The sequence below is a fragment of the Colossoma macropomum genome, unplaced genomic scaffold (assembly GCF_904425465.1).
Source record: "Colossoma macropomum unplaced genomic scaffold, Colossoma_macropomum, whole genome shotgun sequence".
In the NCBI taxonomy this organism is placed as follows: Eukaryota; Metazoa; Chordata; class Actinopteri; order Characiformes; family Serrasalmidae; genus Colossoma; species Colossoma macropomum.
Window position 1 is genome coordinate 19,401,820 of NW_023494794.1, and position 144,179 is coordinate 19,545,998.

Sequence of the window (144,179 nt, forward strand, 5' to 3'; positions counted from 1 at the left end):
TTTATATCATTTTAATTTACAGTAACGCAGGGGTGTCCAAAGTCCAGCCCTAGGGTCAAATGTGGCCTATGGACAGATGTTAATCACCCCTTGGGTTCATTTTTCGAGTGTGTTAGTATCAATAGACATGAATCAAAGCAAGGACATTACAATAAATATTCAGGGGAGGGCAGAGAAGTTAAAGCAACTGCAAGCGACTTGGGTCTCACAGCAGCAACTTCTCATCAGAGCAAATTCAGTAGTTCAGTAAATATAAACCCATTAAGGAAGAAAAAAACATGGCTATTTATGCTGTTTAGTCTGCTGTTCTCGTTTAATGAAGTGATTTCTGAATTCTGTTGTTGCATGTATTTGTTATATAAAGAACAAAACAAAAATATATACATTTTTATGCAGTTTATCTCACCAATTATATTTCTGGACAAGTAAATGAACATATATAATACATTAGTCATGTTTTATGTTACTCAGCAATTTGTTATAACCATTAACTAATGCAATTTGCCCTGAATAAGCAATCCAACAATAAAAGAAGACTCAAGCATCTTTCATCTTTTCTACAGTGACAGAAAACACGGTAGCACACAGAAAACTGTCATTCTACATGTTGATACGTTTCTGATGAGCATGAACATACACATGATGTAACATCTCTGGCTGCAGATTTATACGTGTTTAATTGGGCATCACCAAATTTTCAGACTGGATTGCCAGCAAGACGCACAGTTTGATTAACTGCTCTACATCGTTGTACTTATCATATTTTGAAAATATGAAAAAAAGCCAGTAAAGCACTGTTTAACTAAAATTAATGGAGTTTAAAATTAAAATCTAAATGGGGGCTGTGGGGGGCAAGCTCCTTAATTTGGAAGGAAATTTGGATGAGCTGGTATCTACAGTCTTTGGTGTCTACATACTTTTGGACATTAGGTGCACTTCCAACTATCACATTTATGTATTCAGTGAATTTTTGAAAACAACTTGGAATCATGAAAATAATCAAGTTTTAGTGAAATTCAAAATTTCATCTGCACTGAATCATTTCCTAAAGAATCATAATCGAGTCAAAGCCTCATGAGGTCTATGTCAGATTATTCTCTTACTACACAAACACATAGTCCTGTCAATACTTGTATGTACAGTTTGAACAAAAGTTTGAACACCCCTGGTCAAACTACATGTTTTGTTGATTTTCTAAGAGACAGTAAGTTTACATATTCTCTACAGGGACAAACCACAAACTGGATGCCACCACAAACTGGATGCATCCAAAAATTTGAAACCACTGGTTTTTAACAGAGATTCGCACACCGGTGCCAACACTCTGTGTAGACACGTTCTAGCAGCAGTGCTGTGCGATACTGCAAAATTTGGTATTGATCCGATACCAAGTAAATACAGTGCCAGTATCGCCGATATCGATACTGACACTTTTCACTTATAAAAGCAGTTTATGTATTTTCATGTAGGGTGTCATTATTTATGAGTGTGTCATGATTTATGAGGTGAATCTATCATCAATATGCTAAATCTGAACACATTTTCATGACAACTAAGTGATTTTTGCGTTCCGCTGTTAATTATCATGTGCATGTTTAAACCCAGAACAGCAAAGTTTTTAGGCGAGTAAAAAAATATTTTTCATTACTGTAATGAACTTAATCTGCAACAGGAATTCTGCACAAAATTACTGGAGAACGATGAATTTTTCAAAACTTACATTTTTCTTTCCTTCAGTCTGTGGTTTTTGTTCAGGAACAAAAAATAATAAACATTTATTTCTCTCTTTCATTGTGTTTCTCTGTCTTTGTGTAAAATAAACAAAGTGCACAAAATTATTACTGGAGAAAACATATAATGCACCACTATAAGCTACTGTACTGTATAGCTACTGTATAAGCTACCTGGATAATCTTTGCCTCTGTGACTCTGCCAGTGACCTCTGTCTCTGTGCTCATTCACTCAATCACTGCAGCCTCAGCACCACTGAGTCTCATGACAGCATGACAACAACAGCAGAGCAGGGGAGGAGGAGTGTGCATGCAAGGTGTAATTTTAGTATGTCGGCCTCTCCCCATTCAGAGAGATAGGAGTCTGGTCTTGTATGGCTCGAAATAACTGCTTGGTTCGTTGCTGTAGAGTCTTTGGCTGAACTTAGCTTCTTAATTAAAGTTTCCATTCCACCTTAAAGGAAGGCAGAGAGGCCAGAGAGGCCAGTCGTCAGGCCAGGCCAACGGGAAAACTTGTGGCATTTACACTAAAGTTTGTGTCACATCGCTAACGTTAGTCACTGGAATATTCTAAGGTATCAGTTTCTGTTAATTAGAACTATTTAGCAGCTACTTCAGAAACTATCAGACATTCAGCAGCTTGTCCTTTCACAGCCTTACAGACGGCAGATGTACAGCTGGTTAATCAGCCTAAAATACAGCTAATTTTGTAAATGGTCATCTGCTGTTTCTGGAAACCTGTTCACACAGAGAACTATCATGTTAAAATACTAAACATGTTAAACAATGCTGCGGCCTGAAGAGCCTACATTAACACACACACACTCACACACACACACACACACACACACACACACACACCTAACATGGATCTATATAACAGGCATACAGAACTGTCAGAGACCAAACTTCATTCAATTTCCAATCAAAACTGCCTAAATTACAAGTTATTAATTTTTCAAGAGATATTTCTGAGGAGATCAGATATAATTCCACCTGCACTGTGAAAAATCCAATTTGCTGAATGTTAGGCAATTTTTAAAAATACAGTTTGTCCAACAACATGATGATTTAACTGACTCAACAACCTTCAGTGAGTTCATGACGCCTCATAGCGACACGCTGCCTGAACTGACAATTTTAAGTTGATGTAACATTTAACATGCGCTTAAGTACCTGCCTTGGCCTGTTTGAAAGCAGTTCATTTTATCAAATCGGCAATTAACTATAAACACAGGGCTACATAACGGGGTAAATCAAACTCAGTGTACAAAACCACACACAGAAATAGGGGTTTTGAGGCAAAAGCAGAAACAAACAAAAACATCCATTAACAGATTCTCTTATATATTTTTTATTCTCTGAAATTGGACTAAGTATATTCAGCCTTCATAATAGTACAAGGGAGCACAACTCCGGTCTTCGAGGGCCGGTGTCCAGCAGAGTTTGTTGATTTACCTGCTCTAACACACGTCACTGCATTCATTTGTTAATTGCCAGGTTTGGTGGGTGTGTTTGAGGAGGGGAAACTATCAAACAGTGCGGGACACCAACCATCCAGGATCGGAGTTGTGCATTCCTGTAACAGTAGGCTGACCGTTAGCTTGATAACATCCTAGCAGGCCAATAACCGAGCAAACAGTTAAGTGGACTCGGCTAAGAGTCGGCACTGGGGCATCAGAATCAGCCCAGGTATGACTGGGGCTCGACAACATGTGTCAGCTGAAATCATAAGAGCAGGTTCCACCCATATTGAAGCAAATTCCACCTGTACTGAGGCAGATTCCACCCATACTGAGGTCCCAGCTATCACCAACGCTACACTGCAGAGGCAGGAAGCACGCTTACAGCAGCTTCTGGAAACTTTGCAAAGCTCCAAAACAAGTGGGAGCTTGGAAATGTTTGGTTTGTTTGTCGTACCAATAGCTTTTCATTCTGATGTTTACTCGAAGCTAATCATATAATTTGTTAATGTTGAACTCTTCAGCTATCTGCAATGGTAGACTAGCAAGTCACCTCGTTTAGATGAACGTTTGCTCTCAGAAAAATAATAGGAGAAATTCTAAAATATATAAAAGGCTTAAAACTTGAGTTGGTTTTGAATTTCTGTTCTATTTCTATAAAAATTTAGACTTGTGTGTACAGTTGTTAGCGTTGTTAACATTAACGCAAGCTTAGCTAACATTAGCAGGCTAACAGTTCTGCTGGGAGCCCATTTCGATTAAAGCTTATGCTAACCCACTACGAATAAAAGTCACTTGAGTAACTCAGTGTTTATATTTATGTCTTATCTCAGTGCTTTCAGCATTTCAGCTCAGTGTCCTCTATTTTATACTATGTGTATTTTATTTTAGAACTGTCCGTGTTATGGGTGCTGTGCTTTGCTGCTGCAACAAAATAATTTCCTTTTGAGATCTAAAAGCTCAAATCTGAGTGACAGATGTTGAGTGACTGGTGTTGGAGTGACAGAGAAGGATAAACTAACCAGGTTTTGTGATGTGTTTTTATTTGCTTTTTTATTTGTAATGTACTGTTTATTAGATCCAGCACTTTGTTGTTGTTTGCTGCAGGCGAGTCGAGATGGTGGGAATGGAGCAGGATAAAGAGGAACAGACGAGCCAGTGCTGAGAGAAATGGAGACGGACCTCAAGTTCTGCTGTTTTTTCTCTCTACTTCCTCGTCTTGCATGTAGCATTTCCTGTTCTTGTCTCTGACGTTCCATAGTTCTCGTCCTCCTCATTTCTCTTCATTTCCTCCTCTTTAGACAGGACCTGTCACAGACAATATTACCTTGCTTTGAACACAGAACATCACACAACAACACACCACACTAGCACTGGAGTTCAGTAAAATCAGTATGTAGTATATAGTAAGCATGTGCACCCACACACCTTACACCTCAGAGCTCTCGTTCTTTCTGCAGGGATAGCTGGTGCCAAGACTCTTCCTTAGAATCAGGTTTTCCAGAAACTGCACCCTATCCTCTCCTGTCGTACACTCCTGCAAGCCTTTATGCAGCTGCAACAACCTGAAAAATACACACAAACACAACCATAAAGAGTTGTTCATCTCTGACTCAAATCGTAGTGTTAGATTTCTTCAGATTTATAAAAACATATTAAAATTAATTATCAAGAAAGTGAAATAAAAATTGGGAATGTCTAAACTTTTACGTTTCTATTATGTGGTTTTAATTAATGTGCAGCATCACTACACAAATAACCAAAGTCTAGACCAAGCTGAGTGTGGCTCATCCATAGTCTCAGCTCAGGCCTTGATGAAGCATGACACTGACCTGCCTCTCCTTTGGATGCAGTCCATCAGGCCAGCAGATATCCTGCACTCTGCGCCTCTTGGTGTGTCTTGCTGCATCAGAGAGGGAATGATGTCCACTTGGGGCAGTGTGGAGGGGGTTGTCACATTACTGAGAAAGAATGAGAGAGATTTGTCAGTTTGTCTATATGGAAAATATAGAAAAAAGTAAAAAGAAATGCAAACTTTCAAATGTGTATTATTTTCACTGATAATTAATAATTAATAATAATAATAATTCAGCATTGCAATCAGCCACGAAAGGCCGTGCATAACAGTGATTTTACATGGACAAAATACAGTATAACAACATGCAATGTAATAATTACTAATAACAATCACAGGAGATAATTATTTCACCAAGTATGTAGCTTGTTAGCGGTAAACTATGGTTGCCAAGCAACATAACAGTAAAAGACTATTTCATTAACAGTTTTTAATAATTTGTCGAATTTACATAGAATTCAGTATATTGAGTGTTTTTCAACAGCTTTGAATGTGGCTTACAAAATTAAATTTTAGACCTGGAACAATACATTTCATATAAATATGTGAGCATTATTTGAGTAATTATTGTAATGAATAGGTGTATATCTCACTATTGCGGATCTCTTTGATCTTGATTAGGAGGGCAGCGGGGAAAGAGAGATTTCTCCACCAGATTCTCCATCGTTCTTCCTGGATGTTTGATCTATAGGGAGAGAAAACGCAACATGCTCACCATCACCATCTCTATTATTATAGGCAATAAGATGGCTGGTACATTTGCACTGATAACATCTGTTCTAGACACAAACCTGGTGAGAGTACCCGTAGCCCAAGGAGCCGTACGTGAACGCCAGCTCTGCGTCCAACTTGCAAACTTTCTGAAAATATAAGAAAATCAAATCATATATCTCTTTCTCTCTTCCAGACAAGCAGAAAATAAAATAACAGAATATTACAAATGCACACTTTACCTGGTGTCTGAGCCTCAAGTTGAACTGGTGGCTAAATGAAGATTTCTGTAGGAAAAGAGAAAAAAATGATTACCTTCTCTTTCCTGGTAATCAGTGACACTGAGTGGCTTAAAGGAAAACTTTCTACAGGCATAAGAATGAGAACGTGTCTCACCTTAAGGATCTCCTGCAGCGTGATGGTGTCTCTCCCCATGAGTCTGGGGGCAGCTGAGTCAGGATCACAAATAAGCAGTTCTACCACCATCACAGTGGACTGCTGAACCCCTAAAACTTCTTCCTGCTGGATCTGCAAACACAAATGGACAAGAAAAGCAAGTAGGATTTCAGTTATTTTGGACAAGCAGTTCAGCAAGCTTTGCCAAGTGTGGTAGTTAGGTTGATTTGGCAGTTGTAGCCTACAGTTTCAGCAGCTGGTGTTATAATAGCGTTACAGAACAGAAGTAGCTTTACTTTCATTTACTGTCAATTAACGCGATTTGACTTTAATGTTAGCTTGTAGCATGGATGTAGCAATACTTATAGCTTGACTCTTTATAGCTTGACCTCCTTATACTCCTTAACAAACCTGTTTCTCTGAAAGAACTAACTGAAACAGATTAAAAGCCTTTTTGTTGAACACTTATGATTTTTTTTGTTGTTTGCATCAAAGTCTTTTACAGAAACACGCCATAAAAAATTACTGACAGAATTGCCTGCTGGCAATTATATCCACGTTTTAAGTCTAAAGTGTTTTTTCTGAGTAAGCAATTATGCGATTTAATAACTGTTCATGCTAATCTAGTGTGTGCTACAGTCTGGCGCCCCTGCTCAGTCATGACTACATAGTCATCTGGTTTACTCTGAGGACCAATCTCATGATCAGGGCATCTTCAGTTTTAACTCCACAAACACATCAAATTTGATGTTTCTAAATATGTTTCTCTGTCTTTGTGATACACCACAGAAATACAGTTCAAACATTTTCTGAACCTGTAGAGTCGCCCTTTCAATTCCTTCTCATTGCAAGATTATATGTTACTCACATCCAGAGTTATGAGGCTATGAAGAGAGGCTGAGATACACGTCATCTGCCTTTCACTGTGTGTCATTGCTAAAACTCATTTTTCATTCAGGATCAGAGACACAAGTGAATTGTTGTGCAAAGAGTTTACACATGTTGCTGCAGTGGCTTTGTAAAACAGCAACACAGACAGAGCATTTTGATATAAAACATATGAGTATCATGTTATACACAAGTGCCTTTGGAGGCAAATTTATGAAGATCATCGCAGCCCAAAGAAAAACGTGTATCTCCCATTTTTGTTGATTTTTATTTTTCCACATCATTTGAACATCGCAGTTCTACTTTAAACTGTGTGAGAATTTCACGGTGATTGGACCAATAGAAATGCCACAAAATCAATTAGATAAAAAATCTCTCAAAAAAGTATCTCAAAAATGGCAAGTATATTAACTTATCTTAAAATTTAAAAAGGGCCCGTACACTTGCCATTTTTTAAAATACTTGTGTTTCGCTGGATGGCAACGATATGAAATCAAGAAAATGCCCATGGACCCCAGAGAGTTAAAGAACTATTTGTCTGCCATGCCCAAAGAGAAGTCATTGATAAGTAATACTGACCTGTACGGAAAAGTGTTTCCACTCGTTGAAGCACGTGGGGTTATTATAGGGCTGCTGCTCTGTGTACTTCACCATTCTCCCAATAGTGACCCTCACAGTAGCCCAAGTGCCTTTCTTCAAAAGAGCTGGTGCAGGAAAACAGCCAAACCAGAACCAGCATTATTGATCAATGAAGACAAAATCAAGTGATTACAGTTTTGTGCTAGATATTAGTACAAACACAAACACTAAGACTAGACTTTAAACACTAAGACTGCCATAAAATTTAAGCTTACCAGATTTCCTGAAGTCTCTGCAGGCCTTCAGGTGTACAGTCAGGACCCCTGTCTGTCGAATGAAAACAATATACATTTCAAGAGTGTTTTATAAGCCTGAAACATTCGTTAGCATCATTCCATAATGCAGGCCCTGTTAATGTGACTTTATACTTGATACAAGCTCAAACAGAGATATATTTAAATTAATCTATTTCATTTGTCCTAAAAATGAATGACACCAACCGGCGCTCCGAGCGGAATCAATGGACGTGATGGAGAAACTTCCTCATGCTCCTCTTCCTTCTCAGCTTGAACTTGCACAGCTGAGAAATGGGATCTCAGGCGCTGCAGGGTGGAGATAAAAAGTTAACAACAATACATATAATAATTCACTGATTGAAACACTGAATGCTTTTCTGAGTCTGTCACAAACAATAATCAAGTTTTAGAGTAGAGAGGTTCTACTTATTCAATGTGAATAAACATGCAGGCAAGTTATAATTTTTAACTGAAATACTTTTAACAGAAAAAAATATTTTTAAAATTCATAGTTTCTTGACTTAATTTTCCCATATATTAAAAATGGCATTTTTGTGTACACTGCAGAAGGAAATAGGTACCTGAACGAAGGAGCGAACTGAGGACAGCACACTCTGCAACATCCAGCTTCCAGACGAGCTCCGTGCTGCAGGCTCCACCTGAGAGGTTAAGACATGGTTGTGTTTACCGAAAGGTGCAGATTATATCATCTAACCAACTTTCCATAGAGTTATTTAACACAACAGAACGGAATGTGTGAGCTCTACAGCTCTGAGTGAATCTAAACAACAATCCAGACTTCATCAGCTGACGAACTCACCGAATTGGCTAAATTTACTCTCTCCCTGACTCTTAGGCCCAATCCCATTTCTTATTTTTACCCCTACCCCTTGTTTTCAAGTTTCACCTTGCCCCTTGGAACTGAGTCACAACGGGCAGTGGGTGAAATCTCCTCTACGAAATGGGACCCTCAAATAAAGACGAATATTACTTTATTAACAGGATACTAGTAGTGCTCTGCAGGCGACCCTGCCAGTCTGCAGTGATAGCAGAGGAGGGTAAAGTTCAGTGACCTCACTGATGGGCGTTAAATTTAGAGCATCCTATACTTTCTAAGAGGGGGATGTGATAATTATTTATTATTGCCCACCCTTAATTCTTCTGTGATATAAAGCTGACGTCAGTTTTTTTCGCCAGCTTTTACTTCGAATTTGCCCGTTCCACCTTAAATAGAGCCGCAGTTATATTCTGGCATCAGTACTGCTGGACTATTTGAGGTCGAACGGGAAATTTAGCCAGCTAGCTACCGAGACATAATACTAGTGATTTTTTATGCTTGTTATAAAGAGAAGAACCATAATACATTCAAATGACATTAAACTAAGTTAAAACAATGGTCATTGTAATTTTTTAACAGAGAAAAAAACTCACATTTGTGGGTTTCTTTGGTCTCTTCTGCAGCCATCTTGCTGGTTTTTCTTTTTTTCTCACAACACTCTGTTTGGAGCGTGTCTCTGAAAAACCTCCGTTTGGAGGGCCATGTAGCCCTAACACTTGGCCCTACCCCTATATCTCAACAAAAATTGGGACACCCTACCCCTAGACGTGATCGGGCTAAGGGCGAAGTGGCAGGGGTAAAATGGGATTGGGCCTTTAGAGAAAATAGTAACAGAATAATTCGTAGTAGTGAGTAGTGAGTAGAGACTCACCTGAAGGTTCTCCACCTCAATGCTCACTGCTTCCCCGCTGTCATGGCCGGTCCACTTCATCTTCTCCTCAGCTGCCTTTCTACTCTCTGACCCATCAGCCTGGACCTGAGTCTGAGCCTCTGAAACCTGATCTTCTGATTTAGACTCAGTGACGGCCTGAGGCTGTGGGCCGGCTTCCTGAGGGACAGTGTCGCTCTCATCCCTCACACTCTCTTTCTGTTGTTCTTTCTCTTCCTGCTTTTCTATTTCTCCGTCCATCTTAACTTCTTCTTTCATACTTACAGTGATTGTCATTTCCACTGTTTTTAGGTTGGTGACCTTCCTTTCTTCCTCGCTCTGTCTGTCTTTCTGTGCCAGCCTCTCTTTCATCGCCTGCAGCTCTCTCTTCAGCTTCTCATCTCTCTGTATAATTTTGAGAGTCTTCCGCTCTTTCCTGGCTATTTTCTCTTTCATTCTCTCCAGCTTTTCTTTTAGCTTTTCTTCTCTCTCCCGGAATCTCAGAATCTCCATCTCTTGCTGTTTTATGTTTTCTTCCAAACTTCTGATGTGATTCTCTCGTTTCATCTGCTCCATTCCCGTCACCACCTCATCATGGCTCTCTCTGGCACTCTGCAGATTCCTCTTCTCGTCCTGCTTCCTCTGCTTCTTTCCCTTTTTCTTCTGCTTTTTTGTCTTCTCCTTCAGGTCCATCTCTCTCCTCCCTCCCTGAACCTGTTGGAGCTGCTCCTCCTCTCTCTGGCTCTCCCGGATTGGGTCCCTCCTGTTGAAGAGGGTGAAGCAGTCGCTCCAGCACCCGCAGGCGGTGGGACTGGGTGGGGGGCGCAGCTTTCTCTCCTGCTCCATCTCCTGTGGATCTGCTGACTATAAGTTACAAAATGACTGGGTTAATACAGGTGTGGTTACTAAGTGTTTGATAAATAGCTGCTGAGGACTATTAACACTGTACCTGCATCGTCTTCCTTCTCTTCTCTCCTATTTCCTTATACAGGTGTTGTGTTCTGGTTTGGTAAATCATAAATAAAAAACATAAATACAAATTTATAGTTGTTAGTATTGTTTAAGGATTTAATTATTTCAGCATCCAGTGCTTCATTATCAGAAGAGTGAATGAGAAACAGTTTACACTCCAAATTCAGCAGGAGGCTGTCCAGTGTCAAATGCTAAATGTTAAAAAACAATGATTATCATAATTTCCCAAATGACTGTGTACTGAATTTTAATCCTCCTGCGTGGGAAACATTAATAAAGCCTCTTTAATCTAGTAGGGCTTATTAATAGGAAGTTCTATTCATTTTTCCAAAATGGTTATTTGTGAAATATCAAGATTTTAATGCTAACGCGTTAGCTTGTCGTAACTGAAGGCTATGAAGCGCATTAACACATCTTTCTGCATTAAACACTGCAGTTTAATAAAACGCGAGTCTAACATTTACTGAGTTTTATAACCAAAAAGACCACTCGTTAATTTCAGTACATTAGATACTGTTAATATTGTCTGAATGGTAAAGTTGCGGTAACCTGTTTCTGCCACTGGAAACGGCCCATAGCCATTTAGTAAGTCACAATAATGAGAAAGTTTCCCATAATTGTGATTTAATATCTCATAATTATGACTTTAGTGCCTCATAAGGATGATTTTACACAGCAAAACGACTTATTCTCTCATAATTTGGACTTAGCATATCATAATTGTCTTAGTAAAGCTGCATGAATCTGAGAGTTACACCGACCTTTTGTTGATCTCACTGACGAACCGGTTAACGACTCTCCTGTGACGAAAAACTGTTTGTGAGGGAACTGACTGCTTTCCTGTATTTATAACGGCCCGTCACCATGGAGACGTGTCTCTATGAGGTCATCGCGCCTGGTTGACGCATTTTCCCCATAAATGGATGTCCACCACGCACGTGACCACAAAGAAAACAAAGTTAATGAGTTACATTTAAAGCCGAAATTCATAAATATAGTTTTATAGTTGTTCATATGTGCATTCATGTTTTACTACATTTAGTGATTTATGCCTTAACCTCTTATTGACCAGGGTATATTTCGGTTTTTCCATCTGAATTTACATGACCAAATCGTAAAGCAAATTATCAGTAACTGCATGAAATAAATTTAAATTTTTATTTTATTTTATTTTATTTTAATTAATTAATTAATTAATTAATTTATTTATTTATTTATTTATGTTTTATGATGATACACATATTGCTATATGCTTACAATTTACTGCTGAAAGCCAAAAATCTTAGACGCTCTTTGTATTATTTTATAAAAATAATTTTTACAGAGCAGATCACCGAAGAGACGCCATCTGTTTATAGTTTATAGCCTAGATTTGTGGAAAAATGGGTGGACTTTCAGTAGACAAACAAAATTGTGAGTTCAGCTTCTTTTATTATAAGGGTTTAAAATTACATTACCCATCTATTTGACTGGAAAGAGGACAGTTACAGCTCTCATATGACCCCCACCTTTTGAATGTAGCTTATGAAATATGAAAGTTATGAAGAATATGACGAAGTGTGTTTTGGAACCACCGGTGGTCTCAAGGAGTTGAAGAGGTTGCATTATTTATGATTTATGCATCATATTTTATTGAGTTATTTGTCTCAGAACGTCATCCTTCTAAAAAAAATGCATTAAATCTAAGTCTGTTTTCCAATCATGTGAAAAAGCAGTGAGTGCGGTTACCTGTTTAGCTTCTGATGGTGGGGATTTTGAGCCAAGGCTAAAATAAGCAATGCTTGTGTCTCGTGTACAGAATGGCAACTTTTGGAGTGTTTATTTTACATATTTAACTTTTATATGTAGTGTAAATTTTATACACAAATTAACATAATGAGTCAACTAATGTTAGTTATTATATTTTACTGTAGGTTATATAATGAACAAAAAAAAACATACTATTATTGTATTATTTCAATAAATCCCTTGCTTCTAATTTTTCGGTTAGAAAGTTGTTGCTTGTTTTAACTCCATCTTATCCAACCATTGTATGAGATTCATTTACAGTAGACCACAACATTTCTGTGTTGTGAATTTGCTTTTGTGCATTAATACATTTTCTACTTTTAAATGTTTATGGTTGTAAAACACAATAAATGATCTGACTACAGTCTAAATAATTTTGCTTTTTGTTTTGTTTAAAGGATTCTGCACTGGTGAAAATCAGTCTATACAAAACTAAGCATTATGATCATAATATACCCACGTAAGCTCATGATGGAACCAGTAAAAGTCTCTGTATAACTTCTTTATCACCATAGGTGGGATTTGAAACCCACCTCTTGCCGAACTGGGATCGAGTGTACATCCCAGAAAGAGTCCATGAATCATATTTTCAAAATCATCATCAACAAGCAGTTTATCCAGTTTTGTGTTTGTTTGCTGTGAAAAAAGTCTCTAGCAGTCTTACTAATTATCCCATACAGAATCAGAAAATGCAGCTGTTTATCAAGATAAACTGAGAAACAGTGTCTCATACACAGCTGGCCTGATCTCATGTAAGTATGTGTTTTATAAAGTTTCACTGAATGGGTTTACACCTGTACTTCAGAGACATACACTACTGTTTTTACTCCACAGTCCGCTTAAGTATTATTTTTAGACATTTTTGTCATCTCTGATTTAAAATAAATGTCTGAAAAATTACATTCTAAACCCACTTGAACAGGGCTTCAAGGAAGATGTCAGATTTAGGCTGTATTTCAGTGACCTCTCTGCTCATCTGCTGCTGCAGTTTGTGTTAGTCATTCTCTAGCCCTTCATGAGTGGTCATTTTCTGGTCACAGGACACTGTTGTTTGGACATTTTTGGTTGGTGGACTATTCTCAGTACATCAGTGACACTGAGGTGTTTAAAAATAATGCTCATACACTAGTACCACGTACTGCCATGGCAGTGTCACTGCAGTGCTGTGAATGAAACAGTGATAAGATCTGCTTTGTGCTGGTGCTGTGAGAGTCCTGATCATTGATCAATAGAGTAACAAATTATGCAGAGAAGCAGATCAACTACAAATGAATTTGTAGATTTGTCAGATTGTCTGTTTGAAAAACATAGAAAAAAGTAAAAAGAAATGCAAACTTTCAGATGTTTATTATTTTTACTGATAATTCAAATATTTCAGCATTGCAATCAGCCACGAAAGGCCGTGCATGACAGTGATTATACAGGGACAAAATACAGTATAACAACATGCAATATAATAATTACTAATAACAATCACAGGAAATAATTATTTCACCAAGCAATGTAGTTTGTTAACATTAAACTATGGTTGCCAAGCAACATAACAGTAAAAGACTGCTGTTTTTCCAACAGCTTTGAATGTGGCTAACAAAATTAAATTTTAGACCTGGAACAATACATTTCATATAAATATGTGAGCATTATTTGAGTAATTATCGTAATGAATAGGTGTATATCTCACTAGTTCGGATCTCTTTGATCTTGATTAGGAGGGCAGCGGGGAAAGAGAGATTTCTCCACCAGATTCTCCATCGTTCTTCCTGGATGTTTGATCTATAGGGAGAGAAAACAATAATATGGCTGGTACATTTGCACTGATAACATCTGTTCTAGACACAAACTAGCCAGGACATGAGTCTGGCGGGCACTTTAAACAGACACAAAGCTTTAACTAAACAAAAAAAGAGTCAAATGGAAGAAGAGCATGATGGGCACAAAACATCCTAATTTTTATTCCCTTTAAGAGGAAATGGAGAGAAAGAGAGAGAGAGAGTTGGTGATGATGAACTATCCATGGTGCTGAAACAGGTCCAGCGTTCACTGCTCTCTTTAACATTATTTTTACAAAAAATGCACTGTATGTTTGATTTGATCAGAGGTTATCAACCGAAGGGGCCGTGACGTGGTCCCAGGGGGTCGCCAGAGAGGTACAAGACTTTTACTTTATCAAACAGAAAATGATTTTGATGAGCAAGCAGAGCCGGTTTATGAGGAGCCTGGCCTCTTCCTATTTCCCCCCATTATAGCAGGACTGCATCAGGACTGCAAAACGCCAGAGGGCGCCCACGAGTGAGTCTTCAATGAATTATGATATAATAGGGACAAAGATGGTATGTTACAAGGTAATGAGGAGGAGATAATTTCATCGCCCCAAACAGGATATAAAAAAAGGATGTTTTGTGATAATCTTTGCATTTGGTTGTCCGGAAACCATCTTGCCATCTGAAGCTCAATAAAAGAAGAGAGGGCCTTTTCCTCCCTTCCACAAGAGCTCAGCAGCTGAAGTCTTTTATTCTACTTTCTTTTATTTTTGGTTGAATACTCTTTTATTTTTGTTTATATTTTGTAAGTGATTAGACAATAATTAGAACAAAACCCCAGCACAGAATAGTTTTAGATTTTAAACCTCATATGTCGGGGCTTTGGGCAAGGAGAAAAGAGCTCTTGGTCCCGACAAGTTACTCATGTAACTTGAGTTGAGAACTGCTAAAAATATCACAGCGGTGTTAAAATGTTTTATGCTGTTCTGTGTTCAGACAATGAATGTATTATTTTATACTGAAAATGTTTAAGAATTTATAAACTTTTTTGCTCAAATGTGTTTAAATAGATGGAACATTAATAAGTGTAGTTGAAGTTCAATTTATGAAAATTAACATTTAAAATTGTACATTAATAAATGCCATGTGTTGTACATAATGAACAATGAGTAACTATTTGGAAATACATCAGAATTCAGTAGTTTTACTAGAAAGTTATTTAACCCTCTACATAATTTAAAGAAATAGCATGAACATGATTAAATTTAGTTAAAAATACACTTCAAGGAAATTTTACAAAAATATAATTAAGCTGACAAAACTTACAAGCAATGAGTAAATGTGATCAGAAAGGCATCAACTTTGAGTTGCTTTAACTAAAAAAAGTTGTATTTATAACAATCTACATAATTCGCTTAAGAAGAAAGAACATGATTCATTTTAGTTAAAATTACACGATTAAAGTAAATCCTGCAAAATATAGTTAAGTTGACATTGCTTATAGGTAATAAGTAAATGTTACTCAAATTATATCTCTGAATGTAGATATTTAATTTCGTGCAAGACTTTGGCGAAAAAAAATTAAGTAAATTCAAAGGGTTATTTTTTTCTTAACCCATTCATTTTGGAAACCTGGAGAACATTAACGTTCCAGAGTTTTAATTCTCCTCTCTATAGGTTCTCTGGTTCTAACACAGTTTTAACAAACGCTGGAGTTAATGTATAACTGCTTATTCACCAACCTTTAACCCTGAAGATCCAGACTGCTGGTCACAGTGTAACCTGGAACACAAGGAAAACTTTCAAATCCCCTTGCACACACAACAAAAGAAGAAACAGAGAACATAAATAACAGATTGTATAACTGAATAACAGAATGTATCAGGCCAGTAACTATGGAGGACCAGATTTGCGAAAATGAAAAATAAACAAAATAAAAAAAAATGACTTAGTAAATTAATATATGAAGTAGAATTGCTAAATCTAAAAATAAATAAATAACATAACAATATATATATATATATATATATATATATATATATATATATAAATTAAAAAATATATATATATAAATCTTATATTAATTAATATGTCTGCATTTATTTATATGTCTATTTAGTAATTTATATATATATATATATATATATATATATATATATATAAACAATACAGCAATATTTTTAAGCTACTTTTGTCCTGTAGTGTGTAATGTTTAATGTTATATTTAATTAGGACTCATATCTTATATATCCATATTTTATGTTTTCTATTGAGGTATATTTATGACATTTGTGTTGTTTTATGCATCAAAAACATTCAGAATTGATTTTACATGGCAGTTTTTCCAACCTGTTTTTATCCATTAAACAGGCTATTTTGGTTACTGTACCTTAGTTTATTAGTTTGTCTTTACAGGGATGCTTCCTGAAACTGACCAGCACCAGAACAGACGCCGACCTTCTCACCCATTACTGTTTTCTGCACTTGGTTTTTCCATTGATATCTCCTCTAACTTTTCCTACTTGCCTTTAAGTTCAGTCCATCCTCATTCCACATACACTGAGTGTACAAAGCAATAGTAACACCAGTATTGAGATGCATCTAATAGGCGTCTGTACAGTATCCAATCAGTTAGGAATTACAGTATATCATGTTTTACACTTAGAACTTAATTTTCTGATCATAGCAGGTCTTATATTGCCTATGTTATTTTGCATTGGTCAAATGACTGACCTCTTTCTAATGACTGAACAGGTCTGATCCGTGGTCGCTAAACAGGTGTATAACTGTCTCATATGTAGTTACTCAGATTTGATTAGAATTTCTGTTCTATTTCTATAAAAATTTAGACTTGTGTGTACAGTTGTTAGCGTTGTTAACATTAACGGAAGCTTAGCTAACATTAGCAGGCTAACAGTTCTGCTGGGAGCCCATTTCGATTAAAGCTTATGCTAACCCACTACGAATAAAAGTCACTTGAGTAACTCAGTGTTTATATTTATGTCTTATCTCAGTGCTTTCAGCATTTCAGCTCAGTGTCCTCTATTTTATACTATGTGTATTTTATTTTAGAACTGTCTGTGTTATGGGTGCTGTGCTTTGCTGCTGCAACAAAATAATTTCCTTTTGAGATCTAAAAGCTCAAATCTGAGTGACAGATGTTGAGTGACTGGTGTTGGAGTGACAGAGAAGGATAAACTAACCAGGTTTTGTGATGTGTTTTTATTTGTTTTTTTATTTGTAATGTATTGTTTATTAGATCCAGCACTTTGTTGTTGTTTGCTGCAGGTGAGTCGAGATGGTGGGAATGGAGCAGGATAAAGAGGAACAGACGAGCCAGTGCTGAGAGAAATGGAGACGGACCTCAAGTTCTGCTGTTTTTTCTCTCTACTTCCTCGTCTTGCATGTAGCCTTTCCTGTTCTTGTCTCTGTCGTTCCATAGTTCTCGTCCTCCTCATTTCTCTTCATTTCCTCCTCTTTAGACAGGACCTGTCACAGACAATATTACCTTGCTTTGAACACAGAACATCACGCAACAACACACCACACTAGCACTGGAGTTCAGTAAAATCAGTATGTAGTATATAGTAAGCATGTGCACCCACACACCTTACACCTCAGAGCTCTCGTTCTTTCTGCAGGGATAGCTGGTGCCAAGACTCTTCCTTAGAATCAGGTTTTCCAGAAACTGCACCCTATCCTCTCCTGTCGTACACTCCTGCAAGCCTTTATGCAGCTGTAACAACCTGAAAAATACACACAAACACAACCATAAAGAGTTGTTCATCTCTGACTCAAATCGTAGTGTTAGATTTCTTCAGATTTATAAAAACATATTAAAATTAATTATCAAGAAAGTGAAATAAAAATTGGGAATGTCTAAACTTTTACGTTTCTATTATGTGGTTTTAATTAATGTGCAGCATCACTACACAAATAACCAAAGTCTAGACCAAGCTGAGTGTGGCTCATCCATAGTCTCAGCTCAGGCCTTGATGAAGCATGACACTGACCTGCCTCTCCTTTGGATGCAGTCCATCAGGCCAGCAGATATCCTGCACTCTGCGCCTCTTGGTGTGTCTTGCTGCATCAGAGAGGGAATGATGTCCACTTGGGGCAGTGTGGAGGGGGTTGTCACATTACTGAGAAAGAATGAGAGAGATTTGTCAGTTTGTCTATATGGAAAATATAGAAAAAAGTAAAAAGAAATGCAAACTTTCAAATGTGTATTATTTTCACTGATAATTAATAATTAATAATAATAATAATAATTCAGCATTGCAATCAGCCACGAAAGGCCGTGGATAACAGTGATTTTACATGGACAAAATACAGTATAACAACATGCAATGTAATAATTACTAATAACAATCACAGGAGATAATTATTTCACCAAGTATGTAGCTTGTTAGCGGTAAACTATGGTTGCCAAGCAACATAACAGTAAAAGACTATTTCATTAACAGTTTTTAATAATTTGTCGAATTTACATAGAATTCAGTATATTGAGTGTTTTTCAACAGCTTTGAATGTGGCTTACAAAATTAAATTTTAGACCTGGAACAATACATTTCATATAAATATGTGAGCATTATTTGAGTAATTATCGTAATGAATAGGTGTATATCTCACTATTGCGGATCTCTTTGATCTTGATTAGGAGGGCAGCGGGGAAAGAGAGATTTCTCCACCAGATTCTCCATCGTTCTTCCTGGATGTTTGATCTATAGGGAGAGAAAACGCAACATGCTCACCATCACCATCTCTATTATTATAGGCAATAAGATGGCTGGTACATTTGCACTGATAACATCTGTTCTAGACACAAACCTGGTGAGAGTACCCGTAGCCCAAGGAGCCGTATGTGAACGCCAGCTCTGCGTCCAACTTGCAAACTTTCTGAAAATATAAGAAAATCAAATCATATATCTCTTTCTCTCTTCCAGACAAGCAGAAAATAAAATAACAGAATATTACAAATGCACACTTTACCTGGTGTCTGAGCCTCAAGTTGAACTGGTGGCCGAATGAAGATTTCTGAAGGAAAAGAGAAAAAAATGATTACCTTCTCATTCCTGGTAATCAGTGACACTGAGTGGCTTAAAGGAAAACTTTCTACAGGCATAAGAATGAGAACGTGTCTCACCTTAAGGATCTCCTGCAGCGTGATGGTGTCTCTCCCCATGAGTCTGGGGGCAGCTGAGTTAGGATCACAAATAAGCAGTTCTACCACCATCACAGTGGACTGCTGAACCCTTAAAACTTCTTCCTGCTGGATCTGCAAACACAAATGGACAAGAAAAGCAAGTAGGATTTCAGTTATTTTGGACAAGCAGTTCAGCAAGCTTTGCCAAGTGTGGTAGTTAGGTTGATTTGGCAGTTGTAGCCTACAGTTTCAGCAGCTGGTGTTACAATAGCATTACAGAACAGAAGTAGCTTTACTTCCATTTACTGTCAATTAATGCGATTTGACTTTAATGTTAGCTTGTAGCATGGATGTAGCAATACTTATAGCTTGACTCTTTATAGCTTGACCTCCTTATACTCCTTAACAAACCTGTTTCTCTGAAAGAACTAACTGAAACAGATTAAAAGCCTTTTTGTTGAACACTTAGGATTTTTTTTGTTGTTTGCATCAAAGTCTTTTACAGAAACACGCCATAAAAATTTACTGACAGAATTGCCTGCTGGCAATTATATCCACGTTTTAAGTCTAAAGTGTTTTTTCTGAGTAAGCAATTATGCGATTTAATAATTGTTCATGCTAATCTAGTGTGTGCTACAGTCTGGCGCCCCTGCTCAGTCATGACTACATAGTCATCTGGTTTACTCTGAGGACCAATTTCATGATCAGGGCATCTTCAGTTTTAACTCCACAAACACATCAAATTTGATGTTTCTAAATATGTTTCTCTGTCTTTGTGATACACCACAGAAATACAGTTCAAACATTTTCTGAATCTGTAGAGTCGCCCTTTCAATTCCTTCTCATTGCGAGATTATATGTTACTCACATCCAGAGTTATGAGGCTATGAAGAGAGGCTGAGATACACGTCATCTGCCTTTCACTGTGTGTCATTGCTAAAACTCATTTTTCATTCAGGATCAGAGACACAAGTGAATTGTTGTGCAAAGAGTTTACACATGTTGCTGCAGTGGCTTTGTAAAACAGCAACACAGACAGAGCATTTTGATATAAAACATATGAGTATCATGTTATACACAAGTGCCTTTGGAGGCAAATTTATGAAGATCATCGCAGCCCAAAGAAAAACGTGTATCTCCCATTTTTGTTGATTTTTATTTTTCCACATCATTTGAACATCGCAGTTCTACTTTATACTGTGTGAGAATTTCATGGTGATTGGACCAATAGAAATGCCACAAAATCAATTAGATAAAAAATCTCTCAAAAAAGTATCTCAAAAATGGCAAGTATATTAACTTATCTTAAAATTTAAAAAGGGCCCGTACACTTGCCATTTTTTAAAATACTTGTGTTTCGCTGGATGGCAACGATATGAAATCGAGAAAATGCCCATGGACCCCAGAGAGTTAAAGAACTATTTGTCTGCCATGCCCAAAGAGAAGTCATTGATAAGTAATACTGACCTGTATGGAAAAGTGTTTCCACTCGTTGAAGCACGTGGGGTTATTATAGGGCTGCTGCTCTGTGTACTTCACCATTCTCCCAATAGTGACCCTCACAGTAGCCCAAGTGCCTTTCTTCAAAAGAGCTGGTGCAGGAAAACAGCCAAACCAGAACCAGCATTATTGATCAATGAAGACAAAATCAAGTGATTACAGTTTTGTGCTAGATATTAGTACAAACACAAACACTAAGACTAGACTTTAAACACTAAGACTGCCATAAAATTTAAGCTTACCAGATTTCCTGAAGTCTCTGCAGGCCTTCAGGTGTACAGTCAGGACCCCTGTCTGTCGAATGAAAACAATATACATTTCAAGAGTGTTTTATAAGCCTGAAACATTCGTTAGCATCATTCCATAATGCAGTCCCTGTTAATGTGACTTTACACTTGATACAAGCTCAAACAGAGATATATTTAAATTAATCTATTTCATTTGTCCTAAAAATGAATGACACCAACCGGCGCTCCGAGCGGAATCAACGGACGTGATGGAGAAACTTCCTCATGCTCCTCTTCTTTCTCAGCTTGAACTTGCACAGCTGAGAAATGGGATCTCAGGCGCTGCAGGGTAGAGATAAAAAGTTAACAACAATACATATAATAATTCACTGATTGAAACACTGAATGCTTTTCTGAGTCTGTCACAAACAATAATCAAGTTTTAGAGTAGAGACGTTCTACTTATTCAATGTGAATAAACATGCAGGCAAGTTATAATTTTTAGCTGAAATACTTTCAACAAAAAAAAATATTTTTAAAATTCATAGTTTCTTGACTTAATTTTCCCATATATTAAAAATGGCATTTTTGTGTACACTGCAGAAGGAAATAGGTACCTGAACGAAGGAGCGAACTGAGGACAGCACACTCTGCAACATCCAGCTTCCAGACGAGCTCCGTGCTGCAGGCTCCACCTGAGAGGTTAAGACATGGTTGTGTTTACCGAAAGGTGCAGATTATATCATCTAACCAACTTTCCATAGAGTTATTTAACACAACAGAACGGAATGTGTGAGTTCTACAGCTCTGAGTGAATCTAAACAACAATCCAGACTTCATCAGCTGACGAACTCACTGAATTGGCTAAATTTACTCTCTCCCTGACTCTTAGGCCCAATCCCATTTCTTATTTTTACCCCTACCCCTTGTTTTCAGGTTTCACCTTGCCCCTTGGAACTGAGTCACAACGGGCAGTGGGTGAAATCTCCTCTACGAAGTGGGACCCTCAAATAAAGACGAACATTACTTTATTAACAGGATACTAGTAGCGCTCTGTAGGCAACCCTGCCAGTCTGCAGTGATAGCAGAGGAGGGTAAAGTTCAGCAACCTCACTGATGGGCGTTAAATTTAGAGCATCCTATACTTTCTAAGAGGGGGATGTGATAATTATTTATTATTGCCCACCCTTAATTCTTCTGTGATATAAAGCTGACGTCAGTTTTTTTCGCCAGCTTTTACTTCGAATTTGCCCGTTCCACCTTAAATAGAGCCGCAGTTATATTCTGGCATCAGTACTGCTGGACTATTTGAGGTCGAACGGGAAATTTAGCCAGCTAGCTACCGAGACATAATACTAGTGATTTTTTATGCTTGTTATAAAGAGAAGGACCATAATACATTCAAATGACATTAAACTAAGTTAAAACAATGGTCATTGTAATTTTTTAACAGAGAAAAAACTCACATTTGTGGGTTTCTTTGGTCTCTTCTGCAGCCATCTTGCTGGTTTTTCTTTTTTTCTCACAACACTCTGTTTGGAGCGTGTCTCTGAAAAACCTCCGTTTGGAGGGCCATGTAGCCCTAACACTTGGCCCTACCCCTATATCTCAACAAAAATTGGGACACCCTACCCCTAGACGTGATCGGGCTAAGGGCGAAGTGGCAGGGGTAAAATGGGATTGGGCCTTTAGAGAAAATAGTAACAGAATAATTCGTAGTAGTGAGTAGTGAGTAGAGACTCACCTGAAGGTTCTCCACCTCAATGCTCACTGCTTCCCCGCTGTCATGGCCGGTCCACTTCATCTTCTCCTCAGCTGCCTTTCTACTCTCTGACCCATCAGCCTGGACCTGAGTCTGAGCCTCTGAAACCTGATCTTCTGATTTAGACTCAGTGACGGCCTGAGGCTGTGGGCCGGCTTCCTGAGGGACAGTGTCGCTCTCATCCCTCACACTCTCTTTCTGTTGTTCTTTCTCTTCCTGCTTTTCTATTTCTCCGTCCATCTTAACTTCTTCTTTCATACTTACAGTGATTGTCATTTCCACTGTTTTCAGGTTGGTGACCTTCCTTTCTTCCTTGCTCTGTCTGTCTTTCTGTGCCAGCCTCTCTTTCATCGCCTGCAGCTCTCTCTTCAGCTTCTCATCTCTCTGTATAATTTTGAGAGTCTTCCGCTCTTTCCTGGCTATTTTCTCTTTCATTCTCTCCAGCTTTTCTTTTAGCTTTTCTTCTCTCTCCCGGAATCTCAGAATCTCCATCTCTTGCTGTTTTATGTTTTCTTCCAAACTTCTGATGTGATTCTCTCGTTTCATCTGCTCCATTCCCGTCACCACCTCATCATGGCTCTCTCCGGCACTCTGCAGATTCCTCTTCTCGTCCTGCTTCCTCTGCTTCTTTCCCTTTTTCTTCTGCTTTTTTGTCTTCTCCTTCAGGTCCATCTCTCTCCTTCCTCCCTGAACCTGTTGGAGCTGCTCCTCCTCTCTCTGGCTCTCCCGGATTGGGTCCCTCCTGTTGAAGAGGGTGAAGCAGTCGCTCCAGCACCCGCAGGCTGTGGGACTGGGTGGGGGGCGCAGCTTTCTCTCCTGCTCCATCTCCTGTGGATCTGCTGACTATAAGTTACAAAATGACTGGGTTAATACAGGTGTGGTTACTAAGTGTTTGATAAATAGCTGCTGTGGACTATTAACACTGTACCTGCATCGTCTTCCTTCTCTTCTCTCCTATTTCCTTATACAGGTGTTGTGTTCTGGTTTGGTAAATCATAAATAAAAAACATAAATACAAATTTATAGTTGTTAGTATTGTTTAAGGATTTAACTATTTCAGCATCCAGTGCTTCATTATCAGAAGAGTGAATGAGAAACAGTTTACACTCCAAATTCAGCAGGAGGCTGTCCAGCGTCAAATGCTAAATGTTAAAAAACAATGGTTATCATAATTTCCCAAATGACTGTGTACTGAATTTTAATCCTCCTGCGTGGGAAACATTAATAAAGCCTCTTTAATCTAGTAGGGCTTATTAATAGGAAGTTCTATTCATTTTTCCAAAATGGTTATTTGTGAAATATGAAGATTTTAATGCTAACGCGTTAGCTTGTCGTAACTGAAGGCTATGAAGCGCATTAACACATCTTTCTGCATTAAACACTGCAGTTTAATAAAACGCGAGTCTAACATTTACTGAGTTTTATAACCAAAAAGACCACTCGTTAATTTCAGTACATTAGATACTGTTAATATTGTCTGAATGGTAAAGTTGCGGTAACCTGTTTCTGCCACTGGAAACGGCCCATAGCCATTTAGTAAGTCACAATAATGAGAAAGTTTCCCATAATTGTGATTTAATATCTCATAATCATGACTTTAGTGCCTCATAAGGATGATTTTACACATCCAAACGACTTATTCTCTCATAATTTGGACTTAGTATATCATAATTGTCTTAGTAAAGCTGCATGAATCTGAGAGTTACACCGACCTTTTGTTGATCTCACTGACGAACCGGTTAACGACTCTCCTGTGACGAAAAACTGTTTGTGAGGGAACAGACGGCTTTCCTGTATTTATAACCGCCCGTCACCATGGAGACGTGTCTCTATGAGGTCATCGCGCCTGGTTGACGCATTTTCCCCATAAATGGATTTCCACCACGCACGTGACCACAAAGAAAACAAAGTTAATGAGTTACATTTAAAGCCGAAATTCATAAATATAGTTTTATAGTTGTTCATATGTGCATTCATGTTTTACTACATTTAGTGATTTATGCCTTAACCTCTTATTGACCAGGGTATATTTCGTTTTTTCCATCTGAATTTACATGACCAAATCGTAAAGCAAATTATCAGTAACTGCATGAAATAAATTTAAATTTTTATTTTATTTTATTTTATTTTAATTAATTAATTTATTTATTTATTTATGTTTGATGATGATACACATATTGCTATATGCTTACAATTTACTGCTGAAAGCCAAAAATCTTAGACGCTCTTTGTATTATTTTATAAAAATAATTTTTACAGAGCAGATCACCGAAGAGACGCCATCTGTTTATAGTTTATAGCCTAGATTTGTGGAAAAATGGGTCGACTTTCAGTAGACAAACAAAATTGTGAGTTCAGCTTCTTTTATTATAAGGGTTTAAAATTACATTACCCATCTATTTGACTGGAAAGAGGACAGTTACAGCTCTCATATGACCCCCACCTTTTGAATGTAGCTTATGAAATATGAAAGTTATGAAGAATATGACGAAGTGTGTTTTGGAACCACCGGTGGTCTCAAGGAGTTGAAGAGGTTGCATTATTTATGATTTATGTATCATATTTTATTGAGTTATTTGTCTCAGAACGTCATCCTTCTAAATAAAATACACTAAATCTAAGTCTGTTTTCCAATCATGTGAAAAAGCAGTGAGTGCGGTTACCTGTTTAGCTTCTGATGGTGGGGATTTTGAGCCAAGGCTAAAATAAGCAATGCTTGTGTCTCGTGTACAGAATGGCAACTTTTGGAGTGTTTATTTTACATATTTAACTTTTATATGTAGTGTAAATTTTATACACAAATTAACATAATGAGTCAACTAATGTTAGTTATTATATTTTACTGTAGGTTATATAATGAACAAAAAAAAAACATACTATTATTGTATTATTTCAATAAATCCCTTGCTTCTAATTTTTCGGTTAGAAAGTTGTTGCTTGTTTTAACTCCATCTTATCCAACCATTGTATGAGATTCATTTACAGTAGACCACAACATTTCTGTGTTGTGAATTTGCTTTTGTGCATTAATACATTTTCTACTTTTAAATGTTTATGGTTGTAAAACACAATAAATGATCTGACTACAGTCTAAATAATTTTGCTTTTTGTTTTGTTTAAAGGATTCTGCACTGGTGAAAATCAGTCTATACAAAACTAAGCATTATGATCATAATATACCCACGTAAGCTCACGATGGAACCAGTAAAAGTCTCTGTATAACTTCTTTATCACCATAGGTGGGATTTGAAACCCACCTCTTGCCGAACTGGGATCGAGCGTACATCCCAGAAAGAGTCCATGAATCATATTTTTAAAATCTTCATCAACAAGCAGTTTATCCAGTTTTGTGTTTGTTTGCTGTGAAAAAAGTCTCTAGCAGTCTTACTAATTATCCCATACAGAATCAGAAAATGCAGCTGTTTATCAAGATAAACTGAGAAACAGTGTCTCATACACAGCTGGCCTGATCTCATGTAAGTATGTGTTTTATAAAGTTTCACTGAATGGGTTTACACCTGTACTTCAGGGACATACACTACTGTTTTTACTCCACAGTCCGCTTAAGTATTATTTTTAGACATTTTTGTCATCTCTGATTTAAAATAAATGTCTGAGAAATTGAATTCTAAACTCATTTGAACAGGGCTTCAAGGAAGATGTCAGATTTAGGCTGTATTTCAGTGGCCTCTCTGCTCATCTGCTGCTGCAGTTTGTGTTAGTCATTCTCTAGCCCTTCATGAGTGGTCATTTTCTGGTCACAGGACACTGTTGTTTGGACATTTTTGGTTGGTGGACTATTCTCAGTACATCAGTGACACTGAGGTGTTTAAAAATAATGCTCATACACTAGTACCACGTACTGCCATGGCAGTGTCACTGCAGTGCTGTGAATGAAACAGTGATAAGATCTGCTTTGTGCTGGTGCTGTGAGAGTCCTGATCATTGATCAATAGAGTAACAAATTATGCAGAGAAGCAGATCAACTACAAATGAATTTGTAGATTTGTCAGATTGTCTGTTTGAAAAACATAGAAAAAAGTAAAAAGAAATGCAAACTTTCAGATGTTTATTATTTTTACTGATAATTCAAATATTTCAGCATTGCAATCAGCCACGAAAGGCCGTGCATGACAGTGATTATACAGGGACAAAATACAGTATAACAACATGCAATATAATAATTACTAATAACAATCACAGGAAATAATTATTTCACCAAGCAATGTAGTTTGTTAACATTAAACTATGGTTGCCAAGCAACATAACAGTAAAAGACTGCTGTTTTTCCAACAGCTTTGAATGTGGCTAACAAAATTAAATTTTAGACCTGGAACAATACATTTCATATAAATATGTGAGCATTATTTGAGTAATTATCGTAATGAATAGGTGTATATCTCACTAGTTCGGATCTCTTTGATCTTGATTAGGAGGGCAGCGGGGAAAGAGAGATTTCTCCACCAGATTCTCCATCGTTCTTCCTGGATGTTTGATCTATAGGGAGAGAAAACAATAATATGGCTGGTACATTTGCACTGATAACATCTGTTCTAGACACAAACTAGCCAGGACATGAGTCTGGCGGGCACTTTAAACAGACACAAAGTACTTTAACTAAACAAAAAAAGAGTCAAATGGAAGAAGAGCATGATGGGCACAAAACATCCTAATTTTTATTCCCTTTAAGAGGAAATGGAGAGAGAGAGAGAGAGAGAGAGAGAGAGAGAGAGAGAGAGTTGGTGATGATGAACTATCCATGGTGCTGAAACAGGTCCAGCGTTCACTGCTCTCTTTAACATTATTTTTACAAAAAATGCCCCGTATGTTTGATTTGATCAGAGGTTATCAACCGAAGGGGCCGTGACGTGGTCCCAGGGGGTCGCCAGAGAGGTACAAGACTTTTACTTTATCAAACAGAAAATGATTTTGATGAGCAAGCAGAGCCGGTTTATGAGGAGCCTGGCCTCTTCCTATTTCCCCCGTTATAGCAGGACTGCATCAGGACTGCAAAACGCCAGAGGGCGCCCACGAGTGAGTCCTCAATGAATTATGATATAATAGGGACAAAGATGGTATGTTACAAGGTAATGAGGAGGAGATAATTTCATCGCCCCAAACAGGATATAAAAAAAGGATGTTTTGTGATGATCTTTGCATTTGGTTGTCCGGAAACCATCTTGCCATCTGAAGCTCAATAAAAGAAGAGAGGGCCTTTTCCTCCCTTCCACAAGAGCTCAGCAGCTGAAGTCTTTTATTCTACTTTCTTTTATTCTTGGTTGAATACTCTTTTATTTTTGTTTATATTTTGTAAGTGATTAGACAATAATTAGAACAAAACCCCAGCACAGAATAGTTTTAGATTTTAAACCTCATATGTCGGGGCTTTGGGCAAGGAGAAAAGAGCTCTTAATCCCGACAAGTTACTCATGTAACTTGAGTTGAAAACTGCTAAAAATATCACAGCGGTGTTAAAATGTTTTATGCTGTTCTGTGTTCAGACAATGAATGTATTATTTTATACTGAAAATGTTTAAGAATTTATAAACTCTAATTTTGCTCAAATGTGTTTAAATAGATGGAACATTAATAAGTGTAGTTGAAGTTCAATTCATGAAAATTAACATTTAAAATTGTACATTAATAAATGCCATGTGTTGTACCTAAAGAACAATGAGTAACTATTTGGAAATACATCAGAATTCAGTAGTTTTACTAGAAAGTTATTTAACCCTCTACATAATTTAATGAAATAGCATGAACATGATTAAATTTAGTTAAAAATACACTTCAAGGAAATTTTACAAAAATATAATTAAGCTGACAAAACTTACAAGCAATGAGTAAATGTGATCAGAAAGGCATCAACTTTGAGTTGCTTTAACTAAAAAAAGTTGTATTTATAACAATCTACATAATTCGCTTACATGATTCATTTTAGTTAAAATTACACGATTGAAGTAAATCCTGCAAAATATAGTTAAGTTGACATTGCTTATAGGTAATAAGTAAATGTTACTCAAATTATATCTCTGAATGTAGATATTTAATTTCGTGCAAGACTTTGACGAAAAAAAATTAAGTAAATTCAAAGGGTTATTTTTTTCTTAACCCATTCATTTTGGAAACCTGGAGAACATTAACGTTCCAGAGTTTTAATTCTCCTCTCTATAGGTTCTCTGGTTCTAACACAGTTTTAACAAACGCTGGAGTTAATGTATAACTGCTTATTCACCAACCTTTAACCCTGAAGATCCAGACTGCTGGTCACAGTGTAACCTGGAACACAAGGAAAACTTTCAAATCCCCTTGCACACACAACAAAAGAAGAAACAGAGAACATAAATAACAGATTGTATAACTGAATAACAGAATGTATCAGGCCAGTAACTATGGAGGACCAGATTTGCGAAAATGAAAAATAAACAAAATAAAAAAAAATGACTTAGTAAATTAATATATGAAGTAGCAAAAAATATTGATAAATCTAAAAATAAATAAATAACATAACAATTAATATATATATATATATATATATATATATATATATATATATAATTAAAAAAAATATATATATATATAAATCTTATATTAATTAATATGTCTGCATTTATTTATATGTCTATTTAGTAATTATATATATATATATATATATATATATATATATTTGTATATATATATATACACACAATACAGCAATATTTTTAAGCTACTTTTGTCCTGTAGTGTGTAATGTTTAATGTTATATTTAATTAGGACTCATATCTTATATATCCATATTTTATGTTTTCTATTGAGGTATATTTATGACATTTGTGTTGTTTTATGCATCAAAAACATTCAGAATTGATTTTACATGGCAGTTTTTCCAACCTGTTTTTATCCATTAAACAGGCTATTTTGGTTACTTAGTTACTTAGTTTATTAGTTTGTCTTTACAGGGATGCTTCCTGAAACTGACCAGCACCAGAACAGACGCCGACCTTCTCACCCATTACTGTTTTCTGCACTTGTTTTTTCCATTGATATCTCCTCTAACTTTTCCTACTTGCCTTTAAGTTCAGTCCATCCTCATTCCACATACACTGAGTGTACAAAGCAATCGTAACACCAGTATTGAGATGCATCTGATAGGCGTCTGTACAGTATCCAATCAGTTAGGAATTACAGTATATCATGTTTTACACTTAGAACTTAATTTTCTGATCATAGCAGGTCTTATATTGCCTATGTTATTTTGCATTGGTCAAATGACTGACCTCTTTCTAATGACTGAACAGGTCTGATCCGTGGTCGCTAAACAGGTGTATAACTGTCTCATATGTAGTTACTCAGATTTAATTAGAATTTCTGTTCTATTTCTATAAAAATTTAGACTTGTGTGTACAGTTGTTAGCGTTGTTAACATTAACGGAAGCTTAGCTAACATTAGCAGGCTAACAGTTCTGCTGGGAGCCCATTTCGATTAAAGCTTATGCTAACCCACTACGAATAAAAGTCACTTGAGTAACTCAGTGTTTATATTTATGTCTTATCTCAGTGCTTTCAGCATTTCAGCTCAGTGTCCTCTATTTTATACTATGTGTATTTTATTTTAGAACTGTCTGTGTTATGGGTGCTGTGCTTTGCTGCTGCAACAAAATAATTTCCTTTTGAGATCTAAAAGCTCAAATCTGAGTGACAGATGTTGAGTGACTGGTGTTGGAGTGACAGAGAAGGATAAACTAACCAGGTTTTGTGATGTGTTTTTATTTGCTTTTTTATTTGTAATGTATTGTTTATTAGATCCAGCACTTTGTTGTTGTTTGCTGCAGGCGAGTCGAGATGGTGGGAATAGAGCAGGATGAAGAGGAACAGACGAGCCAGTGCTGAGAGAAATGGAGACGGACCTCAAGTTCTGCTGTTTTTTCTCTCTACTTCCTCGTCTTGCATGTAGCCTTTCCTGTTCTTGTCTCTGTCGTTCCATAGTTCTCGTCCTCCTCATTTCTCTTCATTTCCTCCTCTTTAGACAGGACCTGTCACAGACAATATTACCTTGCTTTGAACACAGAACATCACACAACAACACACCACACTAGCACTGGAGTTCAGTAAAATCAGTATGTAGTATATAGTAAGCATGTGCACCCACACACCTTACACCTCAGAGCTCTCGTTCTTTCTGCAGGGATAGCTGGTGCCAAGACTCTTCCTTAGAATCAGGTTTTCCAGAAACTGCACCCTATCCTCTCCTGTCGTACACTCCTGCAAGCCTTTATGCAGCTGTAACAACCTGAAAAATACACACAAACACAACCATAAAGAGTTGTTCATCTCTGACTCAAATCGTAGTGTTAGATTTCTTCAGATTTATAAAAACATATTAAAATTAATTATCAAGAAAGTGAAATAAAAATTGGGAATGTCTAAACTTTTACGTTTCTATTATGTGGTTTTATTAATGTGCAGCATCACTACACAAATAACCAAAGTCTAGACCAAGCTGAGTGTGGCTCATCCATAGTCTCAGCTCAGGCCTTGATGAAGCATGACACTGACCTGCCTCTCCTTTGGATGCAGTCCATCAGGCCAGCAGATATCCTGCACTCTGCGCCTCTTGGTGTGTCTTGCTGCATCAGAGAGGGAATGATGTCCACTTGGGGCAGTGTGGAGGGGGTTGTCACATTACTGAGAAAGAATGAGAGAGATTTGTCAGTTTGTCTATATGGAAAATATAGAAAAAAGTAAAAAGAAATGCAAACTTTCAAATGTGTATTATTTTCACTGATAATTAATAATTAATAATTAATAATAATAATTCAGCATTGCAATCAGCCACGAAAGGCCGTGGATAACAGTGATTTTACATGGACGAAATACAGTATAACAACATGCAATGTAATAATTACTAATAACAATCACAGGAAATAATTATTTCACCAAGTATGTAGCTTGTTAGCGGTAAACTATGGTTGCCAAGCAACATAACAGTAAAAGACTATTTCATTAACAGTTTTTAATAATTTGTCGAATTTACATAGAATTCAGTATATTGAGTGTTTTTCAACAGCTTTGAATGTGGCTTACAAAATTAAATTTTAGACCTGGAACAATACATTTCATATAAATATGTGAGCATTATTTGAGTAATTATCGTAATGAATAGGTGTATATCTCACTATTGCGGATCTCTTTGATCTTGATTAGGAGGGCAGCGGGGAAAGAGAGATTTCTCCACCAGATTCTCCATCGTTCTTCCTGGATGTTTGATCTATAGGGAGAGAAAACGCAACATGCTCACCATCACCATCTATATTATTATAGGCAATAACATGGCTGGTACATTTGCACTGATAACATCTGTACTAGACACAAACCTGGTGAGAGTACCCGTAGCCCAAGGAGCCGTATGTGAACGCCAGCTCTGCGTCCAACTTGCAAACTTTCTGAAAATATAAGAAAATCAAATCATATATCTCTTTCTCTCTTCCAGACAAGCAGAAAATAAAATAACAGAATATTACAAATGCACACTTTACCTGGTGTCTGAGCCTCAAGTTGAACTGGTGGCCGAATGAAGATTTCTGAAGGAAAAGAGAAAAAAATGATTACCTTCTCATTCCTGGTAATCAGTGACACTGAGTGGCTTAAAGGAAAACTTTCTACAGGCATAAGAATGAGAACGTGTCTCACCTTAAGGATCTCCTGCAGCGTGATGGTGTCTCTCCCCATGAGTCTGGGGGCAGCTGAGTTAGGATCACAAATAAGCAGTTCTACCACCATCACAGTGGACTGCTGAACCCTTAAAACTTCTTCCTGCTGGATCTGCAAACACAAATGGACAAGAAAAGCAAGTAGGATTTCAGTTATTTTGGACAAGCAGTTCAGCAAGCTTTGCCAAGTGTGGTAGTTAGGTTGATTTGGCAGTTGTAGCCTACAGTTTCAGCAGCTGGTGTTACAATAGCATTACAGAACAGAAGTAGCTTTACTTCCATTTACTGTCAATTAATGCGATTTGACTTTAATGTTAGCTTGTAGCATGGATGTAGCAATACTTATAGCTTGACTCTTTATAGCTTGACCTCCTTATACTCCTTAACAAACCTGTTTCTCTGAAAGAACTAACTGAAACAGATTAAAAGCCTTTTTGTCGAACACTTAGGATTTTTTTTGTTGTTTGCATCAAAGTCTTTTACAGAAACACGCCATAAAAATTTACTGACAGAATTGCCTGCTGGCAATTATATCCACGTTTTAAGTCTAAAGTGTTTTTTCTGAGTAAGCAATTATGCGATTTAATAATTGTTCATGCTAATCTAGTGTGTGCTACAGTCTGGCGCCCCTGCTCAGTCATGACTACATAGTCATCTGGTTTACTCTGAGGACCAATTTCATGATCAGGGCATCTTCAGTTTTAACTCCACAAACACATCAAATTTGATGTTTCTAAATATGTTTCTCTGTCTTTGTGATACACCACAGAAATACAGTTCAAACATTTTCTGAACCTGTAGAGTCGCCCTTTCAATTCCTTCTCATTGCAAGATTATATGTTACTCACATCCAGAGTTATGAGGCTATGAAGAGAGGCTGAGATACACGTCATCTGCCTTTCACTGTGTGTCATTGCTAAAACTCATTTTTCATTCAGGATCAGAGACACAAGTGAATTGTTGTGCAAAGAGTTTACACATGTTGCTGCAGTGGCTTTGTAAAACAGCAACACAGACAGAGCATTTTGATATAAAACATATGAGTATCATGTTATACACAAGTGCCTTTGGAGGCAAATTTATGAAGATCATCGCAGCCCAAAGAAAAACGTGTATCTCCCATTTTTGTTGATTTTTATTTTTCCACATCATTTGAACATCGCAGTTCTACTTTAAACTGTGTGAGAATTTCACGGTGATTGGACCAATAGAAATGCCACAAAATCAATTAGATAAAAAATCTCTCAAAAAAGTATCTCAAAAATGGCAAGTATATTAACTTATCTTAAAATTTAAAAAGGGCCCGTACACTTGCCATTTTTTAAAATACTTGTGTTTCGCTGGATGGCAACGATATGAAATCGAGAAAATGCCCATGGACCCCAGAGAGTTAAAGAACTATTTGTCTGCCATGCCCAAAGAGAAGTCATTGATAAGTAATACTGACCTGTATGGAAAAGTGTTTCCACTCGTTGAAGCACGTGGGGTTATTATAGGGCTGCTGCTCTGTGTACTTCACCATTCTCCCAATAGTGACCCTCACAGTAGCCCAAGTGCCTTTCTTCAAAAGAGCTGGTGCAGGAAAATAGCCAAACCAAAACCAGCATTATTGATCAATGAAGACAAAATCAAGTGATTACAGTTTTGTGCTAGATATTAGTACAAACACAAACACTAAGACTAGACTTTAAACACTAAGACTGCCATAAAATTTAAGCTTACCAGATTTCCTGAAGTCTCTGCAGGCTTTCAGGTGTACAGTCAGGACCCCTGTCTGTCGAATGAAAACAATATACATTTCAAGAGTGTTTTATAAGCCTGAAACATTCGTTAGCATCATTCCATAATGCAGTCCCTGTTAATGTGACTTTACACTTGATACAAGCTCAAACAGAGATATATTTAAATTAATCTATTTCATTTGTCCTAAAAATGAATGACACCAACCGGCGCTCCGAGCGGAATCAACGGACGTGATGGAGAAACTTCCTCATGCTCCTCTTCCTTCTCAGCTTGAACTTGCACAGCTGAGAAATGGGATCTCAGGCGCTGCAGGGTAGAGATAAAAAGTTAACAACAATACATATAATAATTCACTGATTGAAACACTGAATGCTTTTCTGAGTCTGTCACAAACAATAATCAAGTTTTAGAGTAGAGAGGTTCTACTTATTCAATGTGAATAAACATGCAGGCAAGTTATAATTTGTAACTGAAATACTTTTAACAGAAAAAAATATTTTTAAAATTCATAGTTTCTTGACTTAATTTTCCCATATATTAAAAATGGCATTTTTGTGTACACTGCAGAAGGAAATAGGTACCTGAACGAAGGAGCGAACTGAGGACAGCACACTCTGCAACATCCAGCTTCCAGACGAGCTCCGTGCTGCAGGCTCCACCTGAGAGGTTAAGACATGGTTGTGTTTACCGAAAGGTGCAGATTATATCATCTAACCAACTTTCCATAGAGTTATTTAACACAACAGAACGGAATGTGTGAGTTCTACAGCTCTGAGTGAATCTAAACAACAATCCAGACTTCATCAGCTGACGAACTCACCGAATTGGCTAAATTTACTCTCTCCCTGACTCTTAGGCCCAATCCCATTTCTTATTTTTACCCCTACCCCTTGTTTTCAGGTTTCACCTTGCCCCTTGGAACTGAGTCACAACGGGCAGTGGGTGAAATCTCCTCTACGAAATGGGACCCTCAAATAAAGACGAATATTACTTTATTAACAGGATACTAGTAGTGCTCTGCAGGCGACCCTGCCAGTCTGCAGTGATAGCAGAGGAGGGTAAAGTTCAGTGACCTCACTGATGGGCGTTAAATTTAGAGCATCCTATACTTTCTAAGAGGGGGATGTGATAATTATTTATTATTGCCCACCCTTAATTCTTCTGTGATATAAAGCTGACGTCAGTTTTTTTCGCCAGCTTTTACTTCGAACTTGCCCGTTCCACCTTAAATAGAGCCGCAGTTATATTCTGGCATCAGTACTGCTGGACTATTTGAGGTCGAACGGGAAATTTAGCCAGCTAGCTACCGAGACATAATACTAGTGATTTTTTATGCTTGTTATAAAGAGAAGGACCATAATACATTCAAATGACATTAAACTAAGTTAAAACAATGGTCATTGTAATTTTTTAACTTTTTTTCTTTGGTCTCTTCTGCAGCCATCTTGCTGGTTTTTCTTTTTTTCTCACAACACTCTGTTTGGAGCGTGTCTCTGAAAAACCTCCGTTTGGAGGGCCATGTAGCCCTAACACTTGGCCCTACCCCTATATCTCAACAAAAATTGGGACACCCTACCCCTAGACGTGATCGGGCTAAGGGCGAAGTGGCAGGGGTAAAATGGGATTGGGCCTTTAGAGAAAATAGTAACAGAATAATTCGTAGTAGTGAGTAGAGACTCACCTGAAGGTTCTCCACCTCAATGCTCACTGCTTCCCCGCTGTCATGGCCGGTCCACTTCATCTTCTCCTCAGCTGCCTTTCTACTCTCTGACCCATCAGCCTGGACCTGAGTCTGAGCCTCTGAAACCTGATCTTCTGATTTAGACTCAGTGATGGCCTGAGGCTGTGGGCCGGCTTCCTGAGGGACAGTGTCGCTCTCATCCCTCACACTCTCTTTCTGTTGTTCTTTCTCTTCCTGCTTTTCTATTTCTCCGTCCATCTTAACTTCTTCTTTCATACGTACAGTGATTGTCATTTCCACTGTTTTTAGGTTGGTGACCTTCCTTTCTTCCTTGCTCTGTCTGTCTTTCTGTGCCAGCCTCTCTTTCATCGCCTGCAGCTCTCTCTTCAGCTTCTCGTCTCTCTGTATAATTTTGAGAGTCTTCCGCTCTTTCCTGGCTATTTTCTCTTTCATTCTCTCCAGCTTTTCTTTTAGCTTTTCTTCTCTCTCCCGGAATCTGAGAATCTCCATCTCTTGCTGTTTTATATTTTCTTCCAAACTTCTGATGTGATTCTCTCGTTTCATCTGCTCCATTCCCGTCACCACCTCTTCATGGCTCTCTCTGGCACTCTGCAGATTCCTCTTATCGTCCTGCTTCCTCTGCTTCTTTCCCTTTTTCTTCTGCTTTTTTGTCTTCTCCTTCAGGTCCATCTCTCTCCTTCCTCCCTGAACCTGTTGGAGCTGCTCCTCCTCTCTCTGGCTCTCCCGGATTGGGTCCCTCCTGTTGAAGAGGGTGAAGCAGTCGCTCCAGCACCCGCAGGCTGTGGGACTGGGTGGGGGGCGCAGCTTTCTCTCCTGCTCCATCTCCTGTGGATCTGCTGACTATAAGTTACAAAATGACTGGGTTAATACAGGTGTGGTTACTAAGTGTTTGATAAATAGCTGCTGAGGACTATTAACACTGTACCTGCATCGTCTTCCTTCTCTTCTCTCCTATTTCCTTATACAGGTGTTGTGTTCTGGTTTGGTAAATCATAAATAAAAAACATAAATACAAATTTATAGTTGTTAGTATTGTTTAAGGATTTAACTATTTCAGCATCCAGTGCTTCATTATCAGAAGAGTGAATGAGAAACAGTTTACACTCCAAATTCAGCAGGAGGCTGTCCAGTGTCAAATGCTAAATGTTAAAAAACAATGATTATCATAATTTCCCAAATGACTGTGTACTGAATTTTAATCCTCCTGCGTGGGAAACATTAATAAAGCCTCTTTAATCTAGTAGGGCTTATTAATAGGAAGTTCTATTCATTTTTCCAAAATGGTTATTTGTGAAATATCAAGATTTTAATGCTAACGCGTTAGCTTGTCGTAACTGAAGGCTATGAAGCGCATTAGCACATCTTTCTGCATTAAACACTGCAGTTTAATAAAACGCGAGTCTAACATTTACTGAGTTTTATAACCAAAAAGACCACTCGTTAATTTCAGTACATTAGATACTGTTAATATTGTCTGAATGGTAAAGTTGCGGTAACCTGTTTCTGCCACTGGAAACGGCCCATAGCCATTTAGTAAGTCACAATAATGAGAAAGTTTCCCATAATTGTGATTTAATATCTCATAATTATGACTTTAGTGCCTCATAAGGATGATTTTACACAGCAAAACGACTTATTCTCTCATAATTTGGACTTAGCATATCATAATTGTCTTAGTAAAGCTGCATGAATCTGAGAGTTACACCGACCTTTTGTTGATCTCACTGACGAACCGGTTAACGACTCTCCTGTGACGAAAAACTGTTTGTGAGGGAACAGACGGCTTTCCTGTATTTATAACCGCCCGTCACCATGGAGACGTGTCTCTATGAGGTCATCGCGCCTGGTTGACGCATTTTCCCCATAAATGGATTTCCACCACGCACGTGACCACAAAGAAAACAAAGTTAATGAGTTACATTTAAAGCCGAAATTCATAAATATAGTTTTATAGTTGTTCATATGTGCATTCATGTTTTACTACATTTAGTGATTTATGCCTTAACCTCTTATTGACCAGGGTATATTTCGGTTTTTCCATCTGAATTTACATGACCAAATCGTAAAGCAAATTATCAGTAACTGCATGAAATAAATTTAAATTTTTATTTTATTTTATTTTATTTTAATTAATCAATTAATTAATTAATTAATTAATTTATGTTTTATGATGATACACATATTGCTATATGCTTACAATTTACTGCTGAAAGCCAAAAATCTTAGACGCTCTTTGTATTATTTTATAAAAATAATTTTTACAGAGCAGATCACCGAAGAGACGCCATCTGTTTATAGTTTATAGCCTAGATTTGTGGAAAAATGGGTCGACTTTCAGTAGACAAACAAAATTGTGAGTTCAGCTTCTTTTATTATAAGGGTTTAAAATTACATTACCCATCTATTTGACTGGAAAGAGGACAGTTACAGCTCTCATATGACCCCCACCTTTTGAATGTAGCTTATGAAATATGAAAGTTATGAAGAATATGACGAAGTGTGTTTTGGAACCACGGGTGGTCTCAAGGAGTTGAAAAGGTTGCATTATTTATGATTTATGTATCATATTTTATTGAGTTATTTGTCTCAGAACGTCATCCTTCTAAATAAAATACACTACATCTAAGTCTGTTTTCCAATCATGTGAAAAAGCAGTGAGTGCGGTTACCTGTTTAGCTTCTGATGGTGGGGATTTTGAGCCAAGGCTAAAATAAGCAATGCTTGTGTCTCGTGTACAGATTGACAACTTTTGGAGTGTTTATTTTACATATTTAACTTTTATATGTAGTGTAAATCTTATACACAAATTAACATAATGAGTCAACTAATGTTAGTTATTATATTTTACTGTAGGTTATATAATGAACAAAAAAACATACTATTATTGTATTATTTCAATAAATCCCTTGCTTCTAATTTTTCGGTTAGAAAGTTGTTGCTTGTTTTAACTCCATCTTATCCAACCATTGTATGAGATTCATTTACAGTAGACCACAACATTTCTGTGTTGTGAATTTGCTTTTGTGCATTAATACATTTTCTACTTTTAAATGTTTATGGTTGTAAAACACAATAAATGATCTGACTACAGTCTAAATAATTTTGCTTTTTGTTTTGTTTAAAGGATTCTGCACTGGTGAAAATCAGTCTATACAAAACTAAGCATTATGATCATAATATACCCACGTAAGCTCACGATGGAACCAGTAAAAGTCTCTGTATAACTTCTTTATCACCATAGGTGGGATTTGAAACCCACCTCTTGCCGAACTGGGATCGAGTGTACATCCCAGAAAGAGTCCATGAATCATATTTTCAAAATCATCATCAACAAGCAGTTAATCCAGTTTTGTGTTTGTTTGCTGTGAAAAAAGTCTCTAGCAGTCTTACTAATTATCCCATACAGAATCAGAAAATGCAGCTGTTTATCAAGATAAACTGAGAAACAGTGTCTCATACACAGCTGGCCTGATCTCATGTAAGTATGTGTTTTATAAAGTTTCACTGAATGGGTTTACACCTGTACTTCAGGGACATACACTACTGTTTTTACTCCACAGTCCGCTTAAGTATTATTTTTAGACATTTTTGTCATCTCTGATTTAAAATAAATGTCTGAAAAAATGCATTCTAAACCCACTTGAACAGGGCTTCAAGGAAGATGTCAGATTTAGGCTGTATTTCAGTGGCCTCTCTGCTCATCTGCTGCTGCAGTTTGTGTTAGTCATTCTCTAGCCCTTCAGGAGTGGTCATTTTCTGGTCACAGGACACTGTTGTTTGGACATTTTTGGTTGGTGGACTATTCTCAGTACATCAGTGACACTGAGGTGTTTAAAAATAATGCTCATACTCTAGTACCACGTACTGCCATGGCAGTGTCACTGCAGTGCTGTGAATGAAACAGTGATAAGATCTGCTTTGTGCTGGTGCTGTGAGAGTCCTGATCATTGATCAATAGAGTAACAAATTATGCAGAGAAGCAGATCAACTACAAATGAATTTGTAGATTTGTCAGATTGTCTGTTCGAAAAACATAGAAAAAAGTAAAAATAAATGCAAACTTTCAGATGTTTATTATTTTTACTGATAATTCAAATATTTCAGCATTGCAATCAGCCATGAAAAGCCGTGCATAACAGTAATTATACAGGGACAAAATACAGTATAACAACATGCAATGTAATAATTACTAATAACAATCACAGGAAATAATTATTTCACCAAGCAATGTAGTTTGTTAACATTAAACTAAGGTTGCCGAGCAACATAACAGTAAAAGACTGCTGCTTTTCCAACAGCTTTGAATGTGGCTAACAAAATTAAATTTTAGACCTGGAACAATACATTTCATATAAATATGTGAGCATTATTTGAGTAATTATCGTAATGAATAGGTGTATATCTCACTATTGCGGATCTCTTTGATCTTGATTAGGAGGGCAGCGGGGAAAGAGAGATTTCTCCACCAGATTCTCCTTCGTTCTTCCTGGATGTTTGATCTACAGGGAGAGAAAACAATAATATGGCTGGTACATTTGCACTTATAACATCTGTTCTAGACACAAACTAGCCAGGACATGAGTCTGGCGGGCACTTTAAACAGACACAAAGTACTTTAACTAAACAAAAAAAGAGTCAAATGGAAGAAGAGCATGATGGGCACAAAACATCCTAATTTTTATTCCCTTCAAGAGGAAATGGAGAGAAAGATAGATAGATAGATAGATAGATAGAGAGAGAGAGAGAGAGAGAGAGAGAGAGAGAGAGAGTTGGTGATGATGAACTATCCATAGTGCTGAAACAGGTCCAGCGTTCACTGCTCTCTTTAACATTATTTTTACAAAAAATGCCCCGTATGTTTGATTTGATCAGAGGTTATCAACCGAAGGGGCCATGACGTGGTCCCAGGGGGTCGCCAGAGAGGTACAAGACTTTTACTTTATCAAACAGAAAATGATTTTGATGAGCAAGCAGAGCCGGTTTATGAGGAGCCTGGCCTCTTCCTATTTCCCCCGTTATAGCAGGACTGCATCAGGACAGCAAAATGCCAGAGGGCGCCCACGAGTGAGTCCTCAATGAATTATGATATAATAGGGACAAAGATCATATGTTACAAGGTAATGAGGAGGAGATAGTTTCATCGCCCCAAACAGGATATAAAAAAAGGATGTTTTGTGATAATCTTTGCATTTGGTTGTCTGGAAACCATCTTGCCATCTGAAGCTCAATAAAAGAAGAGAGGGCCTTTTCCTCCCTTCCACAAGAGCTCAGCATCTGAAGTCTTTTATTCTACTTTCTTTTATTCTTGGTTGAATACTCTTTTATTTTTGTTTATATTTTGTAAGTGATTAGACAATAATTAGAACAAAACCCCAGCACAGAATAGTTTTAGATTTTAAACCTCATATGTCGGGGCTTTGGGCAAGGAGAAAAGAGCTCTTGGTCCCAACAAGTTACTCATGTAACTTGAGTTGAAAACTGCTAAAAATATCACAGCGGTGTTAAAATGTTTTATGCTGTTCTGTGTTCAGACAATGAACGTATTATTTTATACTGAAAATGTTTAAGAATTTATAAACTCTGATTTTGCTCAAATGTGTTTAAATAGATGGAACATTAATAAGTGTAGTTGAAGTTCAATTTATGAAAATTAACATTTAAAATTGTACATTAATAAATGCCATGTGTTGTACATAATGAACAATGAGTAACTATTTGGAAATACATCAGAATTCAGTAGTTTTACTAGAAAGTTATTTAACCCTCTACATAATTTAATGAAATAGCATGAACATGATTATATTTAGTTAAAAATACACTTCAAGGAAATTTTACAAAAATATAATTAAGCTGACAAAACTTACAAGCAATGAGTAAATGTGATCAGAAAGGCATCAGCTTTGAGTTGCTTTAACTAAAAAAAGTTGTATTTATAACAATCTACATAATTCGCTTAAGTAGAAAGAACATGATTCATTTTAGTTAAAATTACACGATTGAAGTAAATCCTGCAAAATGGAACACAAGGAAAACTTTCAAATCCCCTTGCACACACAACAAAAGAAGAAACAGAGAACATAAATAACAGATTGTATAACTGAATAACAGAATGTATCAGGCCAGTAACTATGGAGGACCAGATTTGCGAAAATGAAAAATAAACAAAATTAAAAAAAATGACTTGGTAAATTAATATATGAAGTAGAATTGCTAAATCTAAAAATAAATAAATAACATAACAATATATATATATATATATATATATATATATATATATATATATATATATACAATTAAAAAAATATACATAAATCTTATATTAATTAATATGTCTGCATTTATTTATATGTCTATTTAGTAATTTATATATATATATATATATATATATATAAACAATACAGCAATATTTTTAAGCTACTTTTGTCCTGTTGTGTGTAATGTTTAATGTTATATTTAATTAGGACTCATATCTTATATATCCATATTTTATGTTTTCTATTGAGGTATATTTATGACATTTGTGTTGTTTTATGCATCAAAAACATTCAGAATTGATTTTACATGGCAGTTTTTCCAACCTGTTTTTATCCATTAAACAGGCTATTTTGGTTACTGTACCTTAGTTTATTAGTTTGTCTTTACAGGGATGCTTCCTGAAACTGACCAGCACCAGAACAGACGCCGACCTTCTCACCCATTACTGTTTTCTGCACTTGGTTTTTCCATTGATATCTCCTCTAACTTTTCCTACTTGCCTTTAAGTTCAGTCCATCCTCATTCCACATACACTGAGTGTACAAAGCAATCGTAACACCAGTATTGAGATGCATCTAATAGGCGTCTGTACAGTATCCAATCAGTTAGGAATTACAGTATATCATGTTTTACACTTAGAACTTAATTTTCTGATCATAGCAGGTCTTATATTGCCTATGTTATTTTGCATTGGTCAAATGACTGACCTCTTTCTAATGACTGAACAGGTCTGATCTGTGGTCGCTAAACAGGTGTATGACTGTCTCATATGTAGTTACTCAGATTTGATCACATGCTGCTTGTTTCATTGTTATGTTCAGCTGTTAAGCAGGTGGCCTGAATGTTCTGTTCACTCAGTGTAGATTGCAGCTCTCCTTCCTTCCATAACCTGCATGTCTTCCTTTAACTCTGTATCTGTTGCAGTCTAAAAGATCAGTGGGCTGTTCAGGGATTGCTGAGTCCTGAATAACATGAAAACAACATATTTATTAAACAATTTAAAGAAATGATTTAAATGTATCTTATTGATGAATCTACCAGTAATTAGTAGAACTTGACTACTAAAATAATGGACAGTGTCAGCCTGTATGAAAGTGATTGTTATTGTATCTTATGAAATGACTGAAAGACATCATAGAGACCCAGCTGTAGCCGACTGCACACTGATTCCCTATCAGACTGCACTGGACATACACTGACCATCAAACCCTCAAACCCAATAATCACATTCCTTCTGGATGTTTGACCAGCGCATATGATGAGTTTCATTCCAAAATGCTGTTTATCCTTTCATGACTTTAAGATTTAAGAAGTTTTAGAATAGATTAACAGCTGATGAATAATAGAGAACACATATTTATTTCTCTGATAAAGATGATATTAATCATAATATAGCATTGTTATTTCTCGTACATGTAAAGCCCGCTGCCAACAATGTGCATTGTTTCTTAAAAGTCGTCTATAATGCATTTTGGAACGAAACCCTTCATATATTTAATTACAGTTTTTTTGCTCTACAGTGACCCAGAAGACAAACGTCTTCTCCCTTTGAGACCCACTTCCCCACCTCTTTTCTTTCCATTTCTCCTGTCTTCTTCCAGTTCAAATTTCTTTAAATCTGTAATAGAAACAGCAATACTTAATGATCGTCCTCAAGTATGTTGTGTTGATCATAAATAGGAAGCAATTTGGACTGATTTATAACAAGATAGACAAACTAAATGCAAGATTAGACCTAATCAGTTTAAAATTAATTCAAGTTGCAAATGAATTCACATATATTTAATCAATCAGTAATTTCTACATTATTGTCTTAAAAACTATTTTAAGTTAATAATGAACTAAAATGACAATATCAGAATTATAGCTGAATGGATAAAGAACTACACATAAAACTTAAAACTAAGACTAGGTAGTAGAATCAGTGTTTACTGCATGTATCGTTAGTTTAACAGGGCTCTAGTGATCATTTTCTTTATTCTCTATATTTACTATTGTATATTAACTATAACATTCTATCCTGTGTTTATATATATTATATATATTGTTGTGTTATTGTTTGCTATCCGGTGTCAACCAGAGGAGGATGGGTTCCCCTTTTGAGTCTTGGTTCCTCTCAAGGTTTCTTCCTTTTGCTCTGAGGGAGTTTTTCTTTGCCACTGTCGCCCTTGGCTTGCTCACTGGGGCTCGGACCCGGATTGTCTGTACATCTGCTTTGTCATAACGATTGTTGTAAAAAGCGTTAAATATATTTCGACTTGACAAATTAGCTAAGCAGCTAACTTGGTGTAGCTATCATTATCGTCAAACTTCGATTAAAGTCTCTAATTGAGGTGAATCCTGCTTTTTACATGAAGAATTAAAGTCAGATTAAAGGAAAGTTTAAACAAAAGTCTGTAGCTGATTGCAGTTTAAAGCTGAATAAATCAGGACAGTCAGTGAAAGGTAACCAGAACGTAACCAACAGCATCACAGAGCAGCTGTGAGTTCACTAACAGATCTGCAGCAGCTGATCTGTTACTTCCACCACAGCTTTGATAAAGTCTCTGTGTTTAAACAGGACAGAGCAGCCTGGATTTAGTCACTCACACAATCAGCCAGAGGACAAGAAGAGAAATGTAGCTTTACTAAAACATTTAAAGGAAAATAATAATGTTTCACACTTTTAATATGTAGCCTGCAATAAACTTATTATATTTTTAAACTAATCACTGTTGTTGTGTTGTTTTTCTTTTGGAAACAGTTAAAAAGCAGGAAGTACTGTGATCCTGAAAATGTTCCACATGTTGCTCATGTAATCAGATGCTGTCTTAATGTATCTGAAGGAAAATGGAGCTGAAATGAATACTACAAAGACAAAGAGGAGTGTCATATGTGGGGTTATAAGGTATGTAGTAGCTCAGAGCATTTAAGTCACTTGCCACGTTAATAGCTTTTGGATCCACATCCTACATTTTTCTTGCATTTTATGTTTTCCTACCTGAGGTGCACTTATTATGTTTGTGTACGTTTATGTACCAAAAACTTGGTACAGGTTTATATTACCATTTTCCAACCTCTACCTCTCAGAATTAAACTGGCTGTTGGTATTTTTTAAGAGTGATATATGTAAATTTAACCTCTTTTCTGATTGGCTGCCCTCTGTGGAGCTTCACTCAAAAACAGTTCATGCTGAAACTCTTGTTACAGTTTCAGTGTGAATGTCGGGCTGAACTGCTGTATTCTGAATAGGCTGACATAGGGAAATATGTGGGTTTTTGTGACATCACAAAAACTATTTTACCTACAATAGGCTCTTTTTGCAGCCTAGTTTCAGTTACACTAGAGTGAATGGAGCATTTTGAAACTTTAACACTGTGTACTTACTACACCAAACTCTTATTTTCAGAGTTACCACTATTTTATCTTTATCAACAGTAGGGAGAACAGGGTGTATTGAGCCAGTGGGTAAAATGAGCCACCCTTTGTATTTAGGACACCAGACACAGAAATAACCATGTGATCACAGATTCAGGAAGAAAAGTTCATTTCACATGAATTCTGATTTGAGACGAGCAGATGAACAGAGCGCTGAGCTAATCACAGCCAGAAATGTGATTTTTATTAGAAATTATAAATGTTAAGATGTTCTCAGTCTTGAATGTTAAAAGAAACAGAAACAGGTATTTTCTGTGAACCAATGGCTCAACTTACCTCAATTAAAAGGAAATGAATATTCACTGAAATATATTTAAGCAAAATGGATTCATGCGTGTTGTTTTGTAGTGATGTTGCAGAATTTCCATCTTGCCATGAACCCACAAATGTAAAACCAATAGGGGCTGAACTACACTGGAAGCTCTGCTCTCCTCAGATACATTTCCTGCATCTGAGGAGAGCAGACAGTCAGGTGTCAGAAGGGAAATGTATTCATTTTGCTGCAAAGGAGGAAAAAATAGATAGAATAAGATATTCTATAGAATAACGATATTTTGAGAAACTTGATCAAGGTGAAATTAACAGTGCAGGTTATTACAGACTAGCAAAAGCCTCATCAGATGTTTGATGATAAGATGGAGTGTGAACTACCACAACCACATCGAGAGACCACCCTGCTGGAAAAAATCATAGAGAGCCATTAAAATGTTCTGTTGGTTCCTGTGGTTCCTGGTGGTGCCCAGTAGTCAGTAATGGTCTTTTGTGTTGTCCGGATGGGTTGATATCACAGTGTAAAGGATTCTAATGGCATAACAGGTTTTCTGGGACTGATACCAGAAGCATTTGATGGTTTCCTAATGGGATCTAAAGGTGTCCTACAGGAAACCAGCGATCTCTAATGGTAACCATTAAGTCAGTTTATTTCATTCATTTTGTAGGCACTTAATTAGAGGATCCTGCCCCCCTAGGACCCCATGTATTCCAAACCTTGCACATTTCCATAAGTGGGATCTCCAACCCCCCCCAAAAAAACATAGTGTTAAAAGTGCTTAAGTAAGTCTGTGTCATGACATGTTTATCTATATGTTACAGCATTTGATAAATGATTGTCTGTAGCTTGTATACTGTTGCTAGGCTTTCCAACTTTCTACCACATATCATGGAAAAACAGATTCTCCTTATTTTTTGGAAATAAAAAAATACTTTTAATGAACTATTTAAACACTCTTTTAAAAGTTTCAAAATGTAGCATCCACTCCACAGTTCATACAATCCATGAAAAGGAAGCTCAAAAAAACAAATTTTGAATATTTAAAATAGTTGTAACTTTTACAAACAAATCATCCATTCAGCCTACATCAGTTTAGCACAGCCCACAAAACCCACTGAGACTCCATTTATAAGACTTTTTCCCAACGTCCCTGAGGATTTCAGTCCAAACTTAACAGCAAACAAGCAAAATAAAAAAGATTCTGTTTCAAAAGGACTCCAGTAAAGTACAAATCTACCAAATATTGTTAAAGTATAAATACACAAACCCTTTCGAGACCTGACTACTACCACACTCTACTGACCACTACCGCACTCTGCAGACTACTACCACACTTTGCTGACTACTACTGCATTCTACTGAACACTACCGCACTCCACTGACTACTACTGCACTTTACTGACCATTACCGCACTCTACTGACTACTACCGCACTCTACTACTACCATACTCTACTGACTACCACTGCACTCTACTGTCTATTACCCCACTCTACTGACTACTACCCCATTCTACTGACTACTACCACACTTTACTGACCACTACCGCACTCTACTGACTACTACCGCATCCTACTACTACCATACTCTACTGACTACCACTGCACTCTACTGTCTACTACCGCACTCTACTGACCAATACTGCACTCTACTGTCTATTACCCCACTCTACTGACTACTACCCCATTCTACTGACTGCTACCGCACTTTACTGACCACTACCGCACTCTACTGACTACTACTGCACTCTACTACTACCATACTCTACTGACTACCACTGCACTCTACTGTCTATTATCCCACTCTACTGTCTATTACCCCATTCTACTGACCACTACCACACTCTACTGAGCACTACCGTACTCTACTGTCTACTATCGCACTCTACTGACCACTACCAAACTCTGCTGACTACTAAACTTAACAGTTTCTTCAACATTCCAGCCCAGACTGCTTTGTGAACAAGACACACTACAGGGCAGCCAATCAGAACATTTACATTTATCAGTCTTAAAGGCACAGTAACACAAAAAAATCTAAGAGATAAGAGGTTGGAAAATGATCATACAAAAAGAGTTGACTGCTTTTGTGACAGTTACTGTCATACAGACATACATTTCCTACATTTATGTTAACATACATTTCACTGAAACATACAATTCCAGACACCCTGTCAGCTACAGTTGAGCATTTCTGCAAGAACAAATAACAGATAGACAGATTAGCAGACAGACAGACAGACATATAGGAACATGTGCACTCTGCAACATATGTACACCATAATTCAATCTCTGAGACCAGAAATAGAGGCACAATAAAGAATTATAATAAAAAAGATAATTAATAAACCTTGTCTTATTTCTTTTCATCTTTGAGACTGTAAAAAAAGTTAAATACAACAGTTCAATACAGCACAGCTACTCGTACAGTTAGTAGATCCAGAGGTAAAAAGAGTTGCTGGCTTCAACAGTGTTTTTGTGTTCACTGATGGTTTGAAGTAGCGAGTAAACATGCATGTGTGGCAAATAATAGATATATTATAATATATATACATACATATATATATATATATATATATATATATATTATTGAACTTCTAGGCTAATGGGGCTAACAAACACTGAAAGTAAATAATTAAATAAATCCGTTTTCACAAATACATGTCAAAATCTTCATACCCTTACTTTAAATCATGACAATAAGCTTTTAAATCCATTTAGGAAAAAATAATGGTAACATCATGAACACGCCTTATTTACATGTTTAAGCTAAAAGTGGAGCTACACTTTGTAGCATTTGGTAACATCTTATCCAGAGCACTTTTTCATACTGATGCAGACACATGCAAACTGATCCACAAACTAGCAAGAGAGACATTCAGTAAAGTTACTGTGCGATATCTCTATGTATGTGGTGTGGTGAGGTCGCCAGTGGGGTATTCTAAAATCTACAACACTAGCAACATTATTATGGATGACAACTCAAGGAAGTAAATCCACACTGCAAAACATTTCTTAGCAAGTGTATTTATCTTAAACCTAGTCAATATATCATATATAATACATATAATATTTCTCATTGTGGGATTGTTGTAAGCTTAACACAAAATTATTTAACATATAGATTGAACATATTGATTCATGTATTGATTTTCTGACTCTCTAAGCTTCTATGTTACATGTGTCTGTGTTGTGACTTCCTGCCCTGTCTTTGGTCATCTTGTGTGGAAAGATACAAAACTCTGTTCAGGAAATAAAAGATGCTGGTTGTCTGAAATGGCTGCCCCTTCTTTTAGCTACACCGAGAAGTTTTTCCATTTTTTTATAGTTCATAGTAAATCATATCATCTGTTCTAAGCCACATCAATTTGTCTGCGCCACCTTAAGACCTTAATGCATGTATTTGTGGAAGCGGTTTGGGAGAATATTTACTTCTAGTGCTTGTTAGTAGAGTTAGCCTCGTAGCTCCAGTTCAAAACTAAACAAGCAGAAAAATTGAGGCCAAACATGTCTTGGCTGATCTACTCCATTTGGAGTAAGTGGATTATGTACAATTGGTTCGTCAAACTATTCCTTTAAGTGGTGGAATGGTTTGGGTGTTTCCACATGGATCAAGAATGCTACCTCGTTAGGTGGACCAGTGTGACCAGTAAGTGACCAGTGAGTGAATCTTACAGCATTGTGTGTTTATAGAATGCCATGACATTTCAGCATGTTTTATAATAACTAAATTCTGTACAATTGCCTCCTCATCTCTACGTGCAAAATATGGATGAGTCTGAATATGTAGATGCCTCTGGCTTAGTTTCCTGTTACACTAAAAAGATTTAAATTATTGTGACAAAATGTAAGCGTGAACACTATCATACTTAATAACTTCATGGAATCTGTGTCAAATCAGGCCATATTCCACATGGCCATCATAGCTGAGAGAGTTATGATGCCAAAATAAAAACCTTCTTTCTAACAGTTTACAGCCCCAAATGGGAAACTGTCCCTTCTAAAGGTCCACTAAGCCCTGCTGGCTCCAGCCTCCAGTTCGTCCACTAAGAAACATTGTTTCTTTTTAAGAACTTTATAGAATTCTGCTTTCACAGCTGTTCCTCCCGAGTCAAGAGCTCCATACAGGATCCTCATTTGTTTCTGAGATGGTGTTGCAGCTTGTATGGTGCTGTACATTTCAGCAGTGATCATGTTTTTACTAAGTAAACAGTCCACTATCTCCATCACTGAGGAAACTCTCTGAACGAGCTCTTTTCTGTGTTCATCCACAAATTCAGCTCCTGAAATAAAGATTAAAATATAATTAAAATGATCATTAAAGTATTTTTAAGCATACCAGTGTCCAATTCAGTGTCTTCCTTAAACTTTTAGCTTAACCACAATTATATCACCATTACAACACTGCCCTGCAAAAGAAGATCTATTCTGTTATTCAAATGTGTTAAAAGGTGCACTGAACATTCCCAACTGAGAAGACATGAGCCTTACTGATTGTTTTGTTATCCCCAAATTTTTAGCCATTAGAATTACATGGTGACATGACTTTCATTTTGCCATTTTGAGATTTATTATAGGTCTGAGTTACTCAAATCAGGGGTTTATGACCACAACTGAATTTTTAAGTTAGCTCAAAGAAACACTGTCATTTTACAAGCAACCACCCCATGAACAGTCCTTACTTATTACATGTTTAATTCAGGATAACTGTGAAGTGTAGATGTTCTTGGTACTGATGGGCAGGAAACAAATTCTCAGTAGTGCATTAAATAAGAACATCATACCTGCTTCTATTGTAAATGGGCTTGTCTTTGTAGTGTTACCTGAAATAAGGAGACAGAAACAAAGCCCTGGTGAACACCTGAGATACTGTGACTTTTGGAAAATCTTTTCAAAGAACTGTACATGAGCTCCTCCAAAAGCTGTTTTGTCTGGCTGTACTGTATACTGTATATGCAGCAAACAGACCGAGAACCAGAGGCTTAGCCACGGGCTGTCCAGTGGTGGCCAGTGCTACCCTAGAATAAAACATGGTCACCCTCCTGGCCAACTCAATTATGAAAAGTGTGATCAGTCATCATCATTAAAGGACCAATTATGCTTTATGGTACAAATCTGCCATCCAAGAACAGGTGAGTGAATGTGGGCTTTGATCCTTCAGAAGTGCTGCTCTGGAAGCTACTTTATGAAGTAGGCTATGCAATGGTAAGATGAGTTAACTATCAAATATCGATCAGCTATATTTGTTTAAGTAAGATGTATCTTTCGATCCTCTCTGAATCTGCTGAAATTTTGCGCAGTGCATCGAGGCAGGTGTGTGGTCACTGTCCTGCAGAAACTTGCAAAACTCCTTCTGTCTGCACATGTAACGTTACATGCTAACTAGATTTAGTCTGTTTGGCATCACACAGCATTTTCAGGCATTTTCAGAATGCAACTCACACATGACATCCTGATAAGTGCTTAAAATTCACAGTATGATTCCATGGAAACAGACCATCTGTCACTGAAGCCGTTTTGTAGGCTTCTTTAAATGTGGTCTTTCTGTTTGTGAGAGGCTGAAGGATGCAGCTGGTGTATCCTTCAAGACCTTCAGTCTCCTACAGTCCTTTATGTATAGCAAGTGGTGAGAAGCTGCAGCACAGAAGTTTGTACTGAAATCAGTTAATGTTTTTACATAAGATTTAAACTTGTTGCGTTGCTTAAATCAGTAAGCTGTGACGTGTCAGCCTGTTCAGATTGTCTCAAATGTGTGTGAGTGCACACAGAAGAGGTGCCTTCGTATACCAGTGCTAGGAAGGCCCTCCTACTTTGACTGCACAAAACATGGCCATAGAATGAGAGATGCTCCCTTCTTTCAAAGAGCAAATAGAAAATGGCCAGAAATTGTCAATAATTTATTAATGTATACATTTATTAATTGCAAAAAAGAAGGCTCATCTGTGTAGCTCGTCATGGGTGCTCTGCTTTAGCTCACCAGGTTTTTCAGTTGTTAGAAGAACCTGATGTGGTTCCCACGCCTCCATGCCATCTTCATCTAAAAGACTCACTGTAACCTCCTGAGCCGGAAGAAACACCACAAAAGTGGGGTGATAGTTTGGGCCATAGTCACGCTCAAATGTGGCAACCTAGGAACCCAAAACAGCATCATGATAAAATGTCCTGAAAACATGTAAACTTTACGGAGCTTTCTGCTTCAGTGTGATCACACAGGCTGTACTTTACCTTTGGTTCAGAAACATAGGGGTCGCAGAATGGTCTGTATCTACTTCCAGGGATGAGTTGGCATATGGAGCTGGTCTCAAAGTATGTGCTACCCTTTTGCTTCCCCTCCACCTTTGGTCACATGAAAGAAAGGTGAGAGATGTGTGATTATATGAGCCAGATATGAAAGTCATTTGTACATTAGGGGGCAGATTTACTAACATTGTCATAAACCTTAGTTTGGTGTTAAAAATGACTGTTGCAATTTACCATAGAAGATAAACAGCTCTTTAGCATCAATAAGGAGGTTGAAGGGACGTTGCTATTTTGCACTTTTGACTTTTCTTCTCAAAGCACAAAAAGTATTGCAATTAACCACTTAGGCCAATTTACCAATTCTCTTCTCATTTGATAACTGTGCATGCTATTTAATATCTGTGAATAGCTTGTCTTATAGTAAATGCCCCTGCTGTTGGCATACTTGTCCAACAAACTGTCATTTGAGGACAAAATAAGTCTCCTGAAGGCAGCAGTATGTTACATTTTGGATTATGTTTGACCTCTCAAAATCTTTAATTATCATGATTAAAAAACAACCATTTTCTTGATTTTTGTACTTGTCTATTAGAAATAATCTAAGATCTACTTTAATCTACTTTCTTGAAGAGTAAAAGACTGTTTATCTGACATTAATCTGTCTAAATCAAAATTCTGAGAAAAATAAATATAAAAATATAAAAGTCAAAGTCTGGTCCAACAAACATACCTACCTTGCATAAAGGGGCTTTCATTCAAAAAGTATGTGAGCAAAATAAGGTTACATCACACTAGTTATGAATATGTTATGAAGTTGCTCCAGTTCATTTGCATGAAAGGGCTTAGTTGATCACCTGCTAAGTTGACCTCCCCCATGAGTGCAAACTGTCTGTAGACCCCTGATAATTACTGACTGTTTTGTAAACCTGCCCCTAGTTTTAAAAAGGGCTGCAGGGTAATATTGTGGTATTCATGAAGACAATGATAGAATAAAGTGACAATAACACCTCACCTCTTTAACCGGAACATTCCCTGGCAGTAAATGAATGTTTAGTTTTTTCCTCTTTTGCTTGTCCATCATTTCTTTATAGAAGAGCAAGACTTGGGCGTTTATGGGACTGAAATATAATATCATTTTCTTTAGAAGGCCAAAGAGGGAAAGGCCTTGGATGCTAATAGTAACATGTGTGTTGGTCACGTTCAGTGGCTGTATGATCTCCGTATTATCACCAGTGGAATGTGCCACAACAAGCTGGTTTTCCTCTGTAAAAAAAAAGAAAAGAGTTTATTCACAGACAATGAATAGTCTAGTGTGCTGTTACAATTTATGGCTCAACTGATTTGAGATCTGCGTGACTGAAGTTCTCAACAACATCAGAAAAGCTGTCAGGGTGAGTGGTTTGCAGTCTGTTGGGGGCCTCATAGATTTTTTCTAGCACCTCACTGGAATTTGAGCTTGGAGAAATATACATAGTTAAAATTTAAATGATCGTCTGGTTTACATTTCACTGATTTTGCAAACCACCTCTGATGGAACAAACTTAAATACGACAACCAGTGGCATGCAAAAGTTTGGGCACCCCGGCCAAAATTTCTGTACCTGTGAATGACTAAGTAAGTGATGACCTGAATTTCAAAAGGTGTAAAGCTAAAATTTTAAGTTTAAGGCAGAAAGTTTAGTGTTTTAAGGGAGATTACTTTATTATTTCCATCTTTTACAGTTTCAAAATAACAAAAAAGGAAAAGGGCCCAAAGCAAAGGTTTGGGCACCCTGCATCGTCAGTATTCAGTAAAAAGTAACAAGTACTTTGTAGCCAGTTAAGAGTTTTTCTTTTGTGGGGTATTTTCACCCATTTTTTCCTTGTAAAAGGCTTCTAGTTCTATGAGATTCTTGGGCCACCTTGCACGTGCTGCTCTTTTGAGGTCTATCCACAGGTTTTTGATTCTGTAAGCAGAAAGTGTTTGGATATTTTTTATAGTATTCTCTTGCTTTGTAAGAATCAATAGTAGTTTATATAAACCTGCCCAAAATTAAGCACACATCACATTTTGTGTTTTATTTTTTCCAACATGTTTAATTTGGCAATTAAGTAGTACTTCAGAAAATTTCCAGTAATATGTCATGTTGAAGTTTGTTCCATTAGAGGTGGTGTTAACTTCTTTTCATTTGCAAAATGTGTGATTTGACCAGGGGTGTCGAACCTTCAGTTACACGCATTTTACACAGTTAACCCCTTACCAAGCCAAAGTTTTATTACACACTTCTATACCCAAGAAAAGCCCCATTGGTTTGCATTGAAGTCCCTGTAGTTAATGAATAATAAGCCTTAGTATGTAATAAGCATGGTATGTTAAGGGATTAAACTATTAAATGACTGCAGCTTGCACTGTTGACCCTCGATATAACTTACTGTCTGCCTCATACTTTCTTGTTGTATAAATGGATCACAGTCTTGTAGTTTGTGCAGGGCCTTCAGCCAAGTTATCTGTCTTGCACCACAATGTCTTGTCTAATCGCACTATATATAGTCTACGTCTTTTCTTTGTGATCCTGTAAACACAGGCCTTTTGTGTATGCTGCACTAATGCCTTGGAGCAGGGGTGTCCAAAGTCCGGCCCCAGGGCCAAATGCGGCCCGCGGACAGATTTTAATCGGCCCTTGTCTTCCGTTTAAGGGTGTGTTATAAGTGGCCCTCCAGTCAGTACGCTGCAGTGCTTCCTCTCACCTGATGGTGGCAGCAGAGCTGTAAGATGACAGCTGCACTGCACTGCAGTAATGAAGTTAGCTAAAGTTTCAGAGCCTTTCTTCTCTGACTAGACCAGCAGCTTCATTTACTGACCCACATTTAGTCCAGACTGCAGCCATAAATCTCAAAGTAACACTGAGAACCGCAGATTTTGATGGAAATTTGAACTTTTTCATCGAGAGTCGCAGCAAATATGAGCCTCATATTTCAAAAGACTGTGAGACTGAATTTAATATGAACAGACATGAAACACAGCATGAACATTAAGTAAAGTAAATATTCAGGAGAGAAACTAAAGCAGCTGCAGCTCCCCGAGTCTCATAGCACCGACTTGCTCTTATCAGAGGTCGCTGTGTTTATTTGATACGTAGAGAACATGATCTAACACAACTAAAAATGTACAGATTTTTATTTAGTTTGTCTTAAATTATATTTTGAACAAGTAAATTAAAATACATTAATCCCCTTTTGTTGGTACTCTGAATAAACAAATCAATAATTAGTTATAAGCGCTTATCATTCCAAATTACTCTGAATGAGCAATCCAACAGTAAAAGAAGCCTCGTGCATCTTGTACACAGTGATAGGAAACATGGCAGCTCACAGAAAGCTCAGATGTGTTTCTTTGACCAGCATGAATACGGATGCACCGTAACTCCTCCAGCAGCAGATTTATATGTGTTACATGGATCACCAGCAAGATGCAGGGTTTGATTTATATTGTTATATTTTTCATTTTTTGAAAACTTAATATTTATTATTATTTGTGAACAATATTTTGTCCCTTGGGTATTTTGACACTGTCCAATCTGGCCCCCTTTGGAAAAAGTTTGGACATCCCTGCCTTGGAGGAATGTTGTTTCGTTCCACTGTACATGGTTCCATAGGATGTGTCTGAGATGATGAAGTTTTTCTTGATCTTAATCTAAAGAATTAGACTACTTTCATGAGGTTGCAGAATTACAACACATGCAAGTTTCCAACAGGCAAATGACAGAAAAGATCAAAGCACTGGAGTAACATTAGCATTAATTGATAATCACTGGTGTAATAATTGTAATTGTATTTAACTAGAATGTCTGCAATAATCAGCATTGGTCAAAATGAAATTTACCATATTGTATCTCACAGTGTGGGAGGTGAAGATGACTCAGTGAACCTTCAAAGCAGTCAATACTGTACAGAGGTCCAGCAGGCTGCACCTGGCCTAAACCATCCAACAAACGGGTATCCCAAGAGTCTATTCTGTACTGCACTTCCCCTTTCCCCTCCATCTCAAACACAAGGTTGGTGATTCTGCATCGAAACTGACCAGCATGAGGGCACAGAAACCTAAAATTAAGAGAAAATATTGAGACAAAAATTTAAAAATGCATGTTTCTCAACCTGACTGTGTATTTTTTGTTATGATAATGTCATAATTTGAAAATGCATGGTACCTGTACAAATTATAGTTCTCAGTCTCTGAATTGTTTTCAACCATTTCAGGAATGAATCTTTCAGCAGCCTTGAACTGTAGAAGTGCAGAACAAACAGAATTACGTTAGAAAGTACAGCAAAATATCTTAAAAGAAGTGTGCTGTGCTGTGCTGATCAGACACAGCAGTGCTGCTGGAGTTTTTAAACACCTCAATGTCACTTCTGGACTGAGAATAGTCCTTTAACCCAAAATATCCAGTCAACAGCATCCTGTGAGCAGCATCCTGTGACCACTGCTGAAGGACTAAAGGATGATTAGCTCATACTGTACAGCAAGAGATGACCTATCGTCTCTGGCTTTACATCTACAGGGTGGACCAACAATGCAGGTGCATCTAATAGAGTAGACAGTGAGTGGATACAGTGTTTAAAAACTCCAGCAGCACTGCTGTGTCTGATCCACTCAGACCAGCGCAACACACACTAACACACCACCACCATGTCAGTGTTACTGCAGTGCTGAGAATGATCCACCACCCAAATAGCACCTGCTCTGTGAGGAGTAGTAAGTGGAGCTGATAAAATGGACAATGAGCATAGAAACAAGGAGGTGGTCATAATGTTATGCCTGATCGGTGTATATACACACACACTATGTGGCAAAAAGTATATGGACACCCCTCCTATTAATATCCATAGGCAAACACTGGCAGTAGAGTGGATCGTACTGAAGAACTCCGTGATTTTAAATGTGACACCTTTGCAACAAGTCAGTTTGTAAAATTTCTGCTCTGCTAGATCTGCCCAGATCAACTGTAAGTGCTGTTACTGTGAAATGGAATGGTAGACCACGGTAGACCATGCAAACTCAAGGCTGCCAAGTGATGAAGCGTGTAAAAATCACCCATCCTCTGGGCATCTCGCACTATTCCACTAGTTCCTGTAGATTTGTTTAGGTGACTGAACACCTGAGGAGAACACACTAAACAACTTGGGATCACACATTATTCAACCATTAAGCTGTTGCTGAACCGAACTGAACTCATACAGACTCACACGAACTTACACATTTACCCGTTAATAGTAGACGTAAATAAATGTGGAGCTGCTTGCTGCTTCTGCTGTTTTCTCTGCACACTAAAGAAGCAGCAGGTAAACATATCTAGGTGATGGTTGTGGATGTAGAAATTTTAAAGTTTTAGATCTATATGCACTCGATTGTGCTTGTGCCTTCAATCTGGCTTATTAAAAAGCTTTGCTACACACATGAATGTCCTTTAGCCATTTTTTCTTTTTTAACTTGCTGTATTTTCTTCTTTCTCGCTCTCAGTTCTCATTGGCTGTTAGAGGAGTCCATTCAGATTGAGTCGCACACACACTGTGGTATTAGCAAAGAAGACGACTCAGGAAAAATAGCGCTTTGAGGTGAATGCTCTTCATTCAGCATAACAGCAAGAGAGAACTGCTGCCAGCACCCAGCACTAACTAAATCGGCTGAGAGAGCAGGCAGGTCCCTTTCAACCATACAACTCTCCCTGATGGTAGGCGTTAACACTGGACCACTGCCCCCAAATTCAGCATGCGCATGCACTATAATGTCCATACAGTACTTTTTATAAATGAAGTCTCTCATCGCCTCTACGGCGCTACCTTTGAGGCTCTGCTCAGTCTGCCCATGCCTGAATGAGCCTAGAATGGGATGCTACAATATTTTTTCACAAGCTTCCACCACTAAGTGGTTACATTGTGATCATGTTTAACATGATTGCATACATTGCTTGTCAAACATTTTGGCAGTCAGCTAACAGGTTAATCCAGTAACATTCAGAGTTAGTGTTTAACTTTAATATTTTCTGAAAGATTTGCAGTAAAACTGTATATAAAGTAAATAAATATATTGTGAATGTACACCACCACTGGCACAAACATCGCGACTCTAATAGGGCCACCAACGAAACATAGTGGTTGTATTTTGATAAAAAAAGGCTACTTATAAATAAAACTTGCTATGGTTATATAACAATAAGCATGGCTGATAAATGGTCTTGATTATAATGTAAGAGAAAACAAAGGCACAATGCACATTAAGACAGAAAAAAAGAATTTCAGTAATAAATGAAAACTTCTACGGGATTGTACAAAGTGACACAGCTGAAGGTCCTTGCAACAAAAAAAAAACAATCCCAAAATGTTTAACATTCATAACACTAATTGCATTATATTTGCATTATATAACATTAAATTTCATTTGGAAGTGGCACCAATGCACTCCTATAGTGGTGTGCTGTGCAGATGCTGAGCTAGAATCTCTTACCATGGAATCAGAGGAGCTCACATTGACTCGAGGAAATGCCTGTTCTGTAAAAGAACAAACATAAAAAAGCACTGAATATTTAAAATTAAAATTAATTCTATATAACAATCATAACTGTAAATATGTATACAGGTGAATCACACAGTGCCTACAAATGACAGTATATTAATATCCTATTATAATGCAGACTGGCATACAGTTAAAAAAACAACATATAACTTAACAGCATAATAATAATATATATTAATAATAACAGACAAAAAACATTAACTCATGATTGCAAATACACAGGAGTTTGAATGAAACAGTGACTAAAAAAATGAACGAATGGATGCAGGGTTAAGGATCGGGCAGGCAGCCCAAGATCCCACTTGGCAGGCAAACATTTTGTCACAAAACAACAAAGATTATTGTTATTATTATCGTTATTAATGAAACTTAAAATACTACAATGTGAAGGGAAAACATAACTGATAAACAATTATTAAAATGTCATTCCAGGGGAGAGACTGTTTGAACATGTCAGTGATGAGTAGTGCAGGAGATCAGAGGAAACAACAGATCATGCTCACTAGCCACCCAGAACAATAGGAAAAGCATTTGGACTGCACCGGACAACTAAAACCAACATTAGAGCTCATAAACTAGAGATCTAATAGGCTAATACAGACAGTTAGGAACAGTACGTCTCACAGCCTCTCACTACTGCTGACATATCACTGTGGCTTTGACAGGAAAGAACCATTTGACTGAGATGAAAAAGGCTAACCATACATCAAGGTTTCTGTGTGAGATGCAGGCACATTATCTTAATCTCTCCAGATGTGCTGCTACTGCCTGCTACTGGTGACACTCTAGTGTTCAGCATCATAAACAAGACTGTTTCCTGTAGGACTGACAAAAGTGCTGCACTGAAGCATCTGCTTTCATAAAATGAGTAAAAAGCTTCAGTTCTTTAAACTTGCTTATCCTTTTGATCTTTCATTCAAAAGTAATAAAAACTTTTATCTGAAGTACAATGATTGGAAGAAAAACTAAATCTTATATGTGCTGCAGTTGTTGGCACCCCTTTATTTAATACTTTCTGCAGCCTCCCTTTGCACAGATAACAGCTCAGAGTCTTCTCCTATAATGCTAAATGAGACTCGATAACACATGGCAAGGGATCTGAGACCATTCCCCCCACACAAATCCAGATCCTTCAGATTCTGAAGTCCACGCTTTTGGACGCTACTCTTCAGCTAATCGCACATGGTGTCTGTGGGATTTAGGTCAGCGGACTAGGATGGTGTGGCAGAGCTATTTTCTGCGTCAATATGAAACACAGACGCATACTGATTCAAATAACCTTTATTTATCAATCGACTGAGTGTTTATTAATTAAATTGAGAAATTTTGCCATCAACAGAAGAAAAAGAAAAACGTGTAGGAAAACAAAGAGACTGGTATAAGCATGTACTGTGGACCACCAGTTGGTTAAATTATCAATGTTCAAGGTTTGCTGTGTTAATACAGCTGAATAGTTGAAGTATTTTGTATGGTATTTCCAGCCTAAAATTTTTTGAATGGAACACATGCTAGCTAAGCTGAACCATACTACAGGGAAATGTACTTATCTGTATATTTTTCTGAGAAAGGCTAACATGTCGTCCTTCAGTGGAGAAAACAATGGTCTGTGTTTTGTGTGGCTTTCTAGATGATTTTCCTACACAAAACTGGAAGTGCCATCATACCAGTTCCTGTTTAGCCCGGTAAAAGCCTCACTGTAAGCTATGTTAACCAGTCTGGCAAAAACAGTGATGAAGTACTGTTTAGAGTGGTTGGAAGTGGTTGGAGTCTAAAGTGCTCATATTTGTTTAATTATATTTCTTATATTATTATAGTAATTATAATTTGTAAATATTGACTTTTTAATTTGGACTGTTAATTTGGCACATTTAGCTCTTAGACCATTGAAGTTGAATAAACACTTTGTTTCTGCACTTCCACCTGGAGTGCACACACGTGTCTTTTCCATGCCAGACTATCACAGATGGCCATAGCAAAACTTTGCTTCTGTGGTCAGTGAACCATTTTTGTGTTGATTTTGAGATGTGCTAGAAGATTCAAGCAAGGCCCAGTTTAAATTTCCATACGTCCTCCCCAGCAGATTCTTAACACCTCAAGTAGCTTTAAAATTCTTATTGCCCTGATAGTGGAAACAGGCATTTTCAACTGTTTAGCTATTTTCTTGTAGCCATTTCCTGATTTGTGCATCTCAACAACTTTTTGTTGCACATCACTGCTGTATTTCTCATAGTGAGGGATTACTGAGAGAATTTGGCCAGTGTTGCCTCATCATTATACCCCAGTGAATGAGAAAGTCATGGCTGACCACCTAAGGGTTCCTAATCACTCAAGTGAACTTTAAAACCTAAAATATGAATAGAAATATGCCTCCGTTAGATTTCGCTCTTAAGAATTTCTAGGAGTGTCAACAATTTTGGTATATAAATATTTTTCTCAACTCTGTATTTCATGGTAAGATTTAGGTTTTTTTTCTTTGTCATCATTGTATTTCAAATAAAGGTTAGATTTTTTCATATTTTGAAAGAAAGACCAAAAGGAGTTTTACAGCCCATTAGGGTTGCCAGTACTTGTAGGGTATGTGGACACCCCTCCTAATTATTATGTTCAGCTACACTAGGAGCTACACCTCCTAAAGAGATACTTTCCTGAAGAGTTTAGTTCCTACCTATATCCAGTAAGCTGCGCCAACCCTTACTTAAGTCTAATCCATCTGATCCAGCCAATAAGGGACTTGGGAAGAGGTTGATTGGCTGGATAAGGTGTGACGAATTGATATTGGAACTAGGCTCTGCAGAAAAGCAGCTCTCCAGGTCGAGGGTTGGAGACCACTGAGCTACACGTATTGCGATACAGGTATATAAAATCAAGCAAATAGCCATGCAATCTCCATAGACAAACACTGGCAGTGGAATGGGTCACACTGAAGAGCTCAGTGATGTTAAATGTTATAGGATGCCACCTTCACCAAAAGCCAGGACTGTGAAATTTCTGCCTTGCTAGATCTGCCCCGTCAAATGTATGTGCCATTACTGTGAAATGGAAGCGTTTAGGAGCAACAACAGCTCAACTGAAAAGCAGTAGACTACTCAAACTCACAGAGTGGGGCCACCAGGTGTTGAAATGTAATGCGAAAAAATCACCTGTCCTCTGTTGCATCACTCACTACAGAGTTCCATGGCTGAGCAGCTGCACACAAGCCTAGGATCACTATGTGCAATGCCAGGCTTCTGCTGGAATGATGTAAAACACACCACCACTGGACTCTAGAGTAGTGGAAAAATGTTCTCTGGAGTGATAAATCATGCTTGACTATCTGGCAGTCTGATGGATGAATCTGAGTTTGGTGGATGCCAGAAGAACACTACCTGCTGGAATGCATAGTGCCAACAGTAAAGTTTGGTAGAGGAGGGATAATGCTATGGGGCTGTTTTTCAGGGGTTGACCTAGGCCCCTTAATTCCAGTGAAGGGTAATGTTAATAAGAAATGTGGTCTATGGAGCGATGAATCTCACTTCACCAAGGGGACAGGGGAACACTATCATAGTGAAGACAAATCTTAGTACTACAATATACAGTGACATTCTAGAGAATTGTGTGCTTCCAACTTTGTGGCACAATTTTGGGGAAGAGTGTTTTCTGTCTCAGAATTACAATTCCCTCGTGCACAAAGTGAGGTCCTAAATGAAATGATTTGCTTAGATTGCTGTGAAAGAACTTGACTAGCCTGCACAGAGACCTGACCTCAACCCCATCCAACATCTTATTGATGAACTGGAAGACTGACTGCAAGCCAGGTCTCATCACCCGACATTAAAGCTAACATTTTTTTTTTCTAGGAAGGCAGGATACACCCTGGACAGGTTGCAAGTCCATGTGACAGAACACCAGAGAACCAGAGAACGATCCAGGGGTGGGGCTATAGGGGCACTTGCCCTGGTAAAAAAAAATCATTGCGTTTTCTTTTCTTTTCCGACTTTTACATTACTCACTGATCAGCAGAACAGATTCCTTCATTTTCAGTCTCTCCTCTTTTTTCCATCTTCTGTGACTCTGTGGAAGAGAATAAAACAGTGTGAAGATGTCATGCATGATGTCATATGTATGTTATATGGTGAATAACTGTTTCTCTGCTTAAACCACTGTTGATGTGTCAGTATGAATCACTGAGAGCTGATATTAATAACAGTAGAGACTGATACTGTATTTGGTAACACACTGGATCATAATACAGACACTCAGACAATCACTTGGTCAGTACCCCTCTTGTCACTGGGGTGGTACTCTTAAGGGTACATCTCAGTACCTTTAGTCAGGGAACATAATTGTACCATAATCCGATTTATTTTGTTTTGTTTGTTTGTTTTTTTGGCAGCATACTGCTGTTTTATATTCTATACAAATTGTCCTTAGTCTAGCTGAAGCTCTGTCATTAGCTTAGCAGCAGTTTAGCTATTCAGTTCTGTGGTTTAACCAGATGTGCTACAAAGTTACATCATAATCAGCCAAACTAAAAGAAAAACACTGCATAATAATGAGATATTTTTATATCATATTATATTATATACATTATATTATATTATACTTAATGTTGTACTCTAGAAAACAAAAATACCTATCAATTTGTCATTATATATCCTTAAAATTATGTACTGTTTTTAATATTTAAGAGGAAGTGACAAAACAAAATCACTGCATGTAAAATATCCTAATTTTTCCTAAGGTAAAGGGCAACATTTTAAATATCCCTTAATTTTTACTGGAAGAGGAATCATTATTTTACAATAATAATGTGTTTTCATTAACATTTAAACGTTTCACAAAATTTCAAAATTTTATTTATTGTTTGAACATTTTTTTTTGTATTCATCAATATATTTACATTTACAATTAGCTTTGATCATCAAAGTTTGAAATACTGTGGTAATAGCAAATGGTCAGGCTAGGCTGTTTTATCAGTATTATCTCCTTACTACACGTGCGTAACTCAACTCTGAATACAGCCTTTACAGAACACTGGCCAGTATTAACAATATAACGACTAAAGTTAACACCATGTTTATTCACACAAATGTTTATATCCATAGATTTCTGAACTATCATACAATGACAGTTTATTTAAGAAATGTGTTCTAATAAGAATAATGTACTCACCTGAAGAGTGAAGACTTTACCAACATTAGAAGACTCTGATTAGAGACAAAGCAAGAGCTTTTAAAACACAAAGTACATGAGACAAAAAGTCACACCTGTATTTTCTATAGTTGGATGCTGATGTTGTGTAGAAGCTCAAAAGAACTCCAGATGTTGTGTATTATCTGTAAGTAACTGCAGATGTATTATCTCTAAATATTCTTAACTCCAGTTAATATGCTCATGTTCAGATCACAAATTTCAGTGTGTAGATCAGATGTGTGTGTGTGAGAATGTATGTGAATGAGGTAACGGTGTTATTAAAGTTGTTCAGTCATCTCAGGCTGCTGTGAGCTCTACACTATAGTGATACATACAGAGCTGAAGTGTGTGTTAGTAACTCTTTCTGCTGATGATGTTCAGCTGAACACTCTGAACACACAGTACAGATACATACATTCAGTCTTTACAACAACAACATTCTTCATCAACAATCAACACATCAAAATAAAAGTATTCCACACTGAATTATACTCACTTCCCACAGTTTCGGTCACTGGACGCCACTGTGAAGCGAACAATATAATGTGAAGATTTCATGCATGAATTATAATTGAATTACATTTAAATAAGGAGAAAATGGTACATATTACAACACAGTGAATGTGGATAATGCCGCATTGCTGTTTGGGGGGCTTTCTTTTCTTTATGAGGATCTGATACAGACTGAATGTGTTATGACAAACTTATTATATATGTTTGCAGATATTGCTTGGTATTTGCATTTGTGGATGTAGTGACGAACTGTTTTCATAGACAGTGGTTTTCAGAAGTGTTCCTGAGTCCATGCAGTGATTCCCACTACAGAATCATGTCTGTTTTTAATGCAGTGCTGCCTGAGGGCCCAAAGATCACAGCCAGCAAATACTGGTTTTCGGCCTTGTCCCTTGCATACAGAGATTTCCCCAGATTCTCTGAATCTTTTAATGTTATAATGTACCGTAGATGAAGAAAAGCAAAAGTTCTTGAATTGTTGCACTATTTGCTCATGCAGTCTTTCACAGAGTGGTGAACCCCTCCTCATCTTTACTTCTGAAAGACTCAGCCTCTCTGGGATGCTCTTTTATACCCAATCATGTTACTGACCTGTTGTCAATGAACCACCAGGTGTTTTTTTTTTTCTTTACCAGCCTTTTGTTGCCCCCGTCCCAACTTTTTTGGAATGTTTTGTTGGTATCAAATTCAAAATGGGCATATATTTTTCAACAATAAAATTTCTTATTTTCAACATTTGATATGTTGTCGTTGTACTATTTTCAATAAAATATCGGGTTTAAATGATTTGCACATCATTGCATTTTGTTTTTACTTACATTTGCACAGTGTCCCAACTTTTTTGGAAATGGGGTTGTAATTAAAGTGAAAAATAGCTATAGAAACCTCTATGTTCATTTGAATTAAATACTTTAGACACTGTGTATCAACACTGTGTGCACACTCAACTGGGATACATTTCAGCTGAGAAATCACAATTAAATGAGTAATGGAGAGAAAACAGTCAGAGTTTATTGTGTTTTTACACTATTTTCATAAAACCCTGCCGGACTGCACTGTGATAAGAAAGTCCAAAAAAAAATGTAATAATTGTAATGAAGTCCGTCACATAGAATCAATGCATGAAAACTAGGGCTGTGCCACATGGACATTCGATATAGATATTTGATACAAATCATTCAGTACCAACAGAGGAAGAAGTAAACATAGTTATTTACTTACGCTTTGAGCTGTGGAATAAAAACAGAAAGAAAATCTCCATGAGAGACATTTTTTTACCATTAGAATACCTTTTAAACAGTCTTTATTTTACAACATCTCCTTATTGGAAATCGCTTTTTCTCATCTGTACTGTAGTTTTTTATCCTTCACTACTGCACTGTCACTTAATGCTTTCAATACAACTCCATGAAGATTTTTAGCTAAATGGTTAAAGTGCAAACATACAACAGACACAAAGCTACAAAACCCCCACAATCACTTGAGAGATGTGAAAGTGTGTGAACAAGCAGGTCTTGGGCTTCTATTGTGTAGAAATGTCTTCATCTGTATGAACTGAATGTGTGAGGTTTAGGTAAGTGTTAACAGATGCTCACAGATGTTGGTCACAGTAGTTTAATCTGATCTCTACAACAGCAGCTCTAATAGACTATAGACAGATGTAGAATGTTTACAAGAGCACAACTAAGGATTATTGTTCACATTTATCTTGGCTCGTATTCAGAGTTGGAGTGCTTAACTGGATTTTCTGGCGCATTCAGAATATTGAAATCGCCCACATGCAGTTCAATGCAATGCTGCTTTCAGATCTGGTGTCACTGAGGATTACAGCTCTGCCACACTGTAAAAAAGCGTTAAAAAACAGTAATTTTCTGGCAGCAGGGTTGCCAGATAATGTCTGTAAAAAAAACAGAAAATTACTGTCAGATTAAAAACACAGAAAAACTGTGAAAAAAACAGTAATTATCTTTATAATATTTAACATCTATTACTGTGATTTTACAAGAAATCTTCCTATATTTACATGAATTATTTTACTTTTAACATATTTTAACTGTTAAAATAGTGATATGATAAATAATATTTAAATATAACCATATAAATATTTTTTTAAAGATAATATTCTGTGCTTTAGAGATTTATGCCACTATTTTAACAGTTAAAATACATTAAAAGTAAAATAATTCATGTAAATATAGGAAGATGCCTTGTAAAATCACAGTAATAGATGATAAATATTGTAAAGATAATTACTGTTTTTTTCAGTTTTTCTGTGTTTTTAATCTGACAGCAATTTTCTGTTTTTTTTACAGACATTATCTGGCTCCCCTGCTGCCAGAAAATTACCGTTTTTTTAACGCTTACAGTGTAGAACACTACTGTACATACTGCACACATTGTAAATAACCTGTACTTATTTAACTTATTACACTCTATACACTTTTGTTTTATACTATACACTCTGTATACACGTGATCTGTATATTTAACATACAATTGAATACACTACTTTCCTGCACTTCACCTATATTTATATGTATATTTCAACATATAAAAATACATAAATAAAGAGTAAATAGTACCTCAAGCAAATAATATTATAATATACAGTATTTTTTGCTCTTTTTAAAACTAGTTTACATACACTATATGGACAAAAGTATCGGGACACCTCCTAATTACTGAGTTCAGATGTTTTAGCCACACCCATTGCTAACATTGTCTATCAAGATTGCAAGACTAACACTGACAGTAGAATGGGTCATATTGAAGTACTCAGTGACTTTAAACATGGCACTGTCATATGATTCCACCTCTGCCACAAGTCAGTTTGTGAAATTTCTGTCCTGCTAGATCTACGTCTGTCAACTGAAAGTACTATTATTGTAAAATGGAAGCACCTATGAGCAACAACAGCTTATCCACGAAGCGTTAACCGATGCAAACTTCAGCGGAGTGCTGAAGTGCACAGCGCCTATTAGGGGTGGGAATCTCTAGGCACCTCACGATTCGATTCGATTACGATTCAGAGGGCTGCGATGCGATTATAAAACGATTATCGATGCATCTCGATGCATCTTTTTTTTTCTATATATTATTTCTATTTTCTCACTGTGTGAGGACTTGGTAGTTTTAAAGCAAAGTATTTGTAATGATTCATAATGAATTTACTTCCAATATCTTTTATTAATAAATCAAATGGAAGTGATGTGGCAAGTGAACTGGAAGGCTCTCATTCACTGCCTTTGGAGCACATGAGACGCTGCTGCCACTCATCTGAGAAAAAATGCGCAGTTACGGTGAAATGGATGGCAATGAAAAGTGGCAATGGATGTCCACGCAGCGCGTTACAGCCGTCCTACCCGTTTTTAGTGACTTTATAACTTCGGTTTTGGTCTCGTTGTAGAGAGAGGGGGGGGGGTCGCTGTGTCAGTAAAGTATCTTTGAGACGGGATGTGCGCAGCATAGCGCGAAAGCCCTGTTTCGCAACGTCACCTAGCAGCGATGCGTTATTCGCATTTATAAGCAGCGCAGTTGGTTTCCTGGTACGTTAAATCTGCAACGAGAGACTGTCAAACACTAAAAAGTCGCAAAGATGAAGTCAGCTTCTCTTCCGAATTAAAGTAAGTCTGCGCTCTCGTTAATATTGTTTAGCCTATACTAGGACATTAGCACATACTGACACATACTGGACATTAAATGTTTGATTTTTGTTGAAAGTACAAAATGTTAACATTTGTGTTGTGACTCCTTCAGAATCGTTCACGTCTGCATCGTGATGCATCTAAGAATCGATTTTTTCCCGCACCCCTAGTGCCTATCCTCTGTTGAATCACTCATTAACAAGTTCCTGATTGCTTCTGGAAGCAACATCAGCAAAAGAATTGCATGTCAGGAGTTTCACAAAATGGGTTTTTCATGGCCAAGCAGCTACACACAAGCCTAAGATCAAAATGCACAATGCCAAGTTTCGGAAAGAGTGGTGTAAAGCACGCTGCCACTGGAGCAGTGTGAATGTACTCTTTGAAGTGAAAAATCACGCTTCTCTATCTGGCAGTCTGATGGATGAGTCTGAGTTTGGCAAACCTGTCTGACTGCATTATGCCAAGTGTAAAGTTTGGTGGAGGGGGGATAATACTATGGGGTTGTTTTTCAGGGGTTGGCCTTGGTCCCTTAGTTCCAGTGAAGTGAAATCTTAGTGCTTCAGTAAAACAGACATGTAAGCTGGTTCTGCAAACAGATAGGATTCATTATGGGTTCATATAGAATTATCCACTTGCCACGACTCCTAAATTTTCTATCTTAATTATAATTTTAAAAGACACCACGTTTACCAGATAATTCTATGGTCTATAACATCTCTTGATTGGTGAGATGCAAAAAGGTACAAAAAAAATCTAAACTGTGTATCACTATGGTCACAACTCGCTCTGAATCCTGTAATACCCTCATTAGGATTAGGAGTATTGTGCTTGGAGACTGGGCATCAAGGGTCTTAGAGCATTTCTCCAGAATATTTACACGTGGAGCATTGAGCTTATTTGGACTGATCAAACAGGTTTTTGGTATTACTCATAGTAATCATTTTTTGTAAACTAGACACTTTATTCAGTCTTTACAAAAGGATACTAATTTCAGACTTCATCTAACAGAACTTGTGCTGTGAATTCGTCATATTTCTTACACTGTTTAAATTCTTTATGTTGTACATAGTCATTAGTTACGTCTAAATGCCTACACAGTAGGTGAGTCACACATATTGATAAAAAGGTTAAGGGTGAGTTAAGGGGGTTGGAAACTAAATGTTATATGTGTTTATGGGGGTCATTACGAATGAAAAGATGGTTTTGCATGAGCTGGGCGGTGAGCTAATCTACCAAGTGTAAAGCTGGCTAGTTACTATTGAGGATATATATGCATAATCAATGCTACTGCTTTTAACTTCTGATCACTCTAGTAATTCTTGTTGGAAACCTAACAGCAGAGGTGTAAAATTCAGGTCCAGAAAGTAAAAATCCTTCCCAGGATTTTGTTTCAACTGCCTGGACAGCTCTGCTAGTGGTTTGATCTAACTAGAGAAGCCAGGCCATTGGAACAAAATCCTGGGAAGGATTTTTACTTTCTGGACCTGAATTTTACACCTCTGCCTAACAGTTTAGATGTTTCTAACAAAGAGAAAGTATGCTGATTAGATCTCTGCGTAGCAGCAACTATGTTTGTTACTGCTGTTTATTAAGAGTATATACACCAACGTGCCAAAAAAGTATGGCATAGCAGTATGTAAACTGATTATGAAGTGGTGTTACATCAGGGGACAGTTTGGAAACGCCCACACCACAATACCTAATAAGTATATAAGTAAATAAGTGTTCTGTGAAAGTAGGTACTTTTGTGCATGTGTTCTGGTGTTGTGACACAATACAGGGTTAATGGAAAGGGATTCATCTTTCTACACAAATAAAAATTTACTAAAATTTGCATCATTAACTACATTTTGCAGACGCTTGCTGGTAGTTCACTTACATTCATATTTACATAGTGATTCAAGTAGTTAAATTACTTTTTTGCCATTTTTGTGTAGTTAACCACTGAAATTACAATTTTGAGTCATAAAAGGAATGTCTTTTTTTTATTTTAGCATTGTTCATCTACGGTAACTGAACCCCCTTTGACCAGCCCTGGCGCTTTTTCTTTCATCCTGACCGCTGTAAAGGCATGCCAAAGGGCATTTTTTAGTGCCAAATGGAACGCCCTTAGAGAGACTGCTCATGTGTCGAATAAACAACAGATTCTGCCCATTGTTTAGATAGGCCCACTGTGAAGACTGTTCTAGTTGTTAAGGCACTTTTTTCAATAAACTCAATTTGAGTGGCATTTTTGCTGGCATGACTTTTTGTATTAGAATATTTTGTTATAATTTCATATCACATTTACATTGTCAATTTTTACAAAGTAGTTTGAGCGATCTTTCTAAGCAGCTTTAATTAACCCAGCTGTACCTTAGGGTAGCTTTGCTGTTGTTCTACTTCTTACAGTGTGAAGCAATTGGAAGCTTACAAAGCTATGTTTTCAAAGTAGTTTCCCCAGCATTACAATTAACATACAATTTGCTATATGTCCAACTACATATCTTCTAAACTGTAAATACGTAAACTTTAGACAGTAATACTAACTGCCTTTTAAATAATCTAATTTAGTTAAAAATGCATCTTGTTACTATGGTTAAAATCACATGATCCTTCCCCTAAGATGTAGTTAAATTAAAACTGTAAGTTGCAGAAATTAATATACAGTTTATGACATAATCTGGAAAATTACCAAGAATTTGGTCCCTTTTACAATCTTATTTGGAGAATGCCTTTTGATTTCATATTTTTTTTAATAAATGTATTACATTTTTTATGTTTGTGGATTTTTTTTTGCAATATGTATTTTTTGCTACTTATTTTTTGTACATTCTATACCTTTATTTCTTGTCTACTTTAAGAAACCTTATCCGGTATGCCCTGATCATATGTCAGAGTCCCACCCTTTCACCCCCCGCTATTTGCCGGTCTAGAGAAAATGTAATACAAACCCTGGAACCCATGTCTCCATTGATCTCCAACAACTAGACGTCAAATATATCAGCTCTCAAAAAGAACACAGACTTTCTGGAGCTTAATAAAGATGAATCTGTACATTCAGTGTTTTTCTATTTACTGTTTTACTGTTTTATATTGTGTGTGTAGTTAAATTAATAATGTTCAAATATTATTAAACAATAAAGGAGTTGTAGCTTATCCGTGACATACAATATATCAAGCTGTAGTGAGAATGTAGTAATATGAAACTAACTGATTTAAAGTGAAATATTATTCTCAGTATTGTACTTATACACTGTAAAAATAGATTTACATTATGCCTGTAGCTTAAAATGCTGCATGCAGAAATTAACAATTTATAACTGACAGAAATGTAGGAATGATAGATAAAACCTAAATTTTATTGAAATCGTTTTTGTAATATGACTGAAATGTTCAAAAAAATATATGACGCTGTGTTGAGAAACTATTACCATGACACTAACTGATTTAGAGTGAAATACTATTCTTAGTGTTGTATTGATACACTGTAAAATAGGTTGCCAGTTTAACCTAAAAACAAAAATACTTCATAATGTCACAAGCAATTTAACTGCTTTTATTCAACTCTAATAAATACTGTGAATAAAACAATGGTAAGTAAAATTGTATTTCAGACAAACAAAATAATTTTATAATTTAAACCTCAAAAACACTTCAAATCAGCTTCTGCCCAGTTTGACTTTTACAGTGTATCTGGTTCATATAGCTTAGTTCAGTCATTCTGTAAGAATAACTTAGAGTTTAAACTAAGACTTTGGTTGATTTCATTAAATAAATGAAGCTTTTTGCTTGAATGTTTGTTGATGTAAATCTATGATGTGTTCTGTCAGGCTGAAGGTGAGCTGGCTTCAAATAACTCAACTGTAAAACTGCAGTGTTGCTGTGATCTTACAGATGTAGAGAATCTTCACCATCATTAGTTCTACAGGCTGGAGAACACATTCATTTACATTCTTCATCTTACATTATTTAGATGAGATTATCAGAATCTAAGCAACCATTGACCGCTGAATGAGGAGAAGAAAGTTCGGTCGCCAATCACTGTGCACTGCTGACATTTCATGATTTTTAAAAACTTTTTTTTTTTGTATAACAATAAACATATTATAACACAGCACTGTGTAATGCAAAAGCTTTCAGCTTATAAGTACTTTTTGGTCACCAGATTACGACCGTGAGTCTTCCTCTGCCACTCTGACAACTCCACTTTTCTTACGCTGGGGCTCAATCTCAAATGGCTCCCTGTTCCCTACACAGTGCACTAGCTGCATAGGAATTTAAATACTGACTCTTGTCTTTTCATCTTTCATTCTGAGATGAAACGCTGATGATGATGTTGATGTTTATGTAGGTGAACTTCTGGAATACTTACCCTTCGCTACCATTCCTATTCCTAGTGTACACTCCTCTGTTTTGTCTCCATTGGTGACCTGACACAGATAATCTCCAAAATCTGAGCTTCCGAAGTCTCTGATCTGTAAGGAGGCGTTTCCTCTCTGCAGCTCCTGAGTGAACAGACTCACTCTGCCCTCGTAACCCCTCCCCTCTGTCACCTGCCCGTTCTTATAGAGACAAACACAGTCCGTCCCCTTAAACCACCTGATCTCCATGGCAACAGCACTGATTTTAGGAGAAAGGTGACAGGAGAGAGTGACCGCAGAGCGAGACTGATACTCTCTTTGAGGGGGAACAAAGAGTTTAAACTCATCTGTGTAGAAACACACACACGCACGCGCGCACACACACACACACACACACACACACACACACTCATTAATAGTTGTATCTCGTATGTCTCCACAATAAGACTAAACTCTCTGATAGAATATTATTTAATGATGTTCACAGTAAAAACTTTTGTAGGTTCTGGTAGTTTAACTTACTGTTTCTTGCAGTCGCCATCTTTATCTCTTTATCTCCTCCTACACATTCACACTAATACAATACTACAGAGAGAGACAGAGAGAGAGAGGCAGCTAGAAAGAGAGACAGACAAAAAAACAGAGAGAGACAGTGAGAAAGAGAGAGACAGAAAGATAAAGAGAGAGAAAGACAGAAAGAGAGAGAGACAGAAAGAGACATTTATGGGATAGAGAAAGATACAGTGAGAGATTATTCAGACACAGCTTTATTTCCATTTAGAGCTACAAACACATTTACACATAAATACTTTCATAATCATAAGTACATAAGTCCTATAATATACTGGGTGTATTTGTTTTTATAAACAACATTTGATTGTTTACAGTGATCTTTGTCCTGTTTAGCATGCTGCTAACTGCTCTCACCTTTGCTGTTCTTCATATAGTCAAATCGCTGCTGTTGATGAAATATGTCCACATTTTACATCAGTTCATATCAGGTTTTTGTCTTATAACTGCAGTTCCACAATAATAAGACCAAGTTTGAACTCTCTACTAATTTCACACACAACTCTCCACTTTAGCGTCCAGAGCGGAATGAGCAGCAACTACTTTCATTTTCACCTTCACTGCAGTCACTGTGTTTGAGCATCAATGTTGCTGCCAGACTGGTTTAAGGGTGATCTGCCTTAAAACTATGTTATCTTCCATCTAAATCAAACTGTTGTTGCCTGCTACTCAGATCAACTCAAAACACTACTATAAAACCATTACTGCAATGACCAAAGAGCCTATTATTTCAGAACAACCTCTGCATTTTGTTCATACCACTGCAATCTACATACACTATATGGACAAAAGTATTAGGACACCTACACATTACACCTACTGGAGCTTTTATGACATATGATCTATTTTAATATGTAGTTGGTCCGCCCTTTGCAGCTATAACAGCTTCCACTCTTCTGGGAAGCTTTTTACAAGATTGTGGAGTGTGTCTGTGGGAATTATGGCCCATTCATCCAGAAGAGCATTTGTGAGGTCAGACACCGATGTTGGACGGAAGGGGCTGAATCACAATCTCCATTCTAGTCCATCCCAAAGGTTGAGGTCAGGGCTCTGTGTTTGTAAAGGCAGACTGTATGGCTAGGTGCTTGATTTTATAAACCTGTGGCAATGGGACTGAATGAAACAACCAAATTATGCGTCTGTACAGGTGTTTAAGCCAATATTTTTCTCGCAAGGGCTTTGAAAAGAATGTGATCTGGGTTGGATTTTGTAAAATTTACAAATCTTATTACTATCACCTGTGAATTATGTAATGCTTTGTATACCATCAGTCTACAGCAATCTATAACTGTTCTACACTTTATATTTTTTCTAACTGTACTCTTCTGTCCTTTAGAGCAGACTGATAACTTGGCAGATAACTTTGCTAACACTTATCCTGTATAACTCTGCTAACATGAGCTAATCAGCCTTGCTAACAGGCTCCAACTATAGTAAGACATAGGCTTTAAGTTCAAGACTTGACTGAAGTACTCACTGTATAACAAGAGTACAAAATAAATAAAAATGTTACATGGCTGTTATGAGCTTAACAGGTCCACATTTATGCTGCATCTGTCATCAAATATGAACATAATCTCTACTAGCTTGGTTTATAACATTTATTTATAATATAATGGCAAACCTATAGATATATTAACACTTTAACATGGATACAGGACTATTTACATGTCAAATTGCAAGGTTTTTACATGTAACGTTCTGATGTACTAACATATGCAGCTGCAACATTCATGATTTAATGATGTTACTGTATAATGTTAGTGAAATTATTACATTTGTGTGAAAAGACTGGAAAATCCAGTATTTTTCCAATCAGTAGTCAGTTTTAGTGTGCTGCCAGCCTGAGTGTATTAGTTTACTGTATCACAAGAAAACGCCACATCTAATCTTTTTTATAGGAACATAACTACACATCTGTTCCCATTCAAAATGACCCACAATCCAATTTAGTTATTTTTCCTTATTTTCTGTTTTCTGTAAATAGTTTGGGAAAGTCTAGTACAATAGCCACTTGCCTCCTAGAAAAACATCTCTCCATCCAAGAGAGCTAATCTGAAGCCATAGAATGCAAACTGCTCAAGTAACTTGTGATCAATTACATCAAATGCACCACAAATCCTTTTGTTCTTAAATTCTGCTAACAATAATCTGTCATTTGTATCAGGGTAGTGCTTAAGTATGCATATTGAAAATGTATTATCAAAAAGTTAGTATACAGTAAACTTACACTGGTGGAACATCGGGATATCTGCATATTGTGGTGGCTGAAAGAGACATTTGTTGTTTGTTGGTTTAATAAAAGTTTTTCTCCATTGAGATGTCACATTTGGTGTCAGAAGTTGGTTAGCATCTCCAAGTGGCAAGAAATTTAGCTGTGCATCAAAAACTTAAAGATGGATGGCGAAGAAGACCCTGCCCTCACAGGCTTCCACTTGCAAAGAAAGAGGCCGCGCAACAGAAAATAAAGGAGGTGGCGATCAAGAGTCAGTGAGTCATTGAGTAGCCCTTGGGTGGCGTTGGTGGTCCTAGCAAAGGCAAAAGAGGGTAGCTGGCATTTCTGTGTGGACTGCTGCAGCTGGTAGTCTTTGCTCAGCCGCTGGAACCGGAGAAGGACAGTGTGCCCCTAGTGGGGTTTACTGAGGTGCTCCATCACCGTCTCCACTGTAAAGAAATCTGAGTTGCTAGGTTTTTCTACAATGCACAGTTTTATGTCAAAACTAAATCTATATGATTTTTTTTATTATATATCAACATTTGAATTACTCAAGAATTTAGAAAAATCTGTGGAATTCTCCTTTAAAATATAGAAATCTCTCAAACTGAGCTGGATAATGTTTGACTGAAATAAACACTGTTCAACATGAAGGAAACGTCTCTTTGGCATCCTTCATTTTGGAATCATTATGCTAAACAGTGTTCTGAATATTTTCTGTTGATAGTTTTATGAATATAAGGAGGGCAGAATGTTTAACATGTCATCAAGTTTATATTAAATCAAGTTTTGAACACTTTTTCCAATATTGTAAAATGTGTTGGTGTAATCTAAAAATGGTGAGTCAGTGCTGATAGAACCTGGTTAATGCTGCTGTTGTACATTTCAGTGGAGGTGCTGTTATCTGTTAACAGCTAAATTAATTCAGTCATTCTTGTTCAAATCAAAACCTCTTGCATGAAAAGGAAAGAATTTTTAACCCCTTAAATTGCAAGAGCTCGTCTGTGATCTACATTTCTTTTCTACTCACCAACTAACTCCACAACTTATATACTAGCTTCATAGCAGCCTACATACCACATCATTTATAGCAGGTACTGAATAATACACCTTAGATTAATAACTGATAATAAAGCTGCAGTTTAAGAGCCTCAGTGTTTAGAGTGGAGCTGAATCTGACTGCATGTGTTTCAGGTCTGAATGCAGTGAAGAAACAGAGTTTAGTTTTGTGTGGAAGAGGCTGGAATGGATATAGAACAACAAAGTAAAGTCTATTTCGTATTTACACTGCAGGGCATATTTTGAGTCTGACTAATATGGTTGCTGTATTTGTTTATCATTGTTATTCTTCATAAATATGGATTTAAAATGGTACAGTACTAGTAAAATAGTTCAACTGTTATAGAACCTTTACATTCTGTAGAAGTTTTTTTTAAACTTTAAAAGGTTCTTCACACTCAAATAGCATTTACAACAATGGTTCTTCAAAGAACCATCCACTGAAAAGATCTTTAGGCAAAAGTGCTTCTTCTATGGCTCCTCACTTCAAAGAATACTTTTTGGCAGCTTTATTTGTTACAGTGTTTGACTCAATTATAAATATAAGGAGACGCAGCAGACTGAATGCTGCGGAATCAAAAGCTGCAACCCCACATCTGTAAGAGAATTCTTAGGTACTAGAAAGAAGAAAGAATGAAGGAAGTAATGAGAAATAATATTAATTTTGTAGGCATATAAGTTGTGCAGCATCCACTGGCTCTTCAAACACAGTCAGTAAAATTATGAGTGCTGAGTGTCTGTAAACAGACATTTTAAAGTTTATTTAATAGTGGTTAATATGTTGTTGATTCAAAGTTTCTTATTCTCCTGAAATCGCAGCAGAGTTCTAACAGCGCAGATAAAGGAGAGTGAATGATACACTGCACAGTGCAGACATAACAGATCTCTTCAAATTTTCTCCTTATCACTAACAAGAGGTGAAGGACAGGCATAACAAAATACATCTGTTGAATTATTTGTAAACTGTGTAGTAGACTTTTTTCCATAGAACTCTAAAATATAAAAAAATGAAGGTGCATTTACTGCTTTTTAACAGCTTTTTACAACACTAAAAACATTAAAACAGCTGCATGACAGATCAATATGCTGCTGTCCACATTGCATCAATTCATTCACAATTGCAGAGCAAAATTTCGCTGGTTTGGATAAACAGCCTTATTAGATATCCACTGCACAGCTGGGTACTATTAAACCACATTTAAACATTTAAACTCAATTAGATGTAAAAAGCAAATCCATTTCATTTCCAAGAACTACACCCTTCCTTTCCCCTTTCTTCTAAAATTCTCCTCTTACAAAGCCCCTCAGCGTGTCAGGTCTATTCAAAAGTGATCCATTCTTCGCTGAAATAAATATTCAGTCTGTAAAATAGTTAATTCCAAATCAAAATGGTATGTACAGTATGGTACGAAATTGTATAAAAGTGCATATATGTACAGGAGCATGAGCACAAACAAGTCATTTGAATAATTTTCAGTGATTTTATTTGTGCTTGTTCTGCTTATGATTCCATAAAAAAAATCTCACTCTGCTAGATTAAAACTGAGAATGATTAAAACATCCACTTACTTTTTGTACATATATATATATATATATATATATATATATATATATATATATACAAAAATGTGTCCATTTAGCACAGTTTCCTGAAGTCTTTGGTGTTTCCACTTCTAGCAGCTGATGAGTTGCTACTGAGATTAAAGCTGAATATGAAGACCTGAGATGCTTTTGCAACGGCGCTACAAACCCACAATATTCTGCACAATAGCACAATATTCCGCTGGACCTAGCCAGAGCTGTTGAGCTCCATATCACCCAGCTCGCAGAGAATGTTCCCACAACTTTGGCTAACATTACCTACAAGTTCTAACAATGCAATAATATTCTGAAGATGTTTTTAGCTGATTTTCTTTAACCACTGCTTAGATTTAAGAATGAGCGAGTATCTGTCACACAGATTACACATTTACCTGTAATGAGCTGTAGTGCCTTTCAGAGTAAAAGTAGTGTTACTAACATGAGTCAAAGAGAGTTTTAGATCTTCACTTGCGTCTCTCTGTGAGACTTAGCAGCTTCTTGCTTTGGGTTTAAGAACCTCCTAAAGAACTATAGTCATTTCTCTGAATCTCCATCATCCTGCCAGTCTGTTCTCTGTCAGTGCAGAAAGTGTTTCACTGTCCTCAGGTCTCTACTGATCCACCTGTTTTGAAAATATCTAGCATGGCACTGTGGAACTCCTTAAGTGGAGTTAATTTGAGTGTTTAATCACATATTTAGGAGCATCTGAATCCTGTTAATAAACTCTTTCAGCAGTGTGAAAGCTTGAATGGAAATGTACAGTACTGTGCAAAAGCCAGAGATCCCTCTTCATTTATATGATAATCACTCAAAACAGCCATTATGTTCATTTTTCAGGAGATATTTCTTTTGAGAGTAGATATATAATACCACTTACATAAGGAAGGGGGAATCAAAGGAAAATAAGTGGAAAAACGAAACTAAAGATTATAATTATTAGAAGACATAATTATTAGAAGAAATGGGATTCCTAATAACCATGCAAGTCCCTGTCAGATAAATGCATTAAAAGATCTAAAAGATCTTCAGATTTGAGAAAATCCACAGGTGTTTATGATGTGTAGCTGGGATGTGTAGCCAAGAAGCCATTACTGAGAAAACAAAACAGACAAAAAAGAAAATCTGCAAATCAAACAAATAAGCTGCTGGTGTTCTCAAAACAATGGACTGAGTCCAGACCTCAACATCACTGAATGTGTTTGGGATTACTTGAATCATGAGAAACAGAAAATGCAACCAACCTCTAAGACTTCTATTTATCTGGACAGTAACTATTGATTTGCTCAGAAGATTACTAATGTTTCAACAATATTTCCATAATATTTTAACAAATAATATTAATACATTGAAGTCACAGTATACGATTACAATCCAAAAGTATTTTTTGTCAGATTCAGTGAATGTCTCCTCAGGGTTCACTAGCTCTCTGTTCTGTGTGCGCACTGGAAAAAATATAGTGTTGGTACACAGCCCTGGCTCTGTAAATGCGAAATAGAAGAAGTGGTTCGGGAAGAGTAACACAACACTATTCAAGCCATTCAGCAACAGGGGGAAGTTTGTGCTCGTGCACAGAACAGGGGGAAGGGGAGGGGCTATGCTCTGAACTCCATGCATTTTCAAGAAGGAGAGATGGCTGAGAAACAGCCAAAGAGGAGAAAATCTGAAGAACAAAGACTAAAAAAAAAAGTTCTTAAATCAGGCAAGGGCGTTTCAGCAGAGACAAACCTTCTAGAGTTGATGGTGAGATGGTTCAATGGTGGAGAGACCTCCTAAAGTTCATGAAGCTGAAGTTGGTAAATCGTGCTGCAGTCCCATTCTGGCACCTGAGGTGCCTGAGGCACCTGTATATAACTGCTTCACTATTTAAGGTGGAATGGGTAAATTCGAACAAGAAGCTGAGGCACCTAAATATGTAGCCTGACTTGCAGCATCACTTAAGGTGGAATGGGAAAATTTGAATAAGAAGCTGAGGCACCAGAATGCAACTGTTTTACCATTTAAGGTGGAATGAGAAGCTTTGAACAAGAAGCTGGCAAAAAGAAGCTGACTTCAGCTTCATTGAGATTTGAAAGGCATGAAAGGGTATGAGGAGGTTGCTCCGGCTTGGCAGGTGGGTTACATTAACTTACTTTTGTTGATTCACAGAACTAATAGGTCAGAATTGTTTTGTCCCGTTTGCTAATGTTTGTGATAGTAACTGGTTAGCTTTGCAGCAGCCAATGTAGTGGCAGTTTAGCACACAACCTAGCTAATGTTACATTACTTGCTGTGAGGTTGTTTGGTGTTACATTATATCATGGTATTTGTCTGTACAATGTTTGCAAAGGGTTTTATGGCCACAAAGATCTGAAACAAAAGTTCATGAAATTCATTCAGTCTTAACATGGTGCCCTCGTAGCCTTTCCCCTCCGTCATCTGCTTGTTCTTACAGAGACAAACACAGTCCATCCCCTTAAACCACCTCATCTCCATGGCAACAGCACTGATTTCAGGAGACAGGTGACAGGAGAGAGTGACTGCAGAGACAGCTTGATGCTGTTTATCACCTCAGGAGCGAATGAGTTTAAACTTATCTGTGCAGGAAAACACATACAGCCAGCACCGTAACTATTGGTACTATTAGTAAATATGGGTAAAGAAACGCAATTAAAGCTGTTTTTGAAGTGATTAAATTTAGTCTAAGAAAATAAAACCCCCCCTATCAAAAAATACTAGAACAAAATGTAACTGAAGCATGTTCCATTTATATTTTATTTTCAATACACCTGAATGTTTAGGAACTATCAAGTGGTCATTCATCACTTCCTGTTTCACTTGGGTATAAAAATAAGGCGACACATGGCAAATTACCTTAGCCCTGTTCCAAGTGGCGCACTTGTGCTCATTAGCATGTGCTCGCATGACAGTTTTCTCATTTCTCTTTTTGCTGTTCAAAGCAATGGTCAAAAGTGCCGTCTAAGCGGCCTTCTGCGAGGACCGCATCGATACGGATACAACAGCGGCCCCTTAAACAAAAGTCCTTGACAGAGAGAACCAATCAGAGTGGATGCAACATGGCGGAAATTAATTTAGATACGAGTTAAAATGTTAGAATCAGTTTCCTAAAGCATTACTTTAACTTTTCCTTAAGATACATTATGCTTGTAAACTAGTTAAACAAACTAGCACGTTTAAAAAATGACCAATAATATAATCTTGCCAGGTATCTCGCAAGCACAGCTTGCATGTTGCATGAGTCTGTCACAAACAGACACTTTTAAATCTATAACCCCCAAGGTCTCTCGCTCTCTGTGATCCTACATTGATTACATGACCGTCTCGGAGGAAAAATAGCTAAAAAAAATAGCTACATGCCCAAAAATGCCAATATTACGGAGCCCGCTGATGACATCCTGTATAAATAAAAATAATGCGTGGCCACGACTTAGTAAGGTGTGGGAATGAGATGATTAAGTCGTGGCCATGACTTAGCAAAGCGTGGAAACGAGATCCTAATGTGTCGCCACGACTTAGTAAGCCATGATCTCATTCCCACGCCTTAATAAGTCATGGCCACAACGTAATCATCTCATTTCCATGCCTTACTAAGTAATAGCCACGCATTAGGATCTCGTTCCCATGCGTCAATAAGGCGTGGCCACACATTATTTTTATTTATACAGGATGTCATCATGAGGGCTCCGTGCAGTATTCAGTTCTAGGGCAATAATTAATTAAGTTTAAAACAAATAGAGCAATAGTGACCTGCCTAGAAAAGAATGCAAGTGTATTTTGGCTTCATGCACAGTAAAGAAGATGCAAAAAAAAACTTTCTTTCATCCAACCATAAACATCAGCATGCAGAGTTTGCTAAACACTACTGGAACGAGATTCTATGATCAGATGAGACCAAAATGCAGCCTTTTGGCAACAAACACAAAGGTGGGTATGGTATAAAAAATGGATAGCTGTTCTTAAAAAGACCTCAACTGTTTAAAGACATTTATTATGCTTGAATGTTCTTATGCTGTGTGTTACTTTACAGTATTGCTGAAACTGGGTGGGCAGCTACCTGAACCCATGGACACTTATTTTCTGTTAGTAACAGATGGTGCTTCATATTGTGTCTCATTTCTGTGTCAAAGGAATGTTAGTAGCTGTGATACCTGGCTTTATAAGGTTGCTTTAGTAAATAAACAAGCCATTTTGGAGTACCAACATCAGTGTCAGTGTGGCAGCCTATGTACGTGTGGTTTCACATCAACGTCTACAAACAGGAGCTGTAACATTTATCATTCCATAGAATTTACATGAGTGTCTCGGATCTTTGTCTTTGCTTCTTCTGTTCCCCCCTCTCCCTTTAAAGCCTTTATTCAAACATCCCTCTGGGAACCTTGTTAGGAACCATAGCATCATAGATTACACTGTAAAAATGGCTCGTCAGATCAACCTCATGTGGTAACTTCATGTGGTAACAAGCAATTGAACTTTTTATTCTACTCAAAAATGACAGATTAAAGGAATTGTTTATTCAAATTATTTACTGATGTTAAATAAAACTAGTTAATTTACTTGTTACCACATTAAGTATTAGTATTTTTTATTTAATCTGACGAGCCATTTATAAAGTGTACATGAAGTAAAAAGAAACTTTAAATGAAAATCTGGCTGCCCCTGCTAAAAAGCCAAAATGCAAAACCACAAAAAAAGGTTCAGTGACCACAGAATGATGTTTTTGATGTGGCCACTGACCTAAACCCCATTGAAAACCTGTATGGTAAACTGAAGATGTGAGCCCCAAGAGAGGACCTAGAACCCTGGAGCATCTGGAGAGATTATGTCTTGAGGAACGGTCTCACATTGCTTGCTCTGCATTCACCGATCTTATTAGGTCTTATCGTAGAAGACTCATTGCTGCAAAGGGAGGTGAGTTACTAAACGCAGTGGTGCCAATAAATGTGATGCATGTAGTTTTTTTATTATATATAGATAGAAAAGGTTTTTTTTTTCCCTTAGGCCACATGTAACACTGAATACACAAACAGTTGTATCTCCTACCTTATTATAATGAAAACATTTAATATGTCTAATTATGTAAATTCTATAGTACATTAAGATGAAGTTTGTTTTTAGGTTTCCACACAGGTTTGATGTTTATAGTATTTAGCATGATGTTAACTGCGCTTAACTTTGCTGTTCTTCATATAGTCATATTGCTGCTGTAGGTGAAGTATGTCCACATTGAAACATCTACAGTGAAATGCCGAACTAGTTTCACTTTGGTGTCCAGTCTGACTTGCCAGACTGGTTTAAGAGTTTCCAAACAACTTCCCCAAACATTCTTAAAATATTATTTACCAAAAACAGTCTAATATTAAATATACAGGGTGTCCCAAAAAATTGACATCATTCCGTAGTCTAATAACAAAGCCAATTCTCCCTCAAATGATCTCAAATAAAAAAAAAATGTGTAAAAACTAACCAAGTTTAATTTGGTTAGTGCATTTTCGAGAAAATTCAATAAAAATGCACCAACTGGAAAGCAGATTTGGACATGGGAAAAAAAAATTCAAAGAGTAAGGTTGTCTGTGTAGGGCGAAGGGATCTGGACGACCACCAGTATTGGAAGATATTACATTTGTGAAGCTGTAAAATCGGTTATAAAATCTACATCCCTCTGAATTTCTGGTTCGAATTTTGATAAATAAATCTTGTATTGTTCAACATGAAGCCTATTTGATTTTGTTTGCCCAGGACATGTAGTTACTCAGATATTCACATCTCAAATGATGTCAATTTTTTTGGGACACCCTGTACTACTAGTACTACTAATGATAATAATAATAATAGTATTTTAGTAATAGATAATTCCTCAGGTGTTTCTTATTTAACTGTTTTTTTTCTTGCAGCAAAGTGCATATTTCTCCAATATACACTACCACTCAAAAGTTTGGGGTCACTAAATTCATTCATATAAAATTCATTTCTTTGAAGATGAAATGACTGACATAATTTCTTACAAGTTTCAAAAGGTTTGTAGGAACCAGTAAAACTGAAGACATTTTCTACGATAAATGGAGCCGTGATTTCATGATAATTGAGAAGAAAGAAGAAACTGACATCCACAGTGCCTCGTATTTGAAAACCACTAACCAAATCTAAACCAAAAGTAAACAGCTATTCATAGTGTCTTTGTTATGACAAATTCCAATAAACAGAAAATTATAGCTTATTATTTAATAACACTTCCATATTTTTTTCCATGTCCTAACTATATGCTGTTCCCAAAATACTGTAAACTGTGATTGAAGTCTTGGTTTAAGTTTCAGTATATAGTTTATAGCGCTACAGTCTACACTGTATAAGTTATTACTGAAAAACAATTATTATTGTGATTAATTTACTGTCATCTGAATAAAGGCCTTCATTCGAATTTCTGTTCTTCCTTAAATAGTGCCTTAACTACATGCTAGTGCCTATACAGGCATCTGAATGTAACTGCTACTTTATTTAAGGTAGAACAGGAAATGAGAATAAGAAGCTAAATTCAGCATCTATTTTCCACTGTACGAGGCTCAGTTACAATCAGCAAACTGGGGCTGTAGCACTTGAGGTGCGGGCTGCTGGTTTAACCCCTACATTACTACTTGAATGTAACAGTTGTCTGAGCGTGCTTGTGCTTATAGGCCCAAAACGCCTGGCTCTCGCTTTCTCTCCCTCTTCCCCCATTTTAAAATGATCTGACACATACTAGTTTGAGGAATATTCAGAAAAAGACTCACTCACACCTTTATCATCATCATGAAGGAGTTTTCTTCATCAGGCAGCTGTGTTCTTCACACAGTCTTTTGGGGTGAAGAGCATTAATGTCACATTCCAAGCTCTGCCCACTTCTCTCCCACGTTCAGCTTCACTGGACTTCTGATAACTGGCCCTGCCTTCCTTCACCTGGAACTCATCAGTTTTAAAAGCTGGCTTGTGATTTTCAGTCTTTGTGAAGTCTCTGGTGTCTTTAATAGATTCTTGTTCGCTTTTTTTATTTATTTTTTTTGACTGTATGTTTTTGTCTGCTATCAAAAGCCACTGCCCTTTGCATCCATCTGGCTATAATGTTTAGATGTTCCTGAAGGATTGAGCACACCTGCCCTGAGGTTTATATTTGTATTCTGGATTTTGGTTAATTACAAACCTTGTTATTTTATTTTTTTATTATTTTTTTGCAATATTACATTATTTTATATTGTAGAGTGTAACTGACTGGGCATAGTGAACACTTTTGACCCCTTAAATGGTCAGGTCCTGCTGACAGCCCAAAAGTTTTAATATGCACTTGTATAACCAAAGAATAACTCAGCTAGTCTGCATCATAGTCAATATAGTTACTGAATAATGAGCCTTAGTATGTCATAAGCCTGGGATTTTAAGGGTTAAACCAGTTTTAGTTTAGTTTCTCTATAGACAAAGCACTGACAGCTTGGTAACTTACACAGCATGATTTCTGAATGATCTTCTCAGACAAAAGAGTAAGAGTCTTCTGTACAAGCTTCTGTTTCATGCAGTGAACTCTTCAAAAAATGGAAATGTCCCTTACTTTTCACTTCATTTTTATCCAGTTTAGTAGTCAAACTGTGATATTTTATGTTTATAATCTGCCTAATCATCTTCAAGCGGCTGCACATAAAATTGTGTAAGTATTTTTTATGTGAGTGCTGAATATTTTGCCTCTCTTTGGCAAAAGAGAAAGATTCTGTTTCTACTGCTGGTTCCCACCACTCTCTTACAGACACTCATCATCTCCCCACAGTGCACTGAGTTTTAGGCATTTGTTATGCAATTAAAAAATGTGTTTGTATGAAAGTATAAAATAGTGCACACTTTAAAAAGATGGTTCCTCAAGGGTTCTTTAGTACAGAAAATGGTCCTATATAGAACTATGAACCCTAGAAGAACCCTTTGCATGATTAAATCGTTCTTCAAATTAATGGAGAATGTGCTGAATATTGTTCTATACAGAAACTTTTTATAAAGTGTTCTACTATTGTTATAAGCTTGGCGTTTTTAGTACTATATACAATCATTTTTACTAAAGAACTATTGGAGAATCTTTTTTAAATGTAAGATAAAAAAGATTTAATGTTGGTCTTTAGAAACAGAAAAAGAGCTCAACCCTGATTTGTACTTTTGTAGATCAATTTACCTGAATCTGTTCCTGCATGTGTTTGCATTCGTGCACCTATTTGTGGTTGAGAGAGAATGAGCTGTACGAGAATAAGAGAGTTTCAGTAGCCCATGGCACATTTCTGCTCTTCCAAATCAGCTGACGTGCAGATATAAGGATCCAGCGTAACTGGAATGATGAAAAAGACCAGCACACACAGAATGATCTGCTGTCGCTCTCTACAGGCCGAGTGAGTTTTTGTGACAAATATCAAATGAACACATCATGCTGAGAAAATGAAAAGATTGTTTAATGATGATGAGAAACATCACATGCTTGAGTTGAAAATATAAACATAAAATAAATGTAAAAATATACACATACGCACAATCAACACCAAAACATGAGCTTGAACCAGAGCAAAGTAAGTCTGCATTTAAATTATTTTTTTATATACCAGGACATAAGCTAGCGCATATTAAGACATATTTTGAGCCAAGATGGTAAAATGTTACTTCAATAACATGGACATAAAATGTTGTGGCTCCCAAAGCAGTGGGAGCTGCTTCACATTCACTGCAGCCCTAAGAGCTGATCCTGAATGAGTAATTAAAGGCAGTAAGTGAAGCAGTCTGATCTCTGTGCCCTGTGTTTGCATGTAGCATAACTGCTCATTCTTGGCCCAAATTAATGTTTCGAACTACATCACTCCTTGCACCCCAGAGAAACCAGTGCATCTGCTATGACTGAAAGTCGGTCAGGAGCTCTCACTGATCTGACCCAGTGATTATAACTGGATCTCTGCCTGTCCACCAAAAGAACACCTGTGTTAACCTGCTAAACAGTCCTCTAGTGTCCTCCTCATGATCGTCTCCTCCTGCTGTGATTCCCTCTCTGACTCCCTCTCCGAGTCCCTGTCTCAGTGTTTCTAACTCTCTCTCCTTTTCATCCATCTTGCAATCAAAATCTTTCTGTTTCTTTGTTATGACTTCCCAGATTCTCTGCTGGAGTTCAGGCAGGATGATCTTCATGAGGTTCCTCTCAGTCTCCATTCTGGCTTCTCCTTCATGCGTCTCCCTGATCTCCTCCATCTCCTGTCTGTGTCTCTCCTCCATCTCTCTCCTCTCCTTTTCAGTCTCTTCTTTCAGTCTTTTTAGCTCCAACTGAACCTCATTCTTCTGCTGAATCTCTCTCTCCACCTCTCTCTCCAACTCTACTTTTCTCTTCTCATCTCTTTCCTCTTCTAACTCTCTCTCAAGCTTAGTTATTTGCTCTTCATGCTGATTTATTTGTGCATGAAAGTTAGCATTTGATTCTGTGAACTTTATAAAAGTCTCCTGTTCACATCTCTTAAGTTTCTGTCTACTTTGTCTTTCTTGTCTCTTTTTTATCTCCTCTCTTTCTCTTATGAATCTTTTCTCAATCTCTCTGATCTGAGATTCTGTCTCCAGGTAGATCTCACTGCTGTAGAATTTCTCTCTGTTTCCTTCCACCATCTTCTCCATCTTCTCCAGCAGCTCTGAGATCTGAGAATCATCTCCACTCTCCTTAATGTTGAGGCAGTGAAACCTGTTCCCACATTTCTCTACAAGTCTCTGGACCTCCTGGTTTCCTGACTGGATAAACTCATCAATGTTCTTCTCTTGGACTTCATCAGTAACAGTGAAAAGGATCATGGTGCTCCTCCAACATCTCTCTCCAAAAATCTCCTCCATTTTCTCCAGCAGGCCTCTCTCCTCTCCTGTAGGCTGCTTCACTGGTATGACCAGGAGGAAGGCGTGGGGTCCTGGGGCAGACTGACGGACACAGAGTCCCACGTCCTGTCTCAGCTCCTCCAGAGAGAGTCCAGGACAGAACCAGTCAGGAGTGTCCACCACAGTCACCTGCCTCCCAGCCACCTCCCCCTGTCTGCTCTCACTCTGCTGCCTCACTGTAGACGCTCCAGCCTGACTCCTCTCCTCTCTGCCCAGGATGGTGCTTCCTGCTGCACTCTTCCCACATCCAGTCCTCCCCAGCAGAACCAGCCTGAGCTCTGCTACAGGAACTGACACTGGAGAGGCAGCACTAGAGGATTCTCCACCCACTGGAATTGAATAAGAAAAATCAAACTGACAAAAGTTTACTTCCCTTTTACCTTGTAGTCAAACGGTTAGTTCACATTCATTGTCTAAACGTTGCCTATTTCTGTGGTTTCTAAAGCTGCAGAACATAATGTTGTCTACAAAAATTAACAACAGCACAAACAAAATACAGAATACAAGACAGCTGCCTTGACTGATGTTAGCTACACATCATTTTCTTGTCCAGAAATCACATAAGCAAGTCTATTATAGATTATTTAAAAACCTAACAATGTGATTTGAACCAAGTGTATAATGATTTAGACATACTAATGATTTTACACAATGCTAATTGCTGGCTAATCTTCCATTACCTGTTAGCTTAAAGATGACTTGGCTGACTGACTAAATCTGGGATAAAACAGTTATGTAAATGTGATTTTCAGGCAATATAACACATTCCTTTTATTTGGAGCAATAATTATCTATATTTACACGATTTGTGTTCAATTTGATACAAATCCAAATCTAAAAAACTACTTCCTCCCAACATCATTTTTCCTGCTCAGTTCTTAAATTTAATTAAATTAAAATGTATTCATTAATTATTCAACTCACTTTCTGGAGGCTCAGCATCTATGCTCCTTCTTCTTCTCCAGGCTGGAGCTGCTGAGTGTGGATCTGTTATTTCCTGCAGCTGCTCGTTTCTCTCCTCTAGAAGTCTGTCTTTCTCCTCAACCTGCTTGTCTCGTTCCATCAGCTGTGTGTTTCTCTCACTAAGAAGTCTCTCCTTCTCTTCAAGCAGTCTGTCTTTTTCCCTCAGTTCAGTTTTCTGTTGTTCCAGTAGGATCATCATCTCCTGTAGTTCACTGCTCTTGTCCTGCAGCTCCTTTCTCAGAGTCTCCAGCTGCTTTTTACTGCTTTCCACCTCTTTCACTGTGATCTCCAGTAGAGTCTCTTTCTCTCTCAGCTGTTCATTCTTCTCATCTATTATTTTATTTTTACTCTATCGTCTCTGTATGTTCTTCTAATTCTGCGTCTTTTTGTTGTAGCTCTTTGTTTTTCTTTTCTAAATTCTTATTTCTGTCTTCTGGTTGCTTTTCTGTTTCTTTCTCCATCTCTGAGAGGTTTTGTTTCGGTGTTTCTATCTCTCTCTCTTTTTCATTTGTCTTACTATCAGACTCTTCCTGTTTCTGTTCAGACAGCTTCCTGATGAAGTGTGTGTCTGCTTTTACTGCGTTCTTCTCACTGTTCTCCATCTCCAGTCTGAGTTTCTTAACCATCATCCTCCTTTCCTCCTGCATCCTTTTCAGCTCCTCTTCAGCCTCCTTCATCTGCTCATCTTCTCTCTCCACTTCTCTTTTCAGCTCTCTCCTCTTGTCTTCATTTCCCTCCTCTGATAACGTTTTATTATATTCATCTTTTTGTTGTTCATGCTGTTCTATCCTCTCCTTTATCTTGTTAACTGCTTCCTCTGAGCTCCTCAAATCATCCACAACAGCTCTCATCTTTCCTCTGATCTCCTCTTCCTCTCTTTGTCTCATCTCCACTCTTTCTCTCACTCCTCTTTCCTGCATCTCTCTCATCTCCAGACTGATCTCTCTGATGTTCTTTCTCTCCTTTTGTTGTTTTTCTTCCTCTTTTAATTCTTCTTCTTTGCTGTCTGTTTGTTTGGCTGTGTTCTCCAGTTCAGTCTCAGCTTCTTTTAGCTTTTCCTCCTGAGCTTTCTTTTCTTCAACTAAGCTCATTAAGTTCTTCAGTATAGAAAGCCTCTCTTCTTTTAATTCTGAAATTTAAAATAGATATAACAGATTCATTTGTTTTGTCACGTATGGGGTACAGACAAAAACAGTGTTGAATTAGCACCTACAAGGGTGACCAAACATCCTTTTTTTCTAGGACATGTCCTTTTCCTGGGACCTAAAACACATGCCCGAGATTCCGAAAATGTCTAAAATGTCTGAGATTGGGCTTTGCTGTCATGTTGACATTTGTGTTCTACGGTCTTCCCCTTGCTGCCCTCCAGCGCCCAGTGTCTCTTTTTTGAAAACCCAAATACGGTCACCCTAGCACCTACAGAGCTCACTCACTAAAAAACTACTATTTTGGTTTCATGTTGTAAGACCCTGCCCAGCCTTGTCTTTGTCTGTTTTCCCTTCTGATTTACCTTCACTCGTGTCTCTGATCACTTCCTACTCCATCTTAGCTCCTTTAGTCATGCCCATGACTTGTGTCTGATCTGTGTCCCTGCCCTGTAATTGTTCCTATGCATTGCTTGTTCGTTTACTCCAGTATTTATACCCCTTGTGTTTGTCCTGCTCTTTGCTTGCCATTGTTTTTTCTTTGCTCTGGGTTTGTGTATTTTGTTCCTAGCATTTGTTACGCAGCTCATTACTCATTTGTTACTCAAACCCACTTGCATCCTGTTTCCTCTCAATGTCATCGATTGTTACACATGTACAGTTGGAATTGTCTTTGGATTTGGTATTCATATCAAAAGAGCAAGCACTTGGCTCCCGAGTGGCGCAACCGTCTAAGCGTTGGCCCCGTCATCAGGAGATCGTGAGTTCGATCCCTGGTGATGCTACAGCCGTCCGTAGCCGGGAGACCAAGAGAGCACAATTGGCTTCACTCTCTCTGGGTTGGCAGGATGGCTCCTCCTTCTCCCCCATCACTCAACGCGATTCTAGTCAGCACAGGCACTTTCCTCCGAGCGCGTTCAGCTGTCCGGTGACATTTGGTGAGCGGCATTTCGAAAAGATGCGGTGGCTGGTTTCACAGTTCTTGGAGGAAGCCTGTGTTAGCCTTCGCCCTCCTAGTGTTGATAGTATTGTGTGATTGGGGGAGTCCTAACTAGCGGGTGGAATTGGAGACGACTAAATTGGGGAGAAAATTGGGTAAAAATTTTAAAAAAAGAAATAAAAGAGAGCAAGCACTCGCTGACTAATAGATTTTCTTTCATAGAAAATATCATGTAATGATATAATATCACTCAAAAGTCTGGTTTTCCGAAACTCAGTAGCAGACCACAAAACACATCACATAACCCAGATTGTACAAATGTAAATACGTATTTTCATCCTTACCGGTCAGCAGAACAGATTCCTCCATTTTCAGTCTCTCCTCTTCTGTCCATTCACTGTGCCACTGTAGAAGTGAATAAAACAGCATTAAGATTTCATGCATTTATAACCAAAAACTGTTTCTCTGTTTAAAACACTGTTAATGTGTCATTATGAATCACTGCGAGGTGATAATAACTTAATATCTCTACTAACCATAGCTGATTTAAACTGATATTGTATTTGATAACACATTGGATTATGCAGAGAGCTGAGGAACATATGCATTTACTGTAAACTGATAAACATTACGTTACAGTGAACGTAATCATAATTTCATCAATGCTGATTTTGATCTGTAACAAAACGTTGTACCCATTAATACATCCTTTTTTACAATGAATCCCCCAACGTGGACAGGACTTAATTATAGCGCTCACAAGTGTGTTTATCAGACAACTCGTAGACATTGAGTGATTTGAACAGAGAGACAATTAACATTCAAACTTTGCTCATGCTGACCGACCAGCATAGCAGCATTCTAACCGTTACATATGATGGTTTTGCTGGTGATCAGCATAACAGCTTCCACTGCTGCAGTCCAGCATACTGGCATCCAAAACACAACATATGCTGATTTTGGTGGTGACCACCTATGGTGGTCCATGCTGATTTTTCTAGCAGGATGTAACAGATGAGGACAACCATGATTTTATTAGGTTGGATTCTGACAGAAAACAATATCCGACACAAATTACATTTTATATTTAGTTTTTTAATCAAAATATTCCAGTTTTCGATTTGTACCAAAAAATGTTAAAAGTTTATTTATACCTTTTTTTCCGATGAATCCCTACTCTCAACCCACCCGACCCTCCCAAAGGAGGATGAGCCATACAGTGCTCACAAGTGTTTGTTTATCAGATATGGAGACAGAAGAGACTGAAAAGATTCAGCTAGACAGCAGCGATGACATGAAAGTAAGTTGAGAATGCAAATATTTTACAATCTTTGGTTAGCGATGTGTCTTCGTGGTTATTTTAGTTGGTTTACTAAACACAGTCAAGTTCATGCTCCAACATGAGTGAGAAAACTTCAGTAGGCAAACACAAATCTTGTTCAGTACTGATGACTTGGAGAATTATATCAGTGTTTGACAGCATCTTGCATCAATTTATAGGCATGTATTCATATAACATATTAATTCTGCTGAACCAGTTTATATCTGTTTTCCATTTTCCAGTGAGTCTCTGTCCCTTAATTACTCTAAGGACAAGCCTCTTCTGTCTCCATATCTAATACATAGAGCTTGATGTGGCATACAAACATTGTCAACGTTTCAAAATGCAACGTTCACGAGTTCACAGAGTTCACAACCTTCCAAAAACATTCTTTTGAATTTATTTTTGTGATGTCAAACATATCAACTTATTTACATGTATCCAACTATTCAGCCTACAGAGGCCCAATGCACATCAGCCAATCAGAAAAGAGGCTGTTTAAATATACAGCTCTTAAAGACACAGTGACAAAAACAACCTGTTCAATTCTAAGGCATAAAGAGAGGTTAGACGATAATCATGTAAAAATGAATTATGACTGTTTTTAGAACTTAACCACATAAATGTCATAAGTTGAGCTCAGGGGGAGAAATTTTAATGGAAAAGAAATGTAGGATATACATGTTTCATGAGTTAATGGCATTTACTAATTAGTGCACTGACCTGCCGGACTAAGAAGTCTCTGTCCTGGAAAAGAAGAACAGATTAGTGAACAAACGTGACATCTGAAATTAAGTTTAATGAAACAATTACATTTTATCTTCCACAGAACCCAATCTAGCCCTTTAAACAGACGTGGTACATTTTAAGAGTAGCCCAAAACTTACTTTCATCCCACAATTTTCTAATTTGCATTAGAGACTGCATTTTCAAACTAGTCCAATTTGGAAGAAAAATCATGAACCGAGCATTTCCGAATGAGGGCAGTAGATCATCATGTACACACAAAATCAAAAATGGGTTCTTAAGTGAAGATAATGGTTCTATTTATGGATGGATCATGTTTAAATGAAAATAGTTTTCTATAACGCCAAAAAGGGTTCTGCTATTCCTATGAAGCCAAGCTTGTAACAACAGAGGAACCCTTTTTAATGCTATATAGAACTCCATATAAAACTCATGGTTGTAAACAGCACCATTGGCTTTACTTAAGAACCTTTGAAAGACCATCTTTTTTAAGTATGCAGAGCTAACAGACTATCCCATCATAAAAGAAGGAGGGGAGGGGGGTACGTAATCTGTAATTGCCAATATACAAAACGTAGCCAGGTTTTGGGCAGAAACTGTTAACACTAGCTTGTCTCATTTTCTATTTTCAAAGATAAATGTGACCAACATTCAACCAAAAATCTATATACGTAACATTGAAACAATACATAAAAGCCTCCAACACTAAGCTTAATATTCAACCTATCGGTATTTAATTTGACAACTATTTTCTTTTTTGCACCTAATGCCACTTTAACTCTCCCATCCTTCTATCCTGCTGTGTCCTCTCAAAAGCTGTTCCCAAAGGAGTCACTGAGATTATGTTCCCTTTCAAATATACTATTATTCACAGAAGCAACTACCTAAACACACCTTCGCTGCCAAATTTCTTACTTAGTATGTACAACCCCATTTCCAAAGTTGGGATACTGTGCAAAATGTACATAAAAACAAAATACAATGATGTGCAAATCATTTAAACCCTATACTTGATTGAAAATAGTGCAAAGACAACAAATCAAATGTTAAAACTGAGAAATTTTATTGTTTTTTGAAAGATTTATGCCCATTTTGAATTTGATGCCAACAACACATTCCAAAAAAAATGAGACGGAGGCATGTTTACCGCTGCGCTGCATCACCTCTCCTTTGAACAACACTCTGCAAGCGTTTGGGAACTGAGGAGACACTGCTGTAGTTTTGAAAGTGAAATGTTTTCCCATTTTTGCTCAACATAGGATTCAGCTGCTCAACAGTTCAGGGTCTCCTTTGTTGTATTTTTCATTTTATAATGTGCCAAAAGTTTTCAGTGGGTGACAGTTCTGGACTGCAGACAGGCTAGTTTAGCGCCCGGACTCTTTTAATACGGAGCAATGATGTTGTAATACATGCAAAATGTTGTTTGACATTGTCTTGCTGAAATAATCAAGGCCTTCCCTGAAAAAGACGTCATCTGGATGGCAGCATATGTTGCCAAAACATGCATATATCGTTCAGCATTAATGGTGAATTCACAGATGTGCCAGTCACCCATGCCACGTGCACTAATGTACCTCTATACCATCATGAATATTGGCATTTGAACTGTGTGCTGATAACAAGCTGAGTGGTCTTTAGCCTGGAGGACACAGTGTCCATGATTTCCAGAAAGAATTTCAAATGTTGATTTGTAGGACCACAGAACACTTTTCCACTTCACCTTAGTCCATTTTAAATGAGCTCGGACCCAGAGGAGGTGGCAGAATTTGTGGATCCTGTTTATCTATGATTTCCTCTTTCCATTTAAGAGTTTTAATTAGCATTTGTGGATGCAGTGACAAACGGTTTTCATAGACGGTGGTTTTCAGAAGTTTTCTGAGCCCATGCAGAGATTTCCACTAAAGAATCATGTCTGTTTTAAATGCAGTGCCGTCTGAAGGCCCAAAGATCACGGCCAGCAAATACTAGTTTTTGGCCTTGTCCCTTGCATACAGACATTTCTCCAGATTCTCTGAATCTTTTAATGTTATTACGTACCATAGATGATGAAAGGCTCTTTGCTATTTTATGTTGAGAAATGTTACTCTTGAATTGTTGCACTATTTGATTGTGCAGTCTTTCACAGAGTGGTGAACCCCTCCCCATCTGTACTTCTGAAAGACTCAGCCTCTCTGAGATGCTCTTTTTATACCCAATCATGCTACTGACCTGCCAATTAACCACCAGGTGTTTTTTAAGCATTACACAACTTTACCAGTTTTTTATTGCCCCCTTTGGAACGTGTTGCTGGCATCAAATTCAAAATGGGCATATATTTTTCAAAAAACAATAAAATTTCTCACTTTCAACATTTGATATGTTGTCTTTGCACTATTTTCAATCAAGTATAGGGTTTAAATGATTTGCACATCATTGCATTTTGTTTTTATTTACATTTTTCACAGCCCAACTTTTTTGAAAATGGGGTTGTACACTTGTGAAACACTGAAAGTTTCTCTGAACCCTGTCTACAACAATCAGTCAAGCTTGGTGGAAGATGTGTGCAAGTTCTGTAGTATAATTCTGGAGTTGATCATTTAGTTTTGATTGAAGGTGTCATGAATGCTGATACACCATACACGAAAAAATGTATACAATATGCAAAACGCTCTAAAAATGTGCAGAAGTTCACTGTATAAATTTACAGAAAATTATTATGTTATAAAAAATTAAATTATAAATGATTTTCAAAAATCCATATCAATCCACACACATTCCAAAAATGAAGGCAAGGAATAGTCTAAACATCAAAACTGGGACAAGCTGTCAGAAGCTAGGCTAAAGCAAGGTCATGCAGAAATGGCAACATGGATCTAAACCAGGAAAATCACTAGACTCTTGAAATGTAAACTTTGGCGCAAACACAAGTGACTTTGCAAAAATACTGATGAATGCTCAGTATATGTAGACCAGTCCATTATTTTAGTCAGCTGTATGCCAGATGTTATGAGTGAAAGGCGGGCTGGTGATCAGTAGACTGGCGAGGCTGATCGCCAGAGTAATGCCACATAGGCGGTGGCCCCGGGGCATCGGAGCAGGATGGTCCAGGTGCCTTGGGTAAGTCTCGGGTTTGGAATGTCTGCAGCCAGGATCCAGCACTGCTCATCGGGGCTGGATATCCCCTGATCCACCAAGCACTGCTTGCGGCCCTCAAGGCGTTAAACCTTGAGTCACTGGTCCCCTAGGTCACTGGTCACCAGCACTTTGAAATGGCCAACAAAGTTTGGGCTAAATTTCTGGTAGGGTAGTTGCAAGCAGAGATCTTGCATGGACCACCACAGGCCCCAATCAGCCAGGACCTTTGGACATCAGACATCCTCTTGTAGTTGGGCTTCAGCAGGGCAGGCAATCCAGGGAAACAGCAGTCCCTGGATTTCCACACACTGGAAAGGGGTTAGTTCAGTAGATGAACAGCACAGGGAATTTGGGGCATATACTGCCCCATGATAAAGTCCCTGTGTCAACATTAAAATGATGGTCCTAGGATCACACAGATTTAATACTTTTACTTTAAGTAATTTTATGTGAAAAAAGACTGAAAGGTAGCTCTTCTGAATAGAATCCAAACAGTGTGAACCAACATTAGTGAACTTGGCTACACAGGCTAACAAACTAACTGCAAACTAAGTAGCTAACTTGTCTTCTAGTCATTTCTATGTGATGTTACCTACCATACTGCGGCACTCGCCATATACTCCACGTTTTAGAAGGGGCTTCAGAAGTGCTGTCCGGGTAGTATGACTGGCTATTCTGGTTAATGTAATTGAGCCACCTAAGAACATCATATTGTGCTTGCTCATCAGATTAAGCTCAATTGTATGTGACTGCTTGACTTCTGAATTTAAATTTCACATGTAAAAATGAATAAAAAATCAGCTATCACAATCAGTGGAAGAAGAATGTATACATATTTACTTACCCTTGAGGGATGACCTGTGTAAAACAACAAAAGGGAACACAGTGTTAGATAAACTGCATGACAAAACCATGTAATTTACAATTAGAATACTTGAAATACTTGATTTTGCACATCCAAACTGCAAAAATACAGTCACTCAATGCTTTCAATCATTCAACTCTGCAACCCTGTCCACAGCTTGCACCCTGCAAATTTCACTGCATGTAGCAGTTCCTCATTTAGTTTTAATTTAGAGAAATCCAGTTTTACATACATACATCATCTAAACCGCTTATCCTTCTGGGTCGCGGTGGAGTGCTGGAGCCTATCCCAGCTGTCATTGGGCAGAAGGCAGAATACACCCTGGACAGGTCACCAGCCCATCGCAGGGCATCCAGTTTTGTTATTCTTTTAGAACTCCTTCAAACACAGCTGACTTTTACACTAAGCAGCTATAATGTGGATGTATGTACTAAAGTGAGAAACAGAGTTACTGTTTATTCTACTGAAATGCTCCATCTGTCCTTCACTCCACACTAACATCATTTATCCTCTGTTTGCTTTACCTCCTTCTATCTGAACACAACAACATTCTAAACATCTGTGTTTCTCATTTCCGTCTTTTCATCTTTCATTCTGAGATGAAACGCTGATGATGATGATTTAGATGTTTATGTAGGTGAACTTCTGGAATACTTACTCATCCACACTCTTATAGTAAGCTCCTCTGTTATGTCTCCATTGGTGACCTGACAAAGATAATATCCTCTATCTGACCTTCTGCAGTCTCTGATCTGTAAGGAGGCGTTTCCTCTCTGCAGCTCCTGAGTGAACAGACTCACTCTGCCCTTGTAGCCACTCCCCTCTGTCACCTGCCTGTTCTTATAGAGACAAACACAGTCCGTCCCCTTAAACCACCTGATCTCCATGGAAACAGCACTGATTTCAGGGGACAGGTGACAGGGGAGAGTGAGAGCAGAGCCAGGCTGAAATTTTTCATCATCACCACGAGGGCCAGTGAGTTTAAAATCACCTGTGTAGGAAAATGACGAAATGAACTCCCTCTGATCTGAAACGGTAAAGCCAATTGCAGGTTAATATAAACATACAGGAATGTAAAATGGGAATACATCTTGAAATGTTTACTTACTGTTGCTTGGAGTTGCCATTTTTATTTCTTCTTGTAGGCCTTCTTGTAGATGCTCTAGGAACAGCTTCACTTACATGGTCAATTCTATAACCACCTGCATATCCATATAAAGACCACGAAACATGATTTCATAAGCAAAACTAGTCATGTACATTCTAAATTACTGTTTCTAATTTCTAAACTATTGGCTTAATTTAAGTAAGCTTTATTTACTTTTCCCCCTTTCCCCCTATTCCACGCAGGTTTCCATCCAGCCCAAGATACGCAGTGATCTTTATCCTGGTTAGCATGCTGCTAACTGCTCTTACCTTTCCGTCCCTCACACAGTCATATCGCTGCTGTAGGTGAACTGGGTCCACATTTTAAATCAGTTCATATCAGATTTTTGTCTTATAACAGCAAATCCATGATAAAAAGGCCGAGTTTAACCATTAATCTTACCCACGACTCCCCACTTCCACTTCCACCGTCATCCCAGCAGCTGTGTTTGAGAACCAGTCAGGGTTGCCAGATTGATTTGAGGATTTCCAGCACAGCAATTTTTCCAAATCCTCCCCCCAAAAAATTCTTTATCAGAAACAGACAGGGAGGACAGAGTTAATCAGAAGACTGTGAGAGAGTAGATAAATAAAATATGTAGTTTCCATCATGATCTCTAATGATTTACATGTCAATATTAAAACAAAAGCAAACAGTTATAACAATGTGATGTTACATATTCAGTTAGGAAGTTCAGTTTTATTGTTCATTACAGTGACAGTTTTTTTCTTTCTTTCTCTTTCAGAATATCTCAGTAATGATAAAAGTGGTGATTAAACAGAAAGAGAAAGGACTATTAACCGTTATGGTATGTCAAGAAATGATGAAAATGATATGATTTATAAATGCAGGCAGGGCAGGTTAGCACTTCTTTCTTTTCTGCTTTAAATGCATAGAAAACATTCAGTGATGAACTTCGCAGAACTAAAGGAAATAATCCATTTAGACTTTAATGACAGAGTTCAATGTGGGAATATCTGTAAATATCTGGCAGCTCTTTCTCAATTCAGTCCATCTGAACGACATGATTCATTGACTTTCTAAGCTGAATAACAACAGCAGGCAGAAACCTGTTCTCATATGAGGAAACTGAATGATCTGCTTAAGACTGTTTTTCCTCACAAGCTAACGCTCCATATATGCACACTAGACAATAATCCATCATATTAATACTAATAAAAGGGAGTGAAGTTCACTGATGGAGCCTCTTTTAGACTAAACTCAGTGTTACAGCAGGAACATTCAGTGAAAGACTCACTCACACCTTCATCATCATCATGAAGGAGGTTCTTCATCAGGCAGCTGTGTTCTTCACACAGTCTTTTGGGGAGAAGAGCATCAATGAGTGTTAAACACAGCTCAGCTAACATCACTACTGTTATCACTCTTATCAACACTTTCAGACTCACAATTAAGCTCTGAAATATGTTGTTGATGTTCAGCAAAGTCATAGAAGTAAATGTGGAATCAAAAGTAGAGCCTCAGTGAACATTACACTGTAGTTACTGATAACATTATAACAGCTCTGTCAGTATCTTATCAGTGTTTGTTTCTAATGCAGAGCACTGCTGACACTAATGTAGGAACATTTTTATTCACTTTTCCAGTAACCGTCTACAGGCCTTCAGAACACTGTATATTTCTTTTAAAATTAAATCTTTATACTTCTATTAAACTGAGAGTTGTTCTACACTGTAATGTTAAAGACAGAAGAAAAAGCTCTTTATGAATGTGGTTTTATATTAAACTGCATCTGGAGACATTTGGAACATCCAAAACATTCAATCTGTTCTCTGACCACAAGAGGGCAGCAGCATCTAAATGGAATGAACCTGCTTTCATTCCTTTACTCCTCTTAAACTGAGAGCTTTTATGGCTTTAATAGCTGTTTTTCCTCCTTTTTCTTCTCTGTTTGTTCACCACAGCCTATCAGCTCAGTAGGTTCCATGTTATTTAGTCAGGTTATGTTAAATGGAGCTATAAAGCCTCTCTGCAGCTATAAACCACGGAGAAACTTGATCATATACAGTACCTATCAGCTGTAGACGCTGCCTATTTGTCACTTTATTTTAAATTTTCAGAGATAATGGCACTTATAAGCCATAAAATAACTTATTAACGCATTTTTAAAAGTCTAAAAGCAATTATGTAAACAAACATTTAAACACCAGTAAATTCTGGTTGCTAATTTTGTTACACACAAAACATGTTTTATTATTCTAGTAGTAGGTGCTGTAGAGTAATGCATACATAAAACATGCATAAAACAGAATATTAAACTGTAAATACATAAATAGGTTTCAGTCATTATCACACAGATTGAGAGTCCCACAACAATGACAGAGTAAAACTTCTTACAGTGACAGTACAGCATTAAACAGAGCTTCAAGATAAACAACTCCTCAGTGCAAATACCAAATGCACAGAACACAAAAAAAGCTCCTTCAAATGCATGCAAGTGCTTAGCTTATGCATCAGTGTGTCATTTATGTCCACAACTGAGGAGACTGTTCAGTTAAATTACCCCACAAAAAAACCTCAGAAACACTGAGATAAATATCTAGATCATCGCATTGATTTATCACTGATTTAATAAAGTTGAAAAAAAAGCATTTATAGTTTAAAGACTGAATGTTTTTATTTAAGATTACTGGACATCCTAAAAGTCTCCTAAACTATGAAAAGTAACTGTTTTCTGAATACTGCCTTTTCAAAATGAAACATGGACTGAATACAAATACTTAATTTCTGAATTCTGAATAGTTTTCTGCTTCATCCCAACCCTGTTTGCAGATATAAGGATCCAGCATAACTAGAATAATGAAAAAGGTTAGCACACACAGTACGATCTGCTGTCGCTCTCTACAGGCCGAGTGAGGTTTTCTGAGTTTTGTGACTAAAATATAAAATCAACACATCATGATGAAGATGGAGATCCATGTTTTTATGATTCACTTTTTTTTATTGATTTTTATCTAGAATTAGCCACATATATTTGTATTATTGCAACAACAAGACACTCTTTAACCTCCCCCTTCCCAACCCAACTGTGTCAGTACTTCATTCATGACCTAACCTAATCCAGTGCAGTACAAGGCTCTGTATCATTAAAATAAACAAATAAACAAATAAATAAACAAACAAGTTCCAGTAAATGTTTCAGCATAGAGATAATCATAGATACACAAGTCTTAAATTAAACAAATAAAAAGAAAACAAAGCTAAAAAATACAACAACAACAAAGGGTGGACACACCACGGTACTCTTCTTTAAGAACTCCCTATAAATTGTAAAAAATTTGCCCCATTTATCTGTACACTTCTAAACAGCCAAACAATTTAAATTATAATTTTTCATATGCAGCTACTTTGCCCATCTCAGCAACCCATTCTTGAAATGATGGAGGACCCACTTCCTTCCACCTTCTAAGGATGATTGGCCTACCAATCATTAAACTGGTTTAAATCCAAATCTTTAAATATTTGTCCCTGGTTTTTAGCACCAATGGATCCCCTAAGAGTCTTGGACCAAAAGGAATTTGACTACCTAATACTTCACAAATATAATTTTAAAGCACCATCAAAAATTCCTAAACTCTAAGGAAACACCACACTCCTCAGACTCACATTGACAGCACTCAGCTGTATCCTTTAAACCAAGCTTATACAATCTGTTAGGGGTTCAGTAGACCCGATGCAGAATTTTAAATTGTATAAGTCATACTCTAAGTTCTCTTAACATTATTTTAAAGTTTTGACATATTCACACCCATTTTTTCAAACCATCCTGATTGTAGAGATCAGCCAGAGTATAGATACCCTTTTCCACCCATTCTGCCCATAAGAAAGGAGATCTTCCAATACACAGCTTTGGATTCAACCATATACTTGAACGCGCTTAAGTAGGGATTTAAATCGAACATTTTAGCAATTTTTAACCATGCTGAGTGTAAGTAAAAAATAATGGGATGTGTTTTTCTGGGTTAATTTAGTAGACAGACATTGAAGTAGTGGGAGAGGACCAACAATAGAGCACTCGATACCACACCAAAGAGGAGTTCTTTCAGGGGGAAGTGACCAATGTGCCAGGTGTTGTAGGGTGAACGCATTCTAATACAGCAATAGTTTCAGTAAGCCTAAACCCCCTCTATCAACAGGAAACTATAATTTGCTTAAGCTCAGGCGAGGGCGCTTCCCATTCCAAATGAAAGAACTAGTTATCTTATCAAAGTACATCAAAGGAATTTCCATCGGGATTGATTGTAATACATAATTAATTTTTGGAATACAACTCATTTTCAAAGCATTCACCTTACCCATCATAGACAAGTACAAAGAAGACCACCTGTCAATATCACAGGATATTTTTTGCATTAATGGGTCAAAATGTACTCCCACTATTGCCAAGATATCAAACACCTTGTTGGGGCCTTTGGAAAGGCCTGAGAGATTCATGACATTTGATTATGATAAATAATGGTACACACAGAGTTTGAATACATACACACACCCCATAGCACATCATGAACACATTTCTGCAGTGATTCATTAGTCCAGGAGTGTTCAGTCATAGGTGCCAAGGGCCGGTGTGGCTGCAGGTTTTCATTCCAAACAAGCAGAAGCTCCTGATTCTATTTGTTTATTCAACTGATCTCAGTTAAACAGCTGATCTGTATGAGCTCCTGCTTTGTTGGAATGAAAACCTGCAGCCACACTGGCCCTTGGCAGATATGACTGGACACTTTCCCACTTTAGTTCATTTTTAGTCATTTGTGGTGATTTTATTTGTAGTGTTTCATTATTATTTTCTTCCAAAACTATGAATTCACAGAAATTTATGAACCCAAAAGTGATGTTTATGTTGCTTTAGACTGAGTGGAAATAGTGCCTTTATCATATTAGAGAATATAAAGTTCTGCTGAGATGCTTAAGTTTTAGTGATTTAGTTCAGTTCATTTTCAGCTTCATGAGCCATATTATGGAAAGTAATTTGCTTATACAGGATAAGTTCTCGAAATTATCATGAAAAGTCTAAATATTTAAACAATAACAATGTAATATTCATTACATCTACTGTGTAGATTATAAACCATCTTTAATAATCATTCAGCACTCAAGGCTCTCTCTCCTGTTCCTGTGTGATTGTCTCTGAACAACTGATATCTGCTTATCTTCACTCAGCTGCTTTCCACGCTGCACTTTGATCAAACTGAACAAGCTCAGACATCAGCCTCTGTTTCCAGCCAGAGGCTGCATGTAGCTTTACATGCTCCATGTAATGCAGCAGGGACTGGAGCTGCTCACAGAACCTCCATTTCTAACATGCTACTTCACATTCACTGCAGTCCTAAGAGCTGATCCTGAATCAGTTATTAAAGGCAGTAAGTGAAGCAGTCTGATCTCTGCTTTCTCTGTTCTTCCCTCCACACAGTGATCTGATCAGAGTGGAAAGAAGACCTGAAGCTAATTACACTAATTACTCTTCACTCTGATGACAGCAATGAACGGGTGATCAGGCTGTCAGAAAGAACTTCAGGAGGAGAACTTCGTTTAAAAGCCCCTAAGACTATGTAAGATTGTAAACTATATGTATGTAAAAATTAAGATTCAGACATTATGAAATGAAGGCTAGGAAGACACACATTAACAAACCAGCAAGTCATGTGACTAGACATCAGCAGTTTGGGACCAAACTCATGCAAATATGTTGCCATACAGCTTCAAGGCCTTTGAGGTAGGTGTAGATATTTTTCTGTAGATAGATGATATTTTTGACAAAAATATAAAAATGTAAAAATAGAAAATAAAAATAAAAAATAGAATATAAAAATGTCTAGAAATCGGAGTAAAAACATTACTCTAAAAAGATTATTCTAAATAGTGATTCAAATGTGTCTTGAGGTTTGTATTGTATTTACATTTTATCTATTTTTCTCTCTCATTGAAAATAAAATCATATACTGAAGACCATTAAAAAAATCACTAGCTTTTACTGAGTTATGGGTTAATATGATAAATTAAAATGAGGCTGCTGCATTGCTGACTACCCATATAGAATGCCTTAAATATACAACAAAAATATACAACGAAATTGAGAGTACTACTCCTCATCAGGGCAAACCAAGACAGACAGAACACAGCAAAACAGACAAACAAGTTAGAAAATGTAAAAACATATAAAATAATTTAAGAGATTACAATACTGCACTAAAATGTAATAATAATATAAAATTATTAAATAAAAAATAAATAATAATAAATAAGTAAATATCTTTAAAAAGTACTTTTACTAATAAACTGAACTCAGCAGGTGGCAGTAGTCTTCGAATCTTATGTGCTTATTCCAGGGTTACTGCTCTTGGAACTTAGTATGTGTGGAATTGAGAGTTCTGATGGCCCAGGGAAAGAAATTACACTTTACTATGTTTGTTCAGCTTTTAATGCACCTGTACCGTCTGCCAGATGGCAGGAGATTGAACAGTTGGTGACCAGGATGGTAAGGGTCCCAGGTTATTTACCTGGCTCGGCTGAGGCACCGGGAGCTGGAGAGCCAGCATATCACACTGTAAAGCAGTATGCAGTACACTCCCTATTGTGGAGTGGTAGAAGGCCACCACCAGCTCCTCCTTTAGATTGTTCCTTCAAAGCACTCTCTGTTGGGCCTTTTTCATCACAGCCATTGTATTAGCAGAACAGGAAAGATTCTCTGCAATGTGGGTTCCCAGGAAGTTGAAGGTGGAAACCCTCTCCACACAGTCCCCACTGACATAGAGTAGGGCAGGATCCACTCTGTGCTTTCTAAAGTCAACAACAATTTCTTTGGTTTTACTAATGTTAAGTACCAAGTTATTCATAGAACACCACTCTGATAGATTCAGTATCTTATCTCTGTACGCTGATTCATCTCCTCCAGTAATGAGTCCAACCGCAGTAGTGTCATCAGCAAATTTAATAATGGTGTTGGTGGAATGGTTGGGAGTGCAGTCATAAGTGTACTCAGCATAAAGAAGTGGACACAGCGCACAGCCCTGTGGAGAGCCAGTGCTAAGCATGAGAGTGCAGGAGGCGTGGGGACTGATTCTTACTGTCCGTGGGCGAATTGTGAGAAAGTCCTTTATCCAGGCACAAATGAAAGCGGGAAAGCCTAAGCCGGCCAATTGTTGACCAGTATATCGGGGACAATTGTATTGAAGGCTGAGCTGTACTCAACAAAAAGCATCCTTATGTAGTTCTCTGGGTATTCCAGGTGGCTCTGTGCATTATGGAGTGCTGTAGCAATGGCATCCTCTGTAGATCTTTTTGCTCTTTACGCAAACTGATGTGGATCAAAGTCCGGAGAATGGCCAGCTTTGATAAAATGTGAAATTAGCCTTTCAAAACATTTCACAACTACAAATGTCAATGTAATTGGTCTATAGTCATTTAGACTGTTGATGGCTGGCTTCTTTGGGACAGGGACGATAGTAGTCGACTTCAGACAAGATGGGATGGTGGCCTGTGTTAGGGAGAGGTTGAAAATCTAAGTAAAGACTCCTGATCTGGTCAGCACAAGCTGTAGGTACTTTGCTAAGTACACCATCAGGTCCAGCAGCTTTCCTTGGATTTACTGACTGAGCACCCGCCTAACTTGTAACTCCTGAAGAGTAAGTGTATGGAGCTAGAGGTCAGGGGAGGCAATGTGACTGGATGAGGCCTCTTTGCCTCAAAGCGAGCAAAGAAACGGTTCAATTGCTCTGCTTGCAAGGCATCTGTGCTGACAGGCACAGATACATTGCATTTGTGGTTGGTAAGTTGCTGTAGTCCCTGTCACACCTGCCATGGATTATTGTGTGTTAGATGGTCTTCAACTTTTCTCTTGTAGGCCACTTTTACAGCTTTAATGACTCTCCTCAAGTTTGTTCTTGCCCTGCTGTACAGGGCCTTGTCCCCTGTTCTGAAGGCATTATTACGCGCTTTCAAGAGTGACTGTACTTTGGACTGGGTTTTTGGTTGGGATGGACTATGATACGTTCATTGACTGTTACATTATCAGTGCAGTTCTTTCTGTAAAACAGTACAGCCTCTGCAAAGTCCGATAAGTCCTGTTGTTCAAACATATTCCATGCTGTGTTTGTGAAGCACTGCAGCTCTCTTGCAGCTGAGAAAGTGCACCCTCAGGCCAAGTTTTAATAATCTTTGTAACTGGCTTGGTTGCTCCCAATGGGGGTATATGCAGTGAGAGATGGTCTGACAGACCTAGATGTGGAAGGGACACTGCTCTACACGCATGCTTTAAGTTAGAATAAACATAATCAAGTGTGTTTTCCCCCCTGGTAGAACACTGTACATACTGTATGAATTTGGGAAGCACTGTCCTTAAGCATGCCTGACTGAAATCCCTAGCAATGATATGAACTCCCTCAGTATGAGCCCGTTGTTATTTGTTTATGGTGTCATACATATGAGCGAGACAGTGACATTAGGGTCTGGTGGTATATAAACAGCTGTAATTATCACTGCTGTTAGCTCTCTAGGCAGATAGAAGGGTCTGCATATGACAGTCATTGCTTCCAGGTCGGGAGAGCATTAGGTGTATGTAAGGAGAGCACCTAAATACAGTAAGTTTTATTTTTCTTGTGTTTTTTTTATTTAAAAAATATTTTAAATGTGTATCGAGTCTCTGACTGCTGAGGGAAAAATTCCTCTCTGTCAGTTAAATCAGTGCATCTACTGTGACTGAAAGTCGGTCAGGAGCTCTCACTGATCTGACCCAGTGATTATAACTGGATCTCTGCCTGTCCACCAAAAGAGCAGCTGTGTTAACCTGTCCTCCTCATGATGTTGTTTCCTGCTGCACTCTTCCCACATCTAGTCCTCCCCAGCAGCACCAGCCTGAGCTCTGCTACAGGAACTGACACTGGAGTGGCTGCACTAAAGGATTCTCCACCCACTAAAAAAATCAACAAGAATGAATGATTGAATCTCTTAATGTATGCTGATGATTGCTCTATAATTTTATTTAATGTACTATACAAAACTGTTATCATTTACTATTTGGATGAAGTCTATGTACATCCCCAATTCCAAAAAAGTTGTGACACTTTGTAAAATGTAAATAAATGTAAATAAAAACAGAATGCAGTGATTTGCAAATCTCATAGACCCATATTTTATTTACCATAGAACATAGAACACATATCAGATGTTGAAAGTGAGACATTTTACCATTTCATGAAACACATTAACCCATTTAGAACCTGAAGGCAGCAACGCATCTCAAAAAAGTTGGGACAGGGCCATGTCTTCCATTGTGTAGCATCCCCTCTTCTTTTAACAACAGTCTGTAAAAATCTGGGAAGTGAGGAGACTGATTGCTGGAGTTTTGGAAGAGGAATGTTGTCCCATTTTTGTCTGATGTAGGATTCTAGCTGCTCAACAGTCCTGGGTCTTCTTTGCTGGATTTTTCATGTCATGATGCACCAAATGTTTTCTATTGGTGAAAGGTCTGGACTCCAGGTAGGTCAGTTCAGCACTCGGACTCTTCTTCTGCAAAGCCATGCTGTTGTGATGGATGCAGTATGTGGTTTAGCATTGTCTTGCTGAAATATGCAAGGCCTTCCCTGAAAGAGATGTTGTCTGGATGGGAGTATATGTTGTTCTAAAACCTCTATATACTGTTTAGCATTGATAGTGCCTTTCCAGATGTGTAAGCTGCTCACACCATAGGCAATAATGCAACCCTATACCACCAGAGATGCAGGCTTGTGAAGTGTGTGTTGATAACAAGCAGGATGGTCCCTCTCCTCTTGAGTCCGCAGGAATTTGACCATAGAACAGTTTTCCATTTTGCCTCAGTCCATTTTAAATGACCTTTGGCCCAGAGAAGACGGCAGCGTTTCTGGATCATGTTGACATATGGCTTCTTCTTTGTATGATACAGCTTTAACTTGCATTTGTGGATTGCATAGTGAACTGTGTTTACAGACAATGCTTTCTGGAAGTGTCATTGAGCCCATGCAGTGATTTCCAGTACAGAATCATGCCTGTTTTCAATGCAGTGCTGCCTGAGGGCCTGAAGATTACGAGCATCCAATAGTGACCGTCGACCTTGTCCCTTGTGTACAGGGATTTCTCCAGATTCTCTGAATCTTTTGATGATACTGTCTACTGTAGATGGTGGGATATCCAACGTCTTCGCAATTTTATGTTGAGGAACATTTTCTGAAATTGTTCCACAATTTTTAGACGCAGTTTTTCACAGATTGGTGAAGCTCTGCCCAACTTTGCTCTGAGAGACTCTGCCTCTCTAAAATGCTCTTTTTATACCCAGTCATGTGAGATTACAAATTACAAATTTTACAAATTGCTCCTCCAGCTGTTTTTTATTAGTACCACTTACTGTTCCAGCCTTTTGTTGCCCCTTTCCCAAATTTTTTGAGATGAGTTGCTGCCATCAAGTTCTAAATGAATTAATGTTTTTCAATGAAATGGTAAAATGTCTCATTTTCAACATCTGATATGTGTTCTACGTTCTATTGTGAATAAAATATGGGTCTATGAGATTTGCAAATCATTGCGTTCTGTTTTATTTACATTTATTTATATTTTACACAGCATCCCAACTTTTTTGGAATTGGGGTTGTAGTTCATTTTGTCAAATAAAATTATAAAATTCATGAGCAAAATATTAAATATAAAAATCAAAAATATGATGCGAATACAAATAATAAGAGTTAAACTCAATTTTTCAAAAAAGATCTATTTATTTTCAATCATTTTGATATAAATGTATTTGTCAATTTGCCAGTTTTTGCTTTTTTTCTCTTAATTTGCTGATTTTGCTGACATATTTTTTGCTTCTGGAATTTTTTTTGCTTCTGACATTTGGCTCTTGTAAACTGTCGTTCATCTGCATTCTCTATTGATCAACTTATTTAGAGTGATAGGTCTTGTGGACATGTAGCCATGCCCACTCCAAGAGCCGTGATCTTCCTCAAACATGGCGGAGCACAATACTGCCAGAGAGGACTGCGCTGACATGTCCATCCATATGAACAACGTTGGTCAATTTATGACCAGCTAACTCGCCTAGCAGTGTCTGCCAAAGGGCTAACTAGGCGAGCTTTGTAACTCTTTAAATCAGTGTCTATTGATGACCTGCAGCTCCATCGGGTTTCAGCTGATCCTTACCTTAAAACACCTGATGCAGCTCATCACTTGATTATGGAGACTTCCATGAGCAAATCAGGTGTGTCGGGTCAGGAAGTTGTTGGATCTGCTGTGCTGTGGGTTGAGGGAAATGATGTTAAGGTACGACTGGCACAAACACAGTTAAGAGTGGAAAATACTACTTATTACTGCCAGTTACAAGTTACCTCTGCTGTGAGATGGCTGATAGGTGGTAATGTTTCATCATTACAAAGGGAATAAAGTTGACACGTCATGGTTGGCCATTTCCATCAGGTTTTATAAGAACTTTTATGTCAGTCTCTTCTTGTTTCTACCCACAGGTTGCCGCCGTGTGAGTCACTGAAACAGGCTTTGTATCTCAGCGCACCCATTTACAGAATGCTGCTTTTCTAAATCACTGACTTTACATTAATGCAGTGAACTAACGTCAGATATTCAAGCAGTTTAGTTTAGTTACCAGTATGGCTCTCCTAGTTAGCCCTAGAGGACACTGCTAGGCTAGTTAGCAAAACTTGAAAGGTGGTACAGTTTCGTTCATTCATAAACAACTACGTTTATGTTCGTCAATGCCCAAAATAACAGGTTTACACAGGTCAACACAAGACCCGTAAACATGTGTTACATTAATAACTTAAAACAATTTGACAAATATTTCTTATAACGTCTGATATGCCAATACAACGCTGCACTCACAGCAGCACTTGGAACGACATGTTCCACGGTGTTGGGGTGGTTCACTCTGAGTGGCTGCATGTTCTGAAGACCTGTCACTCCAAATCAGTTGACCAATAGAAAGTGCAGGTGAACGCCCTCTTCTAAGACCCGCCCCCGTTAAAAAGGGCCAAAACTCAGAAGCAAAAGAAAATTTTAGAAGCAAGAGGGTGATTCCAGAAACAAGAAATGCATTAGAAAAATCAGCTATTAAAAAGAAACGAAAGCAAAAACTGGCAAACATGTAATAAATTTATACATAAATGAGCAAAAATGGGTAGAAATTCCCTCTAATTATTTGAATTTGCAACAAATTCCATACATTTTGAGACTCAATATGTTGCTTGTGGATTTAGTCATTTTATTTGAAACCTTTGGCACAAAATTAACTCCACATTCCATGTAGTCCTTCTATATGTCCATGAAGGTATTACTATAGAACACCTGATCAGTGTTCCATAGTAATAACTTAATGCAACCTTTTGTCGTTGCTTACAGTGTGGAGGTTCCAGCTCCTTGCTGTTTCTTCTCCAGGCTGGAGCTGCTGAGTCTGGATCTGTTCTTTCCTGCAGCTGCTTGTTTCTCTCCTCTAGAAGTCTGTCCTTCTCCTCAACCTGCTTGTCTCTTTCCATCAGCTGTGTGTTTCTCTCACTTAGAAAGCTCTCCTTCTCTTCAAGCAGTCTGTCTTTTTCTCTCAGTTCAGTTTTCTGTTGGTCCAGTAGGATCATCATCTCCTGTAGTTCACTGCTCTTGTCCTGCAGCTCCTTTCTCAGAGTCTCCAGCTGCTTTTTACTGCTTTCCTCCTCTTTCACTGTGTTCTCCAGTAGAGTTTCTTTCTCTCTCAGCAGTTTGATCTGATTCTCGAGTCGCGTGTCTTTCTCCTTAAGCTGGTTAGTAACACTTGCAAGTGTTTTATTTGTTTCCCTCTGATTCTCCTCTAATTTCTTTGTTATTTGTCTCAGATCATCTTGGGTCTCTGTGAGAAGTTTGTCTTTCTCTTCTAATATCTTGTTCTTCATCTGAAGTGTTGTTGTATTTTCTGTCAGAAGCCTGTCTTTCTCCTCAGCTTGTTTTTCTCTCTCTATTAGCTGTGTGTTTCTCACAGATACATCATGTTTTCTCAAGCTGTTTGTTTTTTTCAGTTAAATCTGTAAAGAGCCTTTGATAAGCAAATGAAATCCGTCTAAATACAAACTTAAATGAAAAGGAAGAGGCCTTAACATGGTCAGTGTCCCAAATGTTCTTCCATTTAAATAGTGATCTAGAAAAAGTACAGAATCTGGAATATTTCTTCTTATTTTTAACTGATTAGAAAATTTATTTGGTTTCAGTTTTTCACAATTATGAACGTTTCTGTTGTTTATTTTCAGGTTTAAATAAAAAAATCCCAGATTTTCAATGTGCTCTCATACTTTTGGCCCCCACTGTACATAGTAAAACAGACTATGAACTGATATTGGTTTTTAGGACTACATATTGGAAAAAATATTTTTATATTGAATTTGACTTATGATTCAGTTATATTAACCAGTGTAAAGACATTGGCTTAAGAATTAAGTAATGCTTACTTAAGAATGCTTACTTAAGAATGCCACAGTAAAAGTGCTCCATAGCTGGTAAGAACATAGTATGAGGCCCTCTGAACTGATATATGCTGATTTTAGGGACTATTTGTTAAAAAATGGCCATTTTATAATTTGCCATATATGTCAGTTACATGAACAAATACAGTAAACTGCAGTAAGTTTATATTTGGAATGTGCACAGTATGTAAGGTTCTAAGCTGGTTTTAAAAAATAATCATTTGTTGAATTTGGCTAAATTGATTCAATTATATATATTAAGCTGAGTATTTTTGCATTTGCTTTTAAATATACAACAGTAAAATTGGTTAATATTTGGCATGTGTAAAGTATGTACGAGTCTCAGTCAAAATCTCTTAAACTTCTCCGGAAAGACGACTTCATATTGTGTTAAATTTGACTTGTGATCCGTGCAAAGAGCTCTTGCCGCTTAGGGTGTAATGGCCATGCAATCAACCCACGTGCAACTGATTAACCGTGTTCTTGACAAAAAGCAAATGATTTAATTTCAGTTAGCTATTTTATGACAGAAGTAGAAGCCCTGAATGATTTACGATACTGTCTGCATGGTTCATGTTGATTTTCTATTGTCAACGAATCTATAGTGAACATACTGTATCCTGTAACATGCTGCAGCAACATTAAGGCAGCGCAATATTGTCAAAATGCCTATTCAGTTTCTTACAATGCAGTATTGTCAACATTATTATTTCACCCTGATGTGTTACAGCCTATTATTATTGACAAATCTCTTCAATTGCTAAGTAAATACATCTGAGTAAATTATTAATTCTTGATAAATAAGGACAAACAGCTGTGACTACTAAATGTGACCCACACCATCGCCTAATTACAAGGAAATTCTCATAATTAACAGAATCAATAGAATGTCAACAACAGATACCTCATACAGTAAATTATTATTAAAATGAAATACACACGTTTTTGATCAGTTTGTTTCTTGACATATATAGCCAACTGTTAACAAACTATATTGCTTAGCAAACTAATCTATTCATTTTATTTATCTTCTTATATCAATTCATTTCCAGTTTTACATTGCTTACTCTTTTATATTTAGTTTAGGCTTTCAGTTCTGTTTGGTTTAGTGGATTTTAATTACTGGTGTTTGTAATTAATTTTCCCCTTTGCTTATTACCTATTTCACATTTTTTTACAAACAAAGATTCCAAATTGTGGACTATTTTTGGGGTCCTATTTAAATTAAAGCAAATTTGTGACACTGAACATGTTAAGGCCTCTGGACAGAAAGGTCAGTGTGTGTTTGAGTCTCCTCCCTATCTCTAAAGCATGTATTCAGATGACCCCTCAGGTGGATCAGGTGCCTCTAAGATGCTTTTGCACAAATGTGTAGAATTTGCATGCTGTCATAAAAGCAAAAGGGCAACACTAAGAAACTCTGAAACACATGGAAATATTTAAAATATTCTACTTTTCACTCAAATTATATTTGATTATCTGTTTTGAAATGAAAAACTTAATGAGTTAAACTTAATCAGTGATGGAAGTCTTGAGACTGCAGATACTCTTTACTGTTGTATGCTAGGAAAAAAGGTTGCTATGAAGGGTTTTGAGGGGATGTTGAGGGATCCTAATTTTTCTTGTGTACTGATGTTTTATACATTTGGTTAAAAATTGGTGCATGCCCATTTGTGAACACAAAAATTACACTGACAGAAGATTATAACTACCACAGAGCTGAGAAGATAATGGGTAAGAGAATGGAATGGAAAAGAGAGCGTCATTAAGGAGAGAATGGCGTAGGAGATATGAGGGACTAAATCAGTGACCTGAACATGTAGTCACTTGATCGTGAGAAAACGGCAGACAGGCATCAGATCTAAGATTGTTCTCTGATAAAGGAACATTCTCAGAACTCTGCTTCCACCTTGTGGACTAAGAAAGCAGCAGCAGCAATATATTAGGAGAACGGACACTGCTATATTAACAGTGGTGAGATGGTAAAACCTGTTTGCTTAAAATGACAGGCTTTAGGATGGAGGTAGGCACATGGCTAATAATAGCAGAACCAATGACTAGAAGTACCACACACTAAACAATACAGTGTCCAAAAACTCAAACCTTTGTTTTTTATTGATGTTGCAGTGACTACCAGTACTGCCATTCATCATCTTTCTATTGTTGCATTAACTTAAACCCAGAACTGGATGGCAAAAAGCTAGCGAGCTTGTGAAGAGTTTGTTGATACCAAATGTGATATATTCACAAAGATATGTTAAAAAAATTCCATTAAACTATATAAATACAGTTAGTCAGAATTCACGCTCAGAAGCTGAGAAGCTTGAACTTGTGCTGCTTCTGCGTTCAGTCTAATCTGCTACACAACGCTCTGGCACTTCTCCACTGGTGAGCAGTATGTATTAAGACCACCAAAACAACCCAGTTTCAAGCTAAGGTTTATTAAAGCAACACTATGTAGCATTTGAGGATTTGGAGACCTCTCTGGTGGAAATACGTAATTGCACACAACGTGCGGAAGAACACTTTGTAGCGTCAGTTGTGCTTCAGACACCCACAAGCGATGAATCTGAGTGTGTTGAAAGAGCATTTAAGGACAGCTCAGTCAGAACTTAGTGAACTTGAACTTAGTGAATTGGGTTGGAACTTCTTTTTAAGCCTGTGCATGTGATGGTAATGCATAAAGACATATGATGTGGTCTGAAAAAACGTTTTATTACATAGTGCTGCTGTGAACTAGTAAAGAGAATGTGCACCATATGCATGTAAGGACATTATCCCCATTTAAACTGGGAAATTATAAGATCATGTGTTTCACCACATAGTTGAACAATGAGCTATAACTTTAAACTTTAAAAGGACGTGTTCTCTGTTCTCTTTTAAAATGGGTTACTTTAAAATGCATTCTGGTACAGATCACTCTTTTCAAAGCAATATAATTTAATAAAGACAGAATTCAATAAAGACAATAAAGAAAAACTATTTCAGCAAAGTGACTTTAATGTAACACAAGACAAACAGGCAAACTGCACTGTTGAAATAAGCAATGTAGATGCGATATGATTGTCTCTGCTTTATGTGTGCATCCATTTGAAAATGTCCTTAGATGTTTTAATTAATCAGGTATTCAAGGCATGCATAATTAGGAATAAAAAAATAAATATTGGAATACTGTGCACCTCAGCTTTTCCTTTCTGTTTTGTCCTGGAAGATAACCTACAGTCTCAGAAAAAAAACTGTCACTGGGATGGAACCCTAAGCGTATGTCTTCAGTACCTAGTTAGGGATCATAACTGTACCATATTTCATTGCCCATATGTTGTTCTGACTCCACACACCGTCTTCAATCTAGGCTTGTTAATTTATTGTTCTGTTTTTAAACAATAGGTTATGAAAAGGTAAATACATACCTTTCCCACAAGAAACATATCGAACACAGTTGAACCTTAAAACCATTGCTGTACTTTTGAGATACGTTTACATTGTTGGCACCTTGATTAATTAAAAATCTACCTGCATAGTACTTTTTTTCTGACAGTGTTCAGCTTTCAACCCAGGGGAGTGACCAGGATAATCTTAGGGGATTTTTTTCATGACTAACACTGGGCTAATAATAAAAGGTATTATTATTATTATTATTATTATTGTTGTTGTTGTTGTTGTTGTTGTTACTGTAATGCCATTTGAGGATTGTAAATAACATGTTTATAATAAATAATATGTTGGGAAGATCTGGAACAGTGATTAGGCAGAAGCCCTTAAACCAATCTGGCAACCCAGACTGGCACTAAAACGCAGCGACTGGAATGAAGGTTGAGGTAGTTGCTTCTTCTTCTGCTTTGGACACTAAAGTGGAGAGTCGTGTGTGAGATTAGTGGAGAGTTTAAACTCGGTCATATTATTATGGATAAGACTGTTATAAGACAAAAACCTGATATGAACTGATTTATAATGTGGATATAGTTCACCTACAGCAGCGATGTGACTGTATGAAGAACAGCAAAGGTAAGAACAGTTAGCAGCATGCTCACCAGAATAAAGAACACTGTAATAAAAACATACAGTAATTTATATAGCTATGCAGTGATTTGAGTGTGTAGCTGTAAATAGAAACGTGTTGAGTTAAACTGTGTCTAAATAATATCTCGTTTTCTCTCTGTCTCTCTCTCTCTCTCTGTAGGATTGTATTAGTGTGAATCTGTAGGAGGAGATAAAGAGATAAAGATGGCGACTGCATTAAACAGTAAGTTAAACTTCCAGAACCTACAAAAGGTTTTACTGTGAACATCATTAAATAATGTGGAGTTTATTATTGAGTTTAGTTTTATTCTGGAGACACACGAGATACAACTATTAATGAGTGTGTGTGTGTGTGTGTGTGTGTGTGTGTTTCTACACAGATGTGTTTAAACTCACTGGACCCCAATGTGCCTTAGGAGAGTTTCAGTATGGCTCTGTGGTCACTCTCTCCTGTCACCTGTTTCCTGAAATCAGTGCGGTTGCCATGGAGATCAGGTGGTTTAAGGAGACAGACTGTGTTTGTCTCTATAAGAACAGGCAGGTGACAGAGGGGAGGGGCTATGAGGGCAGAGTGAGTCTGTTCACTCAGGAGCTGCAGAGAGGAAACGTCTCCTTACAGATCAGAGATTGTAGAGAGTCAGATAAAGGGGATTATCTGTGTCAGGTCACCAATGGAGACACAACAGAGGAGTGTACAGTAAGAGTGACTGTGGGTAAGTATTCCAGAAGTTCACTCAACATAAACTCAACATCATCATCAGTGTCTCATAATGAAAGATGACACACACAGATAAAAGGAGGTAAAACATACACAGGATAAATGATGTTAGTGTGGAGTGAGGGAGATAAAACCGAAACTGCACATCTTTATTTACACTTCAGTCGTGTCTGTGGACTCATGCACTGTTCAGACTTTTGTGCAGGCAGAGTTCAACAATAAAGAGGTGAGTCTCAGTCAGGGGTGTTGGCTGGGTATGTAAAAATCCGTAGCTCAGCCCAGTTCCTAGAATTGTTTTGGTATATTGTCGCCCAGAATTTTTTTTAACCTTTGAAATGTGCAGGTGCTACTTTTTAATTTAATATGAGGATTTACACATCAACAAAACATGCAGCCATTGGATCTTATAAATAAAATGCTAATAAAAAAGAACAAAATACTACTAATACTAATAGAAAGTGAACAAACGAGTGTCAAAAATGGAGATGTTTCTCCGTTAATGCTATTATCACAAGTTTTCTGCACATTTCCTCTCCTTCCAAATCACACTCTTCTGCATTTTATTTACAGATTTATATATTTATTTATTTTATACATTACAGATGTATATATTTAGAAGCTGAAGAATCATTCAGTAAAACTCTTCTTCCCTAAAACTAAACAAGAAACAATATTTTATAAATAAAAGATGACCCTAAAACAAATTATTCTCTCTGCTTCATGAGCGATAGAACCTTGGGTTAGTGTATTTTTACGTACAGCTTTAAGTTTGTGTTGGGCTGGTTTTCAAATGAGTAATTTTTTATGTAAACTGTAAAAACTAATTTGGAGTTTTAGTTTAAACAGGTAAGTAACCTGGCTGTGTTGAATGAGTACTTCAAATAAGGAGTTGACAGAATGTATACATACATACATCATCTAAACCGCTTATCCTTCTGGGTCACGGTGGGGTGCTGGAGCCTATCCCAGCTGTCATTGGGCAGAAGGCAGGATACACCCTGGACAGGTCGCCAGTCCATCGCAGACAGAATGTAACATACATTAATCTATTAACTTACTGTAGCAGATTCAGTGAACTTCACATTTTAAAACAGCCAGTTTACTCACTTTTATAAGTTCAAATTAGGATTGTTTACACTGGAGTAGATTTCGGCATAAAAGGTGTGAAATGTTAGTGTTATAAGGTTTGGGCTGGTTAAACAATATTCAGACCTACAGCCCCGGAAGCCAGGCCAGGCATCTCATTCTCCGCGATTCAGACCCTGAACTTAAGGTACTTTATCTTGAGCGATGTCCACTCCCTCCAGGAGCTGTATTATGTCCAGCGCCCCCTTTTGACAATTTGATATAACCACAAAATATATTAAAATGAAATTCATGCGTTTGAGTATACAATACAAACAAACAAATCAAGACCAATTAAAACATAAATTAGCATAGTTATAAATACAAACATTTTTCAAAAACAGTAAAATAAAATAGGATAGCTAGAAGATTAAATCTTTTCTTAATCTTATAGTCTTATAGTAAACAGTTTAAGATGAGGAATAAATGAATATGATCTCCAGCCTGTAGAACTAATGATGATGGTGAAGATTCTCTACATCTGTAAGATCACAGCAATACTACAGTTTTACAGTTAAGTTATTTCAGGCCAGCTCACCTTCAGCCTGACAGGACACATCATGGATTTCCATCAACAAACATTCAAACATAAAGCTTAATTTATTTAATGAAATCAAGCAAAGTCTTAGGTTAAGCTTTAAATCTGTTTAGTTCAGTTCTAAATCATCTAAAATATTGAGTTCTTCTTACAGAATGACTGAGCTGAGCTGAGCTGAAACATGAACCACATACACTGTAAAAGTCAAACGGGCTGTTTTTGAAGTCTGAAATATATAAATTGTTTTGTTTGTCTGAAGTAGCTATAAGAGTAGGTGGATTAAAAAAACAAACAAACAAACAAAAAAAAACAAAAAACAAAACTAAAAATCCATTTCTAGGTCTTTTTGAGTCTTTATTTTCTCTAAATAGACAAATTCTTTCTCATCTAAATTAATATATTACAAACTAAAAATGTGTATATAATTTTAATATTATATCATATTGTATTATATTATTTTTAAAATATATTATATAGTTAACAAACATTAATATTATAACAAATACTCTTTGTTAATATAATTGTTAATGTTTGTTAGGGCAATGTTTCCTATTATTCCCATATTTATAATACAATCCCATTTCCAAAAAGTTGGGGCGCTGTGAAAAATGTAAATAAAAACAAAATGCAATGATGTGCACATCATTTAAACGCTATATTTCATTGAAAATGCTACAGAGACATGCCCATTTTGAATTCAGTGGCAGCAGCACATTCCAAAAACTTATGAAACCTTCAGAAAAACTTAAATGTATATTCTTAAATGAAGTGAATGGAAGTGAAAGAGATGAAAAGATCTCAGTAATCACGTCTTTCAGAGCTGCTGACTCTTCATTATTTGCTCCTTGTAGTGAATCACTGATATAGTGACTGTGCAAACAGGCAGATGTGTGTGTGAGTGTGTCAGAAGCTCCTGCTGTGTGTGTTTTCAGTATTGGAGGTGAGGAAAACTACAGTAATGAGAGACACTCTAATGATAATGATGTACTGATGATGAAACATCTCAAAATGTTCTGAAAAACACTGTATATGAAAACAGTTCAGTACTGCATCCACAAATGCTAATTAAAACTCTTAAAAGCAAAGAAACCTTATATAAACAGGATCTAGGAATGCTGCCACCTCCTCTGGGCCTGAGCTCATTTAAAATGGACTGAGGGGAAGTGGAGAAGTGTCCTGTGGTTTTGTTTTTTTGATTTTCTTTTCGGAAATCATGGACACTGAGTCCTCCGGGCTAAAGACCACTGAGCTTGTTATCGGTGCACAGTTCAAAAGCCAGTATTCATGATGGTATCTGTGAAGGCACCATTAATGCTGAACGATATATACATGATTTGGCAACATATGCTGCCATCCAGATGACGTCTTTTTCAGGGAAGGCGTTGATTATTTCAGCAAGACAATGTCAAACAACATTTTGCATGTATTACAACAGCTCCATATTAAAAGAGTCCAGGTGCTGAACTGACCTGCCTGCAGTCCAGACCTGTCACCACTGAAAGCATTTGGCACATTATAAAATGAAAAATACGACAAAGGAGACGCTGAACTGATAAGCAGCTGAAATCCTATGTTAAGCAAAAATATGAAAACTTTTCGCTTTCAAAACTAGAGCAATAGCTGTTAAAAGAAGAGGTGATGAAACACAGTGGTAAACGTGCCCCCATCCCAACTTTTTTGGAACATGTTGTTGGCATCAAATTCAAAATGGGCAAATATTTTTCCAAAAACAATCAAATTTCTCAGTTTCAACATTTGTTTTGTTGTCTTTGTACCATTTTCAATGAAATATAGGGTTTAAATGATTTGCACATCATTGAATTTTGTTTTTTCATTTACATTTTGCACAGCGGCCCAAGTTTTTTGGAAATGGGGTTGTAGTTAATAATATTAATAATAATAATAATAATAATAATAATAATCATCATCATCATCATAACAACAACAACAACAATAATAATAATAATAATAATAATAATAATAATTTATTTTTCTAACTATAATATTTAATTTCCTGATTAAATGATGAGACCAAAACCAATTTCAATAATTGACTGAAATACATTTAGATGTAGTTTTGTTATTATTATTATTAGTAGTAGTAATGGTAGTAGTAGTAGTAATAATAGTAGTATATACATCATTGTTATTATAATTAATAGTAGTAGTAATATTAGTATTAGGATCTTATATTTATACTCTTGCAGGTTTTATTTTTTCATGTAAAGTTTCGACCTCTGGCTTTTTGCAGAGCTCAAATAAAGAAGCACTTTAACTGATGGGTCTGTTAGTCGATAATTTAGAATGAGTTTATGTGGTACTTTAGTAAAGAGGAGTTTCAGGAAAAACTCACTATTTCACAAACATTCTTAAAAACATGTTAATGAAGTTATTTTGGAAAATGACCCAGAATGACCAGCACAGTACAAAAAGCCTGACATCACTCTGATTTGAACTTTTTCCAGCTCTCAGTTCTCCACATAAACCTGAAAGCTTGTTCATTGTTTTTGAGTATTAGGCTCTTCTGAAGCTCAGACTCCTGACTGTTACAATAGAGATTCATCTTTTAGTCTTACATTATTGAAGGCATTGAGTGACAGTGCAGTAGTGAAGGATGAAAAACTACACTACAGATGAGAAAAGGAGATTTCTGATAAGCAGATAAAGAGTTAAAAAAAAGTATTCTAAATGTAAAAAGCGTTTCTCATGGAGATTTGTCTAAATTTGTGTTTTCTTCTGTTTTTATTCCACAGCAAAGAGGGTAAGTAAATAACCATGTTTACTTCTTTCTCTGCTGGTAGTGACTGATTTTGATATTCATCACATGAACTGCATTCGATACAGACATCAAACAGCCACATAATATTGAGTTTCAGGTACATTTTACATGATGAACAAACACTCTGATCTCAGAATGAAAGCTTTTGTCTTCATCTGCCTCCTTCCTTCCCACAATGCTCCTGTGCATAATCCCACTGCACTGCAGAAATGTAGAGACTTTTTGATTTGAAAAAGACACAACAATAAAAGCAGTCTGGGCTCCGTTGGGAGTGATGTCACTGTTCCTGTGTGATGATGGAATATTTGAGATGTTTCATCATCAGTACATCATTATCATTAGAGTGTCTCTCATTACTGTAGTTTTCCTCACCTCCATTACTGAAAATAGCCCAGAACACACACAGCAGGAGCTTCTGACACACCACCACGCACACATCTGCCTGTTTGCAGAGTCTCTATATCAGTGATTCACAACAAGGAGCAAACAATGAAGAGTCAGCAGCTCTGAGAGATGTGATTACTGAGATCCTCTCATCTTCTTCACTTCCATTCACTTCATTTAGGAATATACATTTAATCAGCTTCTCTTATTCAGTCTGCAGATCTCTCTCTGCATTTCTAAATCAACAGGAAAGAGTTAAAACTAATTTTAAAGTGGCTGAAGGAGAGCTGAGAGTTGTTTTTAGTTTTCATCTCTAACTCGTGGCTTCAAGTATGAAACCTTCAGCCTGGTTTATTTAGTTCTACAGTCTGTAATAAGACAGATAAGAGGAGAGAATGAAGAGGGAGGAGTGAATAGACTACAATTTTTCATACATTGAAGCTCTGAAAGCTCTAGAGAAGCAGTTGGGCTGCTAGCAAAGAAGGTGGAAGATGGAATATTGGAAGCAGTTGAACCTGAATAATAATCTCTAAATATAGAGATCTGTTTTAGTAACCCATAGAAGCACATTTATATACATATTCATATATAATATCATAAATGAATTACAATACAGTACAGTAGGAAAATAAGGAGAGACAGACAGAAAGACACAGAGGGCACAGACAAAAATTACAATAGCAAATATGACACCAAAACAAAGTTCCGAAAAGGTAACACTGTCAGTCTGTATCAGATCCTCATAAAGAAAAGAAAGTCCCTCAACAACAGTGCAGTATCATCCACATTCACTGTGTTTTTAAATGTCCGGCTTTCCTAATATTAAAATGTATAACTCACTTATGGCACATTGCATTAAATCTTCACATTATATTATTCACTTCACAGGTTTTTCATGTAAAACAAGGAAAGGTGAGCATAAGTCGGTGTGAAATGCTTTTATTTTGAAGTGTTGATTGTTGAAGAATGTTGCTGTTGTAAAGACTGAATGTATGTATCTGTACTGTGTGTTCAGAGTGTTCAGCTGAACATCATCAGCAGAGAGAGTTACTAACACACACTTCAGCTCTGTATGTATCACTATAGTGTAGAGCTCACAGCAGCCTGAGATGACTGACACAACATTAATAACACTGTTACTCACACACACACACACACACACACACATGCACAGTGATTATCATTAATATAATCAGAAATTTGTGCTGGAAAAATGTGTGAGGTTTAGGTGAGTGTTCACAGATGAACAGATGTTGGTCGCAGTAGTTCATTCTGATCTCTACATCAGCATCCATAAAGCTCTAATAGACTGTTGACAGATGTAGAATGTTTACATGAGCACAACTAAGATTTGAACTTTATGTTTTTTATTCCACAGCAGGATCGGCAAGTAAATAACTTTCTCTACTTCTTATCACATAAATTACATTCGATACAGACATAGACAAGTACAGCCACATAATATTACATTTCATGTAAATTTCATGTGATGAGCTCACATGATGACTGCCATCTTCCTCATTCCTTCCCACAATGCTTCTGTGCATAATTCCACTGCACTGCAGAAATACAGAGACAGTGAAGTTCACTGATAAGAAAAAGAATCGGAGAATATGTTTGAATCTGTTTGAGAATCTGTATCAGTAACTCATAACAAGCAGCTATAATGACTCAAAACGTCTCGCATGAGCATGCCAGCTCAGTAGGGGGAGATAATTCAAAAAAATTTGATGTGCTACACAGCCAGAAATTCGGTCCCAAATATGGCGGCCACAACAGAAGAATCACGTGACTGAAACCCTACGATACACTGCACAAGTATAGAGTGTGCCATGAAGCAAAAGCAAAGATTTTGTTCAGTTAATTCAACATTTCACAAAGATTCAACGTGCGATTTTTGCTTTATAGCAAAAGGCTTTAAAAAAGCCTACTGCTTGCTGCTGTGGGCTTGTTTACATTGCTATGGCTACACCACGTCTCTGAGATGTCCATCGGAGATGTTGTTTCCTTTGAAACAACATCTCCGATGGACAGGGCAGCCAAAGCTCCACTGGCTGCCCTGTCCATCGGAGATGTTGTTTCAAAGGAAGTGGATCATCTACTAGCTAGTTGTGTCATTGAGAAAATAGATGCACCCAGCTGGTTATCTCCCATAGTGGTCACAGAAGAGAAGCCTGGGGAAAGCTCGAAAGGTGAAGAGCCAACGGACTGGTGCGCTGGCATGGTGGTTGTACCTAAGACTGACAAAACTGTAAGAATTTGTGTAGACCAAATTGAACAACTCTGTGAAAAGAGAAAAGCACATAATATCCACTATTGAACACACATTACACACAGCTTGATGCAAACTCTGGCTTTTGGCAAATCCCTTTCTCCCAGACGTCTGCCCTCTTCACCACATTTATACCACCGTTTGTTAGCTTTTGTTTCAGTCGAGTGTGCTTCAGTATATCGTCAGCACCGTAACATTTTCAAAAGAGACTGTCAGAGATTCTGGAGGGGCTTGATGGTGTTGTGTGTCAGATGGATGATATTCTTATCTTCGGGAGGACATAAGCAGGGAACAACCAGCGACTCACAGCAGCATTAACCAGACCTCAAGACGCAGAAGTGACACTGAACAACAAGTGTTAGTTCTCGAAAGACCATAATAAAGTTTTTGGGCCAGATAGTGGAAGGGTCAGGGGTGAGCATTGACCCAGTCAATGTGCAAGCTGTGTCCACCATGCCAGAACCAGGAAATGTTGGTGAGGTCAGATGTTTGCTAGGTATGGTGAATCACCTAAGAAAATTCCTACCTCATTTAGCAGAGCAAACTAGACCCCTCAGAGACCTGCTGAGGAAAGGAAACATGGATGTGGGATGTGCCTAGCAGCAAGCATTTAAAGAAATCAAAAGGCAGCTAAGCACCCAACCAGGACTGGTTCTGTATAACCCCAAAGCAGAAACGGTGGTTTCAGCTGATGCATCATCATATAGGCCAGGTGCAGTACTTATCCAGAAGCAGGAAAATCAGCAGGTGAGACCGGCAGCACTCAGCAGCACAGAACAAAAATATTGAAAAGGAAGCGCTTGCCACCACCTGGGCATATGAATGATTCTCAAAATTCCTTGTTGACATCATGTTTCACATAGAAACTGAACATAAACCAGTCTCACTTTTAGGCTTCAAAAACCTAGATGAGTTACCTCCTTGAATATAGCGCCTGCGAATGCGACTAATGCAATACTTGTATATGATTTCACATGTCTAGCGAGTATAGCTTCGGCAGATGTGCTCTCTAAAGCTTCGGAGGAAGGCACAGGGGACCGGAAGCTAGAAGAAGAAACCACTTTCTATGTAGATACAGTGATAGCTGGTATACCTGCCACAGAGAAGAGATTGGATGAAATTCGGCAATACCACGATCAGGATGAAATTCTGCTGCAGTCAAAGAAATTCTGCATTGAAGGATGGCCAGAGAGGTTTTCCACTGAACAAATCTTTCAACTTTATTTGCCCTTTGCGGGTGAACTCACAGCAGACAATAGATTGCTTCTAAAAGGGCAAAGATTAGTAATACCACCACCACTCAGCTGATATCCAAAGAAAGCTACATGAGGGACACTTTGGTATTACAAAACTCAGAGAAAGGGCCAAACAGTCAGTATGGTGGCCGGGGCTAAGTACACAGCTGAACAGTGAAATCAAAAATTGCAACATATGTGCAAAAGAAAGAGTAAACTTGAAAGAGACACTCCTACCTCCTGGTTCCAGATCGGCCCTGGTACAAAGTCAGAGCAGAACTCTTTCAGTTTAAAGTTTAGTAGTACTTACTCATGGTGGATTACTTTTCTAGATTTTTTTGAAGTGGCTCACCTCGACTTCCTCAGAAGCAGTAATTGAACACAAATCAATCTTTGCACGGCATGGGATTGCTACTGTTGTCCGCAAGGAAACTGTAAAGAGCCCTCTTGAAAAAGCAAAAGACCCATACCTTTTATTGATGGCATATCCGTCAGCTCCTCTAGCAAATGGCCAATGCCCTGCAGAATTGCTTATGGGAAGGAAGATCCGTAGTCCTATTCCAGTCAGTTCATTGCAGTTAAATCCAGGCTGGACAGATCTTCACAAATGTAAAGAGAAAGAGCAACACAACAGGCAGCAGCAGTGGAGAAACTTTAACAAGAGACATAGAGCTCATGATCTGACATGTTTGAATGCTGGGGAATATGTTTGGGTGAAAGACATGAAAGAGAGAGGAACTGTGTTGTCGAAAACGAAGCAGCCCAGGTCATACCTGTTAGACACACCAAGAGGTATCCTGCGAGAAACAGAGCTCATCTAGTGATAACATCTGTTGCACCAGAGGATCCAGCAGTCTTGCCAGAGGATTTGTCTGCCAGCTCTCCGAACCCAGCTGATGCCTCTCCCGGATTCTGTTGTAGAGACTCCTCACTTAGCAGCTGGAGAAGAAAGAAGATACCCAGAAAGAGAACGCCATCTTCCAAGGCACATGAAAGACTTTGTTTGCTAGCAGCAGGTGCCTTTGGAAAAACTGAGTGAGCCTTCGGCTTGTGCCTGCTGCCAAATCACAGCCGTGGCATTATTTCGCGATAACACACTCCCTCTCGTGTTCTGTTGCTTAAGAAGGTTGTAATGTAAGTGAGAAGCCCTGAAAGCTCTACAGAGAAGCAATTGGGCTGCTAGGAGAGAAGGTGGAAGATGGAATATTGGAAGCAGATGAACCAGAACAGAAATTTCCTTAAAAACATAATGACTTTTCAATGACCTGTGGAAACACATTTGTGTACATATTATCAATGAAATATTACACAGTCCTAAATAAATATCAAAGAAGAGATACATTTACAGATAACATACCAAATAGCAAAGAATGCCATGCAAACATAAATGTCAAGTTCTAGAACATAACATTGTCAGTCTGTATCAGATCTTTATAAAGAAAAGAAAGCCCCCCAAACAACAGTGCAGCATCATCCACATTTACTGTGTTGTTAAATGTGCAGCTTTCTATTTATTTAAATGTATGAATTCACTTAAGATTCCCTGCAATAAATCTGCACTTCATGTTTTTCTCTCCACAGAGGTTGTCAGTGAGAAAAGCAAAGAGAAGTGAGTATAAGTTGGTGTGTCAGGCTTTTATTTTGATGTGTTGATTATTGATGAAGAATATTGTTGTAAAGACTGAATGTATTTATCTGTACTGTGTGTTCAGAGTGTTCAGCTGAACATCATCAGCAGAGAGAGTTACTAACACACACTTCAGCTCTGTATGTATCACTATAGTGTAGAGCTCACAGCAGCCTGAGATGACTGAACAACATTAATAACACTGTTACCTAATTCACACACACACACACACACACACACATTATCATTAATAGAATTAGAAATGTATGGCCTTATTGATAGTAGTCACTAGAGTTCTTTAGAGATGCTAGCAGTGGTCTCCAACCCTATCCTGGAGATCTACTTTCCTGCAGAGTTTAGTACTAACCTGCATCTAACATGCTGCCCCCTACTATTGCATCTGATCCAGCCAATCAAGGACTTCAGAAGAAGTTGATTAGCCGGAGCAGGTGTGGCAGATTGTGGTTCATCTGAAAGTCCACAAGAAAGCGGGGTTGGTGACCACTGCTATAGAAAATATCTCATGTCCTTTCAGTGTTTTAAAGGTTCTTACTTTCTCTTTAATTAGAGTCTCATCAAGTTGATGAAGTCGTAATTGTTCAGGTGAGCACATTATTCTAAATACGCCACATTATAAAATAAACTTCAGTTTTATGATTTTCAGGAAATCTACGATTATAAACATTTTTGTGAATAAACATGGTGTTAAATTAAGTCATTATAATGTTAATACTGATCAGTGTTCTGTAAGTTACGCACACATAGCGAGGAGATAATACTGATAATACCATTGCATGCGTGGGGTGGAATTTGCACACCAGTTATCTACCAGTTAGACTCTGATCTATTTCTCTTATACCACGTCCATTCCTGCCAGGGGCTATATTAAGTCCAGCGCCCCTGTCTGACCTTTTGCTGTTACCACAATATGTAATTAAAAAAAAAAAAAAATATTAAAAACTAAAACACTGTTATCATTCATATTGGTCACATATTGCACTGGAAATGTACAATTCATTAATATCATTAATTTAATTAAAAAATAAAAACATATAACTCTCTTATTTGGATGGCACTCTTGTTGTAACAACCAGCAGAGCCTCTACTGTTATTAATATCAGCTCTGAGTGATTCATAGTGACATGAACAGAGACACAGTTATTGATATAACATATAGTATGACATCATGCATAAAACCTTCACACTGTTTTATTCACTTCTACAGTGGATCAGAAAATGGACAGAAGAAGAGAGAATGAAAATGGAGAAATCAGTTCTGCAGACTGGTGAGTAATAAAAAAAAGTGAACTAAGTGATAGTAAAAAAAAAAGGCTTAAACTTAGGTTGACGTGACTTTTTTGCAGTATATTATATTCTGGTATTAATTTAAGATTCTCCAGACTTTATAATAGCAGAAATGATCATTTATTAATAGTTCCTCAATGCACACTGATCTCAGTACTCTGGTAAAGACAAGTCGTAGGGAATGTGATGTTTATGGATATTCTTTCAGTCATGTTTTTGTGCTTAACACTTAAAGTCCCTGTGTTTGGGAGAGTATGTGAAACAGTATGTTCTTTTTTAGTGGTTATTCTGATTTTTTTAGGTGGGACCATAATTCTCTTCAAGAGCTCTATAATTATCTCATAATATCTCTAAATACAGTTGTTTCAAACAGAACACTTTATAAGCATCAACCACACTACTGATATAGCTCATTCCATATATTATTCAGTCATATCATATTCAGACATGCATACTTGTCAGCAGTATTAAGGTAACAAGTTCAGAACCCAACTCACTGGGGGCTTCAGAACCCAACCCACGGGGGAAAGCTTGGTAGGAGAGAATTTTAGTCACCATTAGGCATGAACATGATCACAAAGCATTCTGGTGCACAACAATGCAAATACAAGTAACGTCATAAATTGTGCTTTTGCATTCTCCTTAACGATTATTATAAAGAGGGGTATTCAAAAAACGTAATACAAACTCAGTGCATCAGCTGGATTCTATCTGCTAATATGACTCAATTATTGCCACCTGCCTTTGTGATTTGTCAACGGTCGTTTAGCTCTCAGCAGACAGTCCACAGAAATCAACGTGCTCTTCATCAATTTCAGACAATGAAGTGGTAGCTGAATGTCGTTTGCAAATGATAATGTAAATATGTTAACATTTTTGCACCACCCTTTGAACGCTTGTGAAGAAAGAAATCATAAATGTAAAAATGAAACCTCACCACCCTCAAAATATTTTTTACATCACATCTACAATATGTCAGCAGTGTGAACTCGAGTAATATGACATGGACTTGAGTCAGACTCCAGTTATGAATTTGACGACTTAAGACTCGACTCAAAATCGACTTGCGACACGACTTCGGCTTTAACACCAATGACTCGGACTTTGACTCGGTCTTGAGCTTCGTGACTCGGACTTGAGCCTCATGACCCGCAAGACCCAAAGTAGAAGAAATGTGGAGAGTCTGACTGCAGGCGGGATTTGTTTCCTGTCATAATTTTAATACACAGCAATGTCATCAAATGTCTGTTACTGTGCTTTTGCTCGTCTTATTTTATTTCAGAAGACAAGTGAAGCATCTAGAATGCAAGCAAAGCGATGCAGTCTTACTAGAGAAACTTACCAGATAGACTGATTATTTTCCTCATGGTAGAAGCAGAAGAAACAGAGCTCTCTCTGTTTAACCGATTTTAACTGCTTCTGCAGGTAAAACAAGCGCGAAGTTCACCACGAGGCTGAAGTTGACTTCTTATTCGCCAGCTTCGTACTGGAATTTGCCGGTCCAACTTAAATGGTGCTGCATTTACATTTCAGTTCCTGACTGCTGCACCATTGAAAGGGGGAATGGGAAATTTGAAGAAGCCAACTTCAGCTTTATCATTCACCATGATTTTGCCATCTTTTTTGCAAACTTTGTTCAGCTCAGTCATTTTGCTTTCTGTTCTCACCTAAATTCAATATAACACTAGAGGTTATTTTTAGTTTGCTGTGCTAAGCTAGATAATTCAATCCTATGTCCCCAATGCTCCCCAAAATATTAAAACAATATCTTCAAATATCATTTTTTTATTAAAATTCTTTTCATGTGTAGATGGACAACTCTTTGTGTATATCATGGTTATCCATGCACCATTCGTTTATTTATTTATTTATTTATTTATTTGAATGGCAAAAAAAACTAAATCTTAATAAACAGCCATACACTAGTAATATGCTGTCTTTAAAAGACTTTATTACAGTTGCCATTGTTTTTGGTATTCAGTGTTAAAATGCCCTTTAATTAGCTGAAGAATGCACATTGACTTGTTTAGGACTTGAAGATTAGGACTTGGGACTTGACATGGGACTCAACTTGAGACTCACCTGTACTGACTCGAAACTTGAGTGCCAAAACTTGAGACTTACTTGTTACTTGCAACTTAGTGACTTATTCCCACCTCTGCCATAGCTGCTATATAAATGACCATGATCTGCAACTGAGAAAGGTGATTCTTCTTCAGAATTTTCCTTGTTGACAGTAGGGATGTAAAAGCCCTTGTAGCCCCACCCCTGGATCTGTCCCCCTCTTGTTCTTCTTTTGTGAGCTATGTGTAGGGCTGTCATAGTGAAAGAATTTCCTCTGCGGTGATTTAAGGTTGGCTCAACACCGCGATATGTGGTATTAGCGCTTTTGCAAACTACATAATTTATCCTGATTTTGGTGCAATACGTTTTATTGGTAGGCTATTATTGGTAGGCTATTATTAGGTATTTTGTTGGTTTTTAAATGACAACAACAACACAGTTTAAAGACAAATTAAATACTCGTTTATGTTAAATGCAGAACACATGGGGCAATGGGGTACAATAAGAACGCATGCCTTTTGTCTTTTAAGGAAAAAGTATTAAGCCTAGCCTATAGCCTACGCTAGATATACATTGTGAAACGAAAATCAATAAAGCACATTGTTTAGGCTAAATCTTTCAAGTGCAAAGCTAAACGAGATATGGTAAAAATGAATGAAAACGAAACCTTTTCTTTACCATAAAGAATAAAGTACGATTTAGTCCTGTGTTTTAATGTCTTTGTTGTCCTTGTTTGTCCCGTTGTCCGTCGTCATACAAGCCAGCTTCAGGGACCACTCATCAAATGCATGGCGCAGAGCTTCTGAAATATTGTCAGACGTGTGGTTTGGGGGCATAAACACTGTTTTGAGGCAATGTGATGTAACCACGTGACTGTAGCACAGTCCGTGGTCAGATAATGCACCATTAGACTCATGTAAGGACTCATATTGACACTTGACCACATGTCAGTAGTGGCAGAGAAGTAGTCGACATTTTCGAGCTCACCTTTGACCAGTGCCTATACAGTGTTGTACATTTTTGGGACAGTTATCTCTGAGAAGTAGGTCTTGCCAGGCATCTTGGTAGCTAGGTGAGACCTCAAATTCGATGTATTTCCCCGTTTCACAGCGACCTTTCTAGCACAAACTTTGCATATTGCCTTGTGTAAATTGGCTGGCTCTCCCTTTTCATTTGGTTGAACGCCGAAATGCTCCCAAACTGGCGAAGTTGCATTTGGTTTGTTGACCAGAGCAGCTGCCATTGTTTCCATCTTAAAAAAATGAAAACTGACAGCAGCACCAGATGCGAACAGACAGTTGGCGTGAAAAAAATACACGCTTAACTCTTGTTTGCGTTGAATTTATTAAACATTCGTTACCCATGCACTGCAGTGTAAAACAAGAACGGCGTCGCATCATGAAAAAAGAGAAAAAACGTGAACATTGCGGTTGTGGCGGTTGCTTGCCATCCCCTGCGGTATTTCAATATTGCGGTTATCACGCTCCCATTGTTGCCATTTTACTGCTTGGATTACATTGCAAAACATCCACCCATGACCTCCACAAACCATTATCAGACAGTCTTGGTCATGCATTCTCCATTCTAGCACTGCATATGTGGAATATACAAGTATGCAAGTGATATTCTTTTCTGAGATTTACACTCTGCAGGAGTTGGGATATATACAGAGTTAAGTGTGGTTGTGGTGGTAACCAGTCGGGATGAGTTGTTAACTTAGCAAGGAGCAGCCCAAAAAAAAAGCCAGCTAATTACCTTAAAACCTTAAGATGGTAGGAGACTGTTGATGGCTGCTAAAGTGCTGCTTAGATCAGAGATTGGGGAGCAGCTAAGTAGCACACTACTTCTTGTAGTTAACTAAAAATTTTGTAGCTAATAACTGTAGCCGCTACAGTTTTATGAAATGTAGCTAATAGTTGTAGTGCCTACAAATTTTTGCGTAGCTATAGCGATCATTTTCACTACAATTTCACTACAGGCTTCAGACAATCTGCGCAAAATGTGAACCATAGAATGCATCCTTAACTGGGCTTGTGGTGATTGTGCAATGCTGACAGAGCCGCAGACAGTTCGAGCAAACGGTCATGTGCTGATCACCCCTTACTAGTAGGCTTAATTCAGGGGTCGGCAACTGAAATGTTAAGAGGAGCCATTCTGTCCTTTCAACAAAAATCAAACCACCTTGGGAGCCACAACATTTTATGTCCATTGTACTGTCTTGGCTGTAAGTATGTCTCAGTATGTGCTGATGTACTAGTACAGGCTAAAGCGACTTACATTACTCTGCTTTAAGCTTCAGCTCAGCTGTAGCCACTGTTCTCGCACCTCAGTCAGGAAACTTATCCGCGAGTTTCTTGTAAAATGTCTCTTAGTGTTCAACTTTCTACGAGCCTGAAGTGACTTTTCATTCTTCTGCTTTTCGTTCAAATTGTCCTGTTTCACCTTAAATGGTGCCTGAGGCGCCAGATTGTACTGCTGCGCCATTTAAGGTGGAACAGAAAAATTCGCCTTCAGCTTTGTGACTTGTTGCAGATTAATCATTTTAGGAAACCAGATGAGTGTTTATAAATGCAAATAAGTCCATTCATCTCCAAATTATAGATGTCCATCTTAAATCTCTCTCTTTGCCTTTTCGTTATCTGCATTGCTGTGTGACCAGCAGTCTGCACGTCAGTCTTCAGCGTTAAAGGTTGGTGAATTAGCAGTTACACGTTAACTCCAGTGTTTAAGACCATTTATTGTGAAAACTGTGTTAGAACTATGTGTTATAATGATCAGCAGAGCTTTATTTTACAGCGAAGGATGATTGTTATTTTACCTAAAAATCTAGTTCTGCTGTGGAGCCACAACAGCTCTGCAGCAGAGGAGAGATTATTCAGCTGCACAGGCCTGATTCTCACCCCAAACAGAGCCGGAGTCACTGATCAGAATTTTGAGGCTTTTTGGGTTATGTCATCAGTTCTAATGGCGTTTTAATGGATGACCACAAGATCGAAGCGGTGGTGAATTGGCCCAAATCTACATCAATTAAAGAAATACAACAGTTTTATTGCCACTTTATTCATAATTTCAGTTCCATTGCAGCGCTGTTGAAGGGCAGTCTTCGTAAATTGTTTTGGTCTCCACAAGCATTTTCTAGGCTCAAGGAGTTGTTCATGTCTGCCCCCATTTTAAAACACCCCGACCCATCTGAGCCATTCGTAGTCGAGGTTGATGCATCAGAGACAGGGGTTGGAGCAGTTTTGTCCCAAAGGTCAGGTACTCCTCCTAAATTGCACCCTATTGCTTTTTATTATCACATACTCTCTCCAGCAGAACGAAATTATGAGATCATGGACTGAGAGCTTCCAGCAGTTAAACTTGTGTTAGAGGAGTTGAGGCATTGGCTGGAAGAGGCTAATCACCCCTTCACCGTTCTAACCAATCATAAAACGCTAAATGTCTAAATCCTTGTCAAGCACGTTGGTCGTTATTCTTTTCCAGATTTAGATTTAACATATCTTATCGTCCCGGGTCACTTAACACCAAAGCAGATGCACTTTCTAGAATTCATCAAGAAATGTACGAGGGGGACCAAGAGAACATTTTACCTCCACACATTCAGATTTCATCAATTCGCTGGGCCATTGACATGGAAATAGAGAGAGCTTTGGAGAATATCCCCATCCCTGAACACTGTTCTCAACAACTTCTCTCCAGTAGATATTGGTGGGAGTCAATGAATAAAGATATCCATAAATTCATATCTTCAAAAACTCAGAAGACATTACCAGCTCAGTTATAAGCTCAGCTACTGGACTGACACCGTACCAATGTGTTCTGGGTTACCAGCCTCCCATAGCTTCTTAGACAGGTGTGTCCTCTGACGTTCTGGCTGTGGATGAGTGGATGAAGCACAGCTAACCAGTCTGGGAGGAGACTCATTGGAGGATAGAGGATGTGCTACAACGAAACAAAAACCAAGCAGATCGATGCAAAGAACCCCTCCTACCAGCCAAGAGACTGGGTTTGGCTCTCGACCAGGGACTTCAGGTTTGCAGAGGAGAGTAGGAAATTAAGTCCTAAGTATATTGGCCCATTTAAAGTTCTTGAAAAGATCAATGATGTGACTTACAAACCTGATTTGCTGCCTCATTATCGTGTGTCCCGTTCTTTCCATGTCATCCCTTCTCAAACCTGTGGTTTCAGGCCTCAAACTTCTTCTTGCATTTGCAAGGACCCATTTCACATCAACAGTGGCTTGCATCCTCAAGTGTTCCCTGGCTTTACTGACTCCCTGTTCCATGGGACACATGCTGGGACACCACAGCTTGTGAAGTCTCTCCAACAGCTCTTTGAGCAACACAACTTTACTGTTCATCATGGCTGCACAAGCAGAATAGCTCCTATGCAGTAAAACCTTTTCAGCAGTGCGCTGAGTATCCTGACTTTCTGGATCATTCCCCATCTGTCTTTGACTTTTCTCCTTTTTCTCCTTTGACTACTGTAGCTGTTTCTGTGACAGTTGGATCAAGACCAGCTCGATCAGAACTGCCTTCACTGTCCCTGGAAAGGGACTGCTCCTCCTCAAGGAAGGGGTTAACTTGTTTTTCTTTTGCATTAACATGGTTCAGCAACTCTTTTCTTTCTTTTTCAAGTGACTCAACTTTTGCCCTGCAGGACACTAATCGAGTGTTGTTACTCCGTTCTTACAAAGGAGTGCCACCTGAACACCTGAACACACCCCTCAAGGTCCCTTTTCTTTACACACTTGCTAAGAATCATAAAACATTGTTCCTGTGTACTTGGGAGCGTCATAAAACTGAAGTCAGCATTTTCAGGACCTTAGATCTTGTCAGAGTCAGCTTTCTTATTATTGTTCAAACCATGAGAACAGAATATAGTCGATGTCTTTTAAGAACCCTTCATCATTAATACTGCTTAACAATGAATAACAACTTAAAGCACAGGAAAAAGAACAGAAAACTAGAAAATAAAACAATTCCCAGCAGTGTCCCACATAAAAGTATTTGCATCCCTGATAAACATGAGCAAAACAGGCTGTAAAAACCTTCTTTACTGCTTATCCTTTTGGTATTTCATTCAAAATCTAAGCAAAATCAAACTTTTATTTGAAATACAAAGATTGCAAGAAAAACAAACTAAATCTTATCATGAAATAAATAGTTTTCTCAAATATGTGCCACAATTGTTGGCATTCTTCAAAATTTTTAAAAGTGAAATCGTACTGAGGTATATTCTCATTCATATTTTAGGGTTTAAAGTCAGCCATGGCTTCCTGTTTAACAGGGATATAAATATGTGGCAACACACTGGCCAAATTCTCTTACTCTCTTACTATATGAAAGGCCAGAGAGTACAGCAATGATACGTGACAAAACATTGCTGAGAGGCACAAATCAGGAAAAAGCTACAAGAAAATAGTTAAACAGTTGAAAATGTCTATTTGCACTATCAGGGCAATAATTAAAAATTTTAAATCAACTGAAGATGTTAAGAATCTGTCAGGAATAAGACATAAGGAAATTTAAACGGAGACATGCGTGCATCTTCCAGCATATCTTAAAAACAACACAAAAATGATTCATTGACTATAGAAGCAAAGTTTTAGCCCAGCATAGAAAAGACATGTGGATGTACATGGTGGCAAATGTGCCAAATTAACAGTCCAAATCATAAAGTCAATAGGCCTCATTCGCCAAACCTTTTTAAGCAAAAAATTCTTCATAAAACTTACTTATGCAGTTTTTACAAAGATTCTGAGTTTCACCAACGTTTTCTTACTTGGGATTTGTTCTTAGGTAAGAACAAAATCTATGCACACTCACAAGCACAAAGTGCGAACAATGCTGTGGTTTTACAACACGTCATGAATCTGATGTCGATTTTTTCTTAGGACCTTTCTCAAGAAAGTTTACAAAAAACTAAGAAGATATTGGTGGCTGATGCCCAATATTTACAAATATATAAATAGTCCTGTAATCAACCGAATCTTAGCGCTTTAGGTCTCAACCACTTCCAACCACTCCAAACAGTGCTCTATCACTATTTTTGCCAAACTGGTTAACATAGCTTCAAGTGAGGCTTTTATAGGGCTAGATGGGAAGTGGTATAACTGCACTTCCAGTTTTGTGTGGGAAAATCATCTATAAAAGCCCACAAAACAAAGACTATTGTTTTCCCCCGCTGAAGGAAGACATGTTAGCCTTTCTCAGAAAAACAGTCAAAGCTGAGTACATTTCACTGTAGTATGGTTTAGTTTAATGTCTTCCATCCACAATCATTTTAGGCAAGAAATAGCATTAAATAAATACTTAAACTCTACAGCTGTATTCCCACAGCAAACTTTGAACAGTGGCAATTTAACTTTGTGCCCTGTGCTCGTCCCCTGGGCTCGTCCAACAACCACCACGAGAGGCACAAAGACGGGACATGAGTCCCATGCTGCGGAGCGGGGGCGGTGACGGGGAGTCCAAAAGTGTGGACCTCAGAATTTAAAGGTTCTGGAAAGGTTCTGTATGGGGGAGTGGTCTCAGATCCCTTGCCATGTGTTCTCCAGTCTCATTTAGCATTATGGGAGAAGACTCTGAGACCACTCCCCCATACAGAACCTGTTATCTGTGCAAAGGGAGGCTGCAGAAAGTATTAAATGAAAATAAAAAATGTTAGATTTTGGTTACAATTTCTTGCTCATGTTCGCCAGGGGTGCCAATATTATTGTAGGGCACTGTACATATATACCCTGTAGAGCTGTGTCAAATATTCAATAAAAATGTATAAACCTTATAGTTAAAACATTAGAAAATAATAATAAAAAAACAGTTTGAAGAACTTAAACTTTTTACTCATTTTATGAAAGCAGACGCTTCAGTGCAGCGCTTTTGTCAGCCCTACTGGAAACAAAGTCTTGTTTATGATGCTGAACACTAGAGTGTCACCAGTAGCAGGCAGTAGCAGCACATCTGGAGAGATTAAGATAATGTGCCTGCATCTCACACAGAAACATGCATGGTTAGCCTTTTTCATCTCATGTTCTTTTCTGTCAAAGCCACAGTGATCAGGGAAAAGCTACAAGAAAATAGTTAAACAGTTGAAAATGTCTATTTGCACTATCAGGGCAATAATTAAAGATTTTAAATCAACTGAAGATGTTAAGAATCTCAGGAATAAGACATAAGGAAATTTAAACGGAGACATGCGTGCATCTTCCAGCATATCTTAAAAACAACACAAAAATGATTCATTGACTATAGAAGCAAAGTTTTAGCCCAGCATAGAAAAGACATGTGGATGTACATGGTGGCAAATGTGCCAAATTAACAGTCCAAATTATAAAGTCAATAGGCCTCATTCGCCAAACCTTTTTAAGCAAAAAATTCTTCATAAAACTTACTTATGCAGTTTTTACAAAGATTCTGAGTTTCACCAACATTTTCTTACTTGGGATTTGTTCTTAGGTAAGAACAAAATCTATGCACACTCACAAGCACAAAGTGCGAACAATGCTGTGGTTTTACAACACGTCATGAATCTGATGTTGATTTTTTCTTAGGACCTTTCTCAAGAAAGTTTACAAAAAACTAAGAAGATATTGGTGGCTGATGCCCAATATTTACAAATATATAAATAGTCCTGTAATCAACCGAATCTTAGCGCTTTAGGTCTCAACCACTTCCAACCACTCCAAACAGTGCTCTATCACTATTTTTGCCAAACTGGTTAACATAGCTTCAAGTGAGGCTTTTATAGGGCTAGATGGGAAGTGGTATAACTGCACTTCCAGTTTTGTGTGGGAAAATCATCTATAAAAGCCCACAAAACAAAGACTATTGTTTTCTCCGCTGAAGGAAGACATGTTAGCCTTTCTCAGAAAAACAGTCAAAGCTGAGTACATTTCACTGTAGTATGGTTTAGTTTAATGTCTTCCATCCACAATCATTTTAGGCTAGAAATAGCATTAAATAAATACTTAAACTCTACAGCTGTATTCCCACAGCAAACTTTGAACAGTGGCAATTTAACTTTGTGCCCTGTGCTCGTCCCCTGGGCTCGCCCAACAACTACCACGAGAGGCACAAAGACGGGACATGAGTCCCATGCTGCGGAGTGGGGGCGGTGACGGGGAGTCCAAAAGTGTGGACCTCAGAATTTAAAGGTTCTGGAAAGGTTCTGTATGGGGGAGTGGTCTCAGATCCCTTGCCATGTGTTCTCCAGTCTCATTCAGCATTATGGGAGAAGACTCTGAGCTGTTATCTGTGCAAAGGGAGGCTGCAGAAAGTATTAAATGAAAATAAGCTTGCTCATGTTCGCCAGGGGTGCCAATATTATTGTAGGGCACTGTACATATATACCCTGTAGAGCTGTGTCAAATATTCAATAAAAATGTATAAACCTTATAGTTAAAACATTAGAAAATAATAATAAAAAAATAGTTTGAAGAACTTAAACTTTTTACTCATTTTATGAAAGCAGACGCTTCAGTGCAGCGCTTTTGTCAGCCCTACTGGAAACAAAGTCTTGTTTATGATGCTGAACACTAGAGTGTCACCAGTAGCAGTGATATGTCAACAGTAGTCAGAGGCTGTGAAGACTGTCTGTATTAGGCTTTTAGATCTCTAGTTTAGGAGCTCTAATGTTAGTCACTTGCTTGTTCACAGACAGGAGTTGACAAAAAAGATGCTTTCAGTTTTTAAGACAACATGGTTAAATTAGATGCTGTTTCCTCTGATCTCCTGCACTACTAATCATTGACATGTTCAAACAGTCTCAGCACCCTGATCTGGGTTGCCAGATTAGGCAAGATCCACTGGAATTACATTTTAACAGTTGTTTATCAGGTATGTTTCTCCTTTACATTGTAGTATTTTAGGTTTCATTAATAAACTATTATTATTATTATTAGCTAGCCCAAACATTAAACCCTGCATCCATTCATTCATTTTTTTACTCATTGTATCATTCAAACTCTTGTGTATTTGCAATCATTAGTTAATGATGGTTGAATACATTTATTATTATATATTACCATTATACCTTTAAGTTATGTGTTAGTAACTGTGTGCCAGTGTGTATTATAATAAACGAGCACCGAGTGATTCACCTGTTCACCCATTTACAGCTGTGATTGTTGTATAGACTTGATTTTAAATATTCAGTGCTTTATCAAAAATAACTAGCAGAGACACTGACTAATAGTTAAACAAAGAGATCTGAAGAATGGTGATTACAGAGTGATACATTATATTACGTATCCTTACATTTGTTTTCTTTTCTTCTCCCTGTCATTTGCAGTGACTGGACATGAGCAATCAGATCCACATGGCTTAACTGTAAAACCAAGGAAGCAAACTTTGAAAGATGTCTTGGCTTTTCTACAGCGTTTTGGGTAAGAGGGGAATAGTGTAAATCTGATTTTTTCTGTGAACCATTTCTTAAAGAGAGATCCTGAAAATGTGCTTTAGCCACATTTCCATATCCTGAAGTGCTGAATTCTACATAATACATTATCTTCTTTCATGGGTGCCACATTGTTTTGTAAATTAGATTTTTTGAATAATTTTTTGATGGCTTAAATTACTTACAAATGACTGACCAGACCTAACGCTTTCAGTGTTTATTTGTTGTCTATGATGTCTTCGTTCACATGAAGTAGGTCTAGTTTATTTAGCTAACTCAAGTCGTTTAATTTTATCTACATAGTCCTCTTTCTGATCTTTCCTAGTCCTCTTTCCTTTGCAAATCACAACCTATGCAATGCCTGAGTTATTTCAAATGTAACATTCCAGCAGAAAATAATCCATGGCATTAATCTAGGATACTGAAAGGCTGACATGTAATGAATACACTTGTGTAGCAGGCATAAATAGGAAAATCGAAAACATCCATGTAACCAAACTGCACTATTCCTTATGAACATATTAAATCATATGACATTTGGGATAAGAATGTCTACTGCTGTAAACATAAATGATTTTTGTCAAATTGTAGTACGAGAGGAAAGCTCCTACACCTCATGTCAAGATACCATTACCGGTAATTGTCATGACAGAAGTTATAACGTTTGATGTCGCGATGGCTAACTAGAGTACACTTAGCAAAAATATCATGTGATATAAACTGGTATACAAATAAAACAGAATTGAAATATCATTCCAGATTTGCAAACACAAAGAAACCTACAAGTAAGCATAAGAACTACTCAGGTGAGTTATCACTCTTTCAGTTACTTTAATTAATAACATTGTTAGACATAATTGTCCTGGTTGCCTAGACAGGCATGGTACTTTTTTATAATAATGTCACAAACTGTAACAAATTACCTTTATGTACAATGCAACAGTTTGTCTACAAATATCAGAAGTGGACATCATTACTCAGTTGCATATTCTAAAGAAATCAATGTTTTTCAAAATAGTGTGTTGGAAAACAGATGTCCGAAACATTAATGCCTCTAACAGCTACAGCCCCTGCAAAAGTCAAAGGCCACCTTTTAATTATTTAATTTCCATTCAAAACTATTATTTTGTTACTGATGTTGTGTTGTAGTGTTGTATATTTGCGTTGTAGACATTGTGGCCCCTGGTTCCAGTCACCACCACTGTAAAGAAATTAGAGTCAGTCAGTAAGTTTATCTGAGGTGCATCATTTTACATCAAAGCACTTTGGCTCATAAAGCAGCAACATCCACTTTTATTCAGTCGAGGGGGTCATGCTGGGATTACGGTAGACAGGATTGGAGCGGACTTCTTTGAAATGTACTCAATTACTGAATAGAAAGTACATGACACTTGTATTTAATTACACAATCCACTGAATCAACACAGTGAGCAATCTTAACAAAATACTGTTAGATTATTTTAGTCTTATTTATTTATCTAGCGATTCCATAATACCCAACTTCAGTTTTGAGAAAATAATCACCCTGGATTTCATGGATTTTTACTGATCATGCTAACAATGATGTAATCACAGTAAGATTACTAGAGTTTCAAAACAAACTACAGTTCAGCACTGCAAGTTTAAAGGTTAAGCTCACTTCACTGTCAGGTGCTCCTTTAAATCAGTTCAAGTTTCTTTATGTGCTTTGTCAAATTTGATTCTGAGTCCTTGGACACTGACAACAAATTACTACACATGTAAAGAGTTTCATTGTTTCTCAGCTTTGACAGTATAATATACTCTACCCCTAAAAATCATACAAAAAATACACTTATTTGTGCTTTTGATGTTTGCTTTTTTTTTACAGAAAAGGCACCTTCTGGAGTCAATGAGAGCACCTCTGATTCCCTGGTAGTAGATTCTAGCTCAGCATCTGCACAGCACACTTATGATGAACATGTGAGTGCAAAGGTGCCAATTCTATGTGAAATATAATGTTATATAATGCAAATATAATATAATTAGTGTTATGAATTCACCCTGTTCTTCAGTGGTCTGGATCCCCACAGGACCACCACAGAGCAGGTATTATTTGGATGGTGGATCATTCACAGCACTGCAGTGCCACAACACAGACCAACTTATCCAATTTATGGGCAATTCCCACCAATTCATTAATTTATTTAACCAGCTCATTAAATTAAAGCCCTTTCCCACCAGTATCTTAATTTAAAGCCCATTCATGCCAGATTGTTAATTTGGAAGCCCATTGCCGCCAGCATATTAATTTGAAAGGCCATTCCCTCCAGTTAGAAGAGAAAAAATATTGGCTGTTTTTTCCCCTTTTGTTTCTGACTGCAGTATCATTTTATCTCAAAACAGTGAGTTCTTTGATTTTGTTTGATTAGGTCAAAATAATGGTTCATTTTCTTAAGATTTTTACTGATTATGTAGATTTTTACACTCGGCAGCCTCGCTCTGTGAGTTTGCATGGTCTACCTCTTTGTGGCTGAGCTGTTGTTGCTTCTAAACCCTTTCATTTTACAGTAATAGCACTTACAGTTGACCAAGGCTGATCTAGCAGGACATTCATTTCACAAGCTGACTTGTTGCAAAGGTGCCATCCTATGACAGTGTCACATTTAAGGTCACCAAGTTCTTCAGTATGATCCATTTTACTGCCAGTGTTTGTCTATGGATAACAATAGGAAGGGTGTCTATTTCTTTTAGCCACATAGTGTGTGTATATACTAAAATGACAGAACAATTACTGTCTTTCAAGATATTTTGGTGTAGTTTCCATTGTAATCTGTAAACTGTTTGTTCTGCACTGTTCTGTCTTGTTCTGCACTTCCACAGTCGTTCAAGGCTGCTGAAAAATTCATTCCTGAAATAGTTGCAAACAATTCAGAGACTGAGAATTATAACTTGTACAGGTACTGTGCATCTTCACTTTCTGACATTATTCAAGGAAAAATCACACAGTCAGGTTGAGAAAGATGCAATTACATGTTTCTGTCTCAACGTGTCCTCTTAATTTTAGGTTTCTGTGCCCTCATGCTGGTCAGTTTCAATGCTGCGAGACCAACCTTGTGTTTGAGATGGAGGGGAAAGGGGAGGTGCTGTACAGAACAGACTCCTGGGACCCCTGTTTCTTGGATGGTTTAGGTCAGATGCAGCCTGCTGGACCTCTGTACAATATTGACTGCTTTGAAGGTTCGCTGAGTCATCTTCACCTCCCACACTGTGAGATACAATACGGTAAATTTCATTTTGGCCAATCCTAATTTTTGCAGACATTCTAGTTAATTATGTGGTACATTGCTTGAATGCCAAACTGTCAAACAGTAGTTAAAAACCAAGACCCCCATGATATACATTTTATGTGGTCTGCTGCATTTCAACTCAGCCAGCAGGGGGTGCTAGCTGTGTATTGTGGTGAATCTGTCTGATATAAGCAGAGAACCTGTAGAGAAGAGATTTACCACTCTGTAATGTCATCTGGGTTTCTTGAATGCTAGAGGGCGCTCCTGAGCGAGTCCAAAATGAATGGGATAAGATGGAGCATTTGAGCAAAATCATAGTTTGTAAATGCTTAAACATTTTTAATGTAAAAGAATACAATACTTTTTCTGAACACTGAATAGCATAAAACATTTAACACTGCTGTTATATTTTTAAGAGCTTTTAAACTCGAGTTATAGGAGTTTAAAATGGCGCCTCATGTACGTCCAACGAGCTGCTCCACTCGCCAACCAATAAGCACCCAGTACCAGTAATGTTTGCTGTAGAAAAAAGGAAACATAGAGGCAGGAGAGGTTTTCTTTGCTTTTTCAGTGAAATACATCCTTCTGCTTTCTAAAAAGTTCTGGTTTTCTGGCTTTCCAAAAAATTTAACTTTTTAGCTGTTTTTAGCTGTTGAGCTCCATTTACTCCCATTCATTGATGACTCACTCGTGGGTGCCCTCTGGCGTTTTGTAGTCATGTTTCTAATATAACGGGGGAAATAGGAACTGTAGAACTAGCAGATCTAAAACACTTAAACATGTTAAACCTCAGTTTTGGCAAGACAATGATTCAAAGCATACATAAAAATCTACCATAAACTACTTTTATCATCACAAGATTAAGGATTTGGAATGGCCTTTACTGATCCCTGACTTAAACATTATTGAAAAGTCTCCAACATAATGTGTATGCAAGATGATTTAAATCCAGCAAACAATTGTCCATTACAATTGTACAGTGGCATGCAAAAGTTTGGGCACCCCAGTCAAAATTTCTGTTACTGTGAACAGTTAAGTAAGTAGAAGATGAACTGATCTCCAAAAGGCATAAAGTTAAAGACGAAACATTCTTTTCAACATTTTAAGCAAGATTACGGTGTTATTTTGGTTTTGTACAATTTTAAAGTGAAAAAAGGAAAGGCGCACCATGCAAAAGTTTGGGCACTCCAAGAGATTTGAGCTCTCAGATCATTTTTACCAAGGTCTTATACCCGAATTAGCTTGTTAGGGATATGGCTTATTCAGAGTTATCATTAGGAGAGGCCATGTGATGCAAATTTCAAATCTTTATAAATACCTTCCTCAAACCTTGTTCCAACAATCAGCAGCCACGGGCACCTCTAAGCAGCTGCCTAGCACTCTGAAAATTAAAATAACTGATGACTACAAGGCAGGAGAAAGCTATAAGAAGATAGCACAGCGTTTTCAGGTGGCCATTTCCTCAGTTCATCATGTAATTAAAAACAGGCACTTAACAGGAATGGTGGAGTTCAAGTTGAGATCTGGAAGACCAAGAAAACTTTCCTGAGAGAAGCGCTTGTAGGATTGCTGGAAAGGCAAATCAAAACCCCTATTTGAGTGCAAAAGACCCTCAGGAAAATTTAGCAGACTCTGGAGTTCTACTGTTTTACTGTGCAGTGACACATGCACAAATATGACCTTCATAAAAGAGACCTCAAAACAAAACCTTTCCTCCTTCCTCACTGCAAAATTCAGCATCAGAAGTTAAGTAAAGGTATGCTTGGAGACAAAATGGTGCAGAATTTCATGAAAAAACACCTCTCCAACTGTTAAGCATTGGATCGATCAGGCTTTGGGCTTGTGTTGCAGCCAGTGGCACAAGGAAAATTTTACAGGTAGAGGAAAGATTGGATTTAATTAAATAGCAGAAAATTCTGAAAGCAAACATCACACCATCTGTAAAAAAAAAGCTGAAGATGAAAAGATGATGGCTTCTACACACGACAATGATCCTAAACACACTTCAAAATCCACAATAGACTGCCTCAAGAGGTTCAAGCTGAAGGTTTTGCCATGGTCTTTACAGTCCTCCAAACTAAACATCATCAAAAATCTGTGGATAAACCTCAAAAGAGCAGCGCATGCAAG

General features: G+C 37.5%; 8 protein-coding genes and 2 long non-coding RNA genes across 10 annotated transcripts; all 10 read right to left on the reverse strand.

The window, feature by feature from the left end:
* Positions 1-4,225: 4,225 nt before the first annotated feature.
* Positions 4,226-6,316, reverse strand: LOC118814748 (C2 calcium-dependent domain-containing protein 6-like). The gene is made up of 7 exons (XM_036580497.1): positions 6,156-6,316; positions 6,002-6,046; positions 5,840-5,908; positions 5,642-5,733; positions 5,026-5,154; positions 4,622-4,758; positions 4,226-4,501 (listed from the first exon to the last, which is right to left on the reverse strand). Exons 1-6 carry the CDS (start codon positions 6,243-6,245, stop codon positions 4,623-4,625), a joined length of 561 nt encoding a protein of 186 aa, XP_036436390.1. The 5' UTR covers positions 6,246-6,316; the 3' UTR covers positions 4,226-4,501; position 4,622.
* A 1,285-nt stretch (positions 6,317-7,601) lies between these two features.
* On the reverse strand, positions 7,602-10,440 carry LOC118815089 (golgin subfamily A member 6-like protein 2). The gene is made up of 5 exons (XM_036581023.1): positions 9,628-10,440; positions 8,500-8,577; positions 8,123-8,224; positions 7,898-7,949; positions 7,602-7,747 (listed from the first exon to the last, which is right to left on the reverse strand). The coding sequence occupies exons 1-5, from the start codon at positions 10,315-10,317 to the stop codon at positions 7,602-7,604; spliced, it is 1,068 nt and encodes a 355-aa protein (XP_036436916.1). The 5' UTR covers positions 10,318-10,440.
* LOC118814749 lies at positions 10,436-11,399 on the reverse strand. The gene is made up of 3 exons (XR_005007757.1): positions 11,358-11,399; positions 10,574-10,625; positions 10,436-10,488 (listed from the first exon to the last, which is right to left on the reverse strand). It is a non-coding gene; the product is annotated as an uncharacterized LOC118814749 (long non-coding RNA).
* Positions 11,400-17,373: 5,974 nt separating this feature from the next.
* LOC118814747 lies at positions 17,374-24,664 on the reverse strand. The gene is made up of 14 exons (XM_036580496.1): positions 24,492-24,664; positions 23,708-23,759; positions 22,762-23,622; positions 21,635-21,712; positions 21,258-21,359; positions 21,033-21,084; positions 20,758-20,882; positions 19,291-19,422; positions 19,137-19,181; positions 18,975-19,043; positions 18,777-18,868; positions 18,158-18,286; positions 17,754-17,890; positions 17,374-17,633 (listed from the first exon to the last, which is right to left on the reverse strand). Exons 2-13 carry the CDS (start codon positions 23,711-23,713, stop codon positions 17,755-17,757), a joined length of 1,827 nt encoding a protein of 608 aa, XP_036436389.1. The 5' UTR covers positions 23,714-23,759; positions 24,492-24,664; the 3' UTR covers positions 17,374-17,633; position 17,754.
* Positions 24,665-30,581: 5,917 nt separating this feature from the next.
* On the reverse strand, positions 30,582-36,468 carry LOC118815090. The gene is made up of 12 exons (XM_036581024.1): positions 35,896-36,468; positions 34,796-34,873; positions 34,419-34,520; positions 34,194-34,245; positions 33,919-34,043; positions 32,452-32,583; positions 32,298-32,342; positions 32,136-32,204; positions 31,938-32,029; positions 31,318-31,446; positions 30,915-31,051; positions 30,582-30,794 (listed from the first exon to the last, which is right to left on the reverse strand). The coding sequence occupies exons 1-11, from the start codon at positions 36,466-36,468 to the stop codon at positions 30,916-30,918; spliced, it is 1,533 nt and encodes a 510-aa protein (XP_036436917.1). The 3' UTR covers positions 30,582-30,794; position 30,915.
* Positions 36,469-36,595: 127 nt separating this feature from the next.
* Positions 36,596-37,807, reverse strand: LOC118815123. The gene is made up of 3 exons (XR_005007783.1): positions 37,626-37,807; positions 36,842-36,893; positions 36,596-36,756 (listed from the first exon to the last, which is right to left on the reverse strand). It is a non-coding gene; the product is annotated as an uncharacterized LOC118815123 (long non-coding RNA).
* Positions 37,808-49,868: 12,061 nt separating this feature from the next.
* On the reverse strand, positions 49,869-62,447 carry LOC118815091. The gene is made up of 8 exons (XM_036581025.1): positions 62,388-62,447; positions 56,284-56,357; positions 56,004-56,176; positions 53,110-53,360; positions 52,083-52,193; positions 51,835-51,985; positions 50,642-50,680; positions 49,869-50,140 (listed from the first exon to the last, which is right to left on the reverse strand). The coding sequence occupies exons 1-8, from the start codon at positions 62,445-62,447 to the stop codon at positions 49,869-49,871; spliced, it is 1,131 nt and encodes a 376-aa protein (XP_036436918.1).
* A 9,761-nt stretch (positions 62,448-72,208) lies between these two features.
* LOC118815088 (butyrophilin subfamily 1 member A1-like) lies at positions 72,209-73,380 on the reverse strand. Its single transcript, XM_036581022.1, has 3 exons — positions 73,245-73,380; positions 72,840-72,932; positions 72,209-72,664 (listed from the first exon to the last, which is right to left on the reverse strand). Exons 2-3 carry the CDS (start codon positions 72,856-72,858, stop codon positions 72,300-72,302), a joined length of 384 nt encoding a protein of 127 aa, XP_036436915.1. The 5' UTR covers positions 72,859-72,932; positions 73,245-73,380; the 3' UTR covers positions 72,209-72,299.
* Positions 73,381-86,168: 12,788 nt separating this feature from the next.
* On the reverse strand, positions 86,169-88,941 carry LOC118814750 (GTPase IMAP family member 4-like). The gene is made up of 2 exons (XM_036580499.1): positions 88,558-88,941; positions 86,169-87,962 (listed from the first exon to the last, which is right to left on the reverse strand). Exons 1-2 carry the CDS (start codon positions 88,793-88,795, stop codon positions 86,647-86,649), a joined length of 1,554 nt encoding a protein of 517 aa, XP_036436392.1. The 5' UTR covers positions 88,796-88,941; the 3' UTR covers positions 86,169-86,646.
* LOC118814751 (golgin subfamily A member 6-like protein 22) lies at positions 88,928-98,385 on the reverse strand. Its single transcript, XM_036580500.1, has 7 exons — positions 98,145-98,385; positions 97,837-97,930; positions 97,387-97,719; positions 96,708-96,721; positions 92,726-92,749; positions 91,026-91,086; positions 88,928-89,725 (listed from the first exon to the last, which is right to left on the reverse strand). The coding sequence occupies exons 2-7, from the start codon at positions 97,853-97,855 to the stop codon at positions 88,941-88,943; spliced, it is 1,236 nt and encodes a 411-aa protein (XP_036436393.1). The 5' UTR covers positions 97,856-97,930; positions 98,145-98,385; the 3' UTR covers positions 88,928-88,940.
* Positions 98,386-144,179: the final 45,794 nt, after the last annotated feature.

What these genes read in the sequence shown, in the direction of transcription:
- LOC118814748 (XM_036580497.1), bottom strand. Translation starts at nt 6,245, where the DNA reads ATGGTGGTAGAACTGCTTATTTGTGATCCTGACTCAGCTGCCCCCAGA. An exon ending in GCTACGGGTACTCTCACCAG is followed by an intron (nt 5,734 to 5,839) that starts GTTTGTGTCTAG and finishes CTCTCCCTATAG; the next exon opens with ATCAAACATCCAGGAAGAAC. An exon ending in TGCATCCAAAGGAGAGGCAG is followed by an intron (nt 4,759 to 5,025) that starts GTCAGTGTCATG and finishes TGTATTTTTCAG; the next exon opens with GTTGTTGCAGCTGCATAAAG.
- LOC118815089 (XM_036581023.1), bottom strand. Translation starts at nt 10,317, where the DNA reads ATGGACCTGAAGGAGAAGACAAAAAAGCAGAAGAAAAAGGGAAAGAAG. An exon ending in CAGTTCGCTCCTTCGTTCAG is followed by an intron (nt 8,225 to 8,499) that starts GTACCTATTTCC and finishes TCCACCCTGCAG; the next exon opens with CGCCTGAGATCCCATTTCTC. An exon ending in TGATTCCGCTCGGAGCGCCG is followed by an intron (nt 7,950 to 8,122) that starts GTTGGTGTCATT and finishes TTCATTCGACAG; the next exon opens with ACAGGGGTCCTGACTGTACA.
- LOC118814747 (XM_036580496.1), bottom strand. An exon ending in CGCTGCAGGAGATCCTTAAG is followed by an intron (nt 19,182 to 19,290) that starts GTGAGACACGTT and finishes CTTTTCCTTCAG; the next exon opens with AAATCTTCATTCGGCCACCA. An exon ending in ACTTGAGGCTCAGACACCAG is followed by an intron (nt 19,044 to 19,136) that starts GTAAAGTGTGCA and finishes TTATATTTTCAG; the next exon opens with AAAGTTTGCAAGTTGGACGC.
- LOC118815090 (XM_036581024.1), bottom strand. Translation starts at nt 36,468, where the DNA reads ATGGAGCAGATGAAACGAGAGAATCACATCAGAAGTTTGGAAGAAAAT. An exon ending in TTGAGGTGGAGAACCTTCAG is followed by an intron (nt 34,874 to 35,895) that starts GTGAGTCTCTAC and finishes TTAACCTCTCAG; the next exon opens with GTGGAGCCTGCAGCACGGAG. An exon ending in GATCAAAGAGATCCGCAATA is followed by an intron (nt 31,447 to 31,937) that starts GTGAGATATACA and finishes ATTCTTTCTCAG; the next exon opens with TAATGTGACAACCCCCTCCA.
- LOC118815091 (XM_036581025.1), bottom strand. Translation starts at nt 62,447, where the DNA reads ATGAGACCTGGCTTGCAGTCAGTCTTCCAGTTCATCAATAAGATGTTG. An exon ending in GGAATGTTCCGGTTAAAGAG is followed by an intron (nt 52,194 to 53,109) that starts GTGAGGTGTTAT and finishes ATGTGACCAAAG; the next exon opens with GTGGAGGGGAAGCAAAAGGG. An exon ending in CCCATTTACAATAGAAGCAG is followed by an intron (nt 50,141 to 50,641) that starts GTATGATGTTCT and finishes TCTTTATTTCAG; the next exon opens with GAGCTGAATTTGTGGATGAA.
- LOC118814750 (XM_036580499.1), bottom strand. Translation starts at nt 88,795, where the DNA reads ATGATGATCCTACTGGAACAACAGAAAACTGAACTGAGGGAAAAAGAC. An exon ending in AGATGCTGAGCCTCCAGAAA is followed by an intron (nt 87,963 to 88,557) that starts GTGAGTTGAATA and finishes ATTCAATTCCAG; the next exon opens with TGGGTGGAGAATCCTCTAGT.
- LOC118814751 (XM_036580500.1), bottom strand. An exon ending in GAGACTTCTTAGTCCGGCAG is followed by an intron (nt 91,087 to 92,725) that starts GTCAGTGCACTA and finishes TCACTTCTACAG; the next exon opens with TGGCACAGTGAATGGACAGA. An exon ending in GGAATCTGTTCTGCTGACCG is followed by an intron (nt 89,726 to 91,025) that starts GTAAGGATGAAA and finishes TTTAAATTTCAG; the next exon opens with AATTAAAAGAAGAGAGGCTT.